This window comes from Pteropus medius, unplaced genomic scaffold, assembly GCF_902729225.1.
Source record: "Pteropus medius unplaced genomic scaffold, Ma_sr-lr_union100, whole genome shotgun sequence".
NCBI classification, from domain to species: domain Eukaryota; kingdom Metazoa; phylum Chordata; class Mammalia; order Chiroptera; family Pteropodidae; genus Pteropus; species Pteropus medius.
In genome coordinates, this window is record NW_024351732.1 from 140,463 (window position 1) to 271,124 (window position 130,662).

A 130,662-nucleotide genomic window follows, 5' to 3' on the forward strand; every position below is an offset into this window, starting at 1 on the left:
TAAATGGAACTTAGGCAATACATCTGTTATCCAGACAAAGCATTCCTAAGGGGAGGGTGAGTCTGCATGTTTACAGAAGCAGAACAAAGAACTGATTATGTCAAGGGAAAATTCCTGAAATTTCCTCTTCAGTTGAAGGTGCTATATATATAAAATGAAGTTCAAAGGCACCACTCTGAGTAACTCTTGTTAAGCTTCTCCCAAATGATCTATACATAATGTTAATAAATTATTTTTCTTCTGTTAACCTTTTAGTTAAGTAGTCCCAGCTGAGAACCTAAGATAGGTAGAGGTAAAATTTTTCCTCCTCTGAAGCCCCATTGCGTGTTATTTCCGGGATAGTTTTGATATGCTGGCACTTCTGGTTTTTGCTTTTGTGGATGAAAAAGGGGCCACAATACTAAACCTGACAAAATGAGGGAAGGCCTGCATGACAGGCCGTACAAACTCAGAGACTGAAAGTAACCATATTGGATGGTCTGAACATAAAAATTCCTAAATGAAAGCAGGTCATGGAGGGTAGTCACATCCTAGGCCTGTAGTTTCCTTGACAAAGGTCAGTCTTTACCTTTGTGAGCCTGTCTATTGTCTTTTTGCATCTTTGATAGCATACCTTTGAAATGTCAGAGTACTCTTTTCTGGAACCCTTGAGGCACAACCCACACCTGAGCTTGAGACCACAGACCCTCCCATTGTTATCTTGCCTCCCCATACCATCTCTGCTGTAAATATTATTAACTATACCCACTCGTGTAAAAGAAGTATGTGTCTGTCTGTTTTACTTTTTATCCAGTCCCACAGATTTCCTCGCTTTGCTTTCTCCCCTTCTCCCTTAACCTACCACCAGTGGATTCCATGTAACTGCTTACGTCTCTTTTATTCTGTATGAAATAAGCTGCAAAATGGCCATTCTCAGGAGCATTTTCTCAATCTTTTGAGATTTTGCTTCCCAGCAATTTGTCATCAATTTGGCTTAAATAAACTCATAAAATTTCTTTAGAGGTTTGGATGTTTTTTGCATTGACACTTTCTCTGTACAATTATTGATTAAATCAACATGTGGTGTTTATATACTAATATGTAAAGTATTTTTTATTATTCAACCCAAGTTCACGTCTTAGATGTTTTTGTTTATTAAGGATTTAATTGGTTTTTAGAGATGTTCTAACAGGTATGTTAAATGACAATAGATGATTTTTTTTCAATTTTTCAAACATCCAATTAGAATCTCTCAGTCTTCCATTCTGTGACTCCAACTGGACTGTACAATTGTCCTGAAACTTACTTACTTACTTACTTTTATTGTTTTCTTTAATTGAGTCCCTGTCTTTTGGAATCAAGTTAATTTCTGTGAATTTTTCATTTTTGCTACAGCTTTTTTTCCAACATCTTTCTTAAGATTTATGTGTGAGATCAGGCAACACAAGAAGCTTAGTTTTTGTCCCTAAAATATTCCTTTAAGAGCAAACAAAAAAGCTTAAATTCCATTAAAAATAAAATACCTTTGTGATTGAACAAAGAAAATTTTAATATTTGATTAATTTTGTTTTGTTCTGAAGCCTAGGATATTCTTTTAAGCCTGTAAGCCCCTTGGTTTATGCCCATCTGATTACTGATTTGGGGTATTTTGCAAGTGTGTGCATGTTATTTAAAGCATGTGTGACCAAAAAATATATAAAGCAGGGATTGTGGTGGGGGGGGGAGATTTATGTGTTAGAGATAAATTTTTGAGTTTTTTCATATTTGAAAATGCCTTTACAATGATATTGTGATTTATAATAAGAAATATATTTTTTATTTTTATCCCTGTTTCTGGCACACAGTTCGTAAAACTCTTGGAATTTCCTAAGAGGATAACAAAGGTGTCCTTTGTTATGTTAATTAGGTGACTTTTGGTGTGCACCTAAGGAAAAGTATTGGTTGCCAGTGGAGCCAACTGTGTGATTAGATCCAACCTGTCTGCCCCCTCCAGGAAGTAGGGAGAGGGACTGGAGGTTTAATCAATTGCCAGTGGACAGTGATTTAATCAATTGAGCCTATGTCATGAAGCCTCCATAAAAACCCAAAAGGTTGGCATTTGGAAAGCCTCTGGGTTGGTAAAAAGATGGAGTTTGGGGGAGAATGGCACACTCTAAGTGGGCATAGAAGTTTTGTGCCCTTTCTGGATACCTTGCCCTATGCATCTCTTCCATCTGGCTGTTTCTGAGTTATAGCCTTTTATAATAAACTGGTACTATAGTAACTAAAGTGTTTCTTAATGTGAGCCACTCTAGCAAATTATTTGAACCCAAGGAAAGGGTCATGGGAACCTCTTATAGCCAAAGTACAGATGATAACCTGGATTTGTGATCAGCATCCGAAGGTGGGGGACAGTTTGGGCTTAACCTGTGGGATCTGACACAATCTCTGGGCAGACAGTGTTACAATTGAGTTAAATTGTAGGACATCCTGGGTGTTGGAGCATTGGAGCACCGTGGAGGTGTGGGAAAACAGACACACACACCCACACACACACACACACACACACACAATGGAATTGGATCCAGGAATCCAAATCATTTACCTTCACACTTCCCCTGTATTCAGAATAGAAATGACGCTGACAGGGAAAATTTCCCAAGATGGCGGGGGCCGGGCAGGGAGACCAAGCCCTGCACAGATAGAAGAGGATACTTTGGTGGAGAGTGTAGAACGAATTCAACACACACACCAAAGTTAGCGTCAAAAGGAAAGTTTATTAGAAAAGGGGTAACACTCCACAGAGACTGTAGTCTTCTCTCAGAGGCAGAGAGTGAGAGGGACAGTGCAAGAGACAGTGAAAGAGAATAAAGGCACTGAGAGGGATCCTGAGTGTTCAGAGAATTCAGTTTATATGTCATTCCCTTTCTTTTGATATGGACATACAGTGAGGTAGGGGAAGAGTATGTAGCATGAAAAGGTAAGAATATGTAAAGTGAAGGACTTGCTGGCAGTAATCCATAAATTCCCCGTGGTTTTAGCCACAGGGAATGACTCTTGGTTCCTGTGCTGGGAATGGGCTGTTAGTAATCCAGCAGAAATCTCCCTTTGTTCTGAAGGTGTCCTCCTGGCCTGGCTGCAGGGCTGATCAGCATATGGCAGTCTTTGAATGTGGCTTAACATTTTAATTCTCTTGCCTCCTCCCTACATTAGAAATATCACTTAAGTTTCCTGGTAGTTTGTTTTCAAGTATAATACCAACTGTTTGCTGTTCCTTTGTTTGTAATCTTGTGTCTCCCTCCCACTCACCCCCCTCCCCAGAAACTGCTATTTATATCCTCAATGTACTGACATTTCATGATTTATGATGCAGATATTTAAACATTTTTTATGCTAATTATAGGTGGGCACTTTCAGTCTGTAGGCTGAGAATTGTTCTTGTTTATGTTTTTTGTTTTTTTGACACTTTCTGGATTTTTGTTCTCTCTTCATTGAATTTCTATTTGATGGAAGGAATTTTCATGAATTGTGCCTAATTTTTTCTTCATAACTGGTGTACATCATCTCTGGGTCAGTTTATTCAGGTGATGCAGGGCAGGGAAAATTCCCCCGAGTGAACAAATAGTTCTTGACTGAGAACAGGAAAAAATTCAAGCACACGCCAGAGTTAAGATTAAAAAAAAAAGTTTATTAGAGAAGGACAGAGAAAATACCAAGGCAGACAAAGCAAGGACGAATAGCTTAGACAAAACAAGAAGCAAGGTCAAATAGCATAGACAAAAAAGCAAAGTCAAGAAAATCAAAGACAAAAAGCCAAGACAAGAAAGCCCCGAGTGTTTGGGAATTCATTTTATATGTCATTTTTAGTTTCAATGAATTAAAAGTTTAAAGACTTTACTTACCCATTTTCCTTTGATGATATAGGCATACAGTGTGAAAGTAGCTTGAAAGGCCTTCTGCCAATTCCCAGCCTTTGATCCATAGGTCCCCCATGGTCTTAGCCATAAGGAATGAATGATTGTGTTCATTTTGTGTAGAGCGTGACTTAAAGACTCTGTTTTTCTGTTTTTCCTTCATGGGGCATGGGGAAATAGCAATTGTTGTAGCTGCCAGCCCCCGAAAGATACACGGACCACCAGAAATTAGTGAGTTATAGGAAACACACTCTTTATTCAGCCAGCTGGGTCTGCCAGGAGTACACAGACCCCAAATTAAGCAGCCCCAAAATGTAGAGGTACAGGGTTTTTAAGCCCAAAATCCCATTCTTTATTCTGTCTGAACACAAAGGTCTATTTTTCTCCTATTCACTACCTGTCAGCCTATAAGCTGGGGTGTGCAAGCGGGGAATACAGAAGCAGAAAGCTTGTTATCAGAATGTTATGTCCCTGTGATCGAAAGCCTTTTGTTCCCATGGCGATAGTCAAACAGTAATTTTCCTACAAGTAATAAATCTCAAGTAGTCATTCTTCAGCCACCACATTCCCCACTGGCCTTAGCAAAAATCAAATCTTTGTTAAAAAAAAGTTAAAAAATAAATAAAAACAAAAGCCAAGATGAAAAGATATTTCCAAAGACAAGTGAAGTTACGTAGCGATAAAAATTGAAAATGTGATCACAATAAATCACACAGATCTGCCTATCCTATTGAGATTAATTATCAATTTGGGTTGTTGATTGCCACCAAATCTATAGATATTACCTTTGCAAAAGTCTGGTTAAATCATATCTTTAACCATTATGGTTACTTCCTTCTAAAAACATCCACACTATGAATATGGTTTCAAAGAATCAAATTCTTTATGCGGAATTTGCTCAGAGCCTCTAGTCTATAATACTAAAAGTCTAATAGAATTAATTCTTTTCCTTATATATGCAAACAAGAAATCAAGGAAACGTGTGCCAAAAGTTAACAAAAGGAGAAGGATGATTAAAGGTCCAGCTACAGCAGATAGAAGAGTTGTTAGCCATGGTGACCAATTGAACATCCTGTGAAACCAGTTGTTTGATTCTAGTCTCTGTTTTTCCCTGGCATCCAAATTTCTCTGTACTAGTTGTAAGCTTTCTCTAATTACTCCAGAGTTATTGGCACAGAAGCAACAGGTTTCACCCAGAGCCATACATAACCCATCTTGTTCTAAGAATAATAAATTTAAACCTCTTCTATTTTGGAGGACTACTTCTGCTAGTGAATCAACTTGAAGTTCCAGCCTGCTGATGGTGTCTTTTAAGATCTTGATATCCTTATCTATCTGCATTCTAATTTCACGTAATTCATGTTCTCCCTTGATGAGAGCAGTAGTACCTACTGCCGCAGAGCCCGCTATTCCGAGTTCTACAAGAAGGAGTGCTAAGACTGGTATGGCCCGTTTCTGTAACCTGTCCTGGTGGAAGAAGTGGAGTCTGCCTTCCAGCCCATTGTAAAGGGACGCTTAGGGGTGTACAAAGACTAAGATACAAATATTAGCCTCACCTGAGTTGAAAAGAACAGCTGCAGCACAGTGAGTGAGCCCACTATCGCATGCTAGCCACGTATTATTTGGAGCCTTATAGTATTTACTCCCTGAGGTAGATACTTTGATAGTACGATTACAATTATCAAAGTAAGGTGACTGTGCCAACAGCTTGGAATAATTCTTTGAAATCAGGCGAGTTCCTTTTTCTTGTACGTCTCCCAAGGTGAGTCGAGGAGTTTCCCGTTCACAGTCATGTGCGCTGCTGAGCTAAGTTAGGTTTAGGGGAGTTCCTACCCCGACATAATAAGGGGGTTTTGGGTTTAGGCACAACCAGCAATCCTGCCCTATGTCTGGGGAGGTCTTATTTAAGACCTTATGTATTGTTGTTAACATAGTTATTAATTCTCCTTCGGGTTCTGGTTGTGGCTGGTCAAATGCCTGGGGTTTAATAGCTGTTAGGCTACTACCTGAAGAGGCTAGAGCCGGAGTTGGGGTTGCCCGGGAAACAGGAGTTCTCTTAGATGTAAGACTTTGGGGTAGTCCTGGAATTAGAAGTGGTTTGTTGGGCCCTATAGGGTGAGCTTTTCTGGGAGGGTCCTTAACCTGTATACTAAAATATAATCCTGAATCATACCCAGTTTTATACAATCTGATACCCCAGGTCTGTCTGTCCTGTGAGCCAATAGTGTTGTCCCTCAAGGCTACCGGTTTTGATGGTGATTATGAGGGGATTGCAAGACCCAAGAGAGCATGTAGAGGGGCTTGGTCCTCTTATTAACCCAATATGATTATCATTCTGTTTTTTATAATTATCTATAGTAGAGATAGTTTCACAACCCCAGTTAGCACAAGAAAATTGGCCTTTTCCCTCACAGTTGAGTCCCCTATTCTTCATGCTGCCAGATATTCCTTGAGGACAGATATAGAGCCCTATTCCTAAGAGGCTTTTCTCAGCCGATAATATGCCACAGCCAGGTCCCCCTTTGTAGCCTAAGTATGCTCCACTCCCTACGAAAGCTCTACCTATGAAAGATCCCTATCTAAGTTGGTGTCCCGCCGTTGCAATGGTGAGGGGGTCTCTGGCAAGCCGGCATAGGTCCACTCAGATCTCTGGAGTACTGTGGCTGGTGATGTTTTGGGTAACAATCTCATTGGTTTCAGTTACTATAAGTTCCCACTCTCTAAGCTGGTGTATGTTTCTGTATGCCTGGGCCAAAGAGGAAAAAAGGAAGAAACGAAGGGTTATACTTATGCACGCTTGAGTCTTAGTCTTAAGGGCCCATCTTCCTGAGCTGTGTCCACTCTCGTGTTGCCTTCACGTGGGAGTGATGGATCCATGATGGGATGCCGTCTACTTTAACTGCGGTGGGCGTCGTCAGGTAAACAGTGAAAGGTCCTTTCCACTTGGGTTCTAATCCTTTGGAAGTGAACTTCCGGATCTACACAGAGTCCCAGGCTGAAACTGATGGAGGACTCCGTCCTCCGGAGCTGTGTGGGCAGCACGAACCTGGGACCAAATCTCCTCCTGCACACTTTGAAGGGCCTGTAAAGACTTCTAGCATGAAGCTGCTCCCGTCCGTGAACAGAACTTCATCGGCCTCAGGCCAAGGGGAGTCCTTGAGGTCTGGCCGTGAGGAATACATGGCAATAGTGAAATCTATGCAGTTATGAATGGGGGTCTGGGGGTCTGGGTCTGGCAACAGGCTGGTTGAGTTGAGGACAGTGGCTTTGGAGAAGCTGATCCTTGGCTGGTCAAGAGGAGAGCCTGGTATTGAGTGATTCTGGAATTAGTCATCCATCATTCTGGGCTACCGCGGAGAAGGGCTTCTACTGCATGAGGGGCAGTAATGTTTAGACTTTGCCCGAGGGTGAGTTTGTCAGCTTCTTTGACTAGGAGAGCCATCGCTGCTATGGCTCATAGGCAGAGTGGCCATCTAGAGGCTACAGTGTCTAGTCTCTTTGATAAATAGGCCACTGGTCGGCGCCATGGGCCTTGCATTTGGGTTAGGACCCCTTTGGCGATTCCCTTGGTCTCACTTACAAAAAGATGAAATCCCTTGGTGATGTCTGGAAGAGCAAGGGCTGGGGCTGATATGAATGCCTGCTAGAGAAGGTCAAAGGCCTTCTGTTCTTTCTCTGTCCAATTGAGGGGCCGATTTTCTCCTGTTGCTGAGTACGGGGGCTTTGTGATTTCTGCGAACCCTGGAATCCAAAGTCTGCAATAGCCCGCCGCCCCGAGGAATTCTCTTACCTGTCTCTTGGTGGTGGGTACTAGAATCTGAAGAATGGCTTCAATCCTCTGCCAGGATACAGTCCGTTTTTCTCCTTCGAGTGTATACCCAAGGTAGGCCACCGACTGGGTGCATAGCTGGGCCTTCTTAGCCGAGACCTGGTACCCGTATGCCTCTAGGGTGCCGAGCAGGTCCCTGGTTGCCGTGAGACAGATTTCCTCGGTTTCAGCTGCTAATAATAAATCATCAACATACTGGAGTAATGTACAGCCGAGATTACGCTGATGGAAAGGTCGAAGATCTGTACTTAGGGCCTTATCAAATAGGTAGGAGAATTTTTACATCCTTGTGGTAAACGCGTCCAGGTTAGTTGGCCCGAGAATCCCCTCTCTGGGTCTGTCCACTCGAACGCAAAGATAGGCTGGCTGCTAGGGGCTAAGGGAATGCTGAAGAAAGCATCCTTTAAATCTAGTACAGTATAAACAGTTCTCTCAGGAGGTAACAAGCTTAAGACAGTGTACAGGTTGGGTACAGTCGGGTGGATTGTTTCAACCCTCTTGTTCACTTCTCTTAAGTCTTGTACTGGCTGGTAGTCCTGAGTACCAGGCTTCTGGACTGGGAGCAAGGGAGTGTTCCACGGTGATTGGCACGGCACGAGAATCCCCGCTTCCCACAGCCGCTGGATATGTTTCCTTATACCAATTTTGGCATCTTGGGCAATTGGGTATTGCTTAACCCAGACAGGGGTCGCAGTAGCAGTTAAACTCACTACTACCAGGACTTGGTGCTTAGCCAACCCTGGGGCATTGTTCTTAGCCCATACCCCTGGATATTCTACCAGGAGTCTGCCTGGTAATGTCCCCATGCTTGGGTCTACATTTTCTTCCTTCTCGTAGAGTAAGTACTCTTCGGATAGAGGACAGGTAATTAAGATAGTTGACAGGGCAGACATGGGCATCTGAGGGGTACTATCTCCGAATGTAATAGTAGCCCGTAGATTTTGGAGTAGGTCTCTACCAAGAAGTGGAGCTGGACATTCTGGAATTACAAGGAAAGAATGGGTCACTATTCCTCGCCCTAGATCTACAGTCCTTTCAGTGGTCCATGGGTATTCTCGTATTTTACCTGTGGCCCCTTAGATGGTGGTCTTTTGTTTGGAGATTGGTCCCCCTGGGTCGAGTAACACTGAGTGGGTAGCCCCTATGTCCACCAGGAAGTTAACAGTTTTGCCCTCAATTTTTAAGGCAACTCTGGGCTCCTGGGGGCTTAGTATGTAGGAGCCCTGGCCCCGTCGGTCCTATTCTTCAGTGACGAGGACTTTAGTCTTGCGGTTTTCCTGGTCTTTCACATTTCTCTCAGGACATTCATTCTTCCAATGGCCCTCCCTCTTGCAGTAGGCACACTGATTTTTCCCTAGGGGTGTGTGACCCTTACGTGGGCCTCTTTCTGATCTCCCTTGTCTTGCCCTAGTCTTTCCTGATCTCTCCTCCTGCATGGCTGCTACCATTATTTTAGCCATGCGTTTGAGGTCATCTGGTGCCTCCCTGTTGTTGAACACCTTCTGGGCTATCTCAGCAAGTTGGGAGAGATTCATCCCTGCAAAACCTTCTAATTTCTGCAATTTACGCCGGATGTCAGGGGCTGCCTGAGTAGCAAAGGCTACATTAATTGCCCGCTGGTTTTCAGGGGCCTCGGGATCAATGGGGGTGTATACCCGGTACGCCTCCTGTAGCTCCGGGAGATTCCTGAGGTCCCTGTATAACTTCAGTTACTTTAGAAAGGTTAGTTGGCTGACGAGCAGCCATCCTAATTCCCCCAATTAGAATCTGGTGGTACCGATCTAATGCCATTCTCCCTGCCTGAGAATTGTGTCCCCAGTCTGGGCGGGTGGAGGGAAATTCCTCCTCAATCTGTTCCCGTGCTTCCTCAACCCTCCTCCCTCCCGCAGCTATCTTTTGCGCTTCCACCCGTATGCATCCACGTTCTTCCGCGGTGAAGAGGGTAACTAAAAGCTGTTGCAATCGTCCCAGGTGGGGCGGTGAGTCTGAAAGACACTCTCTAAGAGTCCCGTTAATGCTTGGGGTTTCTCAGAGAAAAGCGGATTCTGTGCCTTCCAGTTGTACAGGTCACTAGTCGAGAAAGGCACGTAAACCATAAAGGGCCTGTCAGCATGATGCTCCTGGGGTGGTGCTTCTCACAAGGGAAGAATGGCCGGGGTAGTGGTATCGGCCAGTGCCTCACCCGGAGCAGGAGCAGGAGGAAGAGGCCCATAAGGGTTACCTGCTCGTGTCCGGGGAGGTGAGGCAGTGCTATTGGGCCTCTGTTGTCCTGGATTATAGGGTGAGGGAAGGTCTTTGTCCTCCGGTGGAGATTGGAGGACTAAGGGTCTGGGCTGTTTTGGAGTTTCAGTTGCTGCATGTTTAGGGGTACCGACAACTAAAACTCGCACCCCTAGAGAGAGGGCACACCGGCGGAGCCAAGGAGGGGGGTTCTGAACAAGATCTAACCATTGATCTGTAAAAGTGTTAATTCTCCAGTTTCAGGGAAGAAGTATCTCCAGGCGCCATCCCCTAGGGAGAGCAGTAACTCAGTGACAGGGAGGTGATATCTCCAGGCGCCAGCCCCAGGGAAAAGCGCAACATTCCAAGGAAAAGATGATAAAACTGTCTATTAGGCCCTGTTTGCTGAGAGTTCCCTTGAATACATTTATCTATGTACAAAGAGTTAACAACTAACTTCTGCTTCTTGTAATCTGTTTATTCAAAGATGTAGTAAAAAAAAACCTTATAAGCAGCCTGTTCGGGAAGCTCAGGGCTGATCTCCTCTAATCCTGCGTGGTAGAGAGTCAGTCGCCGGCCGTTTAATAAAGGCTCATAATTAATCTCAATTGGCTCCGTGGGTCTCAGAATTATTCACGCCGCAACAGATCAATGTAGGGAAACTGATCGGGGTGTCCGGGTCTCCTGTGACAATCTTCCAAACATTCCTCACCAACCCTTTGTCAAAGGAGCCCTCTGGAAGCCAGTTTACACCAAAAGATGGCCACTCGACTTCACACAATGTTCTTAGTCTGCCTGGAGAAAACTTTATGCCATAATGAGCTCCCTCTATAAACCCTTCTCTGAAATGTCGCAGGAGACAACCCAAGGGTGTCTTCTGTGAACTCAGGCTTCCCCCCATCGCTTGCGCAGAAAACACAAAACAGACACTGACAAAAACAAACACTCAAACAAGAACAATTACCGGAGTGTAGGTGGACCCAGAGAAGTCCGCTACCTACAACCTAGACAAGACCAGAGACAATAAACAAAACCTGACAACAGGGCACAGGAGGCAGCATCCCGCGGCCTGGCCACGGTCCGGGAGATATGACTGTGTCCAGTCTCTCTATGGACCCCCACTGACCGGTCAACAGAAACAAGAAGGTACCTTTTATCCAGACACTGAGGCCTCGGAGATTCCAGATTCCCGTCGGGACCAGGAACAAAGAGAATGTCCTAAAAGTTGCGTCCTTGATGATTGTACTGACCCGTCACAGCATTCAAGGGCCCTGGAACGTCTCAGGTTGGCCACTCCTTTGAATCCGTAACAGAGACAGCAACCGCTTTGGAGGCCGCTCCAGTCTTAGATCCCAGGGCCACTCCCTGAGATCTCTCTCGCTGGGGCCTCCAAATGTTGTAGCCGCCAGCCCCCGAAAGACACACGGACCACCAGAAATTAGTGAGTTATAGGAAACACACTCTTTATTCAGCCAGCTGGGTCTGCCAGGGGTACGCAGACCCCAAATTAAGCAGCCCCGAAATGTAGAGGTACAGGGTTTTTAAGCCCAAAATCTCATTCTTTATTCTGTCTGAACACAAAGGTCTATTTTTCTCCTATTCACTACCTGTCAACCTATAAGCCGGGGTGTGCAAGCGGGGCGTACAGAAGCAGAAAGCTTGTTATCAGAATGTTATGTCCTATGATCAAAAGCCTTTTGTTCCCATGGCGATAGTCAAACAGTAATTTTCCTACAAGTAATAAATCTCAAGTAGTCATTCTTCAGCCACCACACAATGCCAGCAGAAATCTTCCTTTGTTCTGCAGGTTTCCTTGTGGTCTGGCCTTAGGGTTGATCAGCATTTTGCAATCTGAATATTGATTTAACTTTTAATTCTCTTGCCTCCTCCTTACATTATTGGTTTCGAGCTCCCTTCCCTTCCCCCCCATTTAGTAGTGTATTTGATTATATAAGACAGGATAAGTAAAGGGGGAGATCAATCTGTGTGTTACTAGAGCAACACACGTGCATTCATCTGCCTGCACGTGTCTAAATCAGTCAGATACATACAGGTTTTACAGCAAAGAGTTGCAAGTCCCAGAGACACAGGTGAGCAATTACTCAAAGGCCTGGCTCCCTGGATGTCTCGAGTGGAATAGATTATATAGGGAAAAATCTTCAGCCATAGAAAGTAAGGGATGCTACTGATTGGACAGGGCTGGAGTAGTTGGTCATTGTTTCCAGTTCTGGAATCAGCCATGGCACCATCCCATCTGGTCCCGTGCTTGGTGTGGCGGTTCTGCCTCAATGGGCCTGGGGATGAAACACACCTAAAGCCAAGATGTTATCCCTAGTTTAACCAAAAGTTATTGTCCTGATCAACAGACCTGAGGCTTCATTCTTAAAATAGTTGATACTGGCCTAAACCTAATGTCCTAAGGCTTAACGATTAAAGGAGTAGGTATATAAAGGTGGAAGGATAAGAGTTGGGGGATGGGAAAGAGGGGATGGGATGGAGGTGGAGCAAGTGAGTCACAGTGCCATTATCCAGGCAAAACCAACTTGAATCAAAGAAAAGGCTATAAGCAAAATCTAGATGCAGTTACATGTGTACAGACTTTTAACCAATCTCCTATTTCCAGGTTCTTAACTTTCCAAGGTCATCATCTTTGGTGTTAAGAGTGTGGTTCTGGGTAAAGATATGCTAACAGCCAACTTCTGCTTCTGTAATCTGCTCGCTTGTTTGATGATTGACTAGGGTGTGGTTAATCTGCTTGCTTGTTTGATGATTAACTAGGGTGTGGTTATTCTGCTTGCTTGTTTGATGTTAACTAGGGTGTGGCTAGGTTTTATAAACTGCCTCTTTTGAGAGCTTGAGGCTGATCTCCTCAAACCCTGCGTTGTAGTGAGTCAGTCGCCGGCCGGCTAATAAAGGCTCATAATTCATCTCAATTGGCTCCGTGGGCCTTAGAATTGATCGCGCCACAACATTTGGTACTTGAGCTTTCAGAGGCTTTATGCAGTGAATTGCCTCACAAATAGATATGTGACTCTGTAGGCTCTTTAATACCAGAGTTCTTTGACAGTTCTCATTTGATAGTTGCCATCTTCCTCCTCATTTTTTTATTTGGGGAGGCGCGGTTCTCACATTAATACGTTTTGTAGTTAACTAAATGTACTCATTTAAATCTTTTTTGTAGAGCAGAAATGGAAAATACATCTGTTCATTCTGCTTATGAAAAAGCCTGTCCTTACTCTTATCCAATAATAAAATTTTGGTTTTACTAGACTTTTTTCTTACATCAATTTTGTTCTTTTAGCTAGTGCTTCTGTTTTCCATTTCATTAATTTCCACTCTTGTCTTTGATTTCTTCTACTTTCTCAGAGTTTATTTTCTAGCTTTTTATTTATAGTTTTCCATTTCTTTAATTCTTTCAGTTGTATTCTGAGAGAATTCCTTGGACTGAACTTCCAGCTTGCTAATATGTTCTCTAGCTAATTCTTTGTTTTAATTCTATTTCTTGTTTAGCCCAGTTATTAATTCTAAAAAGTTCTGAAAAACTACAGAGACAAGTGAGAAAAAATAAATATATGTACAGCTGAATGAGTGAAATGAAAAATCTCCTGTACCAACTAGTTGAAGAAATAGAATATCAGCAGTTCCTTTGAAACCCTCTATATTCTCCTCCCCAATCACATTCTACTTCCTTCACAAAGTTAACCAGCATCCTCATTTGAGTGCTAATCATTCTCCCACTTTTCTTTATAGATGTGCCATATATGTATATATCCTCAAGTAATACATTTAGATTTGCATGATTTTGAGCTGTAGTGGAATGACATTCTACATATCAAGTGATTTGTTTTCACTCAATGTTATGTTTTTTGATTTATTCATCCTTATATTTAAGTCCATTTTTTAATTGCTGATTGGTATTCTATGCTGTGTACATAACAGATTTTATCTATCTATTCTACTGTTGATGGATATTTGGGTTGTTTTCATTTTTTTTTTTCTGATAACAAATAGAGCTGTCGTGAACATTTTAGTGTACATTTAAAGGTATATGTGAATATCTCTAGGTTATATAATAATTAGGAGTGGAACTGCTCTTAGAATATGTACAGCTACTACTTTACTAAATGATACCAAATAGATTCTAAAGTCATCATTACAATTTATACCTTCTCTGGCAGTAACTGTCATTTTTGACACCATTTGAAATTGTAGTCCTTTAAAAATTATTGTTAGATCAACTAGTGAGATAATAGCTCATTATAGTTGTAATTTACATATACCTGATGACCAATAAAGTTGTGCAACTTTTTGTTTATTAGCCATTCGTGTTTCTCTTTTTCTGTTTTAAAAAAATGCCATTCTCTCTTTATTTGCTTTTTTCTTATAGGTTTGTATAAGTTATTTTTATACTTGGGATACTTCTTTTGGGTTCATTGGTTACATGTTATCCTAGTTTATGACTAAACTTTTCCCTTTCTCTAAGTTGTCTTTTGATGAATGAACATGGTTAATTTTAATGTATTGTAATGTATTGGTTATTTTATTGTTATAACTCTTGGGGAGTTGTTTCAGAAATGTATTACTAGTCCAAAGTCATAACAGTCTTCAATATTTTCTTTAAAGAGTCAAAATTATTTATTTTCATGTAAAAGTACTTTGTTCATGTAGAATTATTTTCAAAAAAACAGTATAAGTTAGGGATTTACTTTTTTTTCCCCACATGGATAACTCATCCAAGTACCATTTAATTCTTTGTAAATCTATTCCCTACAATCTGCAATGCCATCGCTATCTATATATCAAGACCCACATATGAATGTCTGTTTATGAGCTCTCTGGATCTATTTTATTGCATTGATCTGTCTTTCTCCGCACAGAAACCAGTCTCGATTACTATAGTTTATCTATATCTAGGGCCAGTCCCTCCACAGTGTTTATCTTTTTTGGGGGAGTGGGGCAGGAATGTCTTGGCTCTACTTAGTCCTTGAGATTTTGAGAATAACTTGTCATATTCTCTGAAAAACTGCTAGAGTTTTCATTACATTGCTTTAAATCTCTAGATTAACTTGGGAAGAATGGACATCATTATGACAGCAAATCTTCCTACTTAGGAACGTGGTATTTTCCTTATTTATTTATTTAGGTCTTTCGATACATAAAAATTTCTATAAATGTCATCTATACTTTTCAATACATGTGCATACTTTGTAGAAAACTCCCAATTAACATTTTTCCCACTGGTATATCTCTTAATTTTTAAAGTCCAAACTTCAAAGAATATGAAGGTATCTCTTAATATGTTTGGGGCTGATATTTATGTAGGAAAAAAAATTTGTATTCCCCAAACTCAGTGCAACATATACATTTCTTTATTTTGAAATAATTTGAAACTTTCGGAAAAGTTGAATACAAATAATTCTATAGACTTGCCAATTGTTTATATTTTTCCACGTTTGCTTTATCATACTCTGTCCATATTTATATATTTTTCATGAGACATATTAGAGTAAATTGCAGATATGCCCCTTACCTGTAATTATTTAGGGGACTATCTCCTAAGATCAAGGACATTTAGTTATTCAACCACAATTGTTACTAATATCACAAAATTTAGCATTATTAAAAATATTATCTAATTAACAGCCTTTATTCATATTTTACCAATGTACTCTTGTCTTTAATAGCACTTTTCCCCCCAAATTGGACCAGAATTAAATCCAAGATCACTTATTGCATTTAGTTTTTAAGTACAATATATTAGTCTTTCATCAGGAACAGTTCCTCAGTCTGTCTTCAATAACACTGACATTTTTGGAAAATACTGGCCATTTATTTTGTAAGATGTCCTTCAATATGTGTTTGTCTAATGTTTTTTAATAGGTTCAGATTATGGGTACTTTAGCAAATATCCTTCTTAGTGCATTGTATCAGGAGTTCAGTAATGTTAACTTTGATCTCTTGATTAAGGTGCTGTTGGCCAGCTTTATCCACTGTAAAATGATCATATTCCTTTGTTTAATTATTGTGTTTTGTGGGAAGATAACTTTGAAGCTATATAAGTATCCTGTTCCTTATCAAACTTTTACCTACTAGTTTTAGTATCAATTAATGATTTTGCCTGGACTGCTTATTACTTTGATGGTTGTAAGTGGTGATTTTCTAATTATTTTTCTTACTAGATTTATTAGTTAGCATTCTACTGCAAGGTAGAGTTTTCCTTTCTCCTCGTTTCTTTATTTAGTCTCTTATTAACAGGATAGGCTCACTGATTCTTATTTTATTCAATGAGTTATAATCCATTTCTTTTATTTTGATGCTTGGATTATCCAAGATTTAGCCTATGGGAGCTCCTTAAAAGTTGGATATTTTGTGTTCTTTTGATAGGTTTCCATACTTTTTTAATATTTCCCTACTTATGCCATAAAAACATTTTTAGGCTCATCTTGTATTTTCTGGTTAAGATAGCAGATGGTAAATGCTGTGCTTGCCTCCTCTCACAACTACATCAAAATGACGACTAAAGTACAAAACAACCATCATTGAGAGTCACCTGAAGTCTAGCTGAACAGAAGTCCTATAACTAAGGACATACAGAAGAATCCACATGGAAACTGGTGGTAAGAGTGGAGATGCAGAATGGGCTGGTCTCATACCCAGACATGGCGGTTAAAAATCAGGAGGGATATCTCAGCTGTGGAGGTTCCCTCTGAGGAGTGACGGGTCCTATCCCCATACCAGGCTCCCCAGCCCAGGGCTCCAGTGCAAGGAAGAGAAATCCCCATAACTTCTGGTTGTAAAAACCAGTGGAGACTGTGGCTGAGCGAGATGGAGGGCAGCTGGAGTCTCAGTTGCTCCTTTTAAAGGGGCCACATACAAACTCACTCTGACAAACTCACTCGCTCTAAGCTCCAGCGCTGGGGCAGCCGCTCAAAAGGTGCCAGGGACATATGGGGAGGAACTGAATTTTCTGGCTTCAGGGTGAGGGCTGGAGGTGCAAATGGCCTCAGCATGCCTCACCATGCCTCACCTCTTGCTAAGCAGCCCCAAGCTCGGCACTAGCGGCAGCCAGCCTTGGTTCGTAGCTTAGCCTCTCCCAGGCATCTCTAAGCCCAGCACGACAGGCAACCATCTATAGGTCACTTTAAAGCTCATATCAAGTGCCTTGGGCAGGCAGAGTACAGGCTCTGGCTGACCTTGGCGTGCACGAGAGCCCTTCCCAAGAGGCCCTAGAACCAACACACTTGCTGGCCAGCTTCAGACCATACCAGAGCACCACCCAACCACCTCCACAAATGACACACCAAATGGGCAGACTGGGCAGGCACCAGAGCCCTGCTAAAGCAAATTCTGCTCCATAGGATCAGCCCCTACGCAATCCCTCCACTATAGTCACAGCCAGTCCTCACAACAAATCAGCCTATGGGTCATTCCCTCCCACTGACATGAAAACAGCAATCAAGGCTCAACTACCACAGGAAGGCATGCAAAATTCACAAAAGGGACACACACCTGGAGTATTGACTTGGGTGACCAGAGAGACTGCACCACTGGGCCCCACAGGACACCTACTACATAAGATCATTCTACCTTTGTTAATGTGAAAAAAATGCAGAATGACCTTTCTTGAATTTTGAAGATAGGGGATAGAATTATTACTTTTGGATTGTTTGAAAGTAAATTTGGAGTAAAGTATGAGCCTTTGGTTGCATGCTCTTCTTGTTTAGATGTCTCTGGAAAAACCTCTTTAAATCAAGCTATATTGCAATTGAAAGACTTACTGTAAACAACTGGACAGAAGAATGCATTCACCTTGTCATGCTATCAGTTAAAGTTATCATTAACGTTTTGCATCTTCATCAGATTTGGTTATATCCAAAGCTAAATTAAGAAAGACACTAGGAGATCTGTCTCCTTTTAAACAATCAATCTGTGCACTAATTTGTGGGTGTCCGATGTAAAGCCAGAATATTTTACTGAATTTCTTAAAGCAGTTTAGTCCAAGAAACAGATTTTTCAAATTGAAAGTTTTTACCCACCTGTTGATGAATCACCTGTTGGAAGTAAAAACATTGATCTGTCAGGATGACAAGAAAGAAAACAGATGTTCAAAGGGGAAATATTTGTATTTCTGAATGCCAAATGAAATAAAAAATTAAGTTCAGCAGTTGTTTTTGGAGGAGATGCTAGGTTGATAACAGAATAAAATGAATAAGAAAATAGTTTCTTTTCAGCTCCTGGAACTTGTGTTGTTGACTCTCAGAAAAAACTGACTCATTCAATCATGAATATGCTCCAAAGGCAGAGTCTTAGACCTATTCTTGGAGAAATTGAACTGATGGTTATTTTCATGACTACAGAGAATTACTGTGGTACTCAAGCCTAGCCCAGTACAGGATTCAAGACAGAAACTCCAGGGCTAAGCCTTTCCCAAGGCTTGTCAAAGAAAAACTAATGCCAACTACCCTAGTGAACACTACAACATATATAGCTGATACAGAGTAAGCAGACACATGAATAGATTTGAGTGAAAAGCCAAAAGAAATCAAAATCTCCAGATTGGAACAAAAATTCAAAATGCCTTATAAGAAATATTCACTATGAAGGACTGCCCCCCTCCCTTCCCCCCGCCCCAATTTTCTAAAAATAATACTGTATCAAATACTCTGGTTAGAATGAAAATCCCAAACTGTCAGTTTTCATCAGCTAAGTTCCCAGGTATAAACTGAAGTAGAGATTGAGTTTCCCAACAGCCACAGACCAACTCTATCAGAAACCACTTTCGGCCATCCACCAGAAAAGAGAAAAAGAATGAAGAAAATCAAGAAATTTCACCTAAATCAGCAAGAATGGAAGTGTCTTGTTCTTTCTTAGAACAAAACACAATTTGCTACACCCTCAATGTGGGAAAATAAGGAACAGCATCTATCTCAGAATGAGCCTGTGGGGGAAAAACTTATTTACAGATATAGATTCAAAATCCACTGTGAAAAATTCTGCCAATAAATCTCTTTCTATAGAAAAACTAAGATCAGGAAAAGGGGAAATTGATGATTTAGCCATAGAAAATGAAGTGTCAAAACACAAAACCAGAGTCAGAGATTGAAGCAAAAGTTCAAAAACAAGAGGAAGATGTCAATAATAATAATAATAATAATAATAAAGCCAAGATCAAATATAGAGACAAACAGCTCTTCTAATGATGAAAGAATATCAGAAAGTAACAAAATATCTCAAGAAAATAAAATTGGGAAGAAATGTTAGGTCAATAAAGAATTACTATGGTCAATTAAAGAAGAACCATCTAACAATGGCACACTTCAGGATGATGGTGAGACACTTCCAAGGAAAGTGTTACTGACTGAATTTAGATCACTAGTGGTTAGTAATTCTGCCTTCAGAAATGCATTCAGTATTAATGATGATTATGGTCAACTCAAGAATTTCAAGAAATTCAGAAAGGTCACGTATCCTAGAATAGGAAAAGTTTCACAGGTCATTGGAAAATCAGATGTAATAGCTCATCATGCTCAAAAGAATACAGAATTAAAAGAGTGGTTAAGGCAGGATATGGAGATGCAAAATCAACATGTAAAAGAAGAGTCTCTTGCTGATAATCTCTTTAGATACAATCCTAATGTAAAAAGAAGAAGATAACAGAATTTTATAAAGAAGCCACAGAAAAACATTTTCTATCAAGCATTTACTTCACATTTCCTCTGGGATATATGCATATTGTATGTAGAACAGATTCAAGTTACAAATGTTCTGTGGCCTGAATTTGTTAAAGTGCACAAAATTCCAAAAAAAATACATGAATAATAAAATGGCAATAACTACACACCTATAAATAATTACTTTAAATGTAAATAGATAAACTGCTCCAATCAAAAGACATAGGGTAGCTGAATGAATAAGAAAACAAGACCCATACGTATGCTTTCTATAAAAGACCCACTTCAGATTGAAAGACACGCCCAGACTGAAAGTAAAGAGATGGAAAAGATATTTCATGTAAGTGGAAATGAAAATAAAGCTGAGGTAGCAATACTTATATCGATAAAGTAGACTTTAAAACAAAGGCTATAACAAGACAAAGGAATTTCATATACAATACAAAGATATGGAAGCAACTTAAATGGATAAAGAAGAGGTGGTACATACAAACAGTGGAATATTACTGTGTCATAAATTAAAATGAAATCTGACAATTTGTGACAACATGGATGGACCTAGAAGGTATTATGCCCAGTGAAATAAGTCAGACAGAGAAAGTACCATATGATTTCACTTATATATGGAATCTAAAAAAACAAAAAAACAAAATAAATGGACAAACAAAACAGATACAAACTGATAGACACAGAGAACAAACTAATGGTTTCTAGATGGGAGGGAGGTTGGGGGCTAAAAGAAAAAGTAAAAAAATTAAGTGCAAATAATATTGTAATAATTACACATGACGTCAGATGGGTACTAGATTTATCGGGGTGATCACTTCATAAGTTATATAAATGTCTAATCGCTATGTTGTACACCTGAAACTAATATAATATTGTATGTGAACTATAATTGAAAATTTAAAAAAAAATTTTAAAACCCCCAGCTTTCAGTATTTGAAGCTAGTACTCCAACTGTGCATGCCTGGGGTAGGAGTGTTGCAGGGAAAGGAAGCTGGCTCCACAGAGAACACTATGGTTGTGAAGCAATGGTGTGTCAACAAACGGGGGAACAGGAGCACTGTCTAGTGGAGAGCAGGTACAAGCCCGGACTGTAGCCAGTGCCCTAGTGGTGGCCCATGGCCTGTGTCTTCCAGAGGGTCCATCCAAAAAATGGATAGAAGGATGGATAGGAGAGAGGAAAGGGAAGAAAGGGAAGGGAAGGAAGAGGGAGGAAGGGCGGTAGGAAGGTTGAGGTACTCAAGAGTGGGGGAAGCTTGGGCTTGGCTAGGCTGACCAAGCAAGCTCAGGAGCCTAGCAATCCTGAGCTTGGCCTTGACAGTGGGCCTGAGACTGTCCCTAAATGGGTCTGCCTGTGATCTTGAGATGGGACTTCTTGTATTCTGGCTTGCTTTGCTCCCTCAAGAACTTCAGTACCTAAAGCAAGAGCCAAAGCCTGAGTTAGAGGAGCTGCTCATGCAGATGGAGAGGCTTGCCTGCTGATCCTGGGCCTACTGCAGTCGACATTCCTTGTGGTTGTGCTGCTGTGTTTGGCAATGTGACAGAACGTGACTTCTTTCTTCTCTCCATCTCTTTGTTCCTGGGTTTTCCTTAAAGTTTGCCTGTCTTGGCCAGGGCTTTTGGACCAGCACTTGTAGGAAGCCCCTCTCTATCCTGAGCGGCACCATCCAAAACACAAGAACACAGGAACGATTTACCAGGAACCCATCTGACTTTGGGGAAAAGTGCCCAAAGAGGTCAAAGAAGATGCTCTTAACTTTAATTTCCACCTCTCACTCCCCAGACACCAACCTTCCTGATTCATTAATGCTAAATGCTCATCTCACCATAGTGCCATGATCAAGAAGAGAAAAACAAATTTGGGACAGTATGACTGACTCCATTGTAGACTTTATGGCAAATTCACCACTGGTCCACGTCCAGTTAGGCTGTCTGTCTTGGCCTACCAGAACTTCCTCCTCTGATTCTCACTCTTTTTACCAGGAAGTCATTCCAGAGGTTTGTGTCTTAGGGAACAAAGGTTGCTGCTTGGAAAATGCTCTGTCTCTCTGGTTTTCTTTTTACCACGTCTATAAGCCCCTCAAGCTTAGGTTGGCACACAGCACATTTCCTCTTGTGGTTTTTTGATGATATTCCTCATTATGACTCCTCTAAGGGTTCTTCTTGCTGGTTATTAAAGAATGGCTAGAGCCTTCTCATGTTCATCACCACTGTACAGGCAACAATTATCTGACAGGGAGAATTTCGGTCACTGACCCAGGTGTCCACTCATGGAATATACCTTAAATGGGACTTGACACAGCTGCTATCAGAGTCCAGACTCCAGCACTTCACCTCCAGGTGCTCCACACACAAAAAATGCCTTGTCCCAAAGACAACAGGGGTGGGCCAACCTCCAAAGACACTTCGTTCTTCCTAGTGTTGGAGTCATGTCTTCTCTCCAGAAAGCCCTGCCTCTCACCCCAAACCACACCCCCAATCACAGCTAACTGCCTCACTCAACAAAGTCTGGGTCACTCCTTGCTAGAACCAAGTGGCTCAAACCAGGGCCTGTTTACCAACTCGTCTGGGGAAGAGATTAACATCTCTTCACCAGCTAGATCCACCAAGGCCTCATTTCTTCCTAGACAAAACAGTCTCCTATCATGTTTCCGAGAAAGACCTTCCTCAATAAGTATGCCACACTAGTCTAGGCAGGGCATCTAGAGAGTAAGGAACCTATGGTTGGCAAATCCCACCTGTGCTAGTCCCACCTGGATCTCTGGATCTCAGCCTTCAACTCCAAAACACTGGACTCTGGAAAGTAAGAAGACAATGGAGGGGAGAAGGAGATGGGCAGAGAGGCTCCCATCTTTCTCTTCTTAGGTCCAGAGTTCCCAGACCTCTGGGTCTCTGCCACCACCACCGCCACTTCCGTCTTTGTCCTGGTGGCAGCGTGACTTGCTGGTGAAATGCAGGCACATCAGGCACCACCTTGGACCCAAATCCAGACAGGGATAGTTGGGAATAAGATTAGAGGAAGGGGAGAGATGAAGTCCTGTGAGGCAGGAACCATTCTGCTGGTTCCGATGTGACCCACCAAGTTCTCAATCAGATCCTATGCCTGCATCTGTGAGACCACTGTTGCCCCAGACTTCTGTCAGACACCTAACTTTTGGGGGAAGTCTGCACCTATCTGCACTCAGCCCCTCCATTTGGACATATCTGTCAAAGCACAATGAGCAGGTCTGTAGGTCAGGCTCTGGGGTGGGCAAGGCCCTGTTGAGGTGGGGTGAGACAGGGCATGCTGGGGTAGTTAGTGGGCTCTTTTGCAATCACTTTGGAGCTAACCGTATTTCAGAATCATGGCAGGGAATCTTCAAATACCAAGTATCTATATGGAATTTCCTGTGTCTTGATTCTCTCTTCTTTAAATAGGTTGGCATCAGGCCAAAGGGTTTACAATGAGGTTTCAGCTTTAGGACCAGGAAGGAGGCACAGGCACAGGTAAAGACTGGAGGAGAAAAAGCCTGATGTATTTTATCGACTTGGTTCTCTCCATTGGAGCATTTCTTATGCTACAGTATAGCAAGAAGTCATGAGATAAATAGGGTCAACACTCTACAATGTGCACAAATGGAATGCCTATTGTATATCTGGCATGGGTCTAGGCTCACGGTGGTGAACAAAACAGGGAAAAACATTCTAGTGTGGGAGCCATAGACAAATAAGGGAAATATAAAGAGCAACATGGCAATAAGTGCTACAGAGAAAGAGAACGAAGAAAGGATGGGGGGTTGGAATTTTAAACCAGGCAGGCAGGGAAGGCCTCTGCGAAGAGGTGCCATTGGAAGAAAGATACAGATATAAGGAACTATGCTCTTTGAAGAGGACACTGCAAATGCTAAGGCCCTGAGGCAGGAACTAAATTGATGTTTGAGGCACATGGGGGAAAGATCTTTGTGGAGCACAAGGCATGAAGATAGACATAGAGAACACAGTGAAGGTATGTTGGGATTTGTTTCAATACATTATTGACTTGTTATTAGTATTATGAAAAGATATTAAGGAAGGTGAATGAGCTAAAAGAACTGTGACAGCAAAAAGGGGACTGGGGTAAAGAGCTGACTGAGGAAACAAAATTTTTACCTCAGAAGCTTTCTTGAGAGCAGTGGGAATTCACACACTATACTGAGAGCTAAATAAGGGTCAGTAAATAATGTCTGGGAGATAATGGCAGTCACAACTCAATTATGGGGTCAGAAGACAATGTGCTGGGGACTCATGAAGGTCGAAGACACTCTACTAGTGGCTCAGAAGGGGAGTGGTTACTAGTCATGATGCTAAAGTATAATAGGGAATCAACATACATGCTGAGATTTGTGTCTAGATATATAAAGTATTTTTTTATTGTGGTATCTTTTTCTTGATAGAAATACTCAGTGGGGGATTGGGTATGCACAACCATCTTAGATTCAACAGAGGGATGAAAAACACCCATAAGTCTGTTAGACAACGTGTTTTGCAACAAACATCTCACAAAACTTAGGGTTTGTCACTACCATTTAACTCCTTAGCACTTTACCTATTCCATAGTAAAAAGGATTATCATTAATATAATTTAACATAATCCTTGCTATGCAGAATTTGATAACAGTGTTCATATTTTTCATGAGAAGGCTTCTTCTAATGTATCAAACTGAAAAAGTTCCTTCTTGGTATGAATGCCCCAAGGTTTAATAAGGCTGGTGACCCCCCAGGGCCCTCTCAGAGGTCCTCTTCTGTACAGTAATGTGCCACTCTAATGGAGCATTTCTACTTAAGATAATGAGCATAGATTTCTACTGCATGAACTCAATAATGTACAATCAGACCTAATCTCACTGAGGTTTTCTCACACAGTTCTCTCACGTGTGAATACTCTGATGCATGCTGAGCACTGATTTCTGAACGAAGCCTTTCCCACAGACTACACACTTATAGGGTTTGTCTCCAGTGTGTGTTGTCTGGTGTTTATTCAAATTCGACCTATCAGTAAAAGCCTTACCGCACTCAGAACACACATAAGGTTTCTCTCCTGTGTGAATTCGCTGATGCACTTGGAGCTGTGATTTCTTAGTAAAAGATTTGCCACAGTCACTGCATTCATAAGGTTTCTCTCCAGTATGAATTCTATGATGTATAATCAACTCTGACTTCTGTCTGAAGGTCTTCCCACATTCAGAACAGATATAGGGCTTTTCTCCAGTATGAGTTTTCTGGTGTTTACTGAGATTTGACCTGCCACTAAAGGCTTTCCCACACACAGCACACACATACGGTTTTTCTCCTGTGTGAATTGGCTGATGCACCAGGAGCTGAGATTTGGAGGTAAAGGATTTCCCACAATCACTGCATTCATAAGGTTTCTCCCCAGTATGAATCCTCTGATGAGTAATGAAGTTTGACTTCCGGATGAAGGCTCTACCACACTCAGTACATACATAGGGTTTTTCTCCTGTATGAATTTTCTGATGCACAATTAGTATTGATTTCTGGTTGAAGGCTTTCCCACACTCATGGCATTCATACTGTCTCTCTCCAGTGTGAATTTTCTGGTGTATATTGAGGTGTGACTTCTGGGTGAAGGCTTTTCCACAGGTATTGCATTCATAAGGTTTCTCTCCAGTATGAATTCTCTGATGTGTTATCAAATCAGACCTTTGTGTGAAGGCCTTTTCACACTTAGAACATACATAAGATTTCTCTCCTGTATGAGTTTTCTGATGTGTAATGAGATTTGACCTGTTGGTGAATGCTTTCCCACACTTAGTGCACATATAGGGTTTTTCTCCGGTGTGAATTCGTTTATGCACATGGAGTTGTGACTTGGAAGTAAATGATTTCCCACAGTGACATTTATAAGGTTTTTCTCCTGTATGAATTATCTGATGCGCAATCAAGTGTGCCTTCTGAATGAAGGCTAGCCCACATTTGATGCATATATATGATTTTTCTCCTGTGTGAATCCTCTGATGCACTGTGAGTGCTGACTTCTGAGTGAAGGCTTTTCCACAATCACTGCATTCATAAGGTTTTTCTCCAGTATGAATTCGCTGATGTATAATCAACTCTGACCTGTAGGTAAAGGCCTTACCACATTCAGTACATATGGAAGATTTCTCTCTAATTTGAACTTTCTTATTTGTAATGAGGTTGGAACTATTATTAAAGACTTTCCCATATTCAGTACATAGAAAAGGTTTCATTCTTATGTGAATTCTTGTGTGCACCTGGAGTTGTGACTTGGAAATGAAAGACTTCCCACAGTTGTCACAGTCATATGGTTTTTCTCCAGAATGAATTCTTCGGTGCGCAATCAAGTGTGTCTTCTGGATGAAGGCCTGTCCACATTCAACACATATATAGGATCTCTCGCCTGTATGAATTTTTTGATGCATCTTGAGTGTGGACTTCTGTGTGAATGCTTTGCCACAATCACTGCATTCATGGAGTCTCTCTCCAGTATGAATTTTCTGATGTATACGGAGATCTGAGTTATAAGAGAAGCCTTTCCCACATTCATGGCATTCGTAGAGCTTTTCTCCTGTATGAATCCTCTGATGCCTGAAGAGAGAAGATACTTGGAAAAAGGCTTTTCCACATTCACTACACTTATAGGGCTTTTCTCGGGTGTGGGTTCTCTGATGTATAATGAATTCTGGCTTTTGTACAAAAGCCTTCCCACAATCAATACATACATAGAGTTTTTCTCCTGTATGAACTTTCAAATGTACCTTGAATTGTGACTTCTGGGTAAAAATCTTTCCAAATTCAGTACATTTGTGAGATTTCTCTACTGTATGAATTTTCTGATGTTGAGAGGGTGCCTGTTTATAGCTGATAATTTTCCCACATTGATTATGGTCCCATAATTTCTCTCCTGTTACAGTATACTCATGGTCAGTGTAGGAATAAATTTTGCCATGTTCAGTAATCTTATTAATGTTCTTTGACACATTTTTCCTATTATGACTGTATAAGTCTAAATTATGCTTCAAAGCATTTCCAAATGAGTCACATTGATGGAGTCTTTTGGGGAAAGAAATGTTTTGGCTCACATGAATTATTTTTCTAATGTCCTTATATTCACAATCCCTCTTTGTAGTCAATATTTCCTTGATGAAAGCATCGTCTCTTAAAGATTTGTTTCCTCTTTGCAGATAGCTTTCGATCTGGTCATCAATCTGCCACAATTTTTCTAGAATGAAACATAACATAACATCACTTACGTATCACCTCCCCTCCCAGTGCAGAAAGCTTTTTCAGAAATTCCCTGCTAGGAGGTTTGAAACCCAAACTATCCTTCTCAAAGGAGAATAAAGAGATGATGACAGCTAAAATAGCAGCTAGCTGGAACAAGAGGGAGGGTCATATAGCTCATCCAGGTTGAACACAGAGAAAAGGGTAAGGGTGACTCACTGGGTGAGGAGGCTGGTGATAGCGATAAAAGGAAACATTCTGGGATACAATGCAGCAGTTAGAGGAAATAAATGTTAGAAAAGCACTCCAACATGTACAGAAGTGGGAAAACTAAGGCAAAGAATAAGATAGCATGCCAACATTTATATAAACTAATAATACATACCTCAATTTTACCAAAATTTACTTTAAATTTTAAAAGAATATGCATGAATCAAAATATATTTCCATCATATAAAATAATTGCCTATGATGAGAAATGAGATGAGTGCGGAGAAAAGAAACTGAAAAATAAATAGAGAATCCTTACCCAGACTGATGATGATCGTGTGTCCTGAATGAGGACCATGACTAAACTCAAACCATGTCACGTGAAGTACGGAATTAAAAAATTACAAAAATCACCCAAATAGGCAGAGACACCCCAGTCAGTATGAAGTCAATCAAGCAACATCGAAATGTCAGAAAGGTACTTCTAAAGGTAAGTGACAGTGAACCCTAAGTCATCACTTAGATAAAAGATTCGGGAAATGGAGAAGTGAAAAATCCCATGTCAGTGCCTATTTAGAGAATAGGAAGAGAGCCTGGTTGGAGATAAAGTTCTGAGGCACCTCACAGTGAAAAGAAAGCAATGAAAGAGAGAAAGAAAAAAATGAAAGAGGACTAACAGGAGTGGGAGTGTGTGATATATAGTAATTTTGAAAGAAATGAGATACCACCTCATTTCTGTTAGAATGACTATTACCAACAGTACAAGTAATAATAAGTGTTAGAGAGGATGTAGGGGAAAAGGAACCCTCATACACTGCTGGTGGGACTGCAAATTGGTACAGCCACTATGGAAAACAGATCGGAAGTTCCTCAAAAAATTAAGAATAGAATTACTATGTGAACTAGCAGTCCCCAAAATTTGAAAACACCGTTCTGAATAGATATATGCACCCTGATGTTCATTACAGCATTATTCACAGTGGCCAGGACATGGAAACAATTGAAGTATCCTTCAATAGATGACTGGATAAAGAAGATATGGTACATATATACAATGGAATATTACTCAGCCATAAGAAGAGATGAAAAACTGCCATTTGGGATATGGATAGATCTTGAGAGTATCATGCTAAGTGAAAAAAATCAGATGGAAAAAGTCAACAACCATATGATTTCGCTCATATGTGGAATATAAAACTGAAAGCAACTAAAGAGCAAGACAAACAAAAACTCATAGACACAGACAATAGTTGAGTGGTTGCCAGAGAGAAAGAGGGGAGGAGAGGTGGTAGATAAGGGTAAAGAGGATCAAATATATGGGTGACAGGAGGAGATTTGATTTTGGGTGGTGAACACACAATGTAATATATATGACACATTACTAAATTGTACAGTTAAAACCTAAAACCTATATAATTTTATTAACCAATGCCACTCCCATAACTTTGACTTAAAAAAAAAAAAGAGAGAAAGAAACCAGATCCATTAGCACCTGAATGCTTAAAGAAATAACCTTAGACAATGGGGATGGTAGAAAGAAAAAAAATGTTAGAGAAAGGGAGCATAACCAAGAAAAAAAGAAAATCTTTAATTAGGCAGATTGGTACATGAGTCAAAATCTAAAAAGTCAAGATATAAGACAAATAAGAATTTCTACATTTATGTAGAAGGAATTTAGGTACTTGAGTGCCAATTCCAAGGGCTCTCAAGCAATACAAAAAATGTAGAACTTTCCAGAAGAGTCATCTTAATAGCATTTCAAGGACACCAATCTTTCTCAAGACAACTAAGCTTTACTCCTGTCTCCTATCAGGGTCACACTCACCTGAACAGCTCTGATGTGGGCTCTCATCCTGCAATGCCCATGGCTCCTTTCCTTGCTCCAACATGAAAACCTCTGGTTCAGGAACTTGATACCCTGTTCATGAGAAATGATAAAGGGCTGTGTCCAGCTAATTGGGTTTCAGAGTCTAAACAAAAAAAATCTTGTCGAAAAATGTTTCGTTCTTCAGAAAAGTAACCATACATCTCTGTGAATAGAGTAATATTAAGAGCCTAAAGTGGATGAAGAATCCTGAACAAATCAAAAATAAAACCATCACATAGTTCAGATGTCTCGCAGTATTTAGCAACTGAGAATGGAAATACTCTCAGTGGGGCCTTTCCTCAGATACCCAGGTGTTTGTGCTTACCAACTGAGAGCAGATGGCTGTAGGTCTCCAGCATCACATCCCGGTACAGGTTTTTCTGAGCAAGGTCTAGATGCTGCCACTCCTCTCTGCTGAAATCTACAGCCACATCTCTGAAGGACACTGATCCCTGGAAAGGCACATTCCTTTTCAATGTGAACAGTTAGCTTTGGGGGATAGAGGGAATATGGAACTTGGGTTTTGTTAATTGACTTCCTCTTTTTAAAACTTCGCCCCTCCCCCATTTCCCTAATATTTTATTATGAAGATTTACAAACATACAGAAAATTTTAAAGAATTATATAGTGAAAACCTGTATATTCACCACTTAGGATCTATCACTAATGTTTTACTCTGCTCATTTTATCACATATTAACCCATCCTTTTATCCATTTATCAATTCACCTGTTTTGTGCATTTCAAAATAAACTAGATCAGTACACTTCCTCCTACATAGTTCAGAATACAAATCATTAATTAGAGTATATTTGTTTACTTTTTATTAGATAAGATTTACATATAAAGAAATGCGCAAATCCTCAGTGTACCATTTGAAGTTTTGACAAATACATATACCTGTATAAACCAGGAACTCTTTAAAAACGGTTTCATGTAGGATGCATAAAGAATATATAGTTTTACAAACATTCTGTGAAAGAAAGAAATCCAATAAAGAATTTCTGCTATTTGTTCTATACTATCATCAATTACTTATTTTTCAAAACTGAATAGGCTTTTGTCTTCTAGAAACTAGATGAACCTGTGATAGTTTCTAAGCAATTCAAAACCAGCCATTGTGCCAGCCCTGAGAACATGAAAATGAATTATTTATGTTCCTAATCTTCAAACAACTTAAAAGATTTGGAAAATAAACAAGACCTAAGTTTCAAAAGAAGAGAAAAAGATGACTTGAAGTGTTAAAAACAAAACCAAGGCCCAAAAAGGAAAAAGTACAGTTGAACAACATGGGGGTGCTGATCCACCGGAAAACCCATGTATAATTTCTGTCTCCCCAAAACTTAAATATCAATAGGCTACCATTGACCGGAAGCCTTACTGATAACATAAAAGGTGATAAACACACATTTTGTGTGTTATATATATTATATATTGTGCTCTCACAGTAAAATAAGTTAGAGAAAAAATGTTAAGTGAATCATAAGGAAGAGAAAATACATTTACAGCATTTAATGAAAAAAAAAATCTGTGTATAAATGAATCTGCACAGTCAAACCTTTGTTGTTCAAGGGTCAACTGTACATTATACATGGGGGAGTAAGTTCATATTAATTGAGGAATTTAAGTTGGAAGTTGAGAAGTGTAACACAGAATGGAGAGTAAAGGAGGTCATTTTCTAGGGGAAAAAAAAAGCAAAGGTGTAGAGAGAGGAAAATACATGATGAGTGAAGAACAGCAAATAGGTAGCTCTATGTAAATGGAGAGAAGTCTGCATGATATGTCAAGAAGGTGGTTATGGAAAAAGCAGTCTGATCAAAGAACAAGTATAGATTTGTTTACTATAAGTAAAGGTAATTAAGGTAATCAAATCATTTTAAACTTGCTTCTATATGATTTGTATTACTTGATAACCAAATAATGAAGAAAAGTTCCTTATAAAATGATTCTAGATAATAAACGAAAAAGATAGAATTAGAATATCATAATTTTGCAACTCCTAATAATGGATTTAGACAATAATCATTAATGGCTGATCAATTGTTTCAGGTGAAAGGCTGAATATAAGTACACAATGGATAGATCAGCTAATAATATCTGCATCCACTGATCAATTTTAACATTACAAAAAGAGAGATAACTGGATATTATATGCCTCCTGACATGATATAGGAATTAATTTCATTACACAATCCATTAAGTATTCTTACCAAAGGAAAAAAAAAAAATCCAACCTGAATTTTATCAAGCCTCCAGATCTAACCATTAACAGGCAATGTGAAGGAGAGAGGAACACAGTGAACATCAAGACCAGAACATCAGCTAAATCTAAAAGGCACCAAATGACCTATTTCTTCAAAAAATAAATTACAACAGAAAAAATATGAAGGGGAATCATTTATTTATTCAAAGAGACTTAAGAGTCATACTAGAACCTCTTGTGCATGTGAGGTCTCTGACTCTCAAGTATTTGGGGTTCCCATACATATGTATGTATTAAATTTGGTTATTTTCTCTTGCTAATCTGTCTCCTATTTGATTATTAGAACAGCCAGAAGAACCTTGAGGGTAAAATTTGTTCCTCCCTCACAGCTGGCTCTGTGAGCAGGAAAAACTCACTGGTTGGAACCCCGTACTTTCCGATGAGGATGCTGCAAATGAGGCGATCCTGGGGCATCTGACACAGGCCAGCAGAAGGTAAAGGTTCTTACCATGTCAGCATACCCCCAGATCTCTGTCTGTAGGGTCCAGTGGAAGAGAAAGTGGTGAGAATCTTTTTCCCTCTTCTAAATTTAGGCTGGCAGGAGAAAATATTTATGAAACTAGTTTCTTGGGTGGCAATTCCTGGGTACTTTGTATACCATACTTATGGGTTTTTTTCTGTCTCGTTTCTCTACTTTCATCTTGTTATGTGTTCTGACAGCTTAGCTAATATTCACTTGTGACTAGTGAATATTTTCTCTGGCCTCTAACACCTAGAGGGTGTACTTGCCAAGGTGCACCTTGCTCTTTATCCAGCCATGACAAGCTCGCAAATGAGTTTTCTGTGTGTATCCTGTTCCTCCCAGAGACGATTATGTCTGCCAACTAGATGATGCATATGCATCTGGGGGGCAGCCAAATAGGCTGCAAATCCAAGCGTAAGGAATCTTAAATCTTATTCTGTTCAATGGGGGCATGTGATTCCCTGTTTTGGAGCAGCTACTTAAAGACAGGGCTCCTTATCTTTCTTAGGTTAACTCTGGGAGTAAGCTTTCTTGTGAGAGTTGTATCCTTTTGCACTCTCCTTTGGGGATGCCACTTGCATTCACAAAATTAGTGTGAGTCACTATAGAGCCTACTGTCAAAGCCAGGAGATGGATCCTTTTAATTGGAAAAACTTCTAAATTGGAAAAAATAATTTCTTACAGAGCTCTCGTATTGTTATAATAGCTAGTCATTAAGATTTTCTTAATGAGATAAAAAGGACAGAAATTAGGAAAAAAAATCAAAGTCTAGTCAGACCCTTTCCTATCTGCCTTCAGACATTTACAAATACTGTTTAGAAAAAAAAAAAGGATCAGGACATTAGAAGTACAACTGTCCTGCACTTAAGGAGATAAATGAAAGAAAAAGAGTGGCAAAATCTTACTTAAGAACAACCTAAAAAATTTATGTCCTAAGAATTCGACTTGGTAGCTGTCCAGTTGGAAGCTCCAAAATACAGCCAGACAGAAATGTGGGCTAAACTCCATTTATGGCTCAGGTTCTACAAAACTATTGCCATCATTCAGGGAAATTAAAATCTAAAATTACAACGGTTATTATGAGGAATGTGCCAATTAGAAAAAAAAACTGAGCTAAATGTAACAAACTGGGTTAAAACAAAGGTTTTAGTACAGCACTAACAAGGCTGAATGGGCTAAGTTGATCCTGTGCTGGACTTTGAAGATTAAAAGGCTCCAAACAAGTCTGCTCTATCTACCCCAGTGAGGAGAAATTTAAAAGACTGGAAGCAGGACAGGAGTTAGATAGGATCCAGAGTAGTTCTGATGTCCAGCTGTGAGATCTGACTTATATCCCAAAACCACGCTGTTATGTGATTAGCCTAGACCAAGGACAACTAACACGACTTTCCCCTTCTGAGTGATAAGGAAAATCCCCAGGCAGCACATGTGCAAAGAGCAGTCTCTAGTAACCTGGAGTAGCCTCTTGCTCATTATAAGCTTATTATAATATCATTAGCATTGCAGTTTTTACACCACCCCCACCACGGGTTTCGCTTAGGTATTTATGGGTAACTAGATGGTGACAAATGGAAAACCCAAATAAGGAGGGTGCATCAAGAGGCGGTCTTCAGAGTGTCAAGAGGACATCTTCAATAAGAACCTGGAACTCCAACCCAAATCTGAAAATCCAAGATCCTGTAGGGGCACAGCTCATTCCCGAGTTCACCCGGGCACCCTTCCCTTGCCTGTAATCTTGCATAATAAATCTTTTTCTCTAGCTTGCATTCTGTCTCTTTGTTATATTCTTTCAATGAAGAAGACAAGGACTCAGGCTCAGGCTCATACAACACAGTCAAACTAGGCTGGTAACGTCTTTGGTGCCATGACTCAGATACAGAAAAGGTAAGAGAGACAGCCCTTGCCCTTCTGTGGCTTGAAGCAGCCCCTCATCTTGTCTGCCCTGTTTTCTCAGCTCTCTCTCTCTCCACGTACCATGGACCAATCTGTGCAAGTCACCCTTTTGGGGCCAAGTTCTGTAACTGTCCAATGACTGTGGTGTACACCTGAAACTGACATAATGTTGTATGTCAGCTATAATTGAAAAAAAATATAAAAAATTCAATATGATAAAAATTTTATAAGTAATCTAAACTTAATTGTTAGAAACAAGTAAATTAAATAAATGTAAGATAAAAATTTTCTTTTACGTTAACTCTTTAGCAATAATTGTGTGTGGACTTAAAAATGTTTTTTTTTAGTTAAATTAAATGATGGATATTCATTAAATATCTACATCTTTTCCAAGTAAGATAAAATAATGAAACATTATTTACTGAACATAAGTTTATCTACTTTTTCTATAATAAAAAGGAAATGAAGATATTTGGTTCTATTAGTAAACATGTCTTATGTCACATTAAAAAATTTTTTGTGCAATCGGGAAATATATATATATATTTCTAGAAATTATGATATGTGTTCCTAAATATATCAAACTAAAAGAATACTGGTATAACAAACAGTTCAAAATTGCTTACTACTTAAATTTCACCAGAAATTAAGGTTAAGAATTCTAATATGTGTAACTAAAGCTATAGAACTTAATAGGGAAACAACTATGTATATGAAGAAAACAGAATGTTTTAGCTTAAAAAAAAAAAAAGCATAAATATAGAGATGTGTTTTTGTTAAGGGAAGTGAAGCACTATTGTCTTGATTATTCCTGGATGGATGAGAAAATAAGTGTACTAAAAGGGACACAGAAAGTTGTAGAACATTTATGGAAAAGGATTCTTGCGAAAGGAAATTTGATGTGTGGTCAAAATGAATAAGACTGAAATAAATTTAATCAAGGAAGTGAATTTAAATATCAAAAGTAAGCTGAGGCAAAATCAGTTTCTTCTCTCTGCTAAGGGACCATTGGTCTGCTGATACTGTGAAAAAGTTTTCTGCCTAAAAAGCAGATTCTGTGTTTAATCAAAATAATTTTGAGTTTGTTATCTTAATCAAGTCCTTGAATACTTAAGAAAACTGAATCTCAGTAGTAAGAACTGAGTTTTGCCAACAATTATGTAAACTCCTGTATTTATGTTTGAAATCTTCTATTGTCACTTTGGTTAAATGGATAATTAAGTATGGCTTTATAATGACTTATGGTCCTATTTAGGTAAATGTCCAAACCTCTTGATATATTTTGACAAAACTTCCTAAAATTTAAATTATAGTTTTGACCTGGAAATAATTTAGAAGTGTTCCAAAAGGGACCTTCAAACGATATGTTTTCTCTCCTTACAAAAGAGAAATATTTTAAACTAATTAGGCTTATTTTGGTGTATTGTAATTACATGCAGAGCAATGTCAACATTGAGCCTATTTTATGCTGTATCTATATATAAATGTTCCAAAAATATATGTGAAATTTCTGGAAACTTAAGATGTCCTGACATAAGATGTCTTTCATTAAAACTGAGGCACACACTAAAAAGACTGAACCTCAGTATCAGGCTGTGGCAAATGTGAAGTCCATTTTGTTTTTGCAAAATGACCGGTCGTGGCTCAACTTTTGCCATCTTGGTATGTTCTTGTAACATGGCAACAGTCTGTTCCTGAATCAGAGAAATTAAATGGATAACTAATGACTAAATTAAATGAATAGTCAGGGCTGTGGGAAACCCAAGATGGCTGCTTGGTTCTTCACAGCTCCCTGGCATCTTTTCAGTTTTTGCATGTCTTCACCCACCATAGTACATTTAAGTTGGACTTCATTCAACTGCCACTAATTTGGGGTTATCAATATATTCTCGTTTTTGTGAATGAACTATATGAATGAACAATATGTTCTCGTTTTCTGAATGAACTAAAGCTTTCCCCTGACCCATGGTGATGTCCTTAAAATGGCAAAGAAAGTGTTAGAAAATGTGTTTCCCACATGGGGTATACCTTCCAAAACCTCTAGTGATTGAGGCACCAGCTTCACTGCGCAGATCATAAGAGCCTTGCTGGACAGCCTTGCAAAGTAACCCTATCACCCTCAATTATAAGTCCAGGTCGAGAGAACTAATGGAAAAACTGGATCTAAGCAGAACAAGTTTTAGTACACAGGACTGAATAAACTGATGAAAATGGTTACAATTTTTATGACTTTTTCATTTAATTTGCTGATGTTTTCAATCCTTTGTTTTCCAGATATAAGGAAACTTGTTTCTCTTAAACCATCTGTGACTTAGCAATTTGGTAATTTATACCTTTTCAGGCAGTATCGGATCATTTTTTTTCTCCTTGATCCTTCTAGAATCTGTAAACTCACAATGAGTATTAGTTTCAAATATGGTTATTTGCATAATTTCAATAGGAATCTGTTCTTAAAACAGGACACAATTGGAAACTGGTTTTATCACCAAGGCTTTAACTAAAATGTCACGTCTGAGACATTTATAGACTCAACTATGACCAGACAGCTTAAAGGAATTAAGATGGACTATGAAAGCCAATGAAAGCCCCTTGGGAAAACAGCCTGGTACCTTGCTTACATGGTTCATAGCAGTATTTTCAGGTAAGGAACAAAGGTTGCTTACTGGGAGATGCAAACAAAGAACCTCAAGATACACTGGGGACCTTGAGAAGAGAGGAACTCACCATCCTCTGATGGTTAAGTCCTTATCTTGGCTTTTCTGGTCTTGAGAGGCCTTTTTAAGTTCAATGTGAAGATTCTTTATGAAAACTTCCAGCAAAGCAAATTTAAAAGAGCCTATGTGGTTAATTAGTATTCTTGCTGGACTTATACAAATAATCGGCCAAGTTTATTAAAACTAGGCTTATTTTGCAAATAAATTAGTCTTATTTGGCTATCTTTGGTAAAAATGGAGGTGATTTTACTGAGAAAAATTGTTTCAATAGAAACTATATCATTTGTAGATATTAGAGTCTTTTGAGTGTTTTGTTTTGTTTTTTTTAATTTTCTACCTATAAACTTGACTGGATCCTTAATTTTTCTAGTTTCCTTAAATAGTTGGCTGTAACCTTCCAAACTAACATTTTCATTTTCGCATCCATTGACTTGTAAACACTGAGAACTAAAACCACCTTTTCCCCAAGGCCACGTAATCTAAAGTAGGACAACTTGATATAGACTTCAGAGAGACCACCACCACAGCTCATCTATGGACAAGTTCCATGCCTGCTGCAGAAAGATCACCAGAGACATTCAAACTGCAGACCAGGAGACTTTACCAGACTATAACTGCCTGCCTTCACCCCATCTGAAGATGATTCAAAACAGACATCTAGAAATCTGCCTGCCTGCCTTCGGAACTCAGAGACTGGGATTATAGTCTGCTCCAATCATTAACTTTTGTTTCTGTTTCCATAGAGATGCCTCCTATTAAATACCTGACAGCACCATAGGCTTAACTTTGCGAGACCACCAGCATCACTGCCTCCTAAAACAAGACACAACTGTTTAACTAAACCGAACTTTTCTTAAGGCTGAGACTGGTTTAATGAGATATAGAATAATTTAGCAATGCAACTTATGGAAAGTAAAACTTCTAAGAAAGTCTCAGAGAAGGGAACTGTGGAGGTTCTGAACGAGTCACCCCAAAATGTGTCTCTATGGTATGCAGATTGTTTTGAGCTATATATAGGCAACTTTAGCCAAGGGCTCAAGAGAAACTTCTGCCCCTCCCTTAACTACCTAGAAGAACTTGGATTAGAAGTCTTGCCCATAATAAGAGATGATCATAGATAACTTCTTATGACCTGCCTACAGCATAGGACAAACTTCTACTTAATAAAGCATCTGCTCTTCTTATCATCCTGCAATGACCATTTGAAGCAAAACACGTTACCTCATCTCTAGCTCAGAATGTCTCATATATCCACGTTCTCTTTCTATCTCTGAACCTCTCATGCCTGTGCAGTCTCTGACTCATGTATGTGGGATTCCCATACATATATATGTATTAAATTTGGTTATTTTCTCTTGCTTCAAAAAGTCATAATAAACAAATGTAACTTGCAGACCTTGTTTGCCCTAAATTAAAACAAACCAACATTAAAAAGATATTTATGGCATATCTGGAGAAATTCAAACAATAACTGAGTATTAGACGACAGCTAGGAATTACTGTTATTTTAGGTGTGATAATGGCTTACTGGTTATGTTCAACAAAAAGGAAGAAAAAGAATTCTTATCCTTTAAAGATACATATCGGAGTATTTACAAAAAAGATACAGTGCTTGGGATTTACTTAAAAATGATCCAGCAGCTGGGAAAAAGAATGGTTTTGAGGTAAGAGTTACACCAGGAGCCCTCCCCAGAGCAGCCAAAATGAAAAATAGCCTTAAAACAATAGCCTTGACTTAACCGTTGAACCTGACACAATAGCAACGCAATGATGAAAAATTCCTCAACATAGGCATGTATAGAAGGACAGCTGGTGTGACCTAGAATTCACCTCTGCTTCATTATATATTATAATAAATTTATATTGCAGTTTTGACACCCGTTGTGGGCAATCCAAATGCATTATGGGTTTACACATGCACTATAAGGTTATATAAGAAACCTAACTGTCAATCAAGGCTTGTAGGGGAAGGGCTATGGTGACAGGGGGTTTTTTATTCTTGCAAGCAGAATAAAAGAGCCTGAAGCAGGAGACTAAGAAGCTGACCTCTCTTGGCAGCCTGCTCTCCCTTCTGAGAGTGTACCTCCAGGCCTTGAGGGACACAGCCCCATCAAAGTTTAGTTAAGATTTGCAAGTTAGGAATTATCTTAGGGAACTTACCCAAGTGCTAGAAACCAAAAAATTTGTCCTTCACAGGGAACAGACCCTATCAGCAGGACTTTACAATCCTTTCAAGACATGGGACAAAGTCCTGCTTAAAACTTGGAAACACCAAGGACTCATCGACCAGATGAACAAACAGTGGACCGGGCTTTGGACAGTACTTCTAACCACCAATTCAGCTGTCAAACTTGAAGGTATCCGGCCATAGATTCACACCAGAGTAAAGAAGGCAGAACTTGAGAATAAAAGATTCTACAACATGGAAATCAACACATTAGAGGATCTGAAATACTTATTCTTGCAGCAATCCTCTTAGGACGTTTCTCGGAAGGCCCGATATCGTTCCAAAGAGATGAAAATGTCTAGGTTTATTTAGCCAAACATGTACTTAATGACTCTGACTTTTGTCTTTCAGGAGGGACTATGCAGAACAGACTTTCACTTCCCGTTTAACTGGGGTTTGTACCCCACTGGAGACTATTAGGCATCACACCATTTTCCAATTTATTGACAAGCTTATTTCATATTCTGACATCTATAATTGGGGTCCTATTGTCACCAGGAAGGACAGGGCTGTGTTTTCTCTTAAGGTTTCAGCAGTAACCCTGGCAGAGTATGCAGGGAAGTTTCTCATTGGAAAACTATCTATTCTTATGTGCCAACCAATAGCTCTGAAGTACCTTGCTCCCCAGGAAGACTAACTGTATTTATGCCAGAGACCTCACCTGGACCGACATCACAGAAAACTTACTTTAGGTCCCGAATGCAACAGTGAGCTATACCTGTTTAGTCTGGCTGAATATGTAGCTTTGTCTCTGTGTTGCTGGCCATGACTGTTGCCCTAAATGTAGTAATCAGGAGAATGGCCTGCTCTGTGGCAAAAGCCCTGAACACCACCTCTCAGGCCATTCATGCCAACGGGGAAGAACTAGGACAAGGCAGAGAGGCTGTCCTTGAGAATAAGGCTGCTACAGATTATTTGTTGCTAAGGAACAACCACAGATGTAAGGAATTCAAAGGACTTTTCTGCTTTAACTTTACCGATAACCCTCAACAGATCGAGGGGAAAGTCAAACAAATTCATAATATTATATCCAATGTCAAACAGAGAGAAGGGTTTTGGGGCCTTACTCTATCCTAACTCATCTTCTGGCTCCCCTGCCATACTGGTTTAAGAGAAGCATTTATTTTCCTTTTGTCTATAATTATAGGGACTGTATCTTATTGCTGCATTCAGTGTGCCCTCACCTGTAGTTCTGTTGCTGGCTGGCTGCCAAGGGGCCCATGGATACCTGGAGCCTATACCTTTCTTCAACTTCACAGCAACCAATTTCACCTTAAGCTAGTCTCATAGACATGGACTCTACCTTTTGACAGTGGGGAACTGAAGGGCCCGGTTTGGACCCTCATAGTAGAAGTCTCAGAGCATGTCCGGCTTCACTTTTTCTTGCCCTGTGGCTTAACGACGGATTGTCTCCAGCAGCTTAGAATGTCCCCTGCTATAGAAAGTTGCCCTGAAACTTATGATTAATGCCTTTATGCTTACTGATCACAATCTTGGTCTAGCATTCTTTCTAGACTACTCCCATCTTTGTTTCTGGGTAACTAATGCCACTGGAGGGCCAGCCTGCCAGAGGAACAACTCCATGAAGCACAACAGACCCCCCAGAACCCTCATGCATACCCTAAAATAATGCCAGATTTTCCCTTAAATACCCCAAGCCGGACTGAGAAAAGAAGGTAGTTGTGAAAGTGTTAACCTACTGCCTTCTCAGATCACCAGTGCCCTGACAATAAACACTTATTCTAAATATTCCAACTCCTGTGTTCGCCTATAGGCTGAGTGGCACAGGCAGCATGAGGCCGGGACTTGGTTGTCCTCCGGTTTCAGTAACAGTTTTAGATGAAATAAAAATGGCAGAATGTTGGTAACTACTGAAGCTGGATGATAGGTACAATAGATACTAGAGGTCTTTATACTAGTCTCCTTACTTTTATGTATTTATATTTATTCATAATAAAATGTTTTTTAAAAAATATGATCCTCCACATAAAAAAACTAATCTGGAAATGCATAACTGAAGGAATAGTTATTTCCACCTGGAATTGTAAACATTTTTAAAAAGGATTATAGAGACTTAAATACTCCACACTCAACAATTTCTGGCAATATAGCAGTCCCCCCTTATCTGCAGGGGATACATTCCAAGACTCCTAGTGTATGCCTGAAACCACATATAGTACCAAACCCTAATATACACTATGTTTTTTCCTATATATACATACCTTTTTACTAGAGGAAGCACTCTTCATCTTCTCTTTGGCATATGCAAATTGCCAGCTTCACTACTCTTGCACTTTCAGGCCATTGTTAAGCAAAATAAGGGTTACTTGAATACAAGCACTATGATACTGTGATAGTCCATCTGATAACCAAGATAGCTACTAAATGACTAACAGGCAGATAGTGAATACAATGTGGATACACTGGAAAAAGGGGAGATTCACATCCCAGGTAAGACAGAGCAGGACCAAAATTTCATCACACTACTCAGAATAACACACAATTTAAAACTTACAAATTGTTTATTTCCAGAATTTTCCATTTCATATTTTTGGACTGTGTTTGACCATGGATACCTGAAACCTCAAAAGCAAACCCGCAGATAAAGGAAAACTACTGTAGTAGAAAGGACATGTGGATGAAAAAGGTGTTCTACTGAAAGTTACCTCATAAGGTGATCTGATCATAAATTCCTAACTGGGCAGGTCATGGTGGGTAGTCACGCCCCAGGCACCTAACTTTTTTAGTAAGAGATTTATCTTTGACAATGAAGAATACTTTATCCAGCAAAGCTATCATTTAGAGTTGAAGGACAGATAAAGAGCTTCCCAGACAAAAGTAAGCTAAAGGAATTTACCAACACCAAGCCAGTATTACAGGAAATGTTGGAGAGACTTCTTTAAGAAGAAAAAAACATGTATCAAAAACATGAAGAAAAAATGGTAATAACTACATTCATATCAACGAGTACCTCAAATGGAAAAGAATTAAGTGCTCCAACCAAAAGATAGAGTGGCTGAATGAATAAGAAAACAAGACCCCTACATATGCTGTCTACAAGAGACTTACTTCAGATTAAAAGATACACATAGACTAAAAGGAAGGGGATGGAAAAAGATATTGCCTTGACGGACCTAGAGGGTATTGTGCTGAATGAAGTCGGTCAGAGAAAGACAATTATCACATGACTTCACATACATGTGGAAACTTAGAAAAATAAACAACAACAAAAACGGAAACAAACTCATAGACACAGAGACTATTTTGAGAGCTACTAGATGGGAAGGGGAGGTGGGGGGACGGTGAAAAAAGGCAAAGGGATTAAGAAGTACAAATGGATAGTTAGAAAATAGACAGGGAGATATAAACTGTAGCATAAGGAAAATAGTCAACAATGTTGTAATAAATATGTAAGAACAGGGATTTAGTGGGGTGGTCACTGTGAGTTATATAGATCTCTAATCACTATGCTGTACAACTGAAACTAATATACTATCACATGCCAACTATAGTTGAAAAAAAACCTCATTGAATTGTACAATGTAAATATGAGCAACTACTCATTTACTGTATTTCAATAAAGCAAGGGATTAAAGATTTACTTTAGTCTTGAGCAATTCCTGTCCATTGTGTCTGTGCGCCTAGGTTAATTTACAAACATGATTGTTAACAAGAGAGGGCATAATCTTGTTAACAATCCTGTAATTTGAGTTCCATTTTGCTTTCTCCCATCTTCATATAATCTTCCTTACTTCCCCCTTTAATTTCAAATGCATAAAAGAAACTGTAAAACTGTGATCCTCCAGAGCACTTGAGATCTTGCTTCTTGGCAACTGTCATCAGTTTTGGCTCAAATAAATTCTTATAAAAATTCCTTACGGGTTTGGACATTTCTTACACCAACAGAAATTATAAATGATATAGAAGAATAAACAACAGGATCTAAGAGATATTTATAGACTCTCCAATCAACTGCAGAACACAAATTCAAGTACCTACAAGAACAATGACCAAGATAGATCATATCCTAGCTTGTAACACAACCTCAACAAATTTAAAATAAATGAAATAATACAAAGTATGTTCCTTGACCATAATGGAATCAAACTAAATCTCTGTAACAGAAAAACAACAGGAAAAAATCTCCAAAAAAATTATATTAGAAAATGATAACAAAAGCTATCTGGGAAATTATGAAATATTTGGAAATTAGACAATACACTTCTAAATAACCTATAAGTCAAGAGAAATTCTCCAATGAAATTTAGAAAATACATAAAACTGAAGGAAAGTGAAAATATAACTTATCAAAATCTGTAGGATGCAGATAAAGCAATGCTGAAAGAGAAATTTATAGGACTAAATGCTTATTACATTAGAAAAGGGGAAACACATAGTACAATTAAAAAAATGGGCAGAGGACCTGAGTAGACAGTTTTCCAGAGAAGACATATAGATAGCCAACATCTATATGAAAAGGTGCTCAATATCACTAACCATTAGGGAAGTGCAAATCAAAACCACAATGACATATTACTATACACCTGGCTATTATAAAAAAGACAAGAAACAACAAGGGCTGGCAAGGATGTAGAGAAAAGGAAACTCATTTGCACTGTTGGTGAGAGTGTAAATCGGTGCAGCCACTATGAAAAACAGTATAGAGGTTCCTAAAAAAATTAAAAATATAACTACCACATGATCCAGCAATTCTACTTCCAGGTATTTATCCAAAGGAAATGAAAACACTAACTCGAAAAGATATCTGCACCCCAATGTTCACTGTAGCATTATTTACAATAGCCAGGACATGGAAGCAACCTAAGTGTACATCAACAGGTGAATAAATAAAGAAAATATGGTATATACATATATAAAATGAAATATTACTCAGCAATAAAAAAAAAAAAAAAGGTAATCTTGCCACTTGTGACAACATGGATGTACTTTAGGGCATTATGCTAAGTGAAATAAGTCAGCCAGAGAAAGACAAATAACATGTGACCTCACTTATATGTTGGCTCTATAAAAAGAAACAAACCTGCAGATACAGAGAATGGACTGGTGGTTGCCAGAGGCAGAGAGTAGAGAGTGGGCGAAATCGGCAAAGGAGATCAAAAGGTAGAAATCCTGTTATAAGTATATGAAGATGTAACTTATGGCATGATGCCTACAATTAATAATACTGTATTGTATATTTGAAAATTGATAAAGAGTAGATCTTAAAAGTTCTCATCGTAAGGAAAAAAATAACTACATGTAATAGATGTTAATTAGACTTACTGTGATCATTTTGTAATACATGTAAATGTCAAATCAATATGTTGTACACCTGAAAGTAATAAATGTTATATGTCATTTATACCTCAATTAAAAGGGGGGGCGTTCTCAAATCAATAATCTAAATTCCTACTTCAAGAAACTATAAAAGACTAAAATAAACTGAAAAGAAACAGAAGAAATAAAATAACAAACAGCAGGTACCAGTGAAATTGAAAATAAATTTTTAAAAAAATGTGAAAAAAATCAATAAAACATTATCCAGTTATTTGAAAAAAAATAAATAAAATTCATAAACCTTGCTGACTAACCTATTGGTCAATCAGACTGATAAAGATAAAACTAAGATACAAATTACCAATATTAAGAATGAATCTACAGCCATGCCACCCTGAAAAAGCCCACGTCACCCTGAACAAGCCCGATCCCATCTAATCTCAGAAGCCAAGCAGGGTCGGGCCTGGTTAGTACTTGGATGGGAGACTACCTAGGAAGACCAAATGCTGTAGGTGTAAAAAAATAAAAACTAAAAAATAAGAGCTTGTAAGCTGACAAGGTCCTTGCAATCTGTGAGGTCAACCAAGGTTTGCCTCATCTAAAAAAAAGAATGAAATGCACATATCATTACAGGTTCAGCAGCCATTAAAAAGAACATATTGGAACACAAAAATTCTATGCTAACAGATTTAACAACTTACAAGAATCAGGCCACTTAACTAAAAAAAAACACAAACTACCAAACTCAACTATTATGAAACAGGTAAACTGATAATCCTATAACTATTAAATTACATTAAATCTGTAATGTAAAAGCTTAAATCTAAAAAAAAAATCTACAGGCCCAAATAGTTTTACTGGCGAATTCTACTAAACATTTAAAGAAGAGTTAGTGTATAGGGTGTCAATACAAACAAGTTGACTCCATCTTTGTGTGCCTGATTTCTTTCCAGTTTCTTTGCTGAGAATTCTGACTTAACTAGTTTCAGCTAGCACTAAAGCCTCATAGTTAATGATTAACTGCATCCTGTAAACTTACACAATGTAACCATAAAGATTCCTGTCAGTAAATGGCTAGAATAACATAGCAACTGAGATAAATATCAAACTAGGTATTAGCATCAGTGCTAAGCGATTATCAAAAGAACCAGGGGGCATGGTTCCTTGCTTGTACTGCATTCTTTGTCTCTCTGTCTTGTCAATCATTACAGTTCAGCTATACCACAAAACACTTGCTGTAACAACTGTCTAATAGAAGAAAATTATCTGTACAGAGAGCTGGATCATCTGTCTACTCTGACCAACTTTTATTGTAAGTAAATTACTCTACAATAAATTGTTATAATTAATGGAATTGCCTGCTTCATTCTTTGGTCTTAAGATACCATCTCAGTTCCATGGTCATTGACCTCTGCTACACATTCAGACAATTAATCTCATTTTTATACAATCTCTTCCAGAAAATAAAAGAGGAGGGAACACTTCCCAAGTAATTTGGTTAGGCCAGAATTACCCTGATACCAAAACTAGACAAAACAGTAAAAAAAAAAAAAGAAAACTACAAACCAATACCTCTCATGAACCAAATGCAAACATCCTCCACAAAATACTGGTAATTGGATCCAAAAATGAATAAAAGAGAAATGCACCATAATAATCTGGAATTTATGGAGGAATTCTCTGTACTATATGCCCTTTGAATTTATAATTATTTCGAAGTAAATTAAAGCTTTTAAAAACATACTGAAGAAAGATCATTCTCAAAAGAGAATACCTTGGAATGGGCAAGACTGGAAGATAAGACCCACTGCACAATTCATTGAGAGAATGAGAATTTTTTTACTTACCTATAAAGGCTGTAGAAGGGATTGATATTAAAGAGCTAAAATGGATATTGAGCATAAAATTGAGAAAAATGAACTCAGAAATAATTCTGTTATTAGATTCTGAAGCCACGGATGGATTTAAGGAATAGAGGAGGCTGGGGAAAGAAGACAAGAAATAATGATTTAAATTTTGTACATACTGAGATTTAGGTAGTAAGACATATACGAGGATGTAGGGAGCTGGATATGAAGATTTAGGAGGTATGTACACAGAGCAGGTTAGTGAATTCAGGGGAGGGAATGAGTATGAAGGAAGGACAAAGATGAAAAGAGTAGTAAAGATATTTGTGGTTTTAAATGTCTAAAATTATAATGCTTGAAAGCTACCTTTTTTATTTCTTCATTTGTGTTCAGAGATTATAGTTTGCCTCCTTGCAATGTTAGTTTTGTTTATGGAATTTAGACTATTGTTTCCTATATTCTTGAAAAGAATATATTTGCTCTAATTTTTCTCTTTCACACATGTCCACATTTATACCCTACACACACTGAATCCTCGGCCATCAAACCCTAAGGCATCAAGAATTTAACGGGGTAAAAGGGGTCAAATATGTGGTGACTGAAAGAAATCTAACTATGGATGGTGAACACACAATGCAATGTATATATATGCCTTATTGTTGAATTGTATGCCTGAAACTTACTGGATTTCATTAACCAATGTGACCATAATAAAAATAAAAATTAAAAAAAAAAATTTAATGGGGAATCAAGATGTCACATGTGTAGCTTTGACACCTTACCAAGCAAGCTTCTTACAAACAACCTGTCCAGAAAAAAACTCCTCACTCAAAGATAATAATAAACATCTTTTAATGTTTATAGTACAAAAATATTATAAGCAAAAAGAAGAAAAAAGAGATTAAAAGGAATACACTACAAATAAAATGCCACAAAACAGAAAACATATTCACTATGAATTCAAGGAATTCACTAAAATACTAACTACTTAAACAGGGATATAAAAATCCAAGAAATAATGGAAAAACAGATAGTCTAAGGAAATGATTATTCAGATGTTTGAAAAACTTGGCATAATAAAGAAGTGAAAAAGAAAAGCAACACAGAAATGAAAGTCTCTTTGAAAGCAACGAAAATACTCTGTGAAAACGCAAAAAGCAGCAAACAGCAAATTAAGACAAGTGAGCAACATGAAACAGAAATGAGGACTTTTAAAGGAAAATAGAAAAATGAGTTCAATAAAAACATCCAGCAAACAAAAGGATCTCTGAAATGACAGCATAGAACTCTTATCATTATTCACAGTAAAAATTTATTTGATATTATCTAAAATAAGACATTAGAAAATTTAGTTCAACAAGTTAACATTAAAAGGTGACACTAAAAAACAAACAAAAAAGAATCCAAACCTTCCAAATTACCAATAGGAACAGAAACAAAGCAAAAGTACACAGTATATAGTGAAAAATATGTATCTTTCCACTGCTATACAGAAAAAAGGCACGATTCCAAAGGATGACAGTAAAAAAGATGAGCAAAAGCATATCTGGAAAGGCCAACAGAAAAAAAAGATCCTCCATCTTAATATCAGACAGAGATGAATTCTAGAGAAAAAAATTAAGTACCAGATCACAATCCAAAATGAATTTTGAATGTCATTACTACCACTGCAATAAATTACAAAGCAATAAATTTATAAACAGAAAATACAGGTAAATATAGACAGAAATATATTTGTGGTAGGAAACCTTAAATAATATCTCTCAGATCCAAGAGATGAAGAGGCAAAAAGATGCCATACTGTGTAAACCTCATAATTATATAAGATATTTTATTGATAGAATGATAAATTCTGTATCCTAGAAACATTGTTTTCAAGTGCCCATACATTTCGAAATATTAAACATATTTGTAAACACACATATAAAACTTAATATTCAAAAAATCAAATAAAATCAATGCAAAAAATCTCTCCAGAGCTGCAATCCTAATTTTTTAATTTACTTCAATTAGGTAAATTATTTTTCTAAATTATTTTTGAATAGTTTTGCTATATATCATGCCTTCTGATATATAGTATTTTTATTATTTCTTTGCAGGTTATTTTACTATTTTAATTTTGGCTTCGACTTTGGAATGAAATGCTGAATGGGAAACTTGTGTCTGCTTTACCTGTGTCCCTATGAAAAACCCTATTTGGCTACTGTTTTCATCTACTCCTGAATGTGGTTAGTTAATACATTTGATTTCTGAATCTATGTTCATAATTTCCAGTTCTTTTACTGTACTTGACTGGTCTGGGCATCAATATTAACAATGTAAACAAAACAAACACCAAAAAGAAGGTTAGGAATAATTTTAGATATCAACTTACACCTAAAATTTTGGCATAAAGATCAACTGTAAAATCACATGACATTTCCCCTATTTTTGACTATGCTGTATTTGAACAACATTTTAATTTCTTCAAGGACTCTTGAACCATTTCTATTTGTCAATTTTGACACTTATTTTTTGTAAAACCTTATATTTTATGTTTAGGTTTTCATGTTTTTATATATAATTTTACATAATATTCATGGTTGTCTTAATCTTTAATACAGCAGTAACTGTCTCTCAAGTTTTCTTACATACTGTCTTGGTCATCACCACACAGAAGCAAATTGTTCTTCTGTCAAGTATTTTATTCTCAATTTGTCTGATTTATATCTCTTTTTAATCCTTACTGTTATTTTATATTTACTGAATTCATTTTCTAACTTCTTCAGTTAAAAGTATAACTCATACTCTAGGTCTTTTTTCCTTAATTTCTAGAATTCCTTAAAAAGGCCTTTAAATCTTTATTTCTTTTCCTCTATGGTTTAGCATTACCACACAAACTATAAAATGTAGCACTTATTGAAATACAACAAAAAAAATTTTGTAAGATCATTTATGATTTTCCCTTTTCATGTGGAAGAAAACTTTTTTTTGATCTTTGTCTTTTATTTGGCCACAATGTTTAAATTTTAGAAGGCATTAAAACAAAAGCAATTTTAAACATGGCTTTACGATGCAAAGATTAAGTACCACTTTATTGAGCACTATTTTTCTTCCTCTTTTCATGTTTAGCTATAAGCCTATAGAAAGCATAAACACTCAAAAATGGCAAACCAGTTGGGGAAGTTACTTTTTATAACACAGTTAAAATATTTCAAACAAGTATTTACTCTAGCACTGATGAACTACTGAAAATATACGCACTCTAGTAAGAAACTAACGGTGAAATTGATCATGACCACTGATAACAGTCAATGCTATTCACCAGTCTAAATCAATGTTTGAAATTTTTCATGTATTTCACAGAAACAGGTGGAGGTTTTGCTAGGCAGGGATAGAAGAGCTGAAATAGCAGCCAATGACTATTGACCAACCATGAAGCCAAAGTTTAAAGATGTTAAAATCATATCTTTTAAACTATTCCTTTGAACTAACATAAGAAAATTAAGCAGTACATGATTTTTGCAATCCCTCCATCTCTGAGAGAGGGCTAGGTATAGCATATCAAATCGTAAGACAGTATGAGGGGATAAAGTATAAAATTATACCTTCTATCTTGGAGTTTACAATTGAACAGGGTAAGAACTGCTTGTAGCTATTGTAGATACAGGCAATTAGGGAAGGTTTCAAGGAGACAGTGAAGATAAAGCTCTAGTAACTAACAAATAGATTTTAAGGAAAGAAATGAGGACATTCTAAGAATTAAAGGCACAAATAAGAGACAGTCTAAAAAAATATTGAGGAAAGTAAGTTCCTTGACGGGTGACATCAGTGATTCTTAACCTACAGACCGTGTACAAAAACATTTTAAGATTTTCAGATATGGGTGTTTCTTTTTGCTAGACTCTCACTTAAAACACATTTTTCATAGCCAGAGCAATCAGACAAAAATAATTAAATAAAAAACGAAATTAAGAAAACTATCCCAGAAGTGACGTCAGAAACATGGCGGAATGAGAGATGTCCCCGGATCTCTCCCCTTGAAACAACAATAAGCTGAACATCTGAAACGGAACAAAACACCCAAACTGCACACCTGAACGTGGGATCAGCGCATAAGAGCTACATCAGGTCAGAACCCTGGGTGTCGGGCAGTGGACTGGAATAAACAAAAAGGCTGCCTCTCACAGCCACCAGAGCTCCCTGTAGGAGGAAGGAGAGGTGAGAAGGTGCAGAGAGTTCCCTGAACAGCCCTGCTTGGAAGAACTGTGCGCTCCACAGGGCCGGCGGCAGGGCCCAGTCATCAGGGCAGAGAGCAGAGAAGCAGGGAAAGCAAAAAAAAAAATAGCTGCTTTTTACCAGCAGTGGTTGTAAATACGAGATGAAGCCACAGCCCTAACCCCCAACACAGAGGGCCTCTCAGCCCATATCCTCCAAGACCTAACACCACGGAGCCCCAGGGGATTCTAAGCAAACACTCAGAAACTGTCACTAACACTGACAGGGACTGAGACTGAAGGGAGGGAGTGTGATTGAATATCTCTAAGAAAAACAAAGGCATTATTAAGGCTTTATATAAAGCCGGGATCCAAGAGGCTTAGACGCCATCTACTGGAAACCAAAAGAAAAGCGCCTTCTTTGCAACAGGCTAAAAAGAGACGTTTATGTAATAAATCTTCTTTCTGGAAAAACAGCAGAATACATTTCCATTAATGCCCAGGTGGAGAAATAGTCCATTAAACACCATGAACAACCAAGGTGACAAGGCAACTCATAAAAAAAAAAGAGAAAAATCTCCAGAAAATAAGCTTATAGACACAAATGTGCAAATTAAATGACAGAGAATTCACGACAGAACTTCTGAAAAAACTCAATGAGATCCAAACGATTCACATCAACAATTTCAGGAACTGAAAAAAACAACTGGATGAGCAGAATGAGTTCTTTAGCAAGGAGACTGAAACCCTCAAAGAAATGAATGTAACTTCTAGAGATGAAGAACACACTGAAAGATGAAAAGTGAAATAGTAAACTTGGGAAATAAAGTCGACCAAATTGGAGGAAAGCATCAGTGATATCAAAGACAGAAATCTAGAAATAAATCAGAAGGAAGAAGAGAAAAATTGAAGAATGAAAAATAATGAAAGAGAAATACAAGAACTAGCTGATACCATTAGGAGAGGAAACATAAAAATAAGAGGCATTCTCGAAGGGGAGGTAAAGGAGCAGGGATTAGAAAGCATTTTCAGACAGATACTTGACGAGAATTTCCTAAATCTAAGGAATTTGGAGCTTGGAAATCAAGAAGTCAACAGAACATCCAATTATCTCAACCCCAAAAAGCCTTCTCCAAGACATACTGTATTATATTATCAAAAACCAATGACAAAGAAAGAATTCTCAGGGCAGCCAAGAAAAAGAAGACGGTAAACTACAAAGAAAAACTCATTAGATTATCGTCAGACTTCTAAGCACAGACCTTATAAGCCAGAAAGGAGGGGAATCAAATATTCAAACTATTAAATGAAAGGAACTACCAGCCAAGAATAATGTATCCAGCAAAGCTCTCCTTTAGATATGAAGGAAAAATAAAGACCTTTCCAGACATGCAAAAACTGAGGGAATTCTCCACTATGAGGCCTGCGTTACAGGAAATGCTGAAAGGGGTCAGCTCACCTAAAACAAAATGACAAAAAAAAAAAAAAAGTACATAATTAGGAGTAAGGCAACTAGCAGGCAGATAGAAACAGAGAAGTGCAACCCTTACTAAGAACAGGGCATTACACGCTTAAGCAATAAGAAGAGATTTGCTATTACAGGATAATAATGAATGTTCAGCACACATAGGGACAAATTGAGACGACAATGACAGAAAAGGGGAGGATTCAAAGATCCAAATTCATGAAAGGGAATGGAGATAAGGCACACACAGAAGAAAATGGACTTGTATGTTTATGTAATACATATGTACACAACCATCATCTACATATTCATAATGGTAACCACATGCCAAAGATTCAGAACTGAAGTATATAATATAAAGAAGGACCAGAATGAAAATCCACACAATCCAACTCAAATTAAAAAAAAAAAAAAAAGGACACGAAGGACAAGGAAGCAATGAAACACTGAGCTACCAGAAAGCAAAAGAAAAATGGCTATAGGAAATTCTCATATTTCAATAATCACCCTAAATCTAAATGGACTGAGCTCACCAACAAAAAGGCACGGAGTTGCAGATCAGATCAAAAAAGAAAATCCATGACCAAGTGGGCTTCATCCCAGGAACAGAAGTGGATTAAGATAGGCAAATTGATATATGTGATACACCACATAAACAAAAAAAAAGAACAAGAATCACATGATCATATCAATAGATGCAGAAAAAGCCTTCAACAATATAGCAGCCATTCAGGATCAAAACACTTAATGAAATTGGTATAGAATAAAAGTACCTTAATGTAATAAAGGCCATATATGAGAAACCCTCAGTCAACATTATACTTAATGGTGAAAAACTAAAAGCCTTCCCTCTAAGATCAGGAACAAGGCAAGGATGTCCACTATCACCACTCTTATTCAATACATCATTGGAGGTCCTAGCAAGGCAAGGATGTCCACTGTCGCCACTCTTATTCAATACATCATTGGAGGTCCTAGCAAGTAAAAGGTATCCAAATAGGAGACGAAGAAGTCAAACTGTCACTATTTGCGGATGACATGATTCTCTATATAGAAAACCCTAAAGATTCCACAAGAACACTACTATAAACAATAACCAAATAAATTTCTGCATAAAAAATCACTCACTTCAGATTAAAAGACACACACAGACTAAAAGACTCACTTCAGATTAAAAGACACACACAGACTAAAAGGAAGGGGATGGAAAAAGATATTGCTTTGATGGATCTAGAAGGTATTTAAGTCAGACAGAGAAAAATAAACACTATGTGATTTCACTTATATGCGGAATCTAAGGTATAAAAAGAACAAACTAATCAAAAATAGACTCACAAATATAGTGAACAATTTGGTGACAGAGGGGAGGGGGTTTGGGGTGTTGAGAGAATGGAGTGAAGGGTTAAAGAAGTGCAAGTTAGTAGCTGATGGATGGTCATGGTGATGGGGAGCACAGCATAGGGAATGCAGTTAGCATTAATACGTTGGCTAGGTGAAGCGTCAGGGGAGGGAGGGAGCAATTGGAGGGATCATTTTACAAACTATATAGATGTGTTGGACTGTATACTTGAAACTAATTAAAATAAATAAATTTAAAAAATAAGTTTTATCATATAATTATACATCTATTATATATAATGGAAAAAAAAACAAAAGAACAAGTCAAAAAATAAAATGTAATGGCTACCTATAGGGAGAGGGAGGAAGTAAAAGAAGTAATGTCTTTTCTGACATTGTACAAGAAGTTGATAGCTAATAAACATACTTTGTCTTGCGGATTTGACTTTGGAAACTGGCAAAAAAAAAATAAAACAACATTAAATTAAAAATGTAATCCTTAAACATTCGAATTAAAATGAAACAGTTAAAAATATATTAATTAATTAATTAATTACTGGGACTACATCAAGCTAAAAAGCTTCTTCACAATGAAAGAAACTGTCAACAAGGTAAAGAGACAACCATCCGAATGGGAAAATATATTTGTAAGCAACACCTCCGATAAGGGCCTAATATTCAAAATATACAAAGAAGTCATACAACTCAATAACAACAAAAAAACAATGATCCAATCAAAAAGTGAGCAGAGAACCTGAATAGACAAGTCTCCCAAGAAGACATACAAATGGCCAACAAACATATGAAAAGATGCTCAACATCAGGGAAATGCAAATCAAAACCACAATGAGATAACATCTCACACCTCTTAGAATAGCTGTTATCAACAGGACAGGTAATAATAAGGGTTGGAGAGGATGCAGAGAAAAAGGAACCCTCATACACTGCTGGTGGGACTCCAAATTGGTACAGCCACTAGGGAAAACAGTAGGGAGGTTCCGCAAAAAAACTAACACTTGATGTACCATATGATCCAGCAATCCCACTGCTGGATATTTACTCCAACTTGAAAACTCATATCTGAAAAGATATTTGCTCACCAATGTTCATAACAGCATTATTCATGGTGGCCACGATATGGAAGCAACCAAAGTGTCCTACGATAGATGACTGGATAAAGAAGCTGTAATACATATATACAATGAAATATTACTCAGCCGTAAGAAGAGATGAAATACTGCCATTTGCAACAACATGGATGGACTTCGAGATAATCATGCTAAGCAAAATAAGCCCGACAGAAAAAGTTGAAAACCACATATCACTTACATGAGTGATATAAACCTAAAAGCAACAAACTAACAGGACAAACAAAAAGACTCACAGAAGTGGACAATAGACTCGTGGTTACCAAAGGGTAAGGAGGGAGAGCAGAGAAAGATAGATGGGGTAAAAGAGGTCAAATATGTGTTGACATTAAAGAAATTAAAATTAAAATTAAAAAAAGAAAAAGAAAAGAATCCCATTTACAATTGCACCAAAAAAATAAATACCTAGGAATAAATTTAACCAAGGAGTTAAAAGATCTGTACTCAGAAAACATTGATCAAAGAAATTGAAGAAGATACTAATAAATGGAAGCATATACCACACTCATGAATGGGAAGAATTAACATTGTTAAAATGTCCATACTACCCAAAGCAATCTATAGATTCAGTGCAACCCCTATCAAAACACCAATGGCATTTTTCAGAGAACTAGAATGAATCCCCAAATTTTTATGAACCAACAAAAGACCTTAAAAAACCCAGAGCAATATTGAGAAAGAACAAAGTATGAGGTATCACACTATATGATACCGAACTATACTATAAGGTTATAGTAATTAAAATAGCATGGTACTGGGATAAAAATAGATATACAAATCAATGGAACGGAACAGAGCCCAGAAATTAACCCACACCTATATGTTCAATTAATCTATGCAAAGGAGGCAAGAATATACAATGAGGTAAAGACAGTCTCTTCAATAAATGGTGTTGGGAAAACTGAACTTTTACATGCAAAATAAACTAGATCACTTTTTATACCATATACAAGAATAAACTCAAAATGGATTAAAGATTTAAATGTAAGACTCATAAAACTCCTAGAAGAAAAGATAGGCAGTAAACTCTCTGACATTGCTCTTAGTAATATTTTTTTGGCTATCTCCTCAGGCAAGGGAAACGAAAGAAAAAAATAAATTGTATTACAGCAAACTACAAAGTTTTTGCACAGCAAAGAAAACCATCGACAAAACGAAAAGACAACATACTGAATGGCAGAAGATATTTACCAATGATACATCCAATAAAGGGTTAATATCCAAAATACATAATGAGCTCAGACAACACCAAAAAACCCAAACACTTCAATTAAAAAATGGGCAGAGGACCTGAAAAGACATTTCTCCAAAGAGGACATACAGATGCCAACAGACATATGAAAAGATGTTCAACATCACTAATTATCAGAGAACTGCAAATTAAAACCACAATGATATATCACTTCACACTTCGACAAATGTGGGCAAGGATGTGGAAAAAGGGAACCCTCGTGCACTGTTAGTGGGACTGTAAACTGCTGCAGCCAGTATAGAAAACGGTATGGAGGATACTCAAAAAATTAAAACTAGAACTACCACATGACCCAGCAATCTCATTTGTGGGTATTGAACCCAAAGAAATCCAAAACACAAATTTGAAAAGGTATATGATATGCATCCCTTGTGTTCACTGCAGCATTATTTACAATAGGCAAGATATGGAAGCAACCTAAGTGTCCACTGATAGATGACTAGATGAAGAAGATGTGGTACCTGTATACAATGCAATATTACTTGGCCTTAAAAAATAATGAAATCTATCCATTTGCAACAACATAGATGGACCTAGAGGTATAGTGTTAAGTGGAATAAGTCAGACAGAGAAAGACAAATGTCATATGATTTCACTTACATGTAGAATCTAGAGAACAGGATAAATGAACAAACAAAACAGAAACAAACTCATAGATACAGACAACAAACTGATGGTTGCCAGAGGGGAGAGGACCTATAGGGATGAGTGAAAAAGTTGAATGGATTAAGAAGTACAAGCTGACAGTTATAAAACAGTCACAGAGATGTAAACTACAGCCTAGGGAATATAGTCAATAATACTGTAATAAATATGGATGGTGTCAGGTGGGTACCAGACTTAGGGGGAATCACTTTGTAAGTTACATAAATATCTAACTACTATGCTATATACATGAAACTAATATAATATTGAATGTCGAATGTAATTGAAAATTTTGAAAAAATTTTTAAAGGTATATCTAGCTAAAAATTTTTTAAATAAAATATATCTTTTTAATTGTGATAAAATACACATAACAAAATTTACCATTTTAACCATTTTAAAACGTACAGCATTAAGTCCATTCACAATGTTGTGTAAAAGCCTTTTACTTTCTATTTCTAATTCAATGCTCTGGGTCAGAGAATGCAATCAATATTATAGCAAAGGTTTATATTTTTTGTCTGCTTATATCAATAAGTTCTTGAGAGTAGTTGATAAAACGGTCAATGGTGTATTTAATGATTTCTGTTCATTTTTACTTAATATAGTTCAAAGATATAAGTTAAATAAATGTGGACATTTTAAAATTCTTTATATATTATAAACTTTATAAATTTGAACTCTCTCTTTATTCCTTTGGATGTTTGTCATCTTAAATTCCTTTTGATCTGAACCTTAACTTGCAGCCCTAGCTTTTCTTTGGTTTTCGTTTCTGAGTCAACTCTTCCATTCCCTTATTTTTAAATGAGGAGAAAAGAGCCTCTGATAGCTGAGAATTTGCCTGGCTCTATCAGGCCTCAGTGTTAGAAGCTGGACAGGTAGGATCAGCTAGGTCGTGGTGTTCTCGTATTATACAAAAACACAAAACCCCAACATCAAACAAGACCATCCTCTGTCACCATGGTATGAGACAAAACCAAGATGACTCCATAATCATGTCTGAGCACAGACAAAAATTAGAACATTGTTTAAACCACAAAAGGGGCCAAACATCTCCATACTCTGGCTAACACAAGTGACAGCTGCTTCATTATGAATTATACTTCACCTCACCCCATTCTTCCTTTCTTCTGAATAAAAATTAAGATACCCAATCACAGAACTGCCCAACAGCAAGAGAAATGGAGGTTCACTGAGATTCAGCTGAAACTCACTGCCTTTAACTAAAAGCATTAACTGAAATTCTACTACTTCATATATATATATATATATATATATATATATATATATATATATATATATATATATATATATATATATATAAACATAAAGGGAAGACATGACGAGAATGTCCACTGCTGTTGTTCACAATATGTATTTTACCAAACATTAAAAAAGCAATGTGCAATAGTGTGTCTAGTATACCACTGTTAGTGAAATGGAAAGAAAAAAATTTATAATAGTTTTTACTTGCATAAAGTAAAGAAACTAAGCTAATCAAAGAAAACGAATAAAATTCGTTTATCTGTATTGGGGCAACTTGGGCAAGTGTGGGACAAAGGTGGGCAAACTGGTCCCACGTTTCCCCTGAATTTCATTCACTATAATACTTATCACTATGTTATGGGATTTTTTTTTTTTTAATTTTTGAACTAAATGTATACATTACCTATTCAAAAAATTAAACTATTCCTAAAAACTATCACAAATATCTTCAGAAAGATAAGAAATAAGATGATATACAGGATATAAGAATAGGGTGCTAAAAGAAACATTTAGAAAACCAGAGTTTTTCAAAATTATAACTTTGACTTAAAACACTGAATTAAAATGTTTATGGCAATAACGAGAAACTAAATAGACAGACTAGAAGACAAAGTTGGCAAAGTTTACCAGAAAGAAGAGTAGCAAAGAAACAGAAAACAGTAGAGGAAAAAAATGGAGAACCAACATCTGAAAAACAGAAATTTCAAAAAGAAAATAGGGAAATATTTATGTGGAGGGAAGCAGTTTAGGATAAAAACTTCAAAATCCTGCACAAAATTAATTTCTAAATAGGAATTTTATTCTCAGCCAAAAATATCAAAATAGCATGAGGACAACATAAAGGAGAGTTTCCTTGACATTCCACCTCTCCACTGTCACACTGTTGACGTCTAGATGTGGACATGATACTCATGTATTGTTCATTCTTGGTGGAAAGATGGAGATTTGTTTCAGGGGCAGTAGGAGAGTCTGGCTGCTTACTGTGACCCATCTGCCTCTGTCCTGAGGCTCTGGAGACAGATTTGAGATAGTTACTCTTGGGATGAATTCCCACCCTGGGACTCCTCCTCACCTCACATGAGCTACCATGTTCCTCTGGAGCCAGGGCCAGGGATTTCTGGGGAGAGGTCCAATTAGCTGGCACGGTTATGCTGGGTTTCATCCTTTATTCTCTCAGGATCCTAAAGCTTGGTGAACATCTGTGAACTCAAACAGAGCTACTGGGAAGAGGCAGAGGAGGTCTGAAGGAAGATCTTGCCCAGGGACTCCCCAGAGACATCAAGAAACCTGGAAAGGCAATGTCCACGTGGTTAGTCTTTCAATATTCATCACGTCAACATTTCCTAGGAACACCAAGGTGTAGTTTCCTGAGCTAGACACCACACAATGGTGGTTCTCAAACTTGAGTGTACATCTGAATCACCCAGAGGGCTTGTTAAAATACAGTTTAAAATTCTCAGCCTCACTCCCACAGTTTCTGATTCAGTAGGTCTAGGGTAGGACTTGTCTCAGTCCATTCAAGCTGCTGTAAGAAAATACCACAAAGTAGGTAGCTTATGAAAAATAGAAATTACCTGCTCACAGTTCTGGAGACTAAGAAGTCCAACACGTTTTGGTGAGAGCCTCTTCCTGGTTCATAGCCAGCACACTCTCACTATGTCTTCACATGGTGGAAGGGGCTAGGAAGCTCTGTAGAATCTCTTTTATAAAAGCATCAATCTCATTCATAAGGACTCCACCCACATAACTTAATCACCTCCCAAAGGCCTACCTTCTAGGGCCATACTTTTGGAGCTTAGGATTTCAACATATGAATGGGGAGGTGGGGAGGGCACGGGCAACAAACATTCAGACCACTGTAGGGCCCAATAATTTGAATTTCTAACTACTGCCCAGGTGCTGCTGAAGCGGCTGGTCATGGGACCACACTTTAAGAACCAGTGCTTTGGAGAATATGGTTTAACAAAATCTGTGATAAGTATTCGTCAAGGTAAAATATAGGAATAAGCATGAGATATGGAGTAATGTTACTGTAGATTTGAATTGAAGCTCTGTTACCTTTCAGCTACAAAAATATGAAGAAGTTATTTCAGTTTGTTTCAAAATGAGGATGGAAGTGCATACTTGGGTTATGAAAATTAAATGTTATTATGTTTGTAAAGTACTTGGCATCTCCCTGGCACCCAAAAGCATGCAATAAATATCAGCAACTACCAATCATTATTAGATATTAAAAACTCAATATAAAAACAACATAATCAAAAGAGGTAAGGTAAAACGATAGACCAGACAAATTGATTTATATATGTAATAAAAGTGGCATTGAGTGTGCATAAGACATTCTTTGAGTAAATGCACTGACATAACTGACCATCCACCTAGAACAAAACTAAATCCCCAACACACACTACACAATTGGACTGAATTCCGGCAGGACTAAACATTTAAGTATAGGTATTTAAAACCTCCTAAAGAATATTGAAATAAGTTTTAAGAGTATATGTTTGTATAGCATGTGTTAAGGTGGGAGGGGCCTTATTATATATGAGAGAAAACCTAAAAACTATAAAAAAAACAAATATTTCTGATTAGATATTTCCTAATAATATGTGAAAATACACCTGAAAAATAAAAATGAAGATATACATGTAAATTTTCAATACGTGATTATAGGTCATCTCTAACATTCAAAAGAAAATCTAGTGGGTCAATAAGGAAAAAACAAGTTCAGAGAAAAATGGACAAAAGATTCACAGAAAAGGAAATTTAAATGGCAATTAACTAGAAGATTCCAATTTTACTAACAGGAAAAGGCATTAGAGCCATTAGATATAATTTTTTTTCAGAAATGTAAAACCTTAAAAAACAAACTGCTCTTTTTCATGGCACCTCAGAGGTGGTCGGCCGCTTCAGGACAAAGCTGAACATCTCTTTCCCAGCCACTGGCTGCCAGAAGCTCATTGAAGTGGACAATAAAGAAAAACTTCGTACCTTTTATGAGAAGCTTATGGCCACAGAAGTTGTTGCTGACGCTCTGGGTGAAAAATGGAAGGGTTATGTGGCTCAAATCAGTGGTGGGAACGACAAACAAGGACTCCCCATGAAGCAGGGCTTCTTGACCCATGAGCATATCTGCTTGCAACTAAGGGGCATTCCTGATATAGACCAAGGACTATAGAAAAAAAATGCAGATCTGTTCTGGGTTGCAATGTGGATGCCAATCTTAGTGTTCTTAACTTGGTCACTCACTGTAAAAAAGGAGAGAAAGATATTACTTGTCACAATGATACTACGGTGTCTCATCTCCTTGGGCCCAAAGGAGCGAGCAGAATATGCAAACTTTTCTATCTCTAGTCTAAAGAAGATGACGTCCACCAGTGTGTTGTGAGAAAGCTCCGAAACCCAGGACCAAAGCACTCAAGAGTCAGTGTTTTGTGACTGCACACATCCTGCAACACAAACGTCAGCTTATTTATTGCTCTGAAGAAAGAGTATACTCAGAAAAAGAAGAGACTGCAGAATATGCTAAATTTTTGGCCAAGAGAATGAAGGAGACCAAAGAAAAATGCCAGGAGCAGATAGTCAAGAGATGCAGACTTTCCTGAGACCTTCTACCTCTGAGTCCAGTAAAAAAAAAAATTAGATTTTGTTAAAGTAACAGATAAAAAAGATCGGACATCCCTTGCCGCCCCCCTAAAAAAAAACCCCAACAATATCCAGTTTTGGAAAGCATTTGGAAAATGAGTTCTTTTAAAATTGTTGGTGGGAGCTTGAATTGCTATATCTTTTGAGTTATTTAGTCATAACTATTTTTAAAAACACACATAACTGTTCCTAATAATAGTTTTAAAAATATAAAGCATAAACTGACAGGACAGTGGACAAGTCACCTTTCCAGTGTGAGCTTACTTTTATCTGTAATTAAATTGACAAGATAATCTGAGAACATATATATGAAACTACAATCAGTAATTAAACACACATTGTTATTTATGTAATAGGTGTGACATATATGAAAGCTGTCCGTGAACTAGGCCATAAAGCAATTTTTAAACTCGAGCATTACCCAGAGGCATTATTTGAAATAGAGAATGCACTTCTAAATAACTCATGGGCAAAGAAAAATATAATTGAAATTCAAAAATTAAAAAACCCACATAGATTTGAACAATAAAATGCTACACACCAAAGCTTGTGAATGTTTAGAAAGCAAGCTCATCACAGATCCCACTGAATCCCAGAGCTGACCACACAGGCTCTCAGACGTTGAGCACAAACTCCCATCACTGAGCCCACAAATCCCACACTCAGAGATCTCCATCACTGCCCCAAGAAACGCCTTCCCAGAGCTCACAGACACACATCAACGGACGCCACAGACCGTCCGTCACTGATCCCAAAAACCACCATTACTGGAACAACGCCCCTCCCCAATCACTGACCCCTCGTGATCCCTAATTACGACGAACCCAAATCACCTTAGAGAGCTCATGGGATTAAAATGTGGACAAGCTCAAGGAACCAGCGGCGAAAAGCCATCGAATGCCATTTCCGCTTCCGGCTCGACCTCTAGCACCGCCTCTAATGGACTTTCGGTATGCCGCATGCTCTGAATTACCACGAATGCCGCATTCAGCCAAATCAACAATGCAGAGATACGTAGTTCTGGACATTGCAGTTTCCGTAAGAGGCGCTGTCAGGCAGGAAACATGGCCGCTCCCAAACGGTGCTTCTGCATGCGGGATGCCATCTTGGAAACGTGTCCATTCCGTAAAGCAGAGGAATAGGCCGCCTGCCGGTTTTCATAGAGTGAGGCAGGGTTTGTTGCGTAAAATGTAGAGGTGTAGCCCTCGTCTAAGCAGGCTTCCGAGAAGGAGAAGGTATTGGCGATGCAGTCTGGCGCTCTATAAATTTCCCCTTTGGTATTCAGCAGTATGCGGAGAGCAGTTATTTGCTGGGAGAAACCACTGGGGAAGAGAGGAGCCAGGAAGGAAAAATCACCAAGGGAGAAGGATAGACGTCTTATATGCGTGTTACATGGATCCTGGGAGTAATCACGGGGGAGAAGTCAGGATGGCACAATCCGGTTTTTGGAGCAATCGGTTTACGCAAGAAGAATACGGAGAGGGCGGATGAGAGTCATTGGCTGGGCGAAAACCGCGCGGAAAGACAGATGTCAAAAAGAGCAGTCCCTTACAGAAAGGGTAGTTCATCCTTTCATGGGAAAAACCACCAGGGGAAAAAAGCGTAGAGGTCGGGATAGTACAGTCCTCTCCTAAAAGATACTAGTAGAGGAAGGTGTCACCTTCTGAAGGGTTGGTGGAAGCAACAGAGATTTGAATCCCCATTAATCTCCATTAGCCTCCACCCTAACAACCTCAAATAAAACAATAGTAAGAAGCAATAATAAAAATAATTATTTTTAATATATCCAACGTGTGACAAACACATCTAAGGAAAACTGCTATTTTTATTTATGTGTAAATTAAAGTCTAAGTAATAACAATGTCATTACTATGTAAACGAAGCTCGAAATCCAGTTTCTGACTCTTCCCTCAGCTTCTCCTATAGCAATTCTGGAGCTTCCCACTTCCCCCATCCCTCCTTCTTGGGTGGCTGTGAGTGGAGGGATTGTAAAAGCAATTCTTTTAACCTGGTGAACTTCCAAAAATTCTTCAAAACCCAGCTTAAATATTGCCTCTGCCAAGAAGTTCTTCTACCTGAAAGTGGCAGGAGGTTCTATGACCTACTGGGACTCTTGCTTTAGTCCTAACAGGTGGGGAAGGTGTTTTGAGGAGACTAGATGTAGGCTCTGCTGTGGCATGCTGGGTACCTTCAGGCCATTTATGTCCCACTCTGGGATTCAACTTAAAAAAAAGGATCAGTTAGAGGGTTGGACTCTGCTTACTCTTGGTTCTCTTTCTTCCCTCAAAGCCTGGTCTAAGGAAAAATCTGTGGATGTCCATTAGTGAGCACATATTTTTACCAGAGGCCTAAGAATTACTGTTAATTTTGTTGGTAATGTAATTATATTTGTTTGCTTGTTTTTAAAAGCCTTATCTTTTAGAGATTCATATGGAAATATTTATGGGCCAAATATTAGCTTTAAACTCCACTGAGAAGTAGTAGATTGGATAAAACAAGAATAATAGAATGCTGGTAAACGTTAAAGCAGGTGATGGATACATAGACTTCATTATAATGTTCTCCTTTAGTATTTGTGTGAAAATTTCACAGTAAAAATTAAAGAATGAAAGTAATTTATAAGTCATTCACAAGGAAATATTATCAAGAAGAAAGCAGGTGTACTGATAATATTAGATAATACACATTTCAAAACAATATTAACGAAGATATTCCCTATTTTACTAAGATGCAGCTACTAAAAGCATATAACACTATCTAACAATATTGTTCTGAAATATAAAAAACAAAACTGGTAGAACAGGGAAAATTTGAGGATTTCACAATCACAGTAACAAACTAACATATCTCTAAGAAACAGATCAAATAGAAGAAAGGTAGATAAAAGGCTACATTGGGATAACAATAACTTGCTTGATATATTGTATATTTACATTTCGTTTTTATTTTTAACCAGAAAATTAACATTTCTTCAAACATACATAGGTTGCTCATAAAAATTCTCCACAAAGTAGGTCATAAAAGAAATGATAAATCCTCCAAACTCATATCACATGTACCATATTATCAGACTATATCGCACCTGAATAACTCTTGAGTTAAAGACAACAAAACAAGGAATATTTCCAACTATTTAGAATTAAGAGGAAAAAAATAGTACTACATATCAAAAATCTAAGAGATGGGCCAAAGTGATACCCAGAATACCTAAACTCTAAAATGCATTTACTAGAATACTAGGAAGAATGAAACAAACTAAGCTTTAATTCAGTCACATTCTACTAAAGTCCTATTAAATACTCCCAGAGAAATTGGAAAGGAGGGTTTAGTATGATAAATAAATATTAATAAAATAAGTAAGAAAAACTCTAGTAGAAATAATAAAATCATGAGCTGGTTCTCTCTAAGAGTGAAATCATTTTTAAGAAAGATGAAAATAGAGAAGATAAAGAAGACAACAGAAAGAAAAAGGGACATTATTATAGAGAGAAAAAAATTAACTCAGTAATTCTATGGTTATTTTGAATAATCAGTTTGAAATCCTTGATGAAATAGACAGTTATCTAGGAAAACATAAGTGAAAAAATTGCCACTCAAAGAAAAGCTGGATAAGCCAAAAATACATAAAAGAAATCAAATTGGCAACATATGCAAAAACAAATCCTAGAAGGATTAATGATTCAAATATCAAAAACATAATTTTAAAACTATTAGTAAGAAATATCAGCAAATATTTTTTAGATCTGTAGTAATAGGAAGATTTCTTAAACAGAACACAAAAAGTATAAAAGATTGATAAATTTGACTATATTAAAATAAGGACTTTGTTCATCAATGACAATAAAGAGAATGAAAAGACAAGTTACAAACTGGGACAGATAAACATAGAACACTTGACTTAATTATAGGAGTAATTGATACATGACTTTTTAGTTTTGCCAAATATAAAATTATATTATCTTGATTTATATTTCCCTGATCACTAATATGTTGAAATTCTTTTCATATGATTCATATATTTCATACTATTCTAATTATTGGCTATATGAGTTTCTCATAAAATGTCTGTTCATATCTCTTGCCATGTATATATTGGGTTTGTTATGCTCTTTACTAATTAATTCAGAGTTTTCCTGCTACCAATCTCTGGCAAGCTTGTGTTCTATGTAGAAAAGATGAAGAGATTTTGCAAATGTAATTAAAATTCTTAATCAGATGACTCTTTGTTGATCAAAATGAATATATCCTGGATGAGCCTGACTTAAGCAAGCAATCCTTATAAAAGAGGATTCAGACCTTTTGTGAAGAGAGATTCGAAGCCAAAGAGAAACTTCCGCTTGTCTTGAAGAAGCAAACTGCCATGTTGTGGGGAGGGCCATGTGACAGGAAACACTGGGTGGCAGCAGGACTAAGGATACTATAACTACAGAGAACTAAATTCTGTCAATGAACAGTTAGATTGGAAAAAGACCTTGATCCACAGATGTGATCACAGCCCTGGTCAACATTTTCATTGCAGTTTTATGGGATCTTGGGCATAAAACACAGCTTGCCATGCACAGACATCAGACCTATAGGCACTGTGAGGTAGTAAATGATGGTTGTTTCAAGTAAATAATACATTAGACCAGAAGGATTTCACTGATATTCTTAGAACATTTCACCTCAAAGCAGTAGAATGTACATTCTTTTCAAGCACACACAAAATATTTCCCAAGATAAACCAGAATACAGAAGTGCAACAGCTGTGTTCTAGCAACTGCCACTGCCAGGTAGAAAACAAAGTCACTGAGCCTGGCGACCTACTCCCACCCTCACAGAGCTACCAGTAGGCCCCAGAAGAAGCAAGCAGTGAGTGTGGCAGCAGAGTATCGACAGCCCCAAGAACTGAAAGATAACACCTGAGAAGGAGACGTACACTGCAGCTAATCGCAGTGACAGGTGGAGATACAGAGGCAAGGGAGCTGAAGTCTGGCAGGTGCCATTACTGGGAGGAGAACAAAGCCACAAACACACCAGTGACCTCTCCTAACCTGCCTAACCCACCTTGCCCCCACCTACTGAGGCGGATCCTAGAAGGGGCACCTTGGACACTTCAGGCAGTGCAACATTGCATTAGACTGCTGGGTCAGCATAGGGACTTCAGGAAGCTTGGAACAAATTTGCCCACCATTCTTCTATGTGGGTGGAGCCATGAGATTGAGGTGACATGGTCACAGAAGAATGAATATCCACACACAAAAAAAAATAAAGGGCTTTTTTGCCCAGCAGAGATCCTGGAGGCCTGGGTAGTACAGGAGGCTTGTGATCCCTTTAAGCACCACTTACTGAAAACAAAATAAACCCTTCTCTTATCAACCTGCTAAAGAGGCACTACACTTAATAATAATTTCTTTAAAAAAAAAAAAAAAGCAGAGTTCATTCCTATAAATGCCTAGGCAGAGAAATAATCTATCAAACACCATGAAAACCCAAGGTGACATGGCAGTTCAGAAAGAAAATTTAAAATTTCCAGAAAATAAACTTAAAGATATAGAAATATGCAATTCAAATAACAGAGAATTTAAGATTACACTTCTGAAAAACCTCAACGAGATGAAAGAAAGTTCTGATCAACAGTTCAGTGAACTCAAAAACAAAATCAATGAACAACAGGAATACTTTACCAAAAGATTGAAACTTTCAAAAAGAACCAAATATAAATTCTGGAGCTGAAGAACTCAATAAAATAGATGAGGAATGAAAAAGCAAGTTTAGGAAATAGAGTTGCCCAGATAGAGGAAAGAATTAGTGATATCCAAGACAGAAATCTGGAAATGATACAAGTGGAAGAAGAGAAAGACATGAGAGTGAAAAAAAAAGTACTCTAAAAGAACTACCTGACACCATCAGAAAAAGCAATATGAAAATAATGAGTATATCAGGAGAAGAGAGGGAACAGGGAGCAGAGAGTCTATTCAAACAAATAATTGATGAGAACTTTCTAAACCTATGAAAAGAACTGGATCCTTGAATCCAAGAAGCAAACTGAACACCTAATTATCTCAATTCCAAAAGGCCTCACCAAGGCACATTATATGAAAACCATCAATAATTAATGCAAAGGAAGAATTCTCAAGGCAGCCAGGAAAAAGAAGAAGGTAATCTATAAAGGAAAAGCCATTAGATTATTATTGGATTTTTTAGCAGAAACTCTACAAGCTAGAAGAGAGTGAAATCAAATATTCAAACTATTGAAAGAGGGAAATTATCAGCTAAAAATAATGCATCCAGCAAAGTTTTCTTTTAGATATGAATAAGAAATAAAGACCTCAGACATACAGAAGCTGAGGAAATTTTCCATTACAAGGCCTGCAGTACAGGAAATACTAACAGGGGTTATTTTACCTGAAACAAAAAGACAAAAAGATACAAGACTCTGAGTAAGATGACTAACAGACAGACAGAAACAGGAAATTGCAACCCTTATTCAGAATAGTATATTATAAACTTAAATATTACATAATGGTTAAATGAGGTTAAAAAAAAACATTTTAAAAAGAAATGAAAACAATAGCTGCTGCCACTTAGAAATGAACTCACAGCATAAATAGGAATAATTCGAGACAACAAAAACAGAAAAAGGGAGCGAGTAAAGGTTTGAATTTGCAAAGAGGAATGGATATAAGAATCACACAGAAGAAAAAGGACTACTGTGTGTACAAAACTTTCTTTTACATAAACATAGTGGTAACCACACACAAAAAAAATCCAGAACTGAGGCACACAACATTAAAAAAAAAAGTGGGGAATAGGAAGAAAAATTGTAAAATACCACCAAACTAAAATAACAACAAGGGCAAGGAAACAATGGAGACACTGAGCTTCCAGAAAACAAAAAATGAAATGGCTATAGGAAAACCTCATATATCAATAATCACCTTAAATGTAAATGGAGTGAACTCACCAATAAAAAGCCACAGAGCAGAAGATTGGTTCAAACAACAAGACTCAACTACATGCTGCCTTCAGACACACATCTCAGCTGCAAGGACAAATATAGACTCGAAGTGAAAGAGTGGAAAGTGGATTTAGCCATATCTATATCTGGTGAAAGAGACTTCAAGATAAAAAAGGTAATGAGAGACAAACAAAGACACTTCATACTGATAAGAAAGAAGACACAACACTTATCAATATACATGCTCCCAATCAGGGAGCACCAAAATATATAAAGCAACTACTGACAAAACTGAAAGGAGAAACTGATGAGAAAACAATTATAATAGGGGACCTAAAAACCCCATTGACAACTGCAGATAGGTCACCCAAACAGAAAACCAGCAATGAAATATTAGTCTTAAATAACACATTAGACCAATTGCACATAATCATATCAATCTTAAATAACACATTAGACCAATTGCACATGTAGAGAGTCTTCCATCCCAAAACACCAGATTAAGATTGAAATCATACCAAGCATTTTCTCTGACCATAATGCTTTGAAACTGGAGATGAATTGTGAAAAGCGGGAAGAACTACAAATACATGGAGATTAAACAATATGCTACTAAAGAATGACTGGGTCACAAGGATGGACTAGAGGTTATTATGCTGAGTGAAATAAGTCAGACAGAGAAAGAGAAATACCATATGATTTCACTTGTATGCAGAATCTGAGGAACAAAAAGAACAAACTAATCAACAGACTCACAAGTATAGAGGACAATTTGGTGACTGACAGAAGGGAGGGGATTTGGGGGACTGGGAGAATGGGGTGAAGGGTTAAAGAAGTACAAGTTAGTAGTTGATAGATGGTCATGGGGGTGGGGAGCATGATATAGGGAATGCAGTTAACATTAATATATTGGCTAGGTGGAAAACCAGAGGAGAGAAGGAGCAATTATAGGGATCGTTTTATAAATTATATAAATGTCTAACCAATGTACTGTATACTTGATAGTAATTAAAATAAATAAATAAATTTTAAAAACCAGAAGGGAACAAAAAAGAATGACTGGGTCAAAGAAGAACTAAATGGAGAGATCAAGAAATACATAGAAACAGCAAACGATTGTGTCAGGGCTACAGTGGGAGGAGAAGCACAGGGCCCTGAGGCAGCGCAGCCTGGGCCTATGTGACTGGACAGGGCCCACGCAGCCTCCATCTGGAGAGGATTCAAGATGACCAATGAGGAACCTCTTGCCAAAAAGTTTCAACTGAGCAACACAGACTTCAAAGTTATGGCACAAGATGAGTTAATTCTACGATGCAAACAATATGAAGCATATATGCAAGCTTTGGAGGGCAAGTATACAGATCTCAACTATAGTAATGTAACTGGCTTAAGAGAGTCAGAGGAAAATTAAAGCAATAACAGCAAGAGTCTGTACGGAGAGGAAACATTTTTGTAATGCAACTAGCAACCAAGGAGCAAGAGATGCAAAAGTGTACTACTCAAATCCAGTACCTCAAGCAAGTCCAGCAACCTAGTGTTGCCCAATTGAGATCAACAATGGTAGACCCAGCAATCAATTTGTTTTTCCTAAAAATGAAAGGTGAACTGGAGCAGACTATAGATGAACTGGAACAAGCCCAAAGTGAACTGAGTGCCTGGAAGTTTACACCTGATAGGCAAACAAATCATATTCCCCAGTCAAGAATTCCCTGAGAGTCCCACTGCAAGAGAGCTGTGGTGGGACCCCCAAATACTTGTTTCCACATCAAGACTCAGACTTTTTGAGCCAAAAAAGCCACATTCTTATACTATCCAGCTTGTAATGGTTAATGTAAAACTTACCAGATGAACCTTATGGTTCAGTTTATTTCTCTTCTCCCTCCCCTTGCTTCAGAGGCATGATGGCATTGGACTATTCTGAAGAAGTGGCCACCTCTAAAAAATTCCCCTTCTAGAACATGTAGACACTTGAGAAATGTTTCTGTTTGAAGAAAATGGAGAGAGAAACAGAAGTCTTAAGTCTGTGGCACACTGTGTCTTCAGACAGTTTGGAGGAATGAAAACTTAGAGATTTAAAATCATGAATTGAACATGTAAATTCCAGTAAAATGTAAAAAAGAAATATACATTGCTCTTAATCTTGAACATAGTGACTTAAAGACACTGTATATCAATTTTGCCAATAAGAATGTGGATTTTGTGATTGTTGTTGAACTTTTGGGTCAAAACTAAAATAAGGTGAATTTTGCCTTTTTAAAAGATTTATTTGCTAAGAAACAACTTAATAGTTATGAGAGAATCAACTAATAGATGTCAGTACAAGTAGTTCATATATTTTACCATTGAGGACTGTATAAACATGAAAGTGTGGTATTGAACTTCAGATTTAAACTGTTTGAAGCATCGTAAACATTCATTTCACAGTTAGATTGTATAAGGATATTGGCTGTGATGAGACTCAATAAGTTAATTTTTTTAGTAGTGAAATTCATTAAATCCGTATTCCATTCAACAGGCACATGTTGAAAGAGCATTGTCATTGGTGTTAATGGGGGAATGTGTTCCTTCATTGTATTTGGGCCTTTTGTATCACACTCTTGATGTTAAATTAAATGTGCCTTGCTTTTTTTAAAAGAAGAAATACATAGAAACAAATGAGAATGAAAATACAACATATCAAACCTTTTGGGATACAGCAAAAACAGTAATAAGAAGAAAGTTCATATCATTACTGGAAAGATCCCAAATAAATAACATAACGTCACATCTTAAAGAACTAGAAAAAGAAGGACAAATGAAGCCCAAAGTCAGCAGAAAGAGGAAATAATAAAAATTAGAGCATTAAATGAAATTGAGAACAAAAAGACAATAGAAAAAATTAATGCAACTAGCAGTGAAGAGCTGGTTCTTTGAAACAATCCACAAAATTGACAATCCCCTGGCTTGACTCACTGAGGGAAAAAAAGACAGAAATAAACAAATCAGAAATGAAATAGGAAGAAGTTATGACAGGTACCAGAAAAATACAAAAATCATACAAAAATACTATGAAAGATTATATGCCACCAAATTTAATAACCTAGAAGAAATAGACAAGTTCACAGAAGTATATAACCTTCCTAGAATGAATCATGAAGTAATGGAACATCTAAACTGACTGATCAACAAAAAGGAAATTGAAACAATTATCAAAAACCTCCCAATAAGAAAAAGACTAGGACCAGATGACTTCACTAGTGAATTCTACCAAACATTCAAAGATGATTTAATACCTGTTCTTCTCAAACTCTTCCAAAAAATTGAAGAAGCAATACTTCCTAACTTACTTTATGAGTCCAACATTACCCTGATACCAAAACTTTGTAAGGATAACATAAAAAAAGAAAACTATAGACCAATATCTCTGAAGCAAGAATCCTAAACAAAATACTAGCAAATTGACTACAACAATACATTAAAGTGATTAGACATCATGATCAAGTGGGGTTCATGCGAGGGGCATAGAGATTGTTCAACATATGCAAATTGATCAATGTGATACACCACATGAACAAAATAAAGGATAAAAATTATATGATCATATCAATAGAAATAGAAAAACATTTGACAAGATACAGAATCCATTTATGATTAGAACACTTAATAAAATGAGTAAAGAAGGAAAGTATCTTAACATGATAAGGGCCATATACAACAAACACTCCGCTAATATACTTAAAAACTAAAAGCCTTCCTTCTAAGTTCAGGAACAAGACAAGGTTGTCTGCTTTCAACACTCTTATTCAATACAGTGTTGGAAATCCTAACTAGAGCAATCAGGCAAGAGAAAGAAATATAAGGCATCCATTGCGAATGAAGAAGTCAAATTGCTACTTCTTGCAGATGGTATGATTCTCTATATAGAAAACTATAAAGACTCCACCGAAAAATTGTTAGAAACAATAAACAAATGCAGTAAAGTTGCAGGACACTAAGTCAGTGTACAAAAACCTATTGCATTCCTATATACTAACAATGAAATTCCAGAAAAAGAACTGAAAAAATTTCTTTTGCAATTGCAACAAAAATAAAATACATAGTAATAACCTTATTAAGGCATGTGAAAGACATATACACTGAAAACTATAAGACGTTATTAAAAGAAATTGAAAAAGACACAAAGAAATGGAAAGATATTCCATGTTCATAGATTGGAAGAATCAACATAGTTCAAATCTCCAAAGCATTCAAAGCAATATACAGATTTAATGCTATCTTCAACAAAATCCCAATGGCATTTTTTTTTTTTTTAAAGAAACAGAACCAAAAAGATCATCAGATTTGCTTGGAATCACAAAAGGCCCTAAATAGCCAAAGCAATTCTGAGAAAAAAGAACATGGCCAGAGGTATCAAACTGACTTCAAATTATACTACAAAGTGACAATAATCATAACAGGAGGTTATTGGCAGAAAAAGAGATACACAGAACAATGGAATAGAACTGAGATCCCAATATAAACTCATATATATATATATATGAAAATAATTTTTGACAAAAAAGCCAAAAATATACAATAGAGAAATGAAAGCATCTTCGATAAACGGTGCTGGGAAAATTGGAAAACCACCTGCAAAAGAATGAAACCAGCCTGCTATCAATCGCCATATACTAAAATTAATTCAAAATGGACCAATGACCTAAATATAAGATATGAAACAATAAATTGCATAGAAGAAAACATAGGTACTGAACTCATAGACCTTGGATTTAGAGAAGATTTTATGATTTTGACCTTAAAAGCAAGGAAAGTAAAAGCAAAAATAAATGACTGGGACTATATCAAACTAAAAAGCTTCTGCACAGCAATAGAAACCATCAATGAAAACCAAGAAGTAACCAACTGAATGGGAGAAGTTATTTATAAACAACGCCCCCAATAAGGGACTAATATCCAAAATATATAAAGAACTCATATAACTCAACAACAACAAAAAATAAACAGTTCAATTAAAAAATGGCCAGAGGACCTAAGCAGACACTTTTCCCAAGAAGACATATAAATGGACAACAAACATGAAAAGATTCAAAACTTTACTCGCTATTAGGGAAATACAAGTCAAAACCACAATGGGATACCATCTCACACCTGTTAGAATGGCTATCATCAACAGGACAAGTAGTAACAAGTGTTGGAGAGGTTGTGGAGAAAAAAGACTCCTTATATCCTGTTGTTGGGAATGTAAACTGGTATGGAGGTTCCTCAAAAAATTCAGAATAGAATTACCATATGACCCAACAATCCCTCTTCTGGGTATCTACCCCCCAAAATTTAAAACAATTATCTTTAAAGATATATGCACCCCAATGTTTGTAACAGCATTATTCACAGAGGCCGAGACATGGAAACAAACGAAGTGTCCTTCTATAGATGATTAGAAAAATATGATCTGGTACATATATATAATGGAATGTTACTTAGCAGTTAAGAAAAGAAATATTGCCATTTGGGACAACACGGATGGATCTTGAGAATATCATGTTAAGTGAAATGTCAGACAAAAGGGATTGAGAACTATATGATTTCACTCATACATGGGATATAAAACCGAAAGCAACAAACAAGACAGGCAAACAAAAACTCATAGACACAGACAATGGTTTAGTGGTTACCAGAGAGAAAAAGGGGAGGAGGTAGGTAGGTGAATAAGGGTAAAAGGGGTCAAATACATGGTGATGGAAGGACCTTTGATTTTGGATGGTGAATATAAAATGCAATATACAGATGATGTACCATACACTTGAATCATACACTTGAAACCTATGTATTTTTATTAACTAATGTCACCACAATAAATTTAATAAAAGTAAATAAATAAGAATTTAAAAAAAAATTTTGGATATACAGACTCTAGATACCGTAGATATATCATTAATTAGAAGTAGATTAGGTCTTAGACAATCTGGATAGATTATCTTATTTGGTGGTAATATGCTAATACAGTGGTAGGTTTGATTTTTTAATTCCTATTTAGGATTCGTACATCTGTATAAGTAACCATGAATCCTTTGTATTGGTCTTCAATGTTAATTTATGTACTCTGTATTAGTTTGCTAAGGTTGCTATAAGAAAATATCACAGACTGGTTGTTTTGAACAACAGAAATTAATTTCTTCATAGTTCTGCAGGCCAAAAGTCAAAGATCGAGGTGCCAGCAGGGTTTGTTTTCTTTTGAGGCCTCTCTCCTTGGCTTACAGACAGTTGCCTTCACTCTATGTCTTCACATGATTTTTCTCTGGTGCATGTGTATCCCAGATGTCTCTTTGCATGTCCAAATTTCTTTTTCTTATAAGGACTCCAGTCAGATTGATTAGGAGCCACCCTAATGGACTCATTTTAATTTAATCATCAGTTTAATACAGCCCTATCTCCAAAAAGTTATATTCTGAGATATCGGGGGTCAGGGTTTCAACATATGAATTAGGGGGTGGGATACACAATTCAGACATAACATACACTTTATCCCATTTAAATATCATGGTTTTGTTGACCTGTTATATAAGTTGGTAAGCTTCTTATTTTGCTTCCAGGCCCTGGAAGAATTTATATAACATATAAATCACCTATTAATTGAAAAATTGGCATAATGTATTCCTTTTTTAAATTAAATTTATTGGGGTGACATTGATTAATACAATTATATAGGTTTCAAGTGTATAATCCAATAATACATCATCTGTATATTGCATTGTGCATTCACCACACAAAATCAAATAAATACCTTTCCATCACCATATATTTGACCCTTTTTCCCTCTGGTTAACTACTAGACTGTTGTCTGTGTCTATGAGTTTTTGTTTGCCTGTCTTGTTTGCTTTCAGTTTGACATCCCACATATGAGTGAAATCATATGGTTCTCAAATTTTTCTGCCTGACTTAGTTCACTAAGCATAAGTATCTCAGGCATATTGTGCTCTTAATAACACCTGGTCTTTGGGGAATTTTGAAGAGGGTAGATCTTCGAATACTTAAAAAATTTTTTTGTGGTTATATTTTATTCCAGATTTTTAATGTGTAAAATATGTTTTACATAGAGCACGAATCATTTATTCAAGGCCAAAAAAGGTAATAAAGGTAATATTCAGAACTGGGATTCGAATTTTAGGGCCATCATAATGTGAAGAATACACTTTTCCTAAAAAGCCATTTTATTTCACATTTTACTCTCTTCCCCACAGGTCTTTTCTTCCTTCATCTCTGTAATAGTTGCATGGACAGTTGTGCTAAAGAATTTTCGTGCAAAGGCTGCTCTATCAAGTCCTATATACTTATTGTATTTACTTCTTCCATTCTCTTCTATTCATGCCAGGCTTACCCAATACTTTTGTGAGGGGTTTTTTGTTTGTTTTGTTTTCAGCCATTTTTATACTTTAATGGTTGTCTGTTTGATCTATTAGCATAAACCAGCCTATCCTTTATATTACTGCCCCTGGGTCTCGTCATTCTAGTTCACATCCTTATTTTAAGATGACCTTAAATTATACCAATGCCTGAATTGCAACTGAATTGTGAACAACAATCTTGTTTTCACTCTTTCTCATCCTTTCGTTTCACTGATTTCTGGTGTTAAATATTATTGATTAGAAACAACTTGTCCAAGTTTCTTTCCTTTAAGCAATTTGAGATTTTCTCTGGATGCTCAAGAGTCTTCTTTTATTTTACAGACCAATAAATTTGGTCAAAACTGAGACATATTTTAGTTTTCCAGATCAATTTTCCCTTAAATATGACTGTCCTGATCTCAGCTCATGGTTTTATCTTATATCACCCTGCTTGACCTCTACTTTCTTCATGGCAGTTTCCTCTTTGAAGTTTATTCTTCAAGATAAGCTCCTCCTCTTTCTGGAATTAATATAGGAAAGAGGCATGAGAACCATACAAATATTAAAACCAAGTTCTATTCGGAGCCTGGTACTTGCATCTAGACACGAGATCAACATAATCAGACCACAGGGAACCTACAGGAAGATTCCTGCTGAGATTACTAACAACTATTTCCCCATGCTTTTAATGCTGCATACCCATACCCTGAAAGGAAAACAGGTATACACCCAATTCCCCAAACATTCAGGGTCTCATTCTCTGACTTTGAGAGGAGACCACATTTCTTTCTGTGGAGTGGTATGACTTCTCTAATAAAGTTTCCTTTGATCTCTAACTCTGGTTCACGCTTAAATTTTTTCCTGCGCAGAGTCAAGAATCCTCTCTTGACTCTGGGTGTAGGGCTTGAGTACCCACTTGGGGGTCTTTGGCTGTCCTGCAGAATGATCTTTTTCCTATTTGTAGAGTCTTCTCTAATAGGCTTCACCAGCTCCTAAGCACTCCTTTTCACCTCTGCTAAGCAGGCCTAATCCTCTGACCTGCTTCTATCTAACCTCAGCTCTAATAGGAAGCACTCTTGTTTTTTGGAGTTCATGGAGTTTTCTTTTCTTTCATTTCATTGAAACTGGAGTCTGCTGTTTTGATCCCCATTTGTGATTTAGAATTGTTTCCAAGAGGAGAGATAAGATTTATATCTAAGCTGTCGTACAGGTCATACTAATAATTTTTTTTTTTTCCCTCATTTGGGGGAAAAAAAACATGGAAGACTGGAGAGGAATAAAGTATAACTAAATGCTGGAGAGGGAGAGTGCGATTGTATGAAAACAGGATCCCTAAGGCATCGGAGAGTGTGGAGTCCATAGCCATATGCATGGAACAGAGGCACGATTTTATATAAAAAAAAGTTTGAAACTTATGTGTCAGACAATTGGTTTGCTTTCTGCTTCTCCAACCAATGAAATTGCTGGTACAAGAACATGTGCCCCTAGTATCACCGTTTTAACATAGAAAGGAGGCAAGAGAATTAAAAATGTTAATCAAGCCACATTCAGAGGCTGCAGTGTGCTGATCAGCAGCCAGGCCAGAAGACACCTTCAGAACAAAGGAAGATTTCTGCTAGGTTACTAACACACATTCCTCACACCTGTGAAGGAGAAACAAGAGCCAAGAGTCATTCCCTATGGCTAAAATCATGGAGAATCTATTAATTAAAGGCTAGGAACTGCCAGCAGGCCTTTCACTCTACATATTCTTACCTTCTCATGCTACATACACTTCCTCTTCCTCATTGTTTGTCCATATCAAAGAAAATGGGTTGACAAAGTCTTTTAAACAATAACTCACAGGAACGAAAGAATGATCCATAAACTGAATTTCCTGAACACTCAGCCCCATACTCATTGCTTTCCAAATCTCTCTTGGTCCCTCTCACTCTCTGAGAGGAGATCGCATTCTGTGGAGTGTTACCCCCTTTCTAATAAACTTTCCTTCTGACTCTAATTTTGGTGGGTGGGGTGTGTGTGTGTGTGTGTGTGTGTGTGTGTGTGTGTGTGTGTGTGTGTGTGTGTGTGTTGAATTCTCTCTGTGCAGGGCTTCGCCGCCCCCTCCCCTCACCCCCAACCCCTCAGCCCGCCCCCACCAGCTCCATTTTGGGCTTTGGGACGACTCTCCTTCAGTTTCCCTGGTGCAGTTGTGCCCTGAGACTCCCAGGTTTTCACTTCTTGAGCAGTGCTGATCCCCCGCCAACACTCAACCGCTGACGAAAGCCAAAATGGCGAGTTAATCCGAAGTATTAGCAGAGTGGGCTATAATTCCTAGAAGAGTCTCAGGCACAGATCCCCTCATCCCTGTGGGAAAGCGCAATGTCGAAGTCAGCTAAACCAATCTTCCACTTGGGCTGGCGCCTCACCCTTTCCGGCTCTTGACTACATTTCCCAGAAGTTCTTGCGGCTCTAATCAACTTCCCAGGCGACTCTGGCTATCTTTTTTTATTTCTCAGGTAACGTATGACTCCACCAGATGGGCAGGGTCTATGGAGGAAGCTTGTCTCTAGGGTGTGAGATCTGCCTCGTGTGGGAGCATCACTCTGAGCCTGCGTTTGAATCTCAAAGATTTCGGGCTGCGATTCCGAGAGAGGAGCAGGGCTATAGAATTGGCCCAGACCGTGGAGTAAGGGGAAACCCGGAGAGCTGGGCGCCATCTTGTCCAAACAGATAGGCTCGGGACTACATTTCCCAGAGGTCCCCGGCGGGAACAAGTCTCCCACCCCCACCCCCTTCCCTTGCCTGTGGGATCCTGGGCCTCGCCTGAAGGGGAAGAGTGCAAGGTGAGCGAGCAGTCTTGGTCTTCCGGACAATACTCTGCTCCTCAGGTGCGTCCTGAGGGTCTGAAGGGGCGGTACGGGCGGGTCCGGAGTCTCGGGCCTGCGTGAATTGGTTGGGCTGGTGGAGCGGGTAAGAAGTGTAGAATTCCATGTGAACGGTTGTGACTGCGGCGCTCTGTGTGAGGGTGTGATTGTATGTCCCTGTGGTAGGAGTGTCATTGTGACTGACCATGCGCGGAGCTCTGTGTACAGGTGTCACTGTTATTGTTGGTGTGCGATTGTGACGATGGCGCTGTGTGCGTAGATGTGACTGAGTCACCGTGATGGGACCGTGATTATCTGTGTCATTATAATTTCGTGTGGCTTTGTGGTGGAGGGGAGGTGTAGAGAATGTGATTATGTGGCTATGACTGTGTTCTGTGAGGGCTGCATGTGTGTAATTGTGGTTGTATGAATGTTAGCAGCACTAAGCGTACTGGGTGTCCGTGACTGTGAGGATGTGTGAACGTGATAATGTAATTTTGTGGCGCTGTGTGTGCGGTTGGAGGGTGCCCGTAGATGTGCCAAGGTGACTGTGTGTGTGTCCCAGTGGTTAATATGTGATGTCAGGACAAATTTTGGTCTTGGACAGCGGACTTTTCCCCTGACACAAGGAATGCTCAGGACAGCTTAAACTCCTCTGACCTCCCCATGGGTGGTAGGCGTGGATCTGAGCCATAAGAAAAATCTGGCATCTCATGATTCCTTTCCTCTTCCTCACATCTTCTCCTTAAAGAGTCCCCAGAAGACGGAAGAATGGCTGTGGACCAAGCCAGATACAAGGTGTGCTGGGATTTCCTTTTTGCTCTCTTTGTACTGGATGGTCTTGTTTAACATAGATTTATTAAGTGACCTGGTTCCTAGACATTTGCATTTAAGAAAATGATGGGGAAGTCATAGAGGTGGACACAGATTCCAGTATACACCCTCATTTCCTTCTACATAATGTTCATATATTAATTTAGAAAATAGCTCAGTTATTCCTGTGTACTAAGTTTTTGCTTCTTTTTAAATACGTGTGCATACACACACACACACACACACACACACACACACATGATTATTTTAAAGAATTTGAGCAATAGGAAGTTAGAAAGAGCATAACCAGTCAATATTTTGATATTTCCTTTTAACAAGTTTCCTGTGCACGTGTAATATACATTATTTCAAAATTGGAATCTTAATAGCATTTACCTTATGTTTTCACTAAAAAAATGGTAGCTATTATACAGTTTTTTTTTATTTGGAAGTGCTTAAAATAGAAACATGTGGTTTAAGAAGTAGCTATAAAGGGAAATATACAGCAAAAACTTGCATCAACACTCCAGAAACCTGTTAGTCCTACCAACAGAAAAAAACCTAGTCTCTTTACCTCTGCAGGTAACCTTTATCCTCACTTTGGTGGTAATTATTTTGTTATCATTGTTTTTTTTAAAATAGTTTACCATACATCTACGCACATCCTTAAATGATATAGTTTAGTATTCCCTTTTAACTTTATAGAAATGAAATTGTGCTGTGTAATATTTTAAGTCTTGCTTTTCTTATGCTGTACTATATTTCCTAGAATCACCCTTGTTGTTTGGACATTGGTTGTTTCCAGTTTTTAGCTCATTTGAAAGAACTGTTCGTAACATATTTTTATAAGTATCCCAGTGCACATGTGGATGCTTTCCTAGGGTATAAACATATGAATGGAATTGCTGGGCCATAGAACATGTGTGTATCTTCAAATTTCCTACATATTTTCAAACTGATTTTCAATATGGTTGTACCAGTTAATTCCTACCAAAAATTTATAAACACAGTCATCCTGTATTCTCTCTAATACTTGGTTACTTGGCATTTTAATTTTTGATGAATCTGCTAACATATGGGGTTTTTTTTGACATATGGTTTTAAAAGTATAACATACTTTCCCAGAAGTACAGAAATCAAAATATATGTCTTGATGAATTTTATAAAGTGAGCATATATTTAACCAGAGCTCAAATCAGATCAGGAAATAGAACATTACTAGCATTCCAGAAGCCTAATTCTGGTCCAATCTACTCACTGCCCATCTCTCCCAAATATAACTGTATTCTGTTTTCTATAGCCATAGATTAATTTTTCTTGTCCTTGAATTTTTATATAAATAGAATCATACAATATCTCTTTTGTGCTTCACATTTTTTGCTCAACATTAAATGTCATGTAACATGAATGTACTATGTAATATTATGTAGTATGAATATATGAGGTTCATCTATGTTGCTTCATATAGTTGTAGTTAATGAAACTTAAATGTATTATTACTGTTTAAAATTCCATTGCATGAACATACCACAATTTATTTATCCATTCCATTATTGATTGGCATTTGAGTTATTTTCAGATTGGGGCTATTATGAACAAAGCTGCTATGAACATAACTGTATGTGTCTTTTGGTGCACATATGAATGCATTTTTCTTGGGTGTATCCCTAGGAGTGAAATTTCCGTGTCATAGATTATGCATGTATTCAGCTTTAACATACACTGACAGTATTCCTAAATGGTTGTTATCAGTTGATACTCCTTACTTCATTGTATGAGAATAAACTTTACGACAGGAAGCTTTACTAGAGATAAAGAGCAATAGTTCATAATAAAAAGGTTAGTTCACCAGCAAGATATTACAGTTCCAAATGTATATACCTTCATAAAATGACTTCAAATATATTTGACAGAACTAAAAGAAGTTGTAGACAAATCATAATCATAGTAGGGGATTTATAGCACTTTTCTCAATAGCTGATAGAACAATCAATATAAATTCGGTAAACTATATATATTTGAACAATGTGATTGACAAACTTGACTAATTGACATATGTAGAACAGTGTACCTTACAACTACAGTATATGTAATTTTCAGATGCACATGAGACATTTATCCAAACTGACCATATGCTGTACCATCAAAGGAATTTCAATAAATTCCAAAGGATTGAAATAATACTGTATGTTTTCTGACCACAGTAGAATTCAGCTATAAGTCAATAACAAAACATAATTAGAAATATTGCAACATTTGAGATTTAAGTAATATTTGTAAATAACTGGTGAGTCAAAGAAGAAATTGCAATGGAAATTAAAAATATTTTGAATGATAATGAAAATATATCAAAATGTAGAGTGTTGGTAAAGCTGAATCTGAAGAAAATACATAGCTGTAAATGTATATGCTAGTAAAGAAGAATGCTGAAAAATTAATGATCTATGTATTCATCTCAAGAAGTTAAGGAAAAGTATACTCAATTAAACCCAAAGAAAGTAAAAATTGGAAATAATAAGAATAAGAGCTCATATAAATTTATGTATATTGGAACGTAAAATGAATGTACAATAGAGAAAATTAACAAAGCCAAAAGTTTATTTTGGGGATTGATAAAAGTAAAAAACTTCGAGCAAAACTTAAAGTAAATAAAAGGAGATAGTTCACAAATTGCAAAATCAAATTTGAGAAAAACAAAACAAAAACAGACTAGCTTTAAGGCTGAGTTCTCAATTAATTCTTCGTTAGTGCCTGGGACTTGGTTGCACAATATGAGATCATTTAAACCTGAGCCAGTGATCATTATGCTGCATTCCTTTTCATATTTGTTCTATATTTTTAATATAGATTTTTAATTTTGTAACTCATTTTTTTATTGGCATTGTGTGTGCTTTAAGTTTTGCATGGCCTGCAATGTCATTAACGACTCATCGTGCTGTCATGAAGATTATTGACCTGGGTTAGTGGTGTTTCTTAAAAAACTTAACTCCTCCTAATTAATATCACTTTATAATTATTAGGAGTTTAACATATTAATAAAATGTTCATTTCCTAGGTGATAATGGATTGACATGCAGTGAGTTCTTTGGGACATTCAGCTTATTTATTATTTTATCATACTCTATGTCTACTTAGATCTGTGTGGGCCCGCCGGTACTAACTGTGGAATACCCATTCTGTCTTGGGTTATTGTGTGAGGCCACAAGTATGACGGGTCCTTCCCTGGTTTGTACAGTGTTTCTTTTTTATGAGGCTGGCTTTTTTGAAGTTCCCTAGTTTATACTTTTCAGATTGTACAGATGGAAACAAGCACATTAATTAAATCATATATAAATGTAAATAATAGGATGAGAAAATATAAATAATAGGACAAGTAAAAACATGTATAATGACTCACTAATTATGGCAGGGAAAAAAAACGTTATTCACCCTCTTTTTTGTGTAGTTGTTTTTCTCTCTCATGTTATTATGGACTTCAAGCATTTTCCAGTGTTTTAATTAACTGATGATTGTCATGACTCCATCATAATAAAAGGAGGAGAAGGAGGGGATGTATTCATGGTTGGTTGTTGCATAAATTTTATTACATAGCCAATGAGAGACCCTTTTAGGACACCCTTAATAGGAGTCTTTTTAGCACAACACCTGTGATATGTTTGAAACTAGCCTCACACTAGTGGTTACCAAATATAAGGGAGTTGGGGGAGGGTGAAGTGGGTAAAGGGGATCAAATATATATAGTAGCTGAAGGAAACGGGACTCTGGGTGGCAATCACACAATAGAATATATAGATGTCAAATTATAATGTACACCTGAAAATTATATAATTGTATAACCAATGTTACCCCAATAAACTTAAAAAAAAAAAAACGCAGTTCACTGCCAGCATTAATTTAATTTTACATAAATACACTCTTTGAGGCTGAAGCAAATCTGACTGGTTTTCAGTGTGAATATAAAAACTGTTCTTTGAGTTAAAAAAAAAATAGCCTCACTATTTTAATAATAATTTAATAATATTATCTAGGAAACCTCTCTTCTTTTCTCCTGTCTTTAAAATTTCCTTCTTGGAACTGAATAAAAGACTTAAAAACAGGAGACTTATGTTATACCCAAGAGTTTATGTTGGGTAAAAATGCTGTTATTATTTGGGCTACTTTAAGTAGTGCCAGAGCTCAAAAGCTTTCTTTTTAAGGTTTTCTGTAGTTTTCTGTAGTTTTCTTATGTTAAGTGATTTTTTTAACTTTCAAAGTTTTCTCATACTTTGGTAGATTATTGGGTGCAAGGGATTAGGCATTAATTGAAGAAGTAATTCAATGTGAGACATTTCCACAATAAACATATATTATGGAATAACAAAAAAGCAAAATTTGCTTTTTTAAATGATAAAACAAGACTTAAAAGAAATTTTACATTCAGGTGAGCACCTCTTTCCTCAAGAAAGGGACTGGGAGCATGACAGGTACCTGAAGTTATTAAATACTTGCTTCATGATATAGTAATTGAACACTCCAGTGGTTACTTGATGACTAGGCTAGTAACTATTTTCTTATGACTCTATTAACCTAAAAATTAGTAGGCACAAGAGTAGAAGAGTTAGAATACAGATAGTGTTTTGGAGCAGGGTTACTCTGAATTAAAATAATTTGATGATGAAGATGAAAAGTTAACTGAAAGCCTGGACTTTACTCAAGAAAAAGTCAGGATGAGCATCAATCTCCCCAGTTTTTTGGGACCTAATATTTTTCTCTCTTAATTTCCTCCCCAGTCCATTTTCTTGGCCCGAAACTGCAAAGATCTGTTGTTCCTGTTTCCCATTAGCCACTCAAATATTTATGCCATCCTCAGTTGCCTTTTCGTACTAGGAAATAGAGTGATTGCCTATTCCAACATGAATGGGAATGCCTTTGGGAAAGTAATGGACTATAATCAAAGTTATAAAACATTCTAAAGAATTGAGTTCTTAAAAACTAACTTCACTCAGCATCATTAGTCATAAGGAAAATGTAAATCAAAACTGCAATGAGATACCTATTAGGTATCTACATACCTACTAGAATGGCTATGATAAAAAAGACAGACAATAATAATTGTTGGTGAGGATTTGGAGAAATTGCTGGATGTAAAATGGTGCAACTGCTTTAGAAAACAGTTTGGCAGTTCTTCAAAAGTTAAACATTGTTACCATGTGACCTAGCAGTTCCATTCCTAGATATATATCCAAGAGAACTGAAAACATTCACACAAACTCCTGTACATGAATGTTCTTAGTAGCATTCACAATAGCCAAAAAAAAAAAAAATGGAAGTAATCCAAATGCTCATCTATAAATGGATAAACAAAATGATATATCTGTATAATGATATACTATTTGCCAATTAAAAGGAATGATGTTCTGACACATGCTATAACAATGACATACCTAGAAAACCTACTAAGTGAAAGAATCTGGTTATAAAAGGCCACACATTGTATGATTCTCTTTATATTAAATGCCTTGAACAGGCAGAAAATAGAGCGGGAGGAGAGAGGAACATGGTGATTTACTGTTAATGAGTTTTCTTTTAGGGGAGATGAAAAATATTCTAAAATTAGAACTTTTGTGGTGATATACTAAGAAACATCAAATTACGTACTTTCAATGAGTGACATATGTTATGTGAAGTATATCTCCATAAAGCTGTTTTGAAAAATAAAGCTAATGTAAAATTCGTGTTAGAGTCTAGGTAAAATAGTATTGGCCATGACTGTATAATTGTTGAAGCTAATGGGTATGTGGAGACTTTTATACTATTTAAACTGTACCTTTGTGTATGTTTGGTAATTTCTGTATTAAAAAGTTAACCCCGTGCCCACCGCCCTCCCCATACTATCCTACTGCCTAATGGTGAAATACTAGAAGCCTTCACAGTAAAATCAAGAAGGAACTATCAGTAGTGTTATTTAACATTTTTTCCAAATCTATTAGAAAAATAGTACTCCATAGGAAACAACTAGAAAACGGTTGCTTTATTCTTTCCTATAACTTCTGCTCTCAAGCTTCTCTGTGGGCTATTTGATTTTCTGCCCATGGATGAGTTTTCAGTCAGTATTAGATAATAAATGATGTCCACTTTACTGTACTAATGAATACCTTAAACTTTTTTTAAACTTTTAACTCCTGGCTCCTTGAGCTACAAACTTGCAGTTGAGAAAGCCTTGATGATTACTTACTTCTCTCTTTTCTTTTCCTGAACTTCTTTTCTGTCCCATTAGGTACTCTCAACTTCCTGAGGTTGGGAGCAGGAAAAGGAAGAGGGAATATGGGACCAAAAAAAATCTTAATTGTATTGATGCTGGTTCTACCTGGCCTTGGGGCATGTTTACATCTGACTCTTTGTGAGGAGAGGCCAATGGCTCTACTTCAGCTGGCTGTGTCTTACAGTTTCCCACATTCACCCTTTGGGCATTAGTCCCCCTGGGAGCCCTTCTCTAGAGGTCAAGGTTCCTACTGGAAATCCTCTTGGTAGCCTTGGAATAAATCCTGACCCAGGTGGGCTCCTACTGTGGGGTTCATTTCTATCTCAGAAGTTAGGCCCCAGTCTTTGTGCCTTCTAAATTCTGAGAACACAGAAAGTTTTCCTAAGAACTCTCACTACGTTCCACTTAGAACCCTGGTGGCACTTGAGTCTCCTCTTTTTCTTATGAGGTAGGAATACAGAGGACGTTAGTGCTTTCTAAAAATGTCTTTCAGACAGCTTTCTTTTATTTATTTTTATATATTTTAAAATTTTTATAAGAATTTATTTGACCCAAAATGACGACATATGCCAGGGAGCCAGATCTCAAATGCCCTCAAAGACAGCCTTTTTTTATACACTCGACAATCTGAAATACCTCTGGAACAGATGTTGAATTGAACCAAGGACACAAAATCAGTTTCCAGCAGCTCCTTTTTGCACGATGCATAAGATGGCCAAGATTTTCACTGGTGACTGCAGGGTTTCATGGCCCCTTTTGTCTTGCTCTCTTTCTCCAGGACTTCTCCTAAACTGAGACTCAGGGCATATTTTAAAATTAAAAAAAATTTTTAATTTTCCAATTACAATTAACATACAATATTATATTAGTTTCAGGTGTACAACATAGTGGTTAGACATTTATATAACCTATGGAGTGATCACCCCGATAAGTCTAGTACTCATCTAACAGTATACATAGCTGTATTCCCTATGCTATAATTTACATCCCTGTGTCTATTTTTATAGCAACCAATTTGTATTTCTTAATCCCTTCACCTTTTTCACCCAGCCCCTCAACTCCTATTCCCATCTGGCAGCTACCAATTTTTTCTGAGTTTGTTTCTGTTCGTCACTAAATTTTAAAAAAAATTATTCATATAAGTGAAATCATATGGTATTTGTCATACTCTGTCTGCCTTATTTCACTTAGCATAATACCCTCTAGGTCCATCCATGTCATTGCAAATGGTAAGATTTCCTTTTTTATGGCTGAATAATATTCCATCGTATATATGTACCACAACTTCTTTATCTTATTGTCTATTGATAGGCACTTGGCTTTCATTACTTGGCTATTGTAAATAGCACTGCAGTGAACATAGGGGTGCATATATCTTTTCGAATTAGTGTTTTGGTTTTCTTTGGATTGCTGGGAATAAGGTAGTTTCTATTTTTAATTTTTTGAAGAACCTCCAAACTTTTTCATAGTGATTGGACTGATTTGCAGTCTCACCAACAGTGCACGAGGGTTCCCTTTTCTCCACATCCTCACCAACATTTGTTGTTTTTTAATTGGTGATAGCCATTCCAACAGATATGAGTTGACATCTTATTATAGTTTTAATTTGAATTTCCCTGATTTGTGGTATTGTACATCTTTTCATATGTCTGTTGGCCATCTGTATGTCCTCTTTGGAGAAGTATCTATTCAGGTCCTCTGCTCATTTTTTAATTGGAATTTTTTTTTTTTTTGGTGTTAATTTGTATGTGTTCCTTCTATATTTTGGGTTTTTTCTCCTTATCAGATGTATCATTGGAGAATATCTTCTGTTCAGTAGGTTGTCTTTTTGTTTTGTTGATGATTTCCTTCACTGTACAAGAAATTTTTAGTTTGATGTCTCATTTATTTTATCTTTTGTTTCCCTTGCCCGAGGAGACATATACAAAAAAATATTGCTAAAAATTATGTCAGAGAGTTTACTGCCTATGTTTTCTTTTAAGAATTTTGATTTGGGGCCTTATATTAAACTCTTTAAATTATTTTGAGTTTATTCTTGTATATGGAATAAAAAAGTGGTCTAGTGTTATTTTTTGCATGTAACTGTTCAGTTTTCCCAACACTATTAACTTAAGAGACTGTCTTTAACTCATTGTATATTTTTACCTCCTTTGTCATAAATTAATTGAGCACACTGGCGTGTATTGATTTCTGGGCTCTCTGTTCTCTTCTATTTATCTGTGTGTCTGTTTTTATCCCAGTACCATGCTGTTTTGATTACTATAGCCTTGTAGTATAGTTTGATACCAAGTAGCATGATACCTCCAAAGTTGTTCATCTTTCTCAATATTTCTTTGGCTATTCAGAGTCTTTTGTGGTCCCATATAAATTTTAGGATTATTTGTTCTAGTTTTCTGAATTTGGTTTGGTAATATTTTGTTGAGGATTTTTACATCTATGTTCATCAGAGATATTGGCCTGTAATTTTCTTTTTTGTAAGATCTTTGCCTGGTTTGATATTGATGGCCTCATAAAATGAGTTGGGAGCCTTCCTTCCTCTTTAGTTTTTTGGAAGAGTTTGAGAAAGATAGGTGTTAATTCTTCTTTGAGTATTTGAAACCATCTGGTCCCTAACTTTTGAGAGGTTTGTTTTTTTTTGTTTTTTTTTTTTTTAAATAACTGGTTCAATTTCGTTAGCAGTTACCACTTTGTTTAGGTTTTCTGTTTCTTCCTGATTCAGTCTTAGAAGACTGTTTCTAGGAATTTATCCATTTCTTCTATGTTGTACAGTTAGTTGGCATATAATTAATTGTTTGTGGTATTTTCTTATAACCTTTGTATTTCTATAGGGTTGGTTGCCTCTTCTCTATTTTTTGTTTCTGATTTTATTTGTTTGGGCCATCTCTCCTTTTTTCTTAATGAGTTTGGCTAAAGGTTTAACAATTTTGTTAACCTTTTCATGGAACTAGCTCTTGCTTTCATTGATCTTTTCTATTTTTTTAGACTCTATTTCTTTTACTTTTGATCTGATCCGTATTTCCTTCCTGCTACTTACTGTGGGCTTTGTTTTTCTTTTTCTAGTTCTTTTAGGTGTAGGGTTAGATTGTTTGAGGGTTTTTTTTTTTTTGTGGTAGGCCTGTATTGCTACGAATTTCCCTTTTAGAACTGCTTTGGCTGTGTCTCACAGATTTGGGGTCATCATTGTGTTTTTATTTTCATTTATCTCAAGATATCTTTTGCTTTCTTCCTTGATTTCATTTTTCATCTGTTCATTGTTTAGTAGCATGTTATTTAGCTTCCACATGTTTGTGTTATTCAGTTTTCTTCTTGTAATTGATTTCTAGTTTTATACCATTGTGATTGGAGAAGATGCTTAATATGATCTCAGCCTTCTTAAATTTATTGAGACTTGTTTTCTGGCCTAGCATGTATGGTCTATCCTGGAAAATGTTCCATTTTTACTTGAAAAGAATGTATATTCTGCTTTGGGTTAAAATGTTCTAAAAATACAAATTAAGACTATCTGGTTTAATGAGTCATTTAAAGCCAACCTTACTTGTTGATACTCTGTTAGGATGATCTATCCACTGATGTCAATAGGATGTTAAAGTCCCCTACTATAACTATTGTTGTCGATCTCTCCCTTTACTTCTCTTAATATTTGCCTTATATATTTAGGTGTTCCTTTGTTGGGTGCATAGATGTTTACAAGAGTTATATCCTCTTATTAGATTGATCTTTTTATCATTTTGAAATGCCCATCTATGTTTCTTATTATAGCGCTTGTGTTAGTATATTTTGTTTGTTTACATTCATATGAAGTATCTCTTTGCATCCCATTACTGTGTGTGTCTTTCAATCTGAAGTGGGTCTCTTGTAGGCAGCATATATATATGTCTTGTTTTTTTCCTATTCAGCCACCCTGTGTCTTTAGGTTGAGCATTTAGTATATTTACATTTAAAGTAATTATCAATGGGTATGTAGTTATTGCCATTTTATTAATTGTTTTCTTATCATTTTGTAGTTCTCTGTTCCTTTTTTCTCTTATTCTCTTGTATGTCGATGATTTTCTATAGTGTTGTGTTTGGATTTCTTTTTCTTTATTTCTTCTATATCTTTGGTAGATATTTGGTTTGTGGTTACTATGTGGTTCCGTGTGTGTGTGTGAGATATATATATATATATATTTACACCAAACTACATTTATAGCCATCTGTTTTAGGTTGATGGTCTCTTACTTTTGAACACATTCTAAAGTCACCACACTATTAACTCACCCCCTCCACATTTATGTTTTTGTCATTTTGTCATTTATTTTTACTCCTTTTGTTTGCATCTGTTTGTATTCCTTAATTTATGGTTGTAGTTACACATGATCTTTTATTTTTTAACCTTCGCACTAGCTTTACAGTTGGTCGATCCACTGCTTTTATTAAGTGTTTGCTTTTATTCAGTGAGAATTTTTTCTTTCCTATATTTTCTCATTCATATTTTTTTCCTTATTTACTTAAAGAAGTCCCTTTAATATTTCTTGTAATACTGCTTTAGTGGAGATAACTCCTTTAGCTTTTTGTCTGGGAAACTTAACATCTTCTTTTCTAAATGATAGCCTCGCTTGGTAATCTTGGTTGTAAGTCTTTGTTTTTCATCATTTTGAATAATCCTTTCTAGCCTGCAAAGTTTCTGTTGAGACATCAGATGACAGTCTTTTGCGAGCTCCCTTGTAGTTAACTAACTGCCTTCCTTTTGGTGCTTTTAAGAATCTCTTGGCCTTTTGAGCCACTCTTCTCTTGCTCAGGCCTACTTCTACGTCTGGAAGTGTACTTTCCTTTCTAATAAAGCTTTTACTTTCTGCTGTAAAAAAAAAAGATTCTCTTTGTCTTCAGCCTTTGGCATTTTAATTATGATGTGTATTGGTGTGGGTCTCTTTGAGTTCAACTTGTTTTGGGACTCTCCAGGCTTTCTGGATTTGTCTGTTTCCTTTGCAAAGTTAAGGAAGTTATCAGTCATTATTTCTTCAAATAGGTTTTCAATCCCTTCCTTTCTTTCTTCTATTTCTGGTATCCCTATGATGTGAATGTTGTTATGCTTAATGTTGTCTTAGAGGTCTCTTAAACTATCCTATTTTTTCGTTATTATTTTTTCTTTTTGATGTTCTGATTGGATGTTTTCTGCTACCTTGCCTGCCAGATCATTGATTTGATTCTATGCTTCATCTAATCTGCTGTTGATTCCCTTTAATGTATTGTTCATTTCATTTATTGTATTTTTCATTTCTGACTGGTTCTTTTTTATTTTTTCCATCTCTTTGTTGAAGTTCCCACTATGCTCACCTATTCTTCTCCTAAGTAATGGTATCATATAGAGTAGTTTTACTGCCCTAAAAATCCTCTATTTCACTTATTCTTTCTTTCCTTCCTCTGTCAACCCCTAGCAACCACTAATATTTTTACTGTCTACATATTTATGCCTTTCCAAGAATGTCATATAGTTGGAATCATACAATATATAGCTTTTAATATTGGCTTCTTTCACTTGATAATGTCTTTTCATGGCTCCATAGTGTTTTTCTTTTTAATGCTGAATATTTCATTGTCTAGATATACCATAGTTTACTTAACCATTCACTGAGGAACATTTTGTTTTTTTCCAAGTTTTGACAATTATAAAAGTTGCTATAAACATCTATACACAGATTTTTATGTGACGTAATTTCTCAACTCCTTTGGGTAAATACCAAGGAGCACAATCACTGGATCATATGGTAAGAGTATATTTAGTTTTTATAAGAAGCCTCCAAACTGTATTCCAAGGTGGCTGTACCATTTTGCATTCCCACTAGCAATAATTGAGAGTTCCTGTTGCTATTTGCCAGCATATAGTGTTGTTGGTGTTCTGGATTTTGACCATTCAAATAGGTATGTGGTGGAGGGATATTTTATTAAGACATTAAAACATTAAAACATTTTTAATTATAATTAGAGAGTGTGATACTGTCAAAAGAATAAACAGATCACTGAACCAAAATAGAGCTACAAATAATTCCAAGCATGTATCATTTATGATGAGTAGCACTTAAATGAGTAGGCAAAATATATTCTATAGTCACTTGTTCTAAGGCTCACTTTTTTTTTCTCATTTCAACATATCTGAAGTCAAGTTATATCTTACATAGGTTCTTTCTTAAGTGGCATGTAAAATAATGGTGTATTTTAAGTTCTTTCTTAAGTGGCATGTAAAATAATGGTGTATTTTATATTATTCACATGTGACTTTGGTACATCTTAGAGTAGCTCCCTCTGGAGGAAAAATTAAGTAGTATTTATAATTCATTTCTTTCGCAAAAATAAAATTATAATTGATACTCATCATAGTCTTTCATAAGTAATCTTATACCAAAACAAAATAATAATTGGCTAACTATGTGTAACAAATGTAAGCATTAAAAAGAGTTTATACAAATATGTATAAGTAAGAAAGATCTTACTCAAAAGCTAGAAAAGTTGACATTTTGACTCTTTTTCATGGCAAAAACACATAAGCAAAGTTAAAAATTTTTTTTTACAAAATAAAAGCAAGGGAGCAAGAATGAGGATGCTTCTGTGTGAGTGAGTATGGGTGTCTGATGGGGGAAGTTGATTGACTTTCTTGGACTTGGGAAGTGAAAAGACTTAAGGAAGCCTTTAGTTGTGATCAGAGGGTACTGTGTGTGTTGTGATCAGAGGGTACCATTTGGGTGAATCTGGCTTGGGGTCTTAAGGACTGCAAAGGAGGGATCTGCTTAGGGCAAATCATAGCAGCTATGTTTTGGGTTCAGAGCAACAACATCACTGAGATGGAGCAAGGTCTCGCCTGAATCACTTGGCTGAGGCAAGAACTTGGGTTGCTTGGGTGAAGGTAGGGAAATCTGAGTCTGTGTTCCTTTGAATCCACTAGCCAGGGTCTATCTTGCTGCAGCTAAAGTCTAGGGTTTCTGGGATTGAGGAAGGAGTAAGATTTATTCTATACTTCTACTAACTAGAGTTACATCATAATACCGAGAGAAGTGGAGGTAGTTTTACCTTGTCAGTCTGAGAGCTGTAATGCTCATGTGGTTTCTAGAGCATTCCTTTGGTTTCCCAGGCCTGTCTTCTCAGAACACTATCCTTTTTCAGGAGAACAGCCCTGAGGAGGACTAATAATCTGCAATGCTGAAAGTCATGGCCCAGGTGAGTTGATTTTTTTCCTTACCTTCCTGACATTGTTCTTTTTAAGAATTAAAAAAAAAATTTTTTTAAGGGACATGTGAACATTTGCTTTCCTTTCTGGCTTTCTGGCTATCATTGCCCCCTTCAGGATCCTTTTCCCATTTCTTTTTCTAGCCAGATAGTCCTATATCATTCCTAAGTTCCCCTCTTCTTTTGACCCAGGATTAATATTTTCATTCAGTAAATAATTGAGTATCCCTTTTTTCAGACCTCTGCCAGGGACTATGAGGGAGAGGAAATGCATTCTCTGAAAAGGAAACAAGAGTAGATTTGTAGAATGAACTCGTCCTCTCTGGACAGTGATTTGTTTCAGATGAAGATACAAGTTGATTAGCTGGGAACAAACATGGAAAAGCCAAGAGTATCGCTATAGATCACTATTCTCCAGTAAGATAAGGTGAGAGATGGTAGATTATTGCAAGATCTCTAGCTTATGAGGCTTGGAGGATTGTGGGTTTGATAGCTGATACAGACAGATCTCCGCAAATCTGTGTAGGGTATTCAGGAGAGGAGTCCATTATGAGGTTGAACAGGAAGTGTGGGTCATGAGGAATTTTGTCATGAATCACCAGTTTTCTTTATTTCAGAAATAAAGATGGAGATGATGGATGATTACAGTGAGTTCAGCTGTTTCATACTGTCAGAGCTCAGAAGAACCTTCTAAATCTTGTCCAGTAATTCTATATTGTAGAAAATTCTGGCATCAGGAAATCAATTATTAAAGAATTTGTAATAATAGGAAGTTATTCTTATAACAATAAGTCAAAAGAGTGAACTAGAGGTTATGAGAAACTTAGATCACATGCTGTTTCAGAAATATTACTCTTAAAATGTATTTGTCAAAATTTTACATGTTAAAAATTCAAGGAGTATTAAGAGTAGGGCCCTGATCCACCACGTCATCCTACTCCCATAAAGGCAGACACCCTCATCTCTTTTAGCAACTTACAGTGGAATTCATCTATATTTTAAGTTAATATTCCTATATTGATATTTCTTGATTAATCAATTTTTTAAAATTTAATTTTTATTTTTATTATGGTGACATTGGTTAACGAAATACAGTAAGTTTCAGGCATACAATTCAACAGTAGGGCAATTATATACATTGCATTGTGTGTTCACCCATAGTTAGATTTCTTTCTGTCACCATATATATGGCCTCTTTTACCCCATCTTCCTCCTCCCTTCCTCCTCTCCACCTACCCTCTGACAACCTGTTGTTCATGTCCATGAGTCTCTGCTTGTTTGTCCTGTTTGTTTGTTGCTTTTAGATTTCTATCCCACATATAAATGATACCATGTAGTTTTCAACTTTTTCTGTCTGGCTTATTTCGTTTAGCATGATTATCTCGAGGTCCATCCATGTTGTCACAAATAGCAGTATTTCACCTCTTCTTAAGGCTGAGTAATATTCCATTGTATATGTGTATGATTGTTGGAAGCCAGCCGACCAAGTCAAACCGGGTACCTAAATGGGGGAGCGGGGACTGAGAAAAAAGAGAAGACAGACAGGGTGCAGGAGGGAGAACAGAACTCACAACTGTCTCTCCGAGTTTATTTCTTATGCTTCTTTTTATACATAATCAGTTCCTTTGTGTATCCCAAGATAACATAATAAAAGTAACATCCTGAAGATCGAGGTACAATCGACACTTCCTTTGACACTCCCTTCGACACTCCCTTTGTCTATACTTAATCTTCTTCTTCCTGGAATTCCACAGAACCAGCCTTTTCTTTTTTATGCAAGCAGGCCTCCCGAGATAATCCATGCACTCTTTTGAATTTGGGGAGCTTTAGCTCCCTACATATGATTAATCAATTTTTAAATGTTATTTCTTTGTAAGATACGTGTGAATTTAGGTTCGCTATTTCACACTCTCTGCTTGAGCTATAACACAATTTTGTTTAAATTACATGATTAGGACCTTCACAATATTATATTGCAATTATTCTCTACCTTCCCACTTTTAAAAACTTCATTATAATAAATTCCAGGCACAGAGAAGTAGTCTTATTAACTACAATATACTCACCATTCAGCTTCAATAATTATCAACTCAGATTCATCTTATTTCATTTATATACCTACCTGTTTCTTCTGTGCACTCCCCAACCCTCATTCCCACACAGTTATTTTGAAACAAATACAAATTACTATGTATCGCTAAAAGATAAGGATTATGCCATATTACATCTAAAAAAGTTAAAAATAATTTGTTAATATCAATATCTAGTATTTGGATTTCCATAATTCTCTAGTTTTTAAATAATTTATTTGAATTAGAATCCGAATAAGGACTATGCACAGCAGTTGATTGATATGTTTCTCAGATCTCTTATTCGTAGGTACCCCATCCATCTCTTTTCTTCCTGTGCAGTTTGTTGTTAGAAAGAAAAAGAAAATCGGATTCATTTGTTCACTGTTTGGATTTATTGATTGCATCTCTGTGATATCATTTAAGTGTTTCCTGAAAATTGGTGGTTAGGTCTAGAAGCTTGATCTGATTCAGCTGGGGGTCTGTGTGTGTGTGTGTCGAATATTTCATAAATGGCGATGTGCGATATCATTAGGATGCACATTATATCTGGTTCTCTTTGTAAGCAGTTGAATTTCTGCTCCCTATTCCCTCACCACCATTGACAATTATCTAGATTCATTAATTCATTAAAGTTGCAAAATGATATTTTAATTCTATCATTCCTCTTTAGGTGGAATACTATCTGTAATGTAAAAATTCTCAACTATTTGATCATACCGAAGACTGTTTGTATAGGAAAGAATGTTTGATTCTTTCTCTTTTTATACCAGTTTTTTAAATAATGAGTTGGTTTCTTAAAATTCTACAAAAGTGACCAGTAGTTTTTTATACAGTATTGTTGATGGCCTTATGGATTTAAACATTTTTGATCTGATCAATCCATTACATTTGATCCTCTAAATTATACCATTTTTGGCCAATGGGAGGCTCTTTAGCTTGGTTCCTAGTCCTTTTACCCTGATTCCAGTTCTCTGATAGTGCTCTTGTTTTCTGTTATAACAGAATGTTAAAAATGCATCTTTTGAATTTCTTATCAATCTTGAAATCATCTCTTTTCCCAAAGAATCTTAGTTTCTTTTATTTGAATATGGTACTTAGAGACTACACTCTAGAATGCTTATTCCTACTGTCTAGACCTTTATAATTGACCAAGTCGGGAATTTGTTTTTAATATAAAGTAAACTGATTATTTTTTATCTATTTCTGAGATTCATAGATTCTGGTTCTCATTGATACCAGTGTAATTGCTTGTTTACTTTACCCCACAATAAAAGCATAATAGTCTCTGAAATATTTCTTTTATTATACAAGTGTATGTATGTTTATTGTTTCAGGAATCAGTGATGTTCAGGGATGTGGCTGTAGACTTCTCCCAGGAGGAGTGGGAATGCCTGGACCCAGCTCAGAGGGATTTATACAGAGAGGTGATGTTGGAGAACTACAGCAATCTGGTGTCAATGGGTAAGGTCATCTGTACCAGTAATTTAGAGTTCTCTGGAATGTCTGTTTCTTCCACGGTGAATTTCTCAGCTGCTTTTTGAGTTACCAGCTGAATTTCTGCTTCTTATTCTCAAATCAAAGATTGGAGCTGAAATGAAAAGGAAGCGTGGGAAATGGGCAGCTCTAATTGGCTATAGCTGAAGCTTCTCCTTTCTTTGGCTGTTCCTGTAGTGGCATCTCTTCCTTGATCATCAAGGATCTGGGTCTTATTTCTAGATCTGATTTATTCACAGCATAATCATATTTCATATCTTTTCTTGTGAGCAGGACTTTACATTCCTAAGCCTCAAGTTATCTCTTTATTGGAACAAGGGAAAGAGCCCTGGATGGTTGGCAGAGAGCTGACAAGAGGCCTGTGTTCAGGTGAGTGACAAAGCAGCCCATTGCAGGTAATAATTCAGCTGATCAGTGAAGAAACAATATCATTGAGGTCTTGCCTTGGAAACTCCCATCAAAACCCTAAGCATGTGGGAAAGTCCTGTTAGCATGAGTTTACAAATTACTTGTTACATTCCTTCCCTCACTACTCTTTCTATTACCCTTCTCCAATATATCGTTAAATTTCAAGTAGAAAGTAACCTTCACTTCCCCTTTAAAGAAAACTTGTACCCATATTTAACTCAGTTCCCTGCTAGTTTTTCTTCCTCTTACACCCATCTAAATGTTTTCTACTACCACTACCAAAACAGTATACATGTGAGTGTATGCATGCGTGCATGTGTGTATCTGCACTGCTCCTTCTCTCCAAGTAATGGCCTTTGTTATAGCCACTGGCTAGTGACTTTTTTATTAATTGGTTGTACGTTTTTCCTTTATCCAACATTCTTGATTTCCTAATTTCCTAATGTGCAAGGGAGTCTGCCAGTTGCTGTAGTTTGCTAATGATAGCAGCTATTAAGAACTTGGAGTCAAAAAATGGTACTAAAATATAGCCATAAATAACATCTATAAAGTAGAATCTAGTAAAAGAACCAGCCAGGGAGCTTAGCAGAAAGGGCTAAATATGCAGAAGTGGAATTAATCCATACTGAAATTCCATACTGAAATAGTAGATGGAGCCTTGAAAGTAATTGTAGTCACTGTCTATAAAGACAATGTTGGGAAAAACAGAAAAGTCTGTGCCCACATTATGGGAGGAGGTGGCAGAGAAGAGATTTGAGATAGAGGAAGAGAACCAGAAGAGTACTTATTGAGCATAAGTATGTACTAAGCATTGATCCAAGTGCTGGGATGATAGTATTAAAACATTCAGAGCTCTGCTCTTCTGAAGCTTATATTCTAGAAGGTGATAGAGAAGGAATAAATATGTATAATGTCAGATGCTGATAAGTGCTATGAGGGAGACAAGAGAGGCCTCTCTGATGAGATGATATTTTAATCAAGACCTGAAGGAAGTGAGGGAACAAGTAATGTTAATATTTGTTAAAAGAGATTCAGGCAAAAGGAACAGGAAGAACAAAGTCCTTGAGTTAGGAGCTTTTTGGCTCGTACCATTGTGGCTGGAGCAGAATGAGCAAAGAGCAAATTATGTGAAAGGAGATCAGCAAAGTAGTGCATATATGTTTGTGTTAGGTACAGATGAGTGAGAGGGTGTACCTGCAGATAGTTCTGGATTTTGTGAGCCTAGGTATGGGATTTGAATTCTATTCTGAATAATGTAGGTGTAAAGCCATTTTATTCAGAATGAGATGATTTGAGCAGAGGAGTGACATCATGTTTTTAAAGGATCACTCTAACTCAGAGGTTGCTACTTTTGGATTCCTTTAGTTAGAATTTAGAGGCTCTATGAACTTGGATGAGAAGAAAAAAATGCATCTTTATATTTAGTAACCTCTGATTAAAATTTAGTTTTTCTTCCAATTGTGATGTATAAAACAAACCGTAGTATTATTAGTTCTGTGACTTTGATATAAATGGAAATCAAAATATTGAAATGCCATTTTTGCTTATCACTATTTCATAATTACTGTAGTAGTAGGCTTACTGTTAGGTCTTACTATTTAACACGTTAATAAATGAGAAAACTTCAGGCAGAGGGAAGAACCCCTGCAAAGGCACTTCTAGGAGGGAAAATCTTGGTAAGTTTGAAGAATTGAAAGAAAGCCAGTGTTGTTGCACCCCATGAGCAAGGGAGAGTGGAATGAGTTGAGATTGCAGAGACAGGTAGGAACCACATTATTCAGCCTTTCCTGGTGATTATGAGAAGTATGCACTTTGATTAGTGGGAGGCCAGGTCAGGTGTCATTGGTCCCAGAGTAGATTAAAGAGTGTAAAACTTGGTGGGGAGACTGAGATAGGAGGCTGCTTCAGTGGTCTAAGAGATGATTCTTATTTGGAAGAGGGCATTGACAGTGAAGATAGAAGAGGACAGTTTTAAAAGTTAGGAGCTTAACTAGATGAAAATTGCTGAAAGACCACATAAAGGTAGGAGAAAAAAGATTATGCTGGAATGAATTCCTTGTTTCTGGCTGGAGATGTTCTAATAGGCTTCATTTTGATGTCTTCAAATCATTTAGTTTGCTTAAAATCTCTAACTTTGGTAAGAAATTCTTTCATAATAATACCTATCAAATACTGAACGCTTTATTCAAAGATAATTACTTACATTTTTCCTCACCTTTCCAATAATCATGAATTAAGGTTTATCTCCCTTTTACAGATAAAGAAATGGGGATTTAGAAAAGTTAAGTAATTGCCTAGGAACATAGTAGTAACTATCAGAGTTGGGACTCAGCTCATCAGTCTCCTTCTGGTTCCTGTTATCTTTCTATTGCAGTATTTTGCACTGTCTTATTTTCTTTCTGTCTTCCTTAAACTCTAGCTGCCACCCCTCTCAGTCATTGCACTAGTACATGAGCAAGTCTCTCCTTCTAAGATCAGCATCACAGAATTCCAAGGTGAATAATATTTTCACTAAATCCCCAGCACATAACATATTCTGAGTCTTCCCTATCTGCCACTCACATCAAATTAGTTAAATACCTTAGACTTATCTCAGGCTATTCCCACATGTGGCTTACCCTCTGTAATCTCTTTCAAATTTCATCCAATATATCCTTTATTATGGAACCTATTCTGTTTCCACCCCAACTGGGTGTGCTGCGGTTTAATTCTGATATGAATTACCCAGAATTATTAGTATAGATCCTGCAGGTTAACAGCAAAGTCCTGTAAGACTGCTATCACTTCAGATGCCAGCTGCAAGTCTCAGGGGTTCCTCAGACCCCCCATACTTCTAAGCAACTGGCTATAAAGTTGGGGATTTCTGTGATCCTTGCAGGTTCAGTAATTTGCTGGAAGGACTCACAGAACTCAGGAAAGCTCTATATTTACAATTGCAGTTTTACTATAAAGAGTACATATTAGTTAGGACAAGGTCTGGTAGGCTTCCAGATATAGAGGTTCCATACCCTCTCCCTGTACTTTTTAAGCATAAGCATATACTAAGCATTGATCCAAGTGCTGGGATGATAGTATTAAAACATTCAAATGTGTCACCCTCTTGGCATCAGTGTGATCACCAACCGGAAAGCTCCACTGAGCTTTGGTGTCTAGTTTTTATTGTGGTTTAATTACACTGTCATGATTGATTAAGTCATTGGCCACTCAATCTCTGGTGCCTCTCCCTTCCTCAGAGATCAAGTAGCTGAAAGTTCTTAATCCTTTAATCATATGCTTGGTCTTTCTGGTAACCAGTTCCCCTCTCAAAGCTATCTAGAGACCCACCATGGGTAAACTTATTAGCATAATGAAAACACTCCTATCACTTGGGAAATTCTAAGAGTTTTTGAAGCTCTGTGCTAGAACCAGGTAAAAAGACCAAATTTATTTTTTATTATATCACAGACCAAGAATCTTCCCCTATATGGAATTATTCCTCCTATGTGGGTTTAAATGGGGTCAGAAAATTATTCACTTTTTGTAATACAGTATGATCATACACTCTCTTACATAAACATTCATGCATGCTTATATAGATGTAAAGCATCTATATAAACGGAAAGCAAGTTTCCGAAGCTGGTGGCCAACTTTGCTGCCTTTGCTGTTAACCTGAGGTGCCCCGAAGGCAGAGTCCAGCGGCCTCGGCCAGCCCCTCTCGGCAGATGCTTCATGACGGGACAGACTGAAATGTCTTGTGGATGCGGTCTCTCCCTGATGTTTCTGCAGTTGCCGGGCGCGGCAGAGGTTGCGGCCTGGTCTTTGCCTATGTGAGTGAGTGTGTGTGTCTCCCCAGAATCTACCTTTGCCCACTGCTCCTGCTCCTCCCCCACCCTTCACCACTTTTTTCACTGTTCAACCATTGTATATTTACCAGTCTTTCCAGATGATTCTGAACCTCATCAATATTTGAGAATGATTGTGGTTTCCTATTTCTGTAGTCTCTTCCTTCCACTTCTTGTGTTATACAGTCATGCACTGTTTAACAACAGGGATAAATTGTTCTGAATAATCTGAATAATGCGTCGTTAGGTGAGTTCATCATTGTGCAAATATCATTGTGTGTACTTACACAAACTCAGATGGCATAGCCTACTACTGTAATTGTATGTGCTATACTTTATACAACTGGCAGCTCAGTGGATTCGTTTACACCAGCATCACCACAAACATGTGAGTAATGCATTACAATACAACTTTAGGACAGCTAGGACGTCACAAGACAAAAATAATTTTTCAGTTCCATTATAATCTTGTGGGACCACCATTGCATATGTAGTCTGTAACCAACTGAAGCATCACCGTGGAGCATGTGGCAGTATCTCATTAATTTCTATGCATTTTTTGTCCATTTTTCAGATTAAACAGATATACTTGAGAACTGTATGTCATTTGCTACCATATATTTACTTAATTTTTCCATTTCTATTATAAAAGTTTAACTTTTTACAAGTGAAGGGGGAGAATATTTACCATTTTATTTTCTTTCAGATCTGGAGTCAATGTGTGAAACCAAGTTATTATCTCTAAAGAAGGAAGTTTATGAGATAGAATCATGCCAGAGGGAGGTAATGGGACTTACAATGTATGGCCTGGAGTACTCCAATTTCAGAGATGTTTTGGAATACAGAAGCCACTTTGAAAGACAACTGGGATATCAAAATGAGCATTTCAGCCAAGAAATATTCACTCATGGATACATGCCCACATTTATTCAACAGACATTCTTTACTCTACATCAAATAATTAGTAATGAAGATAAACCCTATGAATGTAAGAAATGTGGAAAAGTCTTTAGTCAGAATTCACAATTTATTCAACATCAAAGAATTCATATTGGTGAAAAATCTTATGAATGTAAGGAGTGTGGGAAATTCTTTAGTTGTGGCTCACATGTTACTCGGCATCTGAAAATTCATACTGGTGAAAAACCCTTTGAATGTAATGAATGTGGAAAGGCCTTCAGTTGTAGTTCATACCTTTCTCAACATCAGAGAATTCATACTGGTAAGAAACCCTATGAATGTAAAGAATGTGGGAAGGCTTTTAGTTATTGTTCAAATCTTATTGACCATCAGAGAATTCACACTGGTGAAAAACCTTATGAATGTAAAGTATGTGGGAAAGCCTTTACTAAGAGCTCACAACTTTTTCAACATGCAAGAATTCATACAGGTGAGAAACCCTATGAATGTAAGGAATGTGGCAAAGCTTTTACTCAGAGCTCAAAGCTTGTTCAGCATCACAGAATTCATACTGGTGAGAAACCCTATGAGTGCAAGGAATGTGGGAAAGCCTTTAGTAGTGGTTCAGCGCTTACTAATCATCAGAGAATTCACACTGGGGAGAAACCATATGATTGTAAGGAATGTGGGAAGGCTTTTACTCAAAGCTCACAACTTCGTCAACATCAGAGAATTCATGCTGGTGAGAAACCCTTTGAATGTCTTGAATGTGGGAAAGCCTTTACTCAGAACTCACAACTTTTTCAACATCAGAGAATTCATACAGATGAAAAGCCATATGAATGTAATGAATGTGGAAAGGCCTTTAATAAATGCTCAAACCTTACTCGACACCTGAGAATTCATACCGGTGAAAAGCCCTATAACTGTAAAGAATGTGGAAAGGCATTTAGTAGTGGCTCAGATCTCATTCGTCATCAGGGAGTTCATACTGATGAATAATAAAAGTTAAGGCTCTTGTAACCTTCCTAATACTTTAAACAAAAAAAATCATGTTTGATAATTACTCTCTCTTTATTTTACATATATTTTTAATCTAAATGTATTTTCCTATTATGAATTCATATTCTAAATTGACATTCTCCCCACCCTGCCCCCCCAATATTGTATTAATGGCAGTCGTTCAGTAATTCTTTCTTTCTCCATTATTTTGTTCTACTTTTGAGGTGAAAACATATTTTTGTTTATATTTGCTTGTATTTCAGGGCTACTTTTCTTCTCTGATCTATATATTTGTGCTTAAGCCAATGTCACACTTTAAATTGTGTGACTTTGTATTTTTTTAATTCCTTGTAGAATTATAACTTTGTTTTTGAAGTCAGTGTTCTTTTTTTCACAAATATATATTTTCTTATTATAAAACAAAGTCAGAAACTGAAAAGCCAATATTAATTGTAATCATACCAACTATAGATGACTACTCTCAATTTGGTAGAATAAATCCTACCAGACTCTATCTTTAAAGAAAGTATAGTCATGGTATGCATATTGTACCTTCACTTGCTTTTACCATGCCAAAAATGATTGCCATCTCATTAAATATAGATTTTTGGTTTTTTAAAATGACATACTTAATAACTTTTTTAAATGATTTTATTATTCATGTTATGGCTACATCTAAATGTTTTGCAGTTATAAAATATGCCCTGATTAATACGACCCAAAATGTATCTTTGGATGCTTGTTTTTTCTTTTAAAACGTGTATTTTAATTGCTGAAATTATTCACCTTTTCTCCTTGTAAACTGTTTTGTTCCTTTTCAACAACCCTAACCCCAATTTCATACTAGAAAGGTAATTAACCATTGTTATCAAAGTGTTGTTTATCCGTCCAGATATTTTTACTTTTTACTTATAGATGTTAGTGGCATTTTATTTCATATATATTAGTAAATATAATTATGCTCTATGTATTGGTTTGTTGTGACAATTCAATGAATGAATGAATTTAAAGTATTAGAACTATTCCTATCACATAATAAATACTTAGTAAAAATTGTTTACTGTTTTCATTGATATACCCATTTTTGTAGTTATTTTCATTATTATTTGTAGAAAAGATTCTAATCATGTTTACCTTTGTCTAAATCAAAGAATTCATAATGAGAAAAATGCATGTAATGAGTTTAGGAAAGCGTTTCCCATCACTCATTGTTCAGCATGGAATTTTAAAAGGAAGAGAAAAAGTATGTGTGGGTAGTCTTCATTCAGACTTCATCTTTTATGCTGCATGAAGATTAATACCAGTCTGAAACCCTGTGGATGTAACAATGGGTACTTGAAAGCAGCACAGCTGTCAAAAAGTAGTTCCCCTCCCCCGCAAAGCAAAAAAATTTACAGGCCAAATTATTTGACCAGAATGACAATAAGTAGCCATCAAATTTCTGAATATTAATTCAGCGTCCCCTCTTGATCGACATGGGTTAAAGAACTAAATCTTTAATATACACCTTGGTTAAATGTGAATAAAATAGAATCGAAAAACCTGAGAGTGGCAGGCAAAGTCCTCTTGGAAGTTTTATAACCCAATTTGTGTGCATATATTAAAATACTATAAAGGTCATTAATAAAATCAATATAGAACACAAGCAGCTAAAACAAGTGAAAAATCTAAAACATGAGTAGAAAAAGGCATTATTAGTTATAAAATGCAGAAATAAGTGAAAGAAGTAAATCTAAAACAAATTTTGACCAAAAAAAGATAAACTTGAGATTAGGGTGGAGAAGTACGGATAACAGCACTGTGGATGAGATTAAAATGGCAACATATTTAAATTTAAAAAGACTATATCATTTTTGGTGATGAAAATGTTCTGGGGTTAGTAGTGTAGGTTGTATAACTTTGTGACTATAATAAAACTACTGAGGAGTATACTTTAAAAGGGTGACTATAATGGCACATGAATTTTATCTCAAAAAATAATATAATTTTTTAAAAATAATATAACTGAAAATGTGGACAAAGTATGATTATAAAGAAATTGAATTGACATTTGCAAATCTTAATGGACTTCCCTCAAAAATGAATGTTTGGAGATTGGATTAAACGTGGTGGAATAAGAGATGTCCCCAGATCACTCCCCTTGAAAAAACAATAAGCCAAACATCTAAAACTCAACAAAAAACACCCAAACTGCACACCAGCATGTCTGAGCGTGAGATCTGCGCATAAGAGCTACCACAGGTCAGAACCCTGGGTGTTGGGCGGTGGACTGGGAGAAACAAAGAAGGTGCCCTTTGCAGCCAGAGCTCTCTGTAGGAGGAAGGGGAGGGAAGAGGGCGCAGCGATGTCCCTGAACTGCCATGCCTGGCAGTGCTGTGAGCTACATGCAGCCAGCGGCAGTGCTCAGTCAATAGGGCAGAAGGCAGAGAAACTGGGACAGCAGAAAAGCGGAGACGGTTGCAAAACTTAGGCTGAACCACAGCCCCCTTCCTCAACAGATAGGCCCTTCCCCCATACCTCTGGGACTGAATGCTGTGGAACCCCAGGGGAATCTGAGCAAACACTATCGAAACTCACTAACACTGACAGGAACTGAGACTGAGGGTAGCGAGCGTGATTAAACATCTGTAGGGAGCAAAAAGACAGTAAGACTTTATATAAAGCAGGGATCCAAGAGGCTTACACAACACCTACTGGAAACCAAAAGAAATACACCTTTGCAACATGCTAGGAACCATTATATAATAAATCTTTCCGGAAAAAAAAGCAGAACACACTTCCATTAATGCCCAGGAGGAGAAATAGTCAATAAAACACCATGAACAACCAAGGTGACAAGGCATCTCAGAAAGGAAGAGAAAAATCTCCAGAAAATAAGCTTACAGACATAGAAATATGCAACTTGAATGACAATTCAGGATGGTACTTGAAAACTCAATGAAATACAAAACAAATCATATCAACAATTTCAGGAATTGAAAAAACAACTAGATAAGCAGAATGAGTTCTTTAGCAAGGAGATCGAAACCCTCAAAAAGAACTGAACAGACCTTCTGGAGATAAAGAACACACTGCAAGAGTTGAAAAATGAAATAACAGGCTTGGTAAATAGAGTCAACCAAATGGAGGAAAGGGTCAGTGGTATCGAAGACAGAAATATAGAAATAAATCGGAAGAAGAGAAACCGAAGAATGAAAAATAATAGAAGAGAAAAGAAATACAAGAACTAGCTGAGTCTACAGCCATGCTACCCCGAATAAGCTCAATCCCATCTGATCTCAGAAGCGAAGCACAGTCGGGCATGGTTAGTACTTGGATGGGAGACCACCTAGGAAGACCAGGTGCTGTAGGCATAAAAAATGAAAAAATAAATGATTGTAAACTGACAAGGTTCTTGCAATCTGTGAGGTCAACCAAGGGTTGCCTCACTTAAAAAACAAAAACAAAAACAAAACAAAACAAAAATGGCTGATACCATCAGGAGAGGAATCATAAGAATAATGGGAATTCTCAAAGGGGAGAAAAGGAAAAGGGATTACAAAGCATTTTCAGACAAATAGTTTACGAGAAGTTTCCAAATCTAAGGAATGAGCTGGATCTTGGAATTCAAGAAGTCAACAGAACACCCAATTATCTCAACCCAAAAAGGACTTCACCAAGACACATTATATTAAAATTATCAAAAATCAACGACAAAGACAGAATTCTGAGGGCAGCCAGGGAAAAGAAGACGGTAACCTATAAAGGAAAACCCATTAGATTATCATCAGACTTCTCAGGAAAAACCTTAAAATCCAGAAAGGATTGGAATCAAATATTCAAACTATTAAATGAAAGAAACTACCAACCTAGAATAATGTATACAGCTAAACTCTCCTTTAGATATGAAGGAGAAATAAAAACCTTTCCAAACATACAAAAATTGAGGGAATTCTCCACTCCAAGGCCTGCATACAGGAAATACTGAAAGGGGTCAGCTCAACTAAAATAAAATGACAAAAACAAAAACAAACCATAATTAGGAGTAAGGTGAATAGTAGGCTGATAAAAAAGCAGAGGATTGCAACCCTTACTAGGAACAGGTCATTATAAGCTTAAAATAAGAGATTTGCTATAGCAAGAGAGTAATGAATGTTCAGCATACATAAGGAAAAACCAAGAAAACAATGACTGAAAAGGGGAGGATACAAAGATCCAAATTCGCAAAGGGGAATGGAGATAAGGCATGTGCAGAAGAAAAGGGAAGTATATATATATATATATATATATATATATATATATATATATATATACACACTATCCTTTACATATTTGTAATGGTAACCACTCACCAAATATATATAACTATCCTTTACATATTTGTGATGGTAACCACACACCAAAGATCCAGAACTGAAGTATATAACATAAAACAAGAAGGACCAGAGAGAAAACTCAAAAAAGCCAAGTGAAATGAAGAAAAACACAAGGACAAAGAAGCAATTGAAACACCAAGACACCAGAAAGCAAAAGATAAAATGGCTATAAGAAGGCCTCATATTTCAATAATCACTCTAAACTGAACTCACCAATAAAAAGGTACAGAGTGGCAGATTAGAGCAAAAAACAAAATCCAACTATATGCTGCCTCCAGGAGACACATCTCAGTTCCAAAGACAAATATAGACTCAAAGTGAAAGGGTAGAAAATGATATTTCAAGCAAATGGCATTTAGAGAAAAACAGGAGTAGCGGTACTAATATTGGATGAAATAGACTTCAAAATAAAAAATGTAAAGAATGATACTGAAAGACACTTCATAATCATATAGGGAATCATGCACCAAGACATAACACATTAATATCGGTGCTCCCAATCAGGGAGCCCCGAAATATGTAAAACAATTACTAACAAAACTAAAGGGAGAAACAGACCAAAACATTTTCATAGTAGGGGACCTAAATACCCCACCATCTGATATGAACAGATCATCCAAATAGAAAATCAATAAGGAAAGAACATCCTTAAATGACACATTAGACCACCTGGATATAATTGACATATATACAGCCATCCATCTCAAAACAGCTGCTTATACATTCTTTAGTGCACATGGAACATTCTCAAGAACCTTGTAATAATGACACTAAGCGAAGTAAGACAGAAAAAAAAAGTCGCTTGCTTTTTTTGTTACGTTTTCTTCAATTTTATCAATTTGTTTATAAATTTAATTTAAAGAACAAATTCTCTGCTGCTTAGTTAATAGTGAATGTTTGAAACATTCTTTAATGTACCGTAAGATTTGATGATTGGCTGAAAGACCCATCAAAGCTGCTACACAGTAAAGTTTCCTTGCCATGTGATTTATGTGTTGTTCAGTGAACTTTTAGTATTATCAAAATATAATTGCATACTTATAAGTTTGGAAGTTTTCTTCCCAAAGTCCAAGAATTCTTCAATATATATTTGGTTTAACTTTTATTTAAGAGCTATTCCATAATCATTGTGTTATTAGTGTTTCTCTCTAGTATGTTTTTCAATGAGTATTTTTTAAAATGAGGAATTACATATTTTTGAAGGAACCTCCCACATTTATTCCACTTTAAAACTTTCTCTTCATTATTACTCCTAGGATATTGAGTAAGGCTTGGACTATCTAAAATAGTTGTTTTTACATTATATTTGTAAGGTTTACTTCTGCTATGATTTTCTAATGTTTGTTATATCATGAGTATTGTTTAAAGGCATGGCAATTTACACATTTCACTTTAAATAAGGCATAATAATTGGCTAAAATCCTTCATAAATTCATTACTTTCTATAAAAGCATTTGTTTCGCAATAAATTGTCTTATGTTTATAAAGCGTACATTAGACAATTTTATTTATTTATTTTTAATTAAGTTTATTAGGGTAACATTGGTTAATACAATTATATAATTTTCAGATGTACATTATCATTTGACATCTGTATATTTTGTGTGTTTACCAAGCAAAGTCCAGTTTCCTTCAGCCACCATATATTTGATCCCCTTTACCCACTTCATCCTCCCTCGAAATCCTATATTTGACCCCCTTTACACTGTCTACCTCCCCCCACCCCACCCCACTAGTAACCACTAGTCTATAGTCCTCTGGTAACCACTTGCCTATAGTTTATGTCCATGAGTCTCCGTTTTTTCCTGTTCATTTGTTGCTTTTAGGTTTATATCCCACATATAAGTAATATCATGTGATTTTCAACTTCTGTTTGGTTTATTTCGCTTAGTATCATTATTACAAGGTCCATCCAAGTTGTTGCAAATGGCAGTATTTCATCTCTTCTTATGGCTGAGTAATATTTCATTCTATACATGTACCACATTATACAGATTTAATGAAATCTCCATCAAAATCCCATCGGCATGTTTTAGCCAATCTATTGTAGGACACTTCAGTTGCTTTTATGTCCTGGCCACTGTGGATAATGTTGCTATGAACATCGGTGTGCAAATATCTTTTTGGACATGGGATTTCAAATCTTTGGGGTAAATACCCAATAGAGGGATCGCTGGATCATATGGTAGATCAATTCTTAGTGTTTTGAGGACTCTCCATACTGTTTTCCATATAGGCTGTACCAATTTGCAGTCCCACCAGCAGTGTAAGAGGGTTCCTTTTTCTCTGCATCCTCTCCAGCATTTCTTATTACTTGTTCCATTGATTATAGCTATTCTAACAGGTATGAGATGATATCTCATTGTAGTTTTGATTTGCATTTCCCTGATAGCTGGTGATGAGCATCTTTTCATATATTTGTTGGCCATTTGTATATCCTGTAGGCAGAAGTGTCTGTTCAGGTCCTCTGCCCATTTTTTGATTGGATCATTTATTTTTTGTTGTTATCGAGTTGTTTGAGTTCTTTGTATATTTTGGATATTAGGCCCTTATCGGAGGCATTGCTTGCAAATATATTTTCCCATTCGGATGGTTTTCTCTTTACCTTGTTGATGATTTCTTTTGCTGAGCAGAAGCTTTGTAATTTGATGTAGTCCCACTTATTTATTTTAGCTTTTACTTCCTTTGCCTTGAGGTCAGATTCATAAAATCCTCTTTAAGTCCAAGGTCCTTGAATTTAGTTCCTATGTTTTCTTCTATGTATTTTATTGTTTCAGGTCTTAAATCCATTTTGAGTTAATTTTGGCGTGTGGTGATAGACAACAGTCTAGTTTCACTCTTTTGCAGGTGGCTTTCCAGTTTTCCCAGCACCATTTATTGAAGAGGCTTTTCTTTTTCCACTGTATGTTTTTCGCTTTATCTGTTGAAAATTATTTGCCCATATAAATATGGGTTTACTTCTGGAGTCTCGATTCTATTCCACTGGTCCATGTGTCTGTTTTTCTGCCCAAACCATGCCATTTTGATTACTGTCACTTTGTAGTATAATTTGAAGTCGGGCAGAGTGATGCCTCCAAGCCTCGTTCTTTTTTCTCAGAATGGCTTTGGCAATTCAAGGTCTTTTGTGCTTCCATACGAATCTGATGATTTTTTGTTTAAAAAATGCCAATGGGATTTTGATGGGGATTGCATTAAATCTGTATAACGCTTTAGGTAATATGGTCATTTTAACTATGTTGATTCTTCCAATCCAAGAACACGGACTATCTTTCCATTTCTTTGTATCTTCTTTGATTTCTTTTAATAGTTTTCTTTATATAGGACCTTCACATGTTTCATTAGATTTATTTCTAGGTATTTTATTCTTTTTGTTGCGATTGCAAAAGGAATTATTTTATCCACCTCTTTTTCTGACACTTCATTATTAGAATATAGGAAAGCTATGGATTTTTGAACGTTGATTCTGTATCCAGAGACTTTACTGTATTTGCTTATTGTTTCTAGTAGTGTTCTTGTGGAGTCTTTAGAGTTTTCTACATAGAGAATCATGTCATCCTCAAATAGTGACAGTTTGACTTCTTTGTTGCCTATTTGGGTGCCTTTTATATCTTTCTCTTGCCTGATTGCACTCACTAGGACCTCCAATGATATATTGAATGACAGTGGCGATAGTGGACAGCCTTGCCTTGTTCCTGATCTTAGAGGGAAGGTTTTTAGTTTTTCACCATTCAGTATAATGTTGGCTGAGGGCTTGTCATAGATGGTTTTTATTGTGTTAAGATACTTTTCTTCTATACCGATTTTGTGAAGTGTTTTGATCATAAATGGATGCTGTATCTTGTCAAAGGATTTTTCTGCATCTGTTGATATGATCGTAGGATTCTTATTTTTTAATTTGTTTATGTGGTGGATCACATTAATCAATTTGCGTATGTTGAATCATCCCGGTGTCTCTGAGATGAAGCCCAACATATTTTTAATATGTTGCTGTATTCAGTTCACTAGTATCTTATTTAGGATTTTTTGCATCTGTGTTCAGGAGAGATATTAGTCTGTAGTTTTGCTTTTTATGTGTTATCTTTACCAGGTTTTGGTATCAGGGTGATATTGGCCTCATAAAATGAGTTGGGAAGTATTGCCTCCTCTTTGATTTTTTGGAAGAGTTTGAGGAGGATAGGTATTAAATCTTTCAATGTTTGGTAGAATTCACTGGTGAAGCCATCTGGTCCTGGACTTTTAATTTTTGGTGGTTTTTGGTAATTGTTTCAATTTCCATACTGCTGATTGGTCTATTTAGATTTTCCAGTTCTTCTTGATTCAGTCTAAGAAGGTTGCATTTTTCTAAGTACTGGTCTATTTCTTCTAGGTTATATAATTTGGTGTTATATACTTTTTCATAGTATTCTTGTATGATCCTTTGTATTTCTGCAGTGTTTGTCATAATTTCCCCTCTTTCAATCTTGATTTGTTTATTTGTGTCCTTTCTCTTTATTTTTTACGGAGTCTAGCCAGGGGTTTGTCTATTTTATTAACCTTTTCAAAGAACCAGCTCTTTGTTGCATTTATTTTTTCTTTTTGTTGTTGTTGTTTCCAATTTCATTTATTTCTGCTCTAATTTTGATTATTTCTTTCTTTCTGCTGACTTTAGGCTTCATTTGTTCTTTTTTTATTAGTTTTTTAAGATGAAGCGTTAGATTGTTTATTGAGGCTCATTATTGTTTTTGGAGATAGGCCTGTAATGATATGAACTTTTCTCTTAAGACCACTTTTGCTACGTCCCAAATTTTGGATATGTTGTACTATCATTATCATTCATTTACATGTATCTCTTAATCTCTCTTTTTATTTCTTCTTTGACCCAGTCATTCTTCAATAGCATGTTGTTTAATCTCCATGAATTTGTTGTTCTTTCCACTTACTTTTTACAGTTGGTCTCTAGTTTCAAAGCATTATGATCAGAGAATATGGTTGGTATGATTTCAACCCTCTTATATTTGTTGAGACTATCTCTGTGTCCCAGTATATGGTCAATCTTTGAGGATGTTCCATGTGCACTAAAGAAGAATGCATAAGTAGCTGTTTTGGGATGGAAGGCTCTATAAATGTCAACTATGTCCAGTTGGTCTAATGTTTCATTTAAGGATGTTATTTCCTTATTGATTTTCTGTTTGGATGATCTGTCCATATCTGACAGTGGGGTATTTAGGTCCCCTACTATGATTGTGTTTTTGTCTCTCTCTCCCTTTAGTTCTATTAGTAATTGCTTTACATATTTCGGGGCTCCCTGATTGGGAGCATAGATATTAATAAGTGTTATGTCTTTTTGGTGCATGATTCCATAGATATTAATAAGTGTTATGTCTTTTTGGTGCATGACATGTTCCTTCGTATCTTTCTTTACCTTTTTTATTTTGAAATCTATTTCATCTGATATTATTACCACTACTCTCGCTTTTCTCTGAATGCCATTTGCTTGAAATATCATCTTCTTCATTATTATTATTATTATTATTTATGCCTAAAGCAACTTGTCTTCCTAGGTGGTCTATTCAAGTACTAACCAGGCCCGACCCTGCTTAGCTTCTGAGATCAGACATTAGGCTTGTTCAGGGTGACATTGCTATAGATCATGGACTGTCTGTCCATTGGGGCGTGAACCCAGGACCTACTGTGTGTAAAGCAGATGTGCGAACCACTACACTATGGAATATCATTTTCCACCCTTTCATTTTGAGTCTATATTTGTCTTTGGAACTAAGATGTGTCTCCTAGAGGCAGCACATGGTTGGGTTTTGTTTTTTGATCCATTCTGCAACTTGTGCCTTTTTATTGGTGATTCAGTCCATTTACATTCAGGGTGATTATTGAAATATGAAGTCTTCTTATGGCCATTTTATATTTTGCTTTCTGGTGCTTGGTGTTTCTATTGCTTCCTTGTCCTTGTGTTTCTGTTTTCTTTATTTTGGTTGGCTTTTGTGAGTTTTCCCTCTGATCCTTCTTGTTTCATTTTATATACTTTGGTTCTGAATCTTTGGTATATGGTTAACATTACAAATATGCAGAGGATAGTTATATATATACAATTGTCCCTTTTTTTCTGTATATGCCTTATCTCCATTCCCCTTTGTGTATTTGGATCTTTGAATTTTTATTTTTTCAGTCATTGTTGTCTCAATTTGTCCCTATGTATGCTGAACGTTCATTACTATCTCATGATAGCAAATCTCTTCTTATTTTTAAGTTTATAATGCCCTATTCTTAGTAAGGGTTGCATTCCTCTACTTTTATCAGCCTGCTAGACACCTTACTCCTAATTTTTTTTTTCTTCATTTTTTTAGGTGAGCTGACCCCTTTCAGTATTTCCTGTAACGCAGGCCTTGGAGTGGAGAATTCCCTCAACTTTTGTATGTCTGGAATGGTTTTTATTTCTCTTTCATATCTAAAGGAGAGTTTGACTGGATACTTTATTCTTGGCTGGTAGTTCCTTTCACTTAATAGTTTGACTATTTGATTCCACTCCTTTCTGAATTTTAAGGTTTTTGCTGAGAAGTCTGATGATAATCTAATGGGTTTTCCTTTATAGGTTACCGTCTTCTTTTCCCTGGTTGCCCTCAGAATTCTGTCTTTGTCGTTGATTTTTAATAATTTTAATAAAATGTGCCTTGGTAAAGGCCTTTTTGGGTTGAGATAATTGGGTGTTCTGTTGACTTCTTGAATTCCAAGATCCAGCTCATTCCTCTGATTTGGGAAATCCTCATCAACTATTTGTCTGAAAATGCTTTGTAATTCCTGTTCCCTTTCTCCCCTTTGAGAATGCCCATTATTCTTATGTTTCCTCTTCTAATGGTGTCAGCTAGTTCTTGTATTTCTCTTTCATTATTTTTCCTTCTTTGGTTTCTCTCTTCTTCCTTGAGTTATTTGTAGATTTCTGTCTTCGACATCACTGATCCTTTCCTTCATTTGGTTGACTCTATTTCCCAAGCTTGTTATTTCATTTTTCAACTCTTGCAGTGTGTTCTTTATCTCCAGAAGGTCTTTCAGTTCTTTTTGTGGGTTTCAATCTCCTTGCTAAAGAGCTCATTCTGCTTATCTAGTTGTTTTTTCAATTCCTGAAATTGTTGATATGATTTGTTTTGTATTTCATTGAGTTTTCCAGAAGTACTATCTTTGAATTCTCTGTCATTTAAGTCGCATATTTCTATGTCTGTAAGCTTATTTTCTGGAGATTTTTCTCTTTTTTTCTGAGATGCCTTGTCACCTTTGTTGTTCATGGTGTTTAATGGACAAGTTCTCCACCTGGGCATTAATGGAAGTGTATTCTGATTTTTTTTTCCCCCAGAAAGAACGTTTATTGTATAATGGTCTCTAGTATTTTGCAAAGAAAGTGTTTTTCTTTTGGTTTCTAGAAGGTGGTGTCTAAGCCTCTTGGATCTCTGTTTTATATAGTTGTAATAATATATTTTTTTTTTTATAGATGATTAATCATGCCTCTACCCTCAGTCTCAGTTCCTTTTAGTGTTAGTGACAAATTTGTTTGCTCAGATTCCCCTGGAGCTCTGTGGTGTTCGGTCTCGGATGGTATGGAGGGAGGATCCCTCTGGGTTGGGGGATGGTGGCTGCGGCTAGCTGCAGTTTTGAAACTGTGGCTGGTAAAAATCAACTGTTGTTTCTCTGCCACCCAGCTCTCTGCTTTCTGCCCTGATGACTGGGTCCTGCCACCGGCTGCGTGGAGCTCATAGCACTCGCAGGCATGGCTATTCAGGGAAGTCACTGCACCTTCACCCCTTCCTCTTCTCCTATAAGGAGATCCGGAGCTGCGAGAGGGAGCTTCTTTATTTTTCCCAGTCCACCGCCCGGCACCTGGGGTTCTTACTTGTGGTAGCTCTTATGTGCAGATCCCATGCTCAGACTTGCTGTTGTGCAGTTTTGGTGTTATTTGTCGAGTTTTAGATATTCAGCTTATAGTTGTTTCAAGGGGAGAGATCCAGGGACGTCTCTCACTCCGCCATGTTTAGTACAATCCTGTATACATCTCTTTTCATCACTTTGAATATTTACTGCTAATCCCTTCTGGCTTGCAACGTTTCCTCTGAAAAATCTTATGGTAGCTTCCATGTAGATAATGAACTACTTTTGTATTGCTACTTTTAGGATTCTCTCTTTGTATTTAACCTTGGCATTTTAATTATGATGTGTCTTGGTGTGGGTCATTTGGATTCATCTTCTTTGGGACTCTCTGCACTTCCTGGGCTTGTGTATCTATTTTCTTCATTAGGTTAGGGAAGTTTTCAATCATTATTTATTTAATATGTTTTCAATTCCTTGCTCTCTCTTTTTTCTTTCTGGCATCCCTATGATGCGAATGTTGTTACACTTGATGTCCCATAGGCCCCTTAAACTATCCTCATTCTTTTGGATTCTTTTTTCTTGTTGCTGTTCTCATTGTGTGTTTTCTGCTACCTTCTCTTCTAAATCATTGATTTGATTCTCTGCTTCATCTATCAATTTCTCCTAATGTATTCTTCATTTCAGTTATTGTGTTGTTTATTTCTAACTGGTTCTTGTTTTCTGTCTTCATTTTTATATTTTCTATCTCTTTGTTGAAATTTTTACTAAGTTCATCTGCTTTTCCTCTAAATTCATTGAGCATCTTTATAATCAGTGTTTTAAATTCTGCATCTGGTAGATTGCTTGCCTCTATTTTGTTGAGTTATTTTTCTGGAGCTTCATTCTGCTCTTTCATGTGGGACAAGTTTCTTTGTCTCCCCATTTTGGCTGCCTTCCTGTGTCTGTTTCTATGTGTTAGGTAGGGCTTCTAAGTCTCATGGCCTTAGTAGAGTCACTTTATGTAATAGGTATCCTGTGATACCCAGTGGTGCAGTCTTCCCTGGTCACCTGAGTTGGGTGCCAAGGTGTGTCCCTTGTAGGGATTCCATATGCCTTCCTGTTATAGTTGAGCCTTGTTTGCACACCATTGGGAGGGATTGAACCTCGGGCTGATTGGTTGTGAGGATTGGCCAGTGAGAGGCCTACCCTACGAAGCAGGATTTACTTTAATAGGGCTCTGGTGCCTGCCTGGTCTGCCCTTTGGGTGTGTCCTCTTTAGATGCAGCCCTGACTGGTGCTCCAGGTCTGGTTGAAGCCAGTCACCAATCATGTTGGCCCAAGGGCCTCCTTAGAGGAGCCCAGCCACAGGCCAAGTCCAGCTGCAGCCTGTGTACTTCCCGGAGCCACCTGGCAAGAGTCACCAGGCAATCCACAGATGCCCAGCCACCCAAGCTGGGTTTAGAAGTGCCTCAAAAGGCCAACCCAGGAACCAAGGTTGGCTGTTGCTAGTGCCAGGCTTGGGGCTGCTCAGTACAGGGCATGCCAAGGCCAGATGCTGCTTGTTTGGGTTTTGTGAACCTTTGAGAAACTTTAGGAAAGTCTGCAGCATGAGCCAAGATAGCCATTTGTATGGAAAAAAAAAACCAAACAAACTGGAGATGGCTTGGGTGGGTCTGCAAATTGGGAGGGGTAGGGTCTCAGGGAATCATCAAAGCAGGGTGACCAGTGTTAGCCAGGTTGATGGAGACTCAGATTCAGTGGCTGCCTGTGTCAGCATGCCAGGACGGGTAAGGCTCAACAAAGGAACAATGAACTCTGCCAGCGCTTCTGTCCAGGAGAAAGCCACCTTCAGGCATCATCCAAAGTCAGACAACTCAGTTCCTCCTGTATGTTCTGGTGCTCCTCGAGCTGCTGTCCTAGTGATCAAGCTCAGAGCAAGTGAATCCGTCATGGAGTAAGTCCACATGGGGGCCCTTTAAGAGGAATGTTTGTGACTCCCACAGCTCTCCATCTCTCTCAGCCACAATCTCCACTGAGGTTGTGGGGACTTTCTTCCTGGCACTGGAACCCTGGGCAAGGGAACCCAGTATTGGGCTAAGACCCCTCAGTCCTCCAGGAGGACCTCTGCAGCCAAGATATCCCTCCTGATTATCAACCACCACATGCAGATGTGGGACCAGACTTGTTTTGCATCTCTGCCCCTTCTACCAGTCTCAAGGTGGCCTCTTATGTATGCCCTCAGTCATTGGACTTCTGTTCAGCCAGACCTCAGGTGACTCCCAATGATGGTTGATCTTTAATTTACTTATAATTTTCATGAGGTCAAGAGAGGAGGCGAACACAGCATCTACATACATCTTAATTAGAACACCATCTTAATCAGAACAGCCAGCATTACTTTTTGTGTAATGCCTTTGTCCTCTTAGCTTAATGCTTTTATAATTCATTTATGTTGCACTAATATCTGCAGTTTATTGCTTTTACTGTTGAGTAATATTCCATTTCTATTAATAAGCTACAATTTGTTTACCATGCACATGTAAAAGAACATTTGGTCATTTTTATTTTTTACTTGTTAGGAAAAAAGCTGCTTTAACCATTAATGTGAAAGTTATTTTTATTTCTCTTGAGTAAATACTCATGAGTGGAATTGGGTGGTAGGGTGGACATATGTTTAGTTTTATAAGAAATTGCCAATCTTTTTCTCAAATGTATTGTACCACTTTATACTAACCATAAACAATGTATATGTAACAGTTGTTCCATATTTGATATTACCAATCTTTAAAATTTTACTCATTCTGGTGGATGTTGTTTTAACTAGTCTTCCTGTTTATTAATAATGTTGAGTAGTTTTTCAAGTCCTTATTGACCATTCATACATCTTCCTTTGTGAAGTGTCTGTTCAAATCTTTTGCACATTTTTATTAGGATGGTTTGATTTTTTAGCTGTAGGAGTTTATTACATATTCTAGTTCCAAGTCCTTTGTAAGAAATGTGTATTGTGAATACTTTCTCCTAGGCTGTGGCTTTCCTAATTATTTCTTTAACTGTATCATTAGATGAACAGAAGTTTTTAATCTATTGAAGTACAATATAGTACAATTTTCTTTTATGGTTATGGCTTTTTCTATCCTTGCCTAACTCCAGGGCATGAATATATTTTCTTATATTGTCTTCTAGATATGTTAGGTATCTCAAATTAATTTTTGTGAATGGAATATTTTTCTCTCATTTATGCAGTTGTTCTGCACAATGTTTCGAATATTATTATTTATCCATTGCATTGCCTTCTTTTCCCTACAAATATTGGGTGAATTTTTCCTATCCCGTTGCCCTTCTAATCTTATTGGGATAAGTAGCTAAACAGACAAAAGTAGTATGGGATCCCAAGTGAGCGTTCTGATACTTTTTGTATCTTGATTTTACCATAGACTTCACACATCACGTGACTGTACACTGATTTACTGCATAGAAGTTTATTTTCCTTGATTTACGTGAGGGGAAATGTATAATACATGAATCAGAAAATCAGGTATGTAGAGTGCTGTTGGGAGCCAAAACTAAGAACAAAGAATCTTGTGACTAGGCGAGGACTCACTCTGAGTAAACATCTGCATCCTGTGGTTCCTTGTTCTGCATCTAACTTCCTGAATATTCAGCCTAGCTTAGAATTACAATATCCCCTTGCCTCCACTCCCTCTAATCCTTACCACTCCTCACCCCACCAGCTAAGAACCAGTGCACTTGTGGCAGATACTCTCCCGCCCAGCTAGCCCTGCCCCCCTTTGTTAATCCTGTATAAATACTCTTGCTGCTGAATAAAATTTTGAGGCTTGATCAGAACACTGTCTTGCCTCCATTTCTTTGTGTCTCCTGTCTCGCCTTCATCCTCCACAGGTTCCTCCTCATCCGCGTTGTTTTGTCCCGCTGGCTGGGACAGAGTGCTTTGGTTATTTGTTAATTAATGCAACTTTAGCTATCAGTGGGCTTGGAATACAATAATTAAAACAATGCTAAGAATATTTTTTGAGAGAGAATAATTCCTCCAAATCAAATTCTAAAGCCTTCTTTAATATAAATTAGGACTGACACTTTTTTAAGGCTGACTTGAAGACATTTTATTAAAATAAGTTTTAGCTGACATCATAGAGGACATAAACAGCCTGTTAATACTAGGAAATGAGGTAGAGAAGCAGGGAGAAAAATACTGAGATACAAGGAGGGCAAGACAAGCTACTGTATGAGTGACTGACATAAATATATCATAAAACACATAAGAAACACCTAGAGAGAGAGAGAGAGTGAGCAAGGGACAGAGAACAATCAAGGGATTCACAGAGAGACAGAAACAGGGATCCAAAGAGAGGGAGAGTGGACAGAGAGAGGTATAAATGGGGGAAACAGAGAGGGAGGAAATAGAGACAGAGATAGTGACACAGGGAGAGTGGGACACAGAAAAAAGGAGGCAGGAAAAAAACAGAAATAGGAGATAGAGATAAAATAACATAGTTATAGGGACATGTTGAGAGAGGAACATAGAGTGGAAAACAGAAGAAAGGGATGAGAGCAATGAGGCACAAAAGAGAAGGTCAGTGGAGCAAAGAGACACAGACATGAGGCACACAAGAGATTTTAACAGCTTTATTGTATATTTTTACATAGCATAAAATTCATCCATTTCAAGTATACAATTTAGTGATTTTTACTAAATTTACAAATGATGCAACCATCACCATAAATCAATTTTAGAACATTTTTATCACCCCAATAAAATTCTTCATGCCCACAGTTAACCCCCATTCTCACTTGTAACCCTAGGCAACATTCCTGTATAAGTCTTTGTACAGACATATTTTCAGTTTCTTGGGAATGACATTGATGGGTTATATGCTAATTTTGTTTATTTTTATTTAACTATTTTCCAAGGTTGCTTCATGATTTTACTTCCCATGTATGAGGGTTCTCATTTATCCACATTCTTGACAACATTTGTTATTTTCTGTCTCATTTACTATACCTATTTTAGTGGGTATGAAATGGTATCTTGTTGTGGTTTTAATTTGCATTTCCCTAATGATTACTGCTGTTGAGTATTTTTTTTGTGTATTTAAGAGCCATTGATATATAGTCTTTGGGAAAATGTCTATTCATATACACTGCCCATTTTTTAAATTGGAGTGTTGGGCTGCCTCTTATATAATTGTGAAAGTTCTTTCTAAATTCTGGATATAAGTCCTTTATCAGATGTATGTTTCACAAATATCTTCTTCCTGTTAGCTGCTCATCATTTCATTTTTTTACATAAAAGTTTCTAATTTTGATGAGGCCCAGTTTACCATTTGTGGATTGTGGTTTTGGTGTAGTGTCTAAGGAAGGGAAAGAGGGAGGGAAGGAGGGAGGGAAGGAGGGAGGAAGGAAAGAAGGACGAACTTGGATACAGGGGAGGAAACAAAAACTGAAAGAGAGGTTTAGAATTTGAACCAACTGTAAATCCAAACTTTACTAAAAGAATTTATACCTCAAGAAGACAAAGGGTAATAATTAACTGGCTTTTGTACTTCTATATCATAGGTACTGAATTAACTTTAACATCTGCTAAAATTAACCATTTGGCTAATCTTCATGGAGTTACTCAATACTGGGGCTCAAATTAGAGTTATATCTAGGGATCACACTAAATTTAAACAAGGTTTCTCCTATAAACTATTGGATGAATTTTTAGGGAGTTAATGAACATAAAATAGAAAACAAATACTTATGCCTCATCTTAACTATTGGAGCTATTGCTTTGCCTAAATTCCCGTGGCCATAGCACCCACTATGTTAAAATATACTATAGTGGGCACAGACACTATGACCCAATGAGTAATAAATTAAAATTAAGTCTTTAACACTTATAAGTTGGCTTGAAAAGCTGTTATTCTTCAGTTAAAATAGTTAATACTGCCCAGTGTAAATTAAAACAGGGCTTTCAAGGATTGAAACATGTCATATAAAACCTATTTAGAGAAGGGGTGATTATCCCCACAGTTTCTCCATTTAAAAGACAAATTTGGCCTGTTCTTAAACTTGGAAAGAATAAATGAGCCCTCACAGATTATAAAACAAATGAAAACAACTTACTATGGTTTAAAATTTAAAATAACAACTTAAAATGGCTGTGGTTACACTCATTAAGGCTTTCATATCCAGTATTATTGAAATCACTGACTCTACTCAATCAGCAACCAGTAAATATTTTGATATTATAGATTTAGCTAATATGTCTGTTCAGTGCTTCTTTCAACATCTCCTCAGCTGAGTTTACTTTCACCTCCAAAAAGACATATTCCCTGGCCACCCTTGAGGTATCTGAATATACTTGTCATCTCAAACAAACTTTGTTTATCAACTGATAAGTGGATAAATAAAATGTGGTATAGCCATATGATAAAACATTATTAAGCCACAAAAAAGAATAAAGTACTGATACATATTACAACATGAACAGAAATTGAAAATGCTATGCTGAGTGAAACAAGCCAGATACAAAAGGCCACATATTGCATACCAATTTTATGAAATATCAAGAATAGACAAATCCATAGAGGCAGAAAGTCGATTAGTGGTTGCCGGGGTCTGAAAGGAAGCTTGATTGGGGAGTGACTGCTAATGTGTATGGGGTTTCTTTTCAGGGAGATGAAAATGTTCTGGAATTTGATAGTGGTTATGGCTGAAGAAATGTGTGAATATACTAAAAACAACTGATTGTACATTTTAAATTAACTGTATAAGTAAATTATATCAATAAAACTTTTATAAAAGTGATGCGGGCCTGTCAAAAGGGTCACTGTAGTCAAACTGAAGTGGCTCCTTTGGGCCAAAATTGGGACAATTTGAGCATCAAAATAAATAGTGCTAGTCATGGATTAAAACCCATTGAATAAAGTAAGAATCCAAAAGTCCATACTGATGTAAATAAATAATTGAATAAATAAATGGATAAGACAGGAAAATATTCATCACTACAGATCTCAAAAAAATGGTGGTAGTACAGTTCTCAAAATAGTATATATTAAAAGGCAAAAATCAGGAATCTCTTGTTTGAAACAGTACAGTGTATAGATTTTCCTGAATCAATCTGGCATTAAGAAGAAAAAGGATAAGCAGGGATGAACAAAAACCCCAAAATGTAATAAGATGTGAAAATGATCATCTCCTGGTGAGGCATTGAAAGAAGTCTTTTCAGTGTTAACAGCCCTGTAACAACCACTTCTCTTTAGCTGTGGAGAAGTGAAGGTTAAAACAGTACTCAGTTTCCCCCAATCTCTCCCCCTCTCTTTCTTCTCACACACACATGCTTGTAAGAATTCCTGCTTATCTGAAATACAGACCTCGTTCAAAGAGCTGATCCAGGAAAAACTCATTTCATTCAAAGATGAGTAATCATAAAAAGGAAACAGCATAGTACAACTAGTAAGATAACAAGAAAAGAGAGGAGAAAAGGAACAGGAAAAACAAATGATTAGAAAGAAACCATACATACTAAAAATAATTTAGTGAAGATGAAAATTATGACGACATATCTCTGTGATTTTAAAAAAATAAAGCAATTTTTTTTCTACAAAATGAGTAAAAAGCATAGATACAAGATCTCATAGATAATATGATAGGACAGCAATAAGATATAGAAGGTGAACAAGAGTCCTGGTCAAGATAGCAGAGTAAGTAAATAGTATGTTGGCCTCCTCTCACAACTACATCAAAATTACAACTAATCTACAGAACAACCATCAATGAGAATAGCTTGAAGTATAGATGAACAGAGGTCCTACAACTAAGTACATATAAAGAAGCCACATGAGACCGGTAGGAGAGGCAGGAATGTGAAATGGGCTGGTCCCATAGCCACATGTGGTGGTTGAGAATCAGGAGGGATATCATGGCTACTGACTTTTCCCTGGAGAAGCTTGGGGTTCTGGCCGCACATTGGGATGGGCTCTCAAACCAAGGTTTCTAGTGCTAGAAAAAGAAATCCCCATGATTTCTGGCTGTGAAAACCAGCAAAGATTGTGGCTGAGTGAGATGAAGAACTGTGAGAATCCCAGATGTGCCTTTTAAAGGACCTGCACATGAACTTACTCTCTGACGGACATATTTGCTCTGAGCTCTAGCATGGGGCAGCAGCTGAAAAGGTGCCAGGGACATAGGGGAAGGAACTGAATTGTCTGGCTTCAGGATAAGGGCTGGAGGGGCAGCTTTCTTCCAAACAGAAGTGCTGGCAGAGGGTATTGTATTTTTGTTGAGCCCTCCCCCGTCCCAGCATCCAGTCTTAGGTGAGAGCCATATCTGAGCTCCATCCTGGCTAACACTGGTCACTCTACCCTGGTGATTCCCTGAGACCCCACCTCACCCAACTTGCAGACCCATCGAAGCCTCTTCCAGCGGCTTTTCCATACAAATGGCCTATCTCAGCTCATGTTGGAGACTTTCCTAAAACCTCTCAAAGGTTCACAAACCCCAAGCAAGTAGCATCTGATCTTTGTATGCCCCGTACCTCTTGCTGAGCATTCCTAAGCCCTGTCCTAGTGCAGCTGGCCTTGTTTCACGGCTTTTCTTCTCCTAGGCACCTCCAAGCCTATTACAGGTGGTGGCTATCAGCAGATTGCTTTGTGGCTCATGCCAGGTGGCCTAGGAAGGGCACAGGTGGTGGCTGAACTTGGCCCGCAGTGGGGCCCCTCCAAGTGGCCCCAGGGTAGGCATGCCCGGTGGCTGCTTTGGACCGAGCCAGACACCACCTAGTTGCCTGCACAAATGACACACCCAAAGGGCAGACTGGGCAGGCACAAGAGCCCTGCTAAAGTGAATCCTGCTTTGTAGGGTCAGCCCCTGCACAATAGCTCCTCCACTATAGCCATGGCCAGTCCTCACAATCAATCCCTCCCATTGACATGCAAATAGCAACCAGGCCTCAATTACAACAGGAGGGCACACACAACCCACACAACGTATACAAATCTGGAGAACCAAGTTTAGATGACCAGGGAGACTGCGCCATTGGGCCGCATAGGATACATACTAAGACACACTCTACTAAGACCAGGAGATATCTCAGCTCTACCTAATACATAGAACCAAACACAGGGAGGCAGTGAAAATGGGGAGACAAAGAAACATGTCCCATATGAAAGAACAGAACAAATATCCAGAAAAAGAACTCAACAAGATGGAGACAAGCAATCTACCAGATGCAGACTTCAAAACATTGGTTATAAGGATGCTCAATGATCTCAATGAGAACTTCAATGAAGAGGTAGGAAACATAAAAAAGGGAGATAGAAACTACAAAAAAAAATCAGAAATAAAGAATTAAACTAAACTAAAAAATAGAGGGAATCTACAACAGATTAGATGAAGCAGACACACAAACTAGCAATTTGGAAGATAAGGTAGCAAAAATATCCATCGGAACATAAAAAAGAAAAAAGAATCCCCCCAAATGACAAAAGTTTAAAGGGCCTCTTGGACAACATCAAGTGTCCAACATTTGCATTATAGGGGTATCAGAATGCAAACAGAGAGAGCAAGAAATTGAAAACCTATTTAAAGAAACAATGATGGAAAACTTCCCTAACCTGGTGAAGGAAATAGACATAAACCCCAGGAAGCTCAGAGAGTCTCAAAAAAGAGGAACCCAAAGAGGCCTACACCAAGACACACCATAATTAAAATGCCAAATGTTAATGACAAAGAGAATCTTAAAAGCAGCAAGAGAAATACAATTAGTTACCTACAAGGGAGCTCCCATAAGACTGTCAGTTAATTTCTCAACAGAAACTTTGCAGGTCAAAGGGATTGGCAAAAAATATTCAAAGTGATGAAAAGCAAAGACCTACTTCAAGATTACTCCACCCAGCAAAGCTACCATTTAGAATCTAATGACAGATAGAGTTTCCCAGACAAGAAAAAGCTAAAAGTTCGTCAACACCAAGCCAGTATTACAGGAAATGGTGTAGAGACTTCTTTAAGAATAAGAAAAAAAAAAGAAAAAAGATAAAAAATATGAATAATAAAATGGCAATAATTACATATCTATTAACAATTAGTTTTAATGTAAATGTATTAAATGCTCCAATCAAAAGACATAGGGCAGCTGAATGGATAAGAAATTAATATCCTTATATATGCTGCCTACAAGAGACTCACTTCAGATCAAAAGACACACAAAGACTGAAAGTAATGGAACAGAAAAAGACATTTCATGAAAATTGAAACAAACAAAAAAGCTGGGGTAGCAATACTAATACCAGACAAAATAGACTTTAAAACAAAGGCTATAACAAGAGACAAATATGGACATTTCACATACAATGGCCAAGATATAGATGCAACCTAAATACCCAATGATAGACAATGGGATAAAGAAGAGTTGGTACACATATACAATGTAATATTATTCAGTCATAAAAAAGAATGAAATCTGATCATCTGCCATAACATGTATGTACTCAGAGGGTGCTGAGTAGAGTAAGTCAGAGAAAGACAAATGTCATATGATTTCACTTTTACGAAGAATCTAGAGAACTGGATAAACAAACAACAGAAACAAGCGCATAGATACAGAGCATTTTGATGGTTGCCAAATTAGGGTATATGGGGAAGGGTCAAGGGAGAAGGGATTAAACAGTACAAATTCATAGTTACAAAATGGTCATGAGGATGTATAGAGCATAGCATACGGAATATAGTCAGTAGTATTGCAATAAATAATACATATGGTGTCAGATGGGTACTAGATTTATTGGGGTGATCACTTCGTAAGTTATATAAATGCCCAATCACTGTGTTGTACACCTGAAACTAATATAATATTATATGTCAACTATAATTGATAAATATATATATGCATATATATATAAAAAAAATTTTAAAGGTGGACAGAGCTTAGAGTCAAATAGAAAGGAAAAATAGAAATGAGGACCATTTTCAAAACAGAGAAAAAGGAACTTCACAGTATCAGAAGCACAGTAAGGGGCATGGATGTCGTGTTCAAGAAATTAAACAAAATGAAATGGAAATGTGAACATATTTAATGGATTAGACAAAATTATAGCTATGAAAAATATACAAAGGAGACCCAACATAGGCATATGTGAAGTACCAAAGGAGAAACTCAAACTAATGGAAATGAAAAACAGTATTTCAAGATTCAAACCACAGAAACATTCTAGGTATAAAAGTAGACTTTTACATATGAATTAAAATGGCACACAGTACCCAGAAAATATGGAAATGGAATAAGACTGATCATCAAATTTCTGCTCAACTGAATTAGAATATAAGGATGGTACTAATTCTCTTTTCCATTTTTTTTTTTTTAACGCCTCTTTTAACTTGTCATTTCAACTATTGCTCTATTTCTTTCTGGCTCTTTCCAGCAAAATTTTACTTGCTTACAATCTCTTCATATTATGTCTTAAACCTACTCTAATCAGGTATTGTCCTCATCAAGCTTCTAAAACCACTTTCGAGGTCACAAATGACCTCAATGTTTCTAAATTCAACAAATGATTCTCAACCCTTATCTTACTTGATCTATCAATGTCATTTGACGTAGTCAGTCACTCTCTTCCTTGGGTTGCATTTCCCACTTGGGTTTTAGGGTCGCATACTCACCTAATCTTTTTCTTACCTCTCTGGTTACTCTTTCTCAGCCTCTTTTGCTAGTTTCCCTTATCTAGGTGAATTTTAAATGTCAGAGTGACTCACTATACTGCCCATGAGCATCTTCTTTCTTTTTAAACTCAGTTGTTGGTTTATTTAGCCAATGCTTAAACTCCCATATTTAAAATTCTAGTTTAGATCTCTCACATGAATTTTAGAATTGATAGAGCCAACCCTTTAAATGGATCCATAAGTTAAAATGTTGAAATCTACATTTCTGTTATTAACTCCAAAATTCCAACAGTCCTATCCACGTCAGTAAATGACAATTTCATTTTTTCCAGTTGCTCAAGTCAAAGTCTTGACTCCTCCTTTTCTCTCTCAACTTATATCTGGTCCATGAGAAAATCATGACAGCTTTACCGTCTAATTAAAATATATCCAGAATTTGACCACATTTCACCATATCAATTACCACCACTGTGGTCTAGAACACCATTATTTTTGCATGGATCACTGCAATAGCCTTCTAACTAGTGTCCATGCTTCTTCCTTTGCCCCATGTCAGCATAGTCTTAGCAAAGCAGCCAGTGTGACCGTGCTAAAACGTAAGTCCCATCAGCTAATTCCTTTGTTCAAAATCCGCCAATGACTTCCGATCTCATTTAGAGTTAAGTCTAAATTCCTTATAATGACCTGCAAAGTCTTACATGATCTGGCCTGCCCTATTATCTTTCTGAACTCACTTTTATTACTCTCCCTTTTTTTGTTGCTACTTGTAATAAAAACAAAAACAATAAAAAGATGAAAATAAAAATAAAAACAAACCTCAAGAATAAACTTATAAGAAATGTGCAAGATTAATATAAAAATATTTAAAAGATGCTGAGAGGCAGAAAAGACTTGAATAAATGCAAAGGCATACCATGTTCATAAGATTACTAACATTCTGAAAGGTATGGGGATGCAAACACTTTCATATTTTGCCAGTGACAATATAAATTGTTACAGCTTTAATCAATTCAACAATGTTTATAAACATTGCAAATAAATATTACATTTAGTCCAAAAATTTTCTTTTTGGAAATTTATCCTAAAGGTATATTTGCATGAGTTGAAATAATGTATGAATAGGGTCTTCACTGTATTGTTTGTAATAGCAAAAAGTTGGGGACAATTTAAATTTTCATTAATAGGGAATAAATAAGGTAAATTACGGTACACCCATTCAATAATATAATACGCATCAATTAAAAAGAATGGCATCAACTCTATAGAAATAGAATATTCATTAACATGCCAGTAAATAAAGAAATCAGAGTAGAACGGTATGTTATCATATGCTGCCATTAAGAAAAGAATACAGGTATATATTTGAATAAATATTTGGAAGGAAACTCAAGAAACAGGTAACATTTGTTGTGAAATGGACTGTCTGTTTACTATGTTCTCACAGGAGCAGCTGTGAGTTAGCTACATTTCTTAGAATCCTCTCTTTCACATGACTCTTTGTTAGAGTGGCAGAGAGACACACAAGATTTGGAAGATAAAAGAGAGGGGAGAAATTGAGAATTCTGGTATCTTGATGGAATCCTAGCTGATAAGTTACCTCTGAGTGGTGAATTGGGTGACTGTGGGATATGAAAACTATATATCCTTTTTATAACTTTTAACCGAAAATTTCCTAAATTTGGCCAGTAGGAGCCCCCTCAAGTTGGCTCCCATCTCTTTGCAATGTCTCCATCATTCGTTGAGCATCTCTTTAGTTTCTTGACAGAGCAAAATATTAAAGGCTCATTTTATACTTTCTCAGTACCAACCTTGGAATTATCCATTTTGCCAAGAAACCGTGGTTGCTTTTAGTGGAGAATAAGACCTAGGTGACAGGTATAGTCATTGCTTTTAGGCTATCTCTGCTGAGAGAGCTAGAATATGTATATGTATGCCCATATAAACACATATTCATCTGTCTGCCTAAAAAATATATTAGTTCATATCCAATTTCAATCCAACACCACAGGGTTTATTCTAACCTTCCTTCTTTCTATATCTGTAACTCTCTTTCTGACAATGAGCTTTGTTCCCATTTTTGAGAGTATTTTCATAGTATTTCATACTCATTTGTTCATTCTTACAATGAATATTAAGTAGTTCCAGAATTGCTAATGGATACCACTGTGATAGGCAAACCTACTCATTAGAGTTCATTGTTTCTGAAAACAAATGATATAAAATGCATTTGATATAACTGCTCAGCTGCTAAACCATCTGAATTTCTTGCCAAGTGGAGAAATAAATACCTTTATTATAAAAGTTTCAGTTGGGCTTTATATAACTTCCAGCTAATAGCATCTTAACTGAAATTCCCAAATTCTTACTCTAGTTACCAACCTTTCCACTTAGCTCCACACACATATATCCAAATGCCTACTTGATGTTACCTCTTTGATATCTAATAAGCATCTCAAACTTAATATGATCTCCATATCCCCATTCTATATAGTTGCTACATACTATTTTCTATCTTGGTAAATGACACTACCATTCATCCAAATATTCAAGAATAAAAATTAGGCATTATATTTAACATCTCTCCTTCATATTCACATCCAAGCATCAGTCGCTCCTGTTAGTTTTACCCTAATTTGACGTTTCTTATTGCCTCTAACATTTACTACTCTAACTCAAACCACCATCATATCTTAACAAGACCAGTGCTCTCCAAAATAGATTGTATACAAGCAAACCCGCCACAGACATTTAGAGACCTGAGTCAACAGTACAAGTGGAGGCCCCTAGCCAGCCCTCTTCTTTTCCCACCTCCATCCTTTTCCCACACTATAAGGGGTCTTGAAGCTTGCATATCTAAGCTCTGTCTAGTCTTGCCAAAAGTTTCCACTTAGCTGCCTTGTGCTCACAGGCTGCACATTCACTTTTTGGAGGACAGATCATGAGAAGAAGCTTTGAACACAGAAGAGGTACAGGCTCTGGAAGCAGACATGAAGCCATCTGAGTGGGGAATTCTAGGGATTCAAATACCCAGAGCATGGTCTAAAGGGGGTTATGAGCTCTGGACAGCTTGTCTTTTTGCATATGGACTTCTCACCAGGAAGAAAAGGGTTTGGCCAAAAGAGGGCCAAATCATGGCCCTTTGTATGTTTAATAATTATTAAAATATTAAATACATTTATTATTTTGATCAACTAGGTACTAATAATAGTAATTGAATCACAGAAAAAATTGAATCACAGAAAAAAATTAAAATTTCATTTTTGTTGCAGAGAAGTAAAACAAAGTAAATTAATAAAAAATATAAGGATGAGCAATTGTTACATTAAAATGAAAATCAGTGAAAATGGAATAGAAATGATTTCGAGAAAATGAAAATGGAATAGAAATGCTTTCAAGAAAAAGGTTAAGTGCAAAATTACTAAATGTTCAAAAGAGAGCTTGCTTGTGTATGATTAATGAATGACAGTACTGAAAACATGCTAGAAATATCTTTGCATTATTTAAAGTTGAAATATGAAGAAAATACTGTAGGTGTCAACTTAAAAATGTAAAAGGGGGTATGTTAGTTTTCAAAGTTGTTTCATGGGGGACGTAGCCAAATATCTGAAAGATCACTGCTCTGATTAAGGAAGATGAAGCTTAGTGATGTATCAAGGTGCACCATCACAGATATATATGTTAAAGAGAATAAAGTTGACTCCTGTCGCATACCAGTTATCTGAACTTTTGTAAGTTGTTACACCTCTGAGTCCCAATTCCCACAACTGTAAAATTGGTTAAGTATATTTATTTGTAGTATCGTGAGGAACAAATAACATTTACAAAAGAAAATACACAGTTCTTGAATCTTGGAAGTTACCCATTAAGTCTAAATTCTCTTTCCCAGAAATTAGGCACAGGTTTTGTATTTATCTGTATTTGAAATTCACAAACTGGTGTGGAGAGTTTCTGCACAATCATTAATATTAGAGTATGGATTCTTTCCAAATGACTCAATAAGCAGTGCCAAGTAGCCCTGGTCAAATTGTGCTTTTATCCTTCTCTAAGCAGAGTTATAGAAAAACATTCTAGTGCACAGAATATGGGTGGTGAATTAAAATAACTAAGAAATCATTCTTGGTTTCTTCACTCTCATCTTTACTTCATTCTCAATTCAGACAAAAACTGCTGCCTTCAAATATTAAATAACTTATGAAACCAAGCTCATAGATATAGAGAATAGACTGATGGTTGCCAGGGGTGAGGTGAGGGTGTGGAAAAAATGAAGGGGGTCAAAAGGTACAAACTTCAAGTTATAAAAGAAATAAGTCCTGGGGATATAAGGTACAGCATGCTGACTATAGTTTATAATACTGTATTACACATTTAAATGTTGTTAAAGTGTTCTCATCATAAGAAAAAAATTTTTTATAACTGTATGATGATAGATGTTAACTAGACTTATTGTGGTGGTCATTTTGCAATATATTCAAATATTTAATCATTATGTTGTATACCTAAAATTAATATAATGTTATATGTCAACTCTACTTCAATTAAAAAAAAATAACTAATGTACATAATAGTTTATTAAATACCATGACTCACACCATGAAGTCATGGGGGCAATAAGTAGTTCACCATGAAATATTTACATTAGATAGTAACAAAGTTGGGAAAACATATATCATATAAATTACAACAGAATAGGTAACAATATGAATTCATCCAAGTAACTCCATATTAAACTAGATTAGTATTCCATATTAAGTTATTTCAGAATTTGTATTGCTTTGTTATTAAGATACCATTACTAGATATGCACCATTTTTTGTCATTTTTTATAAGAACATGGTAACATCGTGAAGAAAAGTTTTGGGGAAGAAAAAAAGAACTTGGAAAAGTATAAGAATTTACTTTCCAGCAAATTTAAGAAGGCTGTGTGCTGGAGAGAAAAAAAAATGGCATAGATGATAGAGACTCTGTCCATCCCTCTGGCGACCAAATCAAAGTTGTGACAGAAACAAAGAGCAAACAGCAAGGAAAATCACCTGGGATCTAGATAAACAAGCCATACAACTAGGGAGAAACCTAAGAAATCACCCTGCAACAGCAAAAGGTAGGACAGAGCGAGGACATGGGGCTACCCTGTCTCCAGCGGCTGAGTGGGACAGAGGCCATCGCACTGGCAGTGGCAGACACCTCTTAAAGGGG

The 130,662-nt window shown here is 37.0% G+C and overlaps 3 protein-coding genes and 3 pseudogenes across 6 annotated transcripts; 5 read left to right on the forward strand and 1 right to left on the reverse strand.

Annotated features, from left to right (window-relative positions):
* The first annotated feature begins 17,527 nt into the window (after window positions 1-17,527).
* Window positions 17,528-19,575, forward strand: LOC120588921 (nibrin-like; annotated as a pseudogene).
* Window positions 19,576-23,967: 4,392 nt separating this feature from the next.
* LOC120588922 (zinc finger protein 585A-like) lies at window positions 23,968-61,867 on the reverse strand. Of its 4 annotated transcripts, none has more exons than XM_039846239.1 (7): window positions 61,368-61,865; window positions 59,881-60,137; window positions 58,464-58,589; window positions 57,962-58,176; window positions 29,222-29,348; window positions 28,855-28,947; window positions 23,968-26,817 (listed from the first exon to the last, which is right to left on the reverse strand). In XM_039846239.1, the coding sequence occupies exons 4-7, from the start codon at window positions 58,049-58,051 to the stop codon at window positions 24,485-24,487; spliced, it is 2,643 nt and encodes an 880-aa protein (XP_039702173.1). In that variant the 5' UTR covers window positions 58,052-58,176; window positions 58,464-58,589; window positions 59,881-60,137; window positions 61,368-61,865; the 3' UTR covers window positions 23,968-24,484. The 4 variants fall into 4 exon arrangements, with proteins under 4 accessions (XP_039702173.1, XP_039702172.1, XP_039702174.1 ...); XM_039846238.1 differs by having other exon boundaries at window positions 58,464-59,510; XM_039846240.1 differs by lacking the exon at window positions 59,881-60,137 and having other exon boundaries at window positions 58,464-59,510.
* LOC120588981 (40S ribosomal protein S6-like) lies at window positions 58,807-60,624 on the forward strand (annotated as a pseudogene).
* Window positions 61,868-68,504: 6,637 nt separating the features above from the next.
* LOC120588984 (pre-mRNA-splicing regulator WTAP-like) lies at window positions 68,505-69,429 on the forward strand. Its single transcript, XM_039846405.1, is given in 3 exon segments — window positions 68,505-68,874; window positions 68,877-69,150; window positions 69,369-69,429. Coding segments are annotated over 3 exon segments (510 nt in total). The 5' UTR covers window positions 68,505-68,699.
* A 7,910-nt stretch (window positions 69,430-77,339) lies between these two features.
* Window positions 77,340-102,689, forward strand: LOC120588925 (zinc finger protein 383). The gene is made up of 6 exons (XM_039846243.1): window positions 77,340-77,705; window positions 78,433-78,479; window positions 91,870-91,923; window positions 95,339-95,465; window positions 95,772-95,867; window positions 100,434-102,689. The coding sequence occupies exons 3-6, from the start codon at window positions 91,903-91,905 to the stop codon at window positions 101,627-101,629; spliced, it is 1,440 nt and encodes a 479-aa protein (XP_039702177.1). The 5' UTR covers window positions 77,340-77,705; window positions 78,433-78,479; window positions 91,870-91,902; the 3' UTR covers window positions 101,630-102,689.
* A 2,174-nt stretch (window positions 102,690-104,863) lies between these two features.
* LOC120589007 (uncharacterized) lies at window positions 104,864-104,982 on the forward strand (annotated as a pseudogene).
* The last annotated feature ends 25,680 nt before the right edge of the window (window positions 104,983-130,662 follow it).

Bases quoted from the DNA above. Each gene is read 5' to 3' on its own strand.
- LOC120588922 (XM_039846241.1), bottom strand. From the start codon at position 58,051: ATGAAACCCAGCATAACCGTGCCAGCTAATTGGACCTCTCCCCAGAAA. The intron at 28,948-29,221 runs GTAAGCACAAAC...TCTCATGAACAG, and splicing joins CAGCCATCTGCTCTCAGTTG to GGTATCAAGTTCCTGAACCA. The intron at 26,818-28,854 runs GTGAGTGTGACC...GTTTCATTCTAG, and splicing joins CCCACATCAGAGCTGTTCAG to AAAAATTGTGGCAGATTGAT.
- LOC120588925 (XM_039846243.1), top strand. From the start codon at position 91,903: ATGCTGAAAGTCATGGCCCAG. The intron at 91,924-95,338 runs GTGAGTTGATTT...TTATTGTTTCAG, and splicing joins TGCTGAAAGTCATGGCCCAG to GAATCAGTGATGTTCAGGGA. The intron at 95,466-95,771 runs GTAAGGTCATCT...TCTTGTGAGCAG, and splicing joins CAGCAATCTGGTGTCAATGG to GACTTTACATTCCTAAGCCT.